This window comes from Meriones unguiculatus, chromosome 4, assembly GCF_030254825.1.
Source record: "Meriones unguiculatus strain TT.TT164.6M chromosome 4, Bangor_MerUng_6.1, whole genome shotgun sequence".
Taxonomy (NCBI): domain Eukaryota; kingdom Metazoa; phylum Chordata; class Mammalia; order Rodentia; family Muridae; genus Meriones; species Meriones unguiculatus.
In genome coordinates this window covers 105502877-105646335 of record NC_083352.1, presented here as the reverse complement: position 1 = coordinate 105646335, position 143459 = coordinate 105502877, and the positions used below count along the sequence as shown (strand labels likewise).

The window sequence follows — 143459 nt, the reverse complement described above, 5'->3', positions numbered from 1 at the left end:
TGAGCATCCCAAAGTCCTTCTAGATCCTTCTCCATGAACAACTGTAGATTATATGCAGATGGAGCAGGCACCTCCATGAAATACATTACAGGTCCTTTAGGAAAGGGGGCCAGGGTTTGAGCTAGCGATAACTTGCAAAAATCCAGCAAGTTTGAAATTAAGATAATTCCAGTTCGAAACCCTGTTCTATAGGAAAGCTTTGCTGGAGAGAGTGGAAGTTCATTCTCAAGCAAGATCTGCTCCAGTTTTTGTGAGGCACCGGAACAAATTTGAGGGTTGCAGATTTAACTAAGCAGCCTGCAGGAAAAGGCAAGCTGAGAGCACGAAGCGTACCACCGAGGAGGCTGGCAGCCTGTGGCTGGAAGCTCTGTCTGTTTATTGAGCGGTGATTTGGGTGGTATCGGAAATCAATCCCTCCCTTCCTCTACCTGTGTGGGGGAACTTTAGGGTTATCTAGAGAAGTGTGTTGTGGATCTGGTCCTGTGACCTTATTGACGAATGCAAATGTGCTCCTGGTGGTTTTCTCCTGAGCCCCTCTGACCCCACCCACCACTGTGTCAGAGCAGGAAGTAGAAGCAAAGAGGGTGGAGGAGGACTAGCAGGTAAGACCAGGGCACCAGGCTGGGTTCTCCAACCCTGGCCTTCAGGGAACCTGAACCGTGCCAATCATGCCAGAGGTTGTTCAAGTGGCTGGAATGTCAGTGGGAAAGGACCTGAGACCTCATCTCACCTAGGGCCTCATCTTCTGTCTGGTCCCAAGTTCTTCTTCATGAAACTATAAATGGGTCTCCAGCCAGGGACACACCCACCACAACCTCACCTACATCTTGCCTGAGGTTGCCCGTAGGGGTACATTGGCACTTTGCAATGCTCAGGAGCCTATATTGTGACCCAGAAGAGCTATCCCTTCCTCATTCAGGGCCTGGCAATCAGAATCTTGTTAGTAGATATTTCCAGAGTAAACAAAGTAGGTGTCCTACAGAAGGAGCCCATGGGGCCTTGGACATCTTTCTAAAACATGGTCCATTACACTCAGTTATCCAAGAAGCCACTATGAGGGCCTTCTGTGTGATCAGGCTTCACTGAAAATTGCAGAGAGCATCAGAGAGGTGGCAACACCAGCTCTACCTTCCGGGGAGTCAACAGTGACAGATTATCCAAAGAAAATTGCCGGAAGCCAATAAGACAGCATGTGATCAGAGCATGTGGGCTGTTCAGACTCACAGTAGGGATGAGGGTATGCAGAGAGGAACATGGACCAGTCTCTCTTCTTTTGGGTCATCACAGTCCCTCTTGCAAAGAGAAGTCTAAAAACAGTGATTCTCAACCACAGGTACCACTGCCGTCTCATGAGCAGAGGCCAGAGATGCCCCACCACATAGGACAATCCAGCCTTACATGATGGCAAGACTGGGGGTGTGAGGTTCTGCTCTATTATAGCAGTTAATAAATCATTCAGGTTTCAAGCCAGCCCACATGGGGTTAGATACTTAAGTGCTGAAGTCCTTCCAGCCCCTCATCAGCAAAATGAAAGCAGCTAGCATCTCCGAGGCAGGCTCATTTTATCCTTCGAGAACGGAATAAGATGGTGCATGTTGAAGGCTGGAGGGCAGCTCCCACCTCATGCATTTAAACGGTTTAGTTCTCGCAGTGACTACGAACCTAAAAATTGTCAAACTGGAACAGAAACTCACGCGCTTCACCCCGCCACTCAGAGTTTTCTTCGCTATGGGAAGTTCCATGACAGGGTCTGGCGTCTAACTTGACTTTTCTCAGAATTCATCTTGGTGGCCCCAAATGGGTTCAGCTTGCTCTCAGCTCACATGGTCCCACCATCCATGGATAAGATGCAAGAGTTCCCAGCTGGCCCTCCACTCCAGAGGCCCAAGACCATGATTCCTATGCCTGCTCTTGCCTCACAGAGGAAGGGTCTTGTGCCCTGAGTTTGGAGCCTCCACCCTTCTGCCCCCTGCCAAGATCTTTGACTCATTTAGAGAAGCTGACTGCTCCTCTGGGGTCACTGGGGCTCCTACCTAATGAGGCACAGGTCCTACTAGATCCCACCAAGAAGAACAGAGGCACCCCCAGCAGCTGGAATGAGCTGGGATGAGCCTGGCCTATGAAGATGAAAAGCAGCAACACTTGGGGGATGTGGGTGTCCATTCAAGAAGTGTGGCCTCAATCCTAAGTCTTTCCTTGTGGCCACGACTCATTCTTTCATTCTCTTCCTCCCTCGCTCCCTTCATCCCTTCATTCCTCCCTTCCTTCCTTCTCCCAAACTTGATCTTGCCAGCAGGATTGCCATGGTCTCTGCTACTCCCACCTGTTTTTCATCTTACCTAGTCTCCCTTGTTTCTTGAAGAATCCCTTGTTTGTTGAAAGAATCTTCTTTCAACACCTCTACTGTCCCCCCTCCTTGGTGACAATCAGCAGCTTTTAGTAGTGCTATGGTCCAACCTCAGCATCCAAACTCCCAGGCCAGGCGATGAGAGGGTTCAGTGGTTAAAGGAGTCTGCAGCTAAGTCTGATGACCTGACTTTGATCCCCTAAAATTACGTGGTGGAAAGAGAGAACCGGCTCCTACAAATTACCCTCTGACCTCCATGTGTGCTCTATGGCACACACTTTCCACCCCAACACACACAAAATAAATAAATAAAACCAATGTTAAAAAACAAAACCAAAACTCCTAGGCTACTTCCAGACCCCATACAGCCGTTTGCTCAAGAGCCATTTGCTCAAGTGTTGTACATGCAGCCATGAGCAAAAGTGACCCATGTCAGTGCATCCCCGCTACACAGCCTGGCAGCAGACGGGCATTAGAAATCTGTTCGCACACAAGTATAAAATTACGGCAGTGCCCAGACACAGTGAAGACAGAAATGGAGAGCGTCGTCAAGGCGGGCAGAGGGCGGTAGCCCTGACTGCAAGAAGCATGCTTATGGAGAAAAGAGGGTCACATTGAGTGCTGAGGGCCTTCACGAGTATTATTAGTCTCCATCCCAAGAGCAAGGTTTAGCTAGAGAGGGGACATAGAGTAACTCAAAAACAACGTCTCAGACTGGAGAGCTGACAGAGTCTGTCAAGGGCTTGTCTCAACAGGCAGGAGAACCTAGTTGAACTCCTCAGGTTCCACACTTGAAACAAGTCCAGGCCCAGCTGGAGGGATGCTTCTGTGCATAAGGTGTTTGGCTCATCTGCGCCACGACTCTGGTTTAGAGCCCCAGGACTCACAGAAACATGAGCAGGCATGGTGGCTGCCCCTAACCCCAGCATTTAGGAGGTAAAGACGGAAGATGCTGGGGAATGACGCCTAACTAGACTAGCCAGAATTGGCGAGCTGTAAGTTCAAGCAAGGCACTCTGCCTTAAATAAAGTAGAGGGCAATCAAGGAAGGTGACATCAACCTGTGGCCTCCACACGCATGCACACTCATGTGCGTGTGCACCTAAACCTACCTACACATTCATGAACATTCACTTGTGCACACTCATATATGCAAAAAAAAAAAAAAAAAAAATTCAGGTGTGGTGGCACGTATCTGTAATCTCATCAATGGAGAGATAGGAGGTAAACACAGCCAGATAGTCAGCTACCCCAGCCCTAATTGCTGAAGTTTCAGGCCCATGAAAGATCCTGTCTCAAATAAAAGATGGAAACTACCTAAAAGTCAACACCTAAGTTTGTCTTCCAATGCCCAAGTGCACACGAGCATATATGCAAATGTGCTCCCAAGCACAGAGATGCACACACTCAAAAATGCTGATCTAGCTGCTATACAAAGATCAGACTAGAGCAGACAAGAGTATGGGGCAGAGCAGCAGGAGAGTGTGGAGGTGCAGGAGATCTCTACAGAGCCTACGAGGGTGATAAGGTAGGGCAAGAGGGGAGTCAGTGTCTGTACCCCAAGAGTGAGTTAGACAAATGCTGAGGATGTGGGCAGGAAGCATCAAGCTCTACTTGATGGTCACCCCCAAAGGCTTTGGAAGAAGGAGAAGAGGGAAAAACCAAAGACAGTGGGAAATCCTGATTGACTTGGGGGAGAGGAAGCCTGAGGGCTTTTAGGACATCCAGGTCCACTCCTCTGCCCAGTAATTGCTCATGTCCACCTGTCAGCTACTTTCTCCACACCAAAGTGTTCTCATCGCCATGTATTTCCCCAGTCAGGAACAGGCTTTCCATCCCCTCTGCCTCTAGAGACCCAACCCTTCCTCCCAGCCTCCATCTCCCTCCAAGGCATCCTGCAGATCTTTCATCTAACACCTCAGACTGAAGCAGCAAGACAATACTTGGCCACCATCTTCCAAAACAAAGTTCCTAAAGAACCTTTCAGCACACATTCCAGCCTGCCGTCGGCTTGTTCTCTGATTATTCACCTTAGTGCCCTGCCTGAAGGACAGGAGCCCTGCCTTGTAGTGTCAGGGCCCTCCATGGACACACACCTGAGGTCTTGTTCTGACTTGTCACCCAGTGCCCTTGTTGAATAACAGTCCCCCTTCCCGAGTGATGGGGCCCGGCCACATTTTCATGTCACGGTGTGCATTCCAAATGGGCAGAGGGAAGTGCTTGCTAAAACACCATTCCATCTTGTGCTCCAAGCCGAGGTCGCACAAATGGATCTGTGCAGAAAACGCTCTTTAAAATGCATTACGTGCATGAGTTTAAAGAGACGCCTGCTGCTCGGTGAATTTCAAAAAGGAGCAAGCCAGTGATGAACGACCTCAGCTTGTTACCAGGCTAAGGAACAAGGGGCTCTGTCTGTCTGCCGGTAAATAAAGTGTAGTCATATATCACCTAGGGGGCTCTGCCAGGGGAGGCTCCTGGACCAGCAGGACAGGAAATCACAGATCCCAGCTCATCAGAATAGCAGGCAATAAGGTTCCTATTTGGGTGAATTATGGAAAGAGTCATTCTTTGCGGTGGGAGCTACCCCATATTCATCAAGAAAGGTAGGGTTCTTGGTCTTGCTTAGAAAGATCTGAACATGAATGTAACTTCTGTGCAAAGAAGAAATGTTTGGAAGACTGCCTCAAGACACAGGCACATAGGTACAATTGTTCAGTGGAGGGGGGTCCATGTGTTGGGTTGTATGGATATGAACACACATGAGTGTGTGGAGACAAAGAGCTGAAACCAGGTGTCTTCCTCTGTGGCTTTCCACCTCATTCTTTGAGACAAATAAAAGGTAGAAACTACCTAGCATTCATCTGTTTTCCTAGGCTGGTTGATCAGCCAGCTCTACAGGGCCTCCTGCCTTAACCTCCCGCAGGCTGGAACTGCAGATGCACTCCACCATGCCCAGCTTTTCACAAGGATCCTAATGGTTCCCAGGGTCCTTATGATTGCACATTTAACACCTTACCCCCTGAGTCATCTTCCCAGCCAAGATACTTTAAAACTAACTTAGAGGATTCTACCTTTAGAGTTTGCACCCTGGCCACGCCCTGATGAAATGGACTTATATCATTTTAGGTCAGCCTGGCTTAACGAGTAAATAAATTAGTTGAGGTCACTGATAATCTATTAGTGGCACCTTCTGTGTCTTCTCTTAGAGCTATCTGTGAAGTTCAAAACAGAATGAGCTATTAGCAAGCCATTAATAAAATTTCTTGTGTCAAGAGAGACATGATAGGTACCATGGGGTGAGCTTTTGGGCAGCAGAAATGTTCCTCATATTCCCAGCCTCTCCATTTGTACGTGGGTGGCTTGAAAGCCGTGGGAGCGTCACACATCCCCCCCCACGAGCAGATGAGCAGAAGTAGGGTGCATGCACCCCAAGCTTTGGGGGTAGGGAGAGCTGGGTCCCAGGCAAGCTACATCTGTAGCCTGTTCACACTTGTGTCTGAAGGCTTCCTTTCCGTGTATTACAAACTGTCGAGAGTCTCCCTGGCTTGGGTACCACTGTTGTCACAGGGAGCTCTACAGAGGCGGATGCAGGATGAAGGATGGGCTCCATCCCGTCAAGGTGATCAGGTGTATAATCACCCTGGAGCCAGTGGTTTGGGTAATTATTCATACAGACTACTTTTTTTTTTCCCAAGATGGACAGCTTCTCATCAGGGCTCAGGGGAGCTAGGTTTGTGACCTTGGACAAGTTATTTGCTTCTGGGAACTCTACCTCCTCACCCCCAGCCCCCAATGTGTGGATAAGCAGTCCTTGCCAACTAGTCCCCCCGGGGCATATCTGTGAGCCCTCCCCATCCCAACCGATTCAGTATTCCAGCCCACGCCTGGGAAGGGAAGTGATGAATGATGCATGGGCGCCAGGCCTGGCCCTGAGATGGAAGGCAAGCTCCTTGCTCAGCTCCCCAGGGCCAGCCTTATTCATTAAGCAGGTTCTTATTGAGTGTTTCCAAGGTGTCAGGAATATGCTAGCCACACAGTGCTGTCCGTAGGTACTCTGTCTCCCGAAGTCTTCCTGGTCTGGAGGCTTAGGACTTCTGAGGGAGTTTATTTGAACTCTGGAAATACTTTTGTGTCAAGGGCCATGCCCCCCACTTGCTAAGGAGACAGCAGCGTGAGCTGTTAAAGGAAAGGCTTCGGTGTTCCTGTGCTTGGGTTCCAATCGCAGTGTTATCACTCACAGTGCCATGACTTGAGTGGTGACATTCCTGCCTGAGGAAGAAACCAGCCACTGAAATAATACTGACATGGAGGGTCCCCAATAAACAGACTTCTTACTATCATCGATAGAACTTTTAAGCTCTTGTGTTGGGGGGAGGGGGGACAGGGGAGGGGTTATGGGTATGCATGTTGTGTCCAGAGGTCACCTTTGGATGCTATTTGCTTTTTTTTTTTTTTTTTGAAGGCAATTCTCAGTGGTTCCTGGGCTCACTGATTAGGGTAGGCTAATGCAGACTCCACATGGACTCCTGTCTCTTCCTCCCCAGCACCAGGATGTCAGGGTGAAACCTCTCTCCTTTCAGTTGCCTTTGTCAGAACATCTTGTCATACCAGCAAAGAAGGATGCTAAGACCCACCCATCGCAAGCAAGCATTCTGCAGACTGAGCTATCTCGCCGGTATTTTTCAGACACTATTTAAAAAAAAAAAAAAATCACCAAAAAGCTGAGCTGAGTGTTAGGAGAATCTTCACTGTACTCAGTAACTAATCTTGATTATCAATTTGACAGGATTTAGAATTACCTAAGAGATTAAAAAAAAAAAAAACCTTTTGGATGTGTTTTCAGGAAAGTGTTTAAGTAAGAGAAAACCCACTCACTAATGTGGGTAGCATTGTTCCATTGTACAGTCAGGTTCTCAGAATGAAAAAAAAGGAAAAAAAATGAAACCTGTGAGTGCACTGTAAACCCCCACCTCATGCCCCCATCCCATTTCTTCCTCCCACGATGGACAAAGGTAGCCCTTCAAGCCGTGGGGCCTTCCCTTGGTTGCTTTCATCGGGCACACTCTGTCACAGCAATAGAACAATCACTGTGATGATTGTTTTAATGTCAACTTGCCACAAATTAGAATCACCTGAAGAATTGTCCTTCTCACCTTGACTGGTGTGGGAAGACCTGCCCCAAACCCAACACCTTTGGGTAGCAGCCCAGACTGAAAAGGGTGTGGCGGAAGGAAGGGAAAGCATCTTTTACTCCTTCGGCCCTCCCTTTTGCCAGTGACTTTATTCCCCTTTGTTGCTGCTACTGATCCCTTCACTGGTACCAGAACGAGCATTTGCAAGCTTAATGTCCTTGAGTAAAGACCAGCAGCTGACTAAGCAATCTCAAGGGTTTTGGTGCTACATTGGGGTTGCTGAAGCAGCCAGCCTCGTGGACCAAACAGCCTCCAGGGTCTCACCCTGTCAGCCTCTGAGGCATGAGACAGGTGTTGCTACTGTTCCAACAGAAGCTGACTTCATAAATTAATTCTTTCTCCCCTCTCTCTCACTATCTCTCTCTCTCCTTCTTTCTCTCACTCCCCCTCTTTATCTCTCTCTCACAAACACACACACAGAGACTCATGCACACCCACGGACTCTTTCTCTCTTTCTTTCTCTCTCTCTCTCCCTCATGTGCATGCTCAAGCAAGCTCAGGCACACTCCGGAGGACCCTGGTTGATTCAATAACTAATACAGAAAACTGGTACCGGGAAGGGGACCTGTTGCTGGGATAAAGCTGTGGGGTCAGCCTTCAGAACCGGTTTGTAGAAGCACTTAGAGCTGCAGGCTAGAGAAGCCCCAACACACTGCAGACTGAGTGCCCTGGACTGTCTGATGAGAGTCTAGAAGACGAGAACACTGAGATACATACAGACACAGTAGAGGCCCAGGAGGCTTCAGAGAGGAACAAGAAAGGACTCCACTGATACCAGGTCTGGAGGCTGTTTGTGTTAAAACTCTGGCAAAGCAACTGACTGCCCGCTTTCTGTGTTCTGAGAACTTTGAGCATGGATGAATTCAAAAGTGATGGGTGAATTTGTTTGATGAAGAAAACTTCAAGACAGAACAGCATTCAGGCTATGGCATAGTTACTGCTCGCTTCCCTTATCCACATTTGCAGTGGAGAGAGCAGGCTGATTAGCAAGCCCGGAGACTGGACTGTTTGACAAGCAAAAGAGCAAAAAGAGCATGAGTTCAAAGCTGTAGACAAGGTGCAACAGAGAAATTTGGGACTGTGAAAGAGGTTATTCCCAGTAAAGAGAAAGCTGGACTCAGCACTGGGAAAAATAGTAAAGATACCCTGAAACTCATCTAATATTCCAACTCCTACAAATTCAAGTTCACTGGAAGAGGAGATCCTGTGCTGGAAGTGCTGGGGAAGAGGCTCCTTGCTCAAAAACAAAGCTGTTGGTGCATTAAACAATGCCACTAAGAACCTTAAATGCAGTGTGTGGAGCCGTAAGATTTGTTGTTTGCCCAGCTGGCTTCCAGTGTCGATTTGACCCAGTCTTTTCTTGCTGTGTCCCCCTCCTCCTCTTCCTTGCCATGTAAACTATAATATATAAAATGGCCACACCAGCTTCATTTAGTCTCCATTTCCCCATGGTTTCTATTGCAAGCAGTGAAGAGACTATGCCAGAAAATACATAAAAGTAAGCTTAGAAGAAATAAATGTATATTCATTTGGTATGTTTTTGATTTACAGGGACTTACAATATGAGAGAGTCCCTGGCCCTCAGGAGAGTCCCTACTCATAACTTTTGAAAATTTTGACACTGTTAAGACTTTGGGAACTTTTGGAGTTGAACTAAATGCTTTTCCCCCCCATTATAGGATGCACTTGAGACTTTAGGACCAGAAACAAATGTTCTGATTTAAAGGTGATGTGTTTGTATGTCATTTTGATGAGGGATGTGTGGATGTGTATTGGTAAATAGTGACTGAGACTTTGGGAAGAGCCTGAAGATCCAGGAGACAAGATCCCTGACTGTTTCTGTCAAGTTGTTTTCAGAGAGGTTTAAATGGGAGGAGAAGACTCGCCCTGAGTGGGGGCAGAACTATCCCCTGAGCTGAGAAAGAGATCTGAGTACCACCACCCATCTCTCTTTGCTTCCTTTACAGTGGACCAATGTGACCAGCTGCCTCAAGCTTTTCCCACCACACCTTTCCACTATGGTGGACTATACCCACAGACACGAGCCAGAACAAACCTTCCTCTCTAAGTTGCTTTTGTCTGACGGTGGGAAAGAGGTGTCTTTTCTGAACTGACCTACAAAACATGGGCAAATGAGCTGGGGAAGCCTTTGTGGGTTGTCCTAGCCACCTCGGAGTCAAGGGTGGCTAGCAGCCCATTAATGAGCCACACCCTCTAAATTTTGTCTCTGTTTTGCTATGAATTCTATCGCAACCAGAGAAGACAGAATGCCCTAAAATACATAAAAGTAAGTTTAGAAGAAATGCGTGTATCTTCATATTCCTTGCTCAACTATCACTGGTGTAAACATCAGTGAAGAGGCTCAGCAGGAAACAGAAATGAACCTGCGATGGTTATTTTTGGTTGTCAACTTGAAAACATCTGGAACTAAAATCCAAAAATGAAGGGTACAGTTGTGAGGGATTTTTGTTTAATTTGAAATAGGAGGATCCACTTCTAATCGGAATCTTTGAGGGCAGAAAGACACATTTTCATTCAGATCTTGAGGTAGTAAGATATACCTTTAATCCAGACCTAACCTGGGTCACCTAACCTTCTCTTGAAGCCTATGTAAGGACATGGTAGAAGGAAGCTTTTGTTATTTGCCTGCTTGTTCTTGACTTGCTAACTAGTTCATGTCATCACTGGCATTAAAACCTTCTTTTTAGGATGCCTGGGTATACTGAAGATCAGCTGAGGCATCCAGCCTTGTGGACTGGGAAATGACTGGATTCTTGGACTTTCTGCTCACAGTCAGCCATTGTTGGATTAGCTGGACCACAGCCTGAAAGTATGTATTCTCTTTCTCTCTTTCATATGTGTGTGTGTGTGTGTGTGTATGTGTGTGTGTGTTTAGAGAGAAATTAATTCTATAAGTTCTCTAACTCTAGAGAACCCCAACTAAAACAAAGCTAGCAGATTCCCAGTCACTCAAGAGAGTTCAGCCCATGAGTATGGATAGAACCATGACAAGGGGGAAATTGGAGACATTTGTAGCATTCTGATCAGATGATAGAATGTAAACTGTCTAGTTTGGACCTTTAGAAGATAACTTGTCTTTGATGTTTTATATTTTCGGGGGTCTGTTCTGATAGCCCTGTATTGAGAGAACATATGGAAAGACCCTAAACCTGCCTATCTCACAAAATCTCTTAATATTGATCCATAGATTTCACCCAGAACTTATTAAACTTTCTCTAAGGCCTTGCTAGCAAATATTTTACACTCAGGTCTACAAATGATAGATAGATAGATAGATAGATAGATAGATAGATAGATAGATAGATTTTCATATCAAGGAAAATGTTCTCCTTTTAATTTTTTTTCTTTGCAGCCGTTGAAAAATGTAAAGATTATTCTTTGCCAAAAGATGGGACTTGGGCCATGGGTAACAGTGTGCAGGCCCCGGGACCCAACATTCTTATCACTGGATTCTCTCATCATTCCTAGCACTGCCCACTGCTGCTACATCCCAGGATGCCCTGTGAGGCAGGTTTTTCATGAATGCCATCCCTCATCATGAAGCTAGGGGAAAAGGGAGGGCTGCTGTTTTCTATCAGGGAAGGCACAGGGCTGGGAACTGCCTCTGGTTAACTTACAAGTCAACTCCTAACCTCTTGTCCTTATTGCTGAGATTTTCGAAGCCAGTCTTGCTCTGTACCTTATGCTATCTGGTTTCTTAGTCAGTGTTCTGTTGCTGTGAAGAGACACCGTGGCCATGGAAACTGCTACAAAGGAAAACATTTAATTGGTGCTGGCTTACAGTTTTAGAAGGTTAGTCTGTTAACATCATGGCTGCACAAACAGACACAGTGCTGGAGAAGGAGCTAGGAGTTCTACATCTGGATCATCAGACAGCAGGAAGAGAGAGAGACCTTAGGCCTAGATTAAGCTTCTGAAACCTCAAAGTCCATCCCTGGGGGCTAGAGAGATGGCTTAGTGGTTAAGAGCACTGGCTGCTCTTCCAGAGTTCCTGAGTTCAATTTCCAGCAATCATAAGGTGGCTTACAACCATATATACTGGGATCTGATTCTCTCTTCTGGTATGCATGAAAACAGATCACTCACATACATAAAATAAGTAAATCTTAAAAAAAAAGAAAAAAGAAAAAAAAAGAACTGTTAAAAAAAAAAGTCCATCCCCAGTGACACGTGTTCTTCAACAAGGCCTCACCTTCTCATAGTACCATTCCCTATAAGTCTGTGAAAGCCATTTTTCATCCAAACCACCACAACTGAGGTCCCCTGTATAGCAGAAGGATGTGGTCTGGGCTTCATTCTCGAGGACCCAAATTACATGCAACCGATAAAACTAGTGCCAGGTCCCACTGACAAGCAGCAGGCAAGTGGAGTCTCCGTTTCTTGGAGGGGTTAGTTTTCGGGGGGTGGTGGTGGATATAAAATAGGCCCATCAGTTTTGGCTTTCATGGATTCACTGCTGAGCCGTTTACTGACTTGCTTCTGTTTTTTTAGTCAGGTGGGTTACAGTAGTCTTCACGGTGGGAGCCACACTGGATGTGCAGTATGCTCCCAGCAGGTCTAAATGATAAAGCACTCTAAGACACCACACACACACACACACACACACACACACACACACACACTCCAGGCTGGGTACCTTCCTGCTCTGATAGTCCTGGTCCTAGACACCCCTGAAAGAGTCAAGAAGAGACAAATAACCAGCCTTTCACAGGGCTGATGGACCCAGAGTCATGGCTCTGAGTGGAGTAGGACCTTGCTCATATGACTCTGTCCCAGTTTGCTTTCTGCTGCTGTGATAAACCATGGACCAAAACCAAAACTGGAAGAGGAAAGGGTTTGTTTGACTTACAGGCTGTAGTCCTTCATAGGTGGACACTAAGGCAGAAACCTGGAGATTGGAACTGAAACAGAGGACATGGAGGGACAATGTTTACTGGTTTGCCAGGCTGCCTTCCTTCCTTCCTTCCTTCCTTCCTTCCTTCCTTCCTTCCTTCCTTCCTTCCTCTCTCTCTCTCTCTCTCTCTCTCTCTCTCTCTTTCTTTCTTTCCTTCTCTCTCTCTCTCTCTCTCTCTCTCTCTCTCTCTCATCTTGTTCAGTTACCTCTCTTATATAACCCAGACTCAACCTGCCTAGGGATGGTGCCACTCACAGTGAGCTAGGCCCTCCTTTAGCAATTAGGAAACAAGAAAATGTCCTCACAAATAGGTCCACAGGACAATCTAATAAAGGCAGTTCATCAAATGAGGTTACCTTTGCCTAGGTGTGTCAAATTGACAACCAAGATTATCCAACTAAGTCTTAGGATGATGCTGGACTGGAGAAGGGCCACACTGTCACTCCTGCATTCATGACACTTGCCCATTGCTCTCCACATTACTCTTGGGGAATCCAAGTAATCATTTTTTTATGAGCTTTGATCTGAGAAGGTAGTTTCTTTTTGATGTTTTAAAATAAAAAAGTAGCATTGTTCCCTATTCATTGTTTTTATTTTGTGCATCAGTCTCCACAATCCCAAATCTACCCAGCCATTTCTTTAACATCATCAAAATAATATTATAGGGTATCATTTGAATGGGGAAGAATGCTCCAGATGCACTCTAAAATAGTTTGTGATGATCCCTCCCCCCTATTAGCTGCAAGCTCCTTCATGAGGTCTGTAAAACCAAGCATGACAAGAGCGTTTAGTGCTGATCCCAACCAAGATTGTGAGAACTCTCTCAGGTCCGGCCACGAGGTCACAAAAATGCTGCTTTGTGATAAGATTCCCAAGTCGGTGGAAGGCTTTGCCAAAACCGGTAGGAATCTTCCATGTGGTACCAGTCATTTCTCGGAGAGCTATGGCTGCCTGTCGGGAAGCTAACCTGAGGTTTGGAGAATAGACAATCCAAAGCAGAAAAACTGCAGGCAACAGACATTCCACTGTACTAAGAGAGAAAACTCAGAAGAATAAAAAAAGGAAAGGAGACAGACCCCGGCTCCATGATGCACAGATGAGTGAGGAACAGATAGGCTGAAACCTCATTAAGAGGTCTTGAAAATCAACTGGTCAGGATTAGACTCCTGTTCTTCTTAAGAGGGTTTTGAATTTTTAAGATTGTTTTTAAAGGAAATAAATAATTCTATAGATTCCTTTTCCCCAATCAGATGCTGGTCTTTGAAATTAACCATTTCCCAAGCTTGCCTTCTGATTGGGGCCAAGCTCTACCTGGCCCTTCTGAAGTGCTATTGTGCAAGGTCTGACTCCTTAGCCACAGAGAATGCAACTTTGAAATGTGATGAAGGAGAAAAAAAAAAAAATTAGCATTTCCAGTGAACTGGAAAGAATGTATCTGATTTCAAAATGCATACTTAAAAACAAAAAAAAAGGAAAGGTGCATCCAAATTGATTCTACCAACTGCAAGGGTCGTCCTGCCCAGCCAGATTGGAAATGCATTTTTGCAAAAGGACAAGTTTATTTATGATTTTTTTTTAAGGAAAGAAATATGAAGATCTAGGCAGAGGGAGAAAAAAAAAAGCACTGTGGAATTAATATAGCTTGGATTAATCAAAGCGCCTGCTTTCAAGCTGTATTGCCCCCACAGAGGAGAGAATTAATGAGCACTTTATGCAATGAATATTTTTTTTTCTTTCATTATCTAGGTATTTCAGAGGAACGAGCTTCTTCTGACTTGAATTCTCCAGGTACTTCTCTTTCACTTTGCATGTATAATTACAGCCTCAAGTTGTTTGGAGAGCAAGTCTCAGGGTGGAGGAAAACTTCGGGCCTCTACCTTCATGCAAATCAAGCCAGTCCTCACCATCCACGACAATTCTCATCTGACATCTGAGTCAAGATTCCATTTTGGAATTATCCTCAGGCCAGTTTCTCTAGGGCTGGTTAGGAGAAGGGGTAAGTTAATAAGAACACAGCTGCCCAGCCCTGCTCTAGGAGGCTTAACTCTAGCAAGTCTGGGGTAAGGCCTGGGAAACTGTATTTTTCAAAATTCATCTATCAGGTATGCTAAACCACCACAGCTAGCACTGCATTACAGTGGTGATTTGTAGATTCAAGGCTAAACCTGACCTCTGGAAAGAAGCAAGCCACAGGTTTTGGGCTTTTCTCTCCCCAGGTCTCAGGCTCATTTGCAACATGTTAGCGCTCTGCAGAAAACACCTGAGTTTATTGCCCATCCTGTTCCAGTAGCCCCTAGCTATACTGGCTGTGTCACTGTGTCTAGTCCTTATATTCCACAATTGTTCCAGCTTCCAGAAAATGGAGAGAGAGCCAGGGGCTAGATGGATGGAATTCCCTAGACTCCAGGCTCATGGCTTCATCCCCCTCTGCAGCTTTACCACAGTGGAAAACCAGGTAGCCAGAAACAAAAGGTGAATGCATCCAAGAAGGCTGTCACCATTGAAAAGCTCTGGGCACAGATGTCTAGTTAGTGAAATGTCCCTGCCCAGCAGCAGGCTTTGGGAGAAGAGCCTGGCCATGCCCTCCAGAGCATTTGCTTCGGCCATCTTCTGCCGGCCCCTTCCTGAGCCACCTCCTTCACCAAGCTCCCTTTTGAGCTGAAGTAGCAGTACTTGATTAGAGAAAAGAGGTGCTTTGGACCTGCTTCCCTTTAATTCATACCCCCTGGTTTCTTATGGCAGAAAGCTGCAGCATACATGACTAGGTTTACATCCTTCCCAACTCCTCACTTAAGATTAAAGAAGGAAGGGAAGAGATGACTCAGAAAACAGGCTGAGATGGCTCCTGAGCTGATCCCTGCCCCACCCCCGTTGTTTCTGAGTCCAGAAACTTCAAATTCAGGCAAATGGAAGCAGCCCTCCTCCTGGCCACCCTCCCTAAGCCTCATTTCCATTAGCACAAGCAGTTTAGCTTCCAAGGCCTGAGCTTGGGTAATTATGTTCTCATCAGCTCCATTCACATTCCCCTGCAACCTTCATTAGACACTGGTGTATAAAATGGTCATCCCTCTTAACACAGCCAACTGGGCTGAACCAGCCCCCCAACCCTCCACCCACGCCTGCTTCCTTCATGGGGATGGCTGGTAACAGTTTCTTGTTCCCACTGAGTGTTGAAGGAAGTGACTTGGGGTGGGGGAATGGCTTTGCAGCCCCTGCAGACCTCTTCCCCCCACCCCCAGTGTTCATCACCAGCAAACCAGTGATCTCTTGGACCACAGAGCTTTAGGGAGAGGGCTCTCACCCATTCCTCACCCATCCCCATGGTCTCTCTGACATCCCTGAGAAAGGATTTCAGGCAAGTGTGGATCTAGCCAAACAAATGAGCTGACAGTTGTTCTTATGCCTGGGGGCAGGCTGGGGAAGAAAATCTGGGCAAGTACAGCATCTTCAGGCCTGGTGTCTACCCAGAGCCCATCCTGTCTCTGGGACAGGTGGTCCAGGGAGTCAGCATGCCCTTTGTCCACTTACTCAATACCACATGTGTTTAATGCCTGCTTGGTGGCAGGCACTGGTTCAAGGGGGACTCAGAGAAAGACCCATGCTGGCAGAACTCATCAGGTAAAAACAGGACATAAAAAAAAAAATACGTAACTGTTTTTATCAAGAACCAAAATTTCTCTTGGTTTGACTTAATGCATCGTAGGTAATGACAGACAAAAAAGAGAGACAGGGAGAGGACAGGAGTTCATGCTAGATTCCAGGGCATGCTGCAGGACAGGCTGGAGGTAGCCATCAGGATGGCTGAGGAGTAGCAGCTGAAATGGAGAAGGTGGAATCTGCCAACATCTTCTTGAGGGAGTACCCATCTGCATCTAAGAGGCAAGGTCTGTGATGCCCCTGAAAGTAGAGACAAAGCCACTCCCTATGCAAGCTTGGGCTAGAGCCTGGACCGTAAAGGCAAAGCCTCACTATTATGAGCCTCTTCCTATCTTCTTTTGTAGATCTACCCTCTCGCCTTGGAGCTGAGGTGCTGAAATGCCCTACAGTTTGGGTATGCCCTGGCCTTTCTCTACAGAACATGTATTCAGAATTAGCAATGGTGCAGGGTGCGCTCAACTCTCCGTGACTCCTGGCTTGCTGCATCTGTGCCTTTAGGCAACTGTAGTTGTTTTACTCTTCACATCATGTCTTAAAGGTGATCCTGCTTCTGGACTCAAATCTGTATCAGAGACCTGTTCCTATTGGCCTCTGTCTTTGTGACCATGGCTCTAGGAAGGAGAACCTTCCAAGAATGGGGAGGGACCCATTTAGAACACCCTCTAAATCCCAGAGCACAGGTTTGGAGTCCCTGCATTAGGCAACAGGCAGGTGTTGGAGGCTCCCTGGACCCAAGTCTACTTGCATCTATCAGCACAATTGTCAAGATTATCTTTAAAGCTCAAAAGGATGCCCCATTTTTATCCTAGAAGGATCATGGACCAGCCAATAACTGTGCCTCCCCAGAGTTGACTTTCTCAGTTCATGGTCTACAGCTAAGATACTTGTTGGAAAGAAAGATCAGACAAGCATTCCAGTAGAGGAAAATGAACAAGCAGACAGATGCCTATAGAAAAGGCCTCACAAGGGGACCACCTCATAGCCGCTTAAGAGTATTTGTTAAGTTAAAGGTGTGACTGGAAGACCAGTCTCCAGTGACACTGACTCTGCAAATACTCTCTGGTGCTCTCTTTTCCCGTTAGGAGAAACCTCCTATGTGCTTCTGCAGGGTGTTTTAGAGACCATTTTGCATCGAGGTACCCACAAAGTGACATCACCCTCTCATGTGTTAACTGGCTCTTGGACCACAGAGCTTTAGGGAGAGGGCTCTCACCCATTCCTCACCCATCCCCATGGTCTCTCTGACATCCCTGAGAAAGGATTTCAGGCAAGTGTGGATCTAGCCAAACCCCAGAGCTCATCAAGGCCTCCCTGCTCAGTTTTGGATGCCCAGTACTTAAGGCATAATTGACATGACAGAATGGACAATACATTCTAGAACGGAACACAAAATAGACTTTAAAATGGAATAGCAAGTGAAGGTCATCCCCGCTGTTCAGAGGTGGACAGAGTGAGCACAGAGCATCTTGTACTTGGGGGAGGCTGTTTCCCCACATCTGATTTGTTGCTTGGTGGGTCACTGAAAGCTTACTGAAAACGCACATTATTTTCTCTCTTCCGTTGATCATATTGATTCAGAGAGTTTGAAAGGACAGGACATTGAAAGCAATGAACATTTACTAGGAAAAATGGGGGTGATGAGAGCCGAGCCGCACACCCTGAATTTCAGCCATTGCAGACCTATTTAATATTTCCTTCATCTTGTTTTGTTCTCTCTTTATTTAAACACATGGTTTGAAAAGGAAATTTGACACTACCATTGTGAATGGAAAAAATCTGAGTCACTTGCTGCAAATAGGGAATTCTCCATAGTAATAATTCGTAATGTGCTTATTAGCATAACAACCCTCCAGTTACCTAAACCTTCTCCATTTCTCATTAAGAAGCAGGGGGTTGAGGGAACAGGAGCTTTGGAATATGTTTTGGTGGCTTACTTGAGGGTAGTGACACCTCCTTCTTCGGAAGACCCCCCAAAGCATCACAGAGCATTAGCAAAGCAAAGGGTCCTTTCAAAACAACAACAACAGTACAGCACACTGGGAGCTGACAGCAGGCCCAGGTTTCCCAGGAGACAAAGACTCTTGCTTGAGTTTGTGTCTCAGGAATCCATCACGCCTATGCTATGCTGTGACGTAGTTATCATAACAAATTAGTGCCGAGTGGTTTCAGTTACCTTGTTTTGTTTTTCAAGAAATTAAATTTTATATTTTGACTTTGTTTTGAGGATTTTATGTCTGGTTCAAAACTCAACACAGGAGGGGACAGGGGAGAAGGTTCAGTCAGTTAGGTGCTTTTTAGGAAGCATGAGGACCTGAGCTTAGGCACCCCCCCCAGCACCTACGTTAGGAAAGAAAGGGATCCAGGTACAACGGTGCGTTCTCTAATCCCTGAACCTTGGAGGAGGAAACTTGCTGGCCAGCCAATCTATCTGTGAGCTTCAGATTGAAAGACAGACCCTCTCAAAAATTAAGGTGGAAGGCAACTGAGGAAGACACAGACATTAGCCTCCACAGGCGGCCACGTGCTTGAATACACATATGTACATGTGCCTGCATGCACTTGTACACAACACACACACACACACACAAATCAACATATGCAAAGGGAAGTCATGGAGTCGTCCTTGCAGCTTACTTTCATTGTCCTTCTGCTTGGACACACAACAAGGTACAAACAGCCACTGCCTATGTGTGCTTTTCTCCTCTCGATAGACACTACAAACATTGCTTTAGTCCTTGCTTCAACAATGCAGTAACAGAGGCTGCTGTCACTCACTACCCTCTGAAGGCTTTCTTTCTTTTTTTTTTTTTTCCTTTTTGTTTTTTTTCTTCCCCCCTCTGGCCTGCGTCGTGACTCCTTTGTGTGGAGGAGGGGCGGATAGAGCTATTGAGCCAGCCCTTGGTCATGGTTTCCTTGTTTCAAGGCTGCTGTTCTTACCAGCAGCTCTGTGATGAAAAAAACCTGGATATTCATCGCCTGAGCTTCTATGGACAGCATCAGGGTCTCATTTCTAGCGCTGTAATCAGCATATGCTTTAGGAGGTCGTTTAGTTCGTGTTTATCACGCCCCTATGGAGAGGACTGGAGGGGCTGTGGCAAGGAAGTTGAGAGAGGGAGATACAGGCTCAGAAAAATTGGTTTTTATTTTCTCCACGTCAAGAAAATGTTTCTTCTGGCCTCAGCCTGTGGAAGGGGGAGTTGGGGGGGATAATTCAATTTGAGCTGTACACCCCCTGACTGGGTTCTGTATGAATTATGGATTTTTAAAAAGACAGGAAAGGAGGTGAGATATTGAATTTCCCAAACTGGTTTTATCTTACTCAATTTAAAGTTCATCTTCTTGTTCCGATTTAGTCTCTGTCGTGAAAAGTGGCCAAACAGCATCTTTCCTGGTCTTCTTGAAATTAGTTGGTGGTTATATGCAATCCCAGAAAACAAGGGGTTTCTTTCTCTGTGTTCAGGGGTTCTTTCCTGTGGTTCCTGTTGGCCCTGCCATTGTTTGCAGAAAACAAAAAACAAAAAATAAAACAAAAAAACAAAAACAAAAACAAACCAAACCAACAACCTCCTTCCCTCCCAACAAGCCCCAAAACAAAAACCAGAGCCCCAGGCCTTGATGGGGCTTAACAGGAAAACTCCAGGGGTTCCCAGACCACCAGGGGGCTCACATTTGGGCACAGGGCTCTTGGAGTGGGGGCAGACACAAATGGAAGATTTTTTAAAGACAGAAAAACATGGACAATGACTCAGGAATGCAGCCAGCAGGGTCTTGATGACGTGGGGGATGTCATCTTTATGAAGTCTTTTTTTCTTTTCCTACAACACCAGGCAGGCTGGAGCCAAGGGGTCTGTACTAGCTGTGACCTTGGGTGCCTCCACAGGACATTTGCCCTTATCTGGAGACATTTTAGGTTTCTCACTACTTGCTGGGGTGGGGGTTGGGAAGAGCTATTGACATCTAATGGGAAGAGGCCAAAGACACTGCTAAGCATCTTACAAAGCCCAGGAATGGGCTCTACAATTAAGAATGATCTCACCCAAACAGTCAGTGGCTCTCTGGTATAAACTCCAGCCCTAACCCAACTTTGAGATACAAATCAAAATCATGCAGGAACTGATAGCTGCCTTGGTGCAGTGGGAATATCTACTCTACACATGCCGAGAGCAGGAAGGATGTTGAGTATGTCCTGTGTCTGTCGCTAGCCAGGTAGCTAGTCAGGTACAGATTGGCTCTTACTGTATTGTAAGATTGGCTCTCCTTGATTTCTATGCTACAAAAACATACACACAATCCCAGGGGTGAAATGCATGAGAGAGTGAGAGAAAGAGAGAGAGCAAGCAATATCTCAGGATTCCTAACAATTTTTCTTCTCTGAGCTCATAGAGCTTTCCCAGGACAACGTTACTTTATATTCTTATACTATAAACTGAGAAGGACGCTGTGCCTGCCTTCCAGATGCACATATTTTCCAGATAGCTGTTCCCAACAGCTAGTTAGTGAGGGGGCTGGGTCAGAATCGATAAGTCCTGAAGCCCTTTTTTATTTTTACAAAATGAAAACAGCCTCTTTTTTCTGATTATAAAAATGATACATGAACATTCTCTCTTAAAAAATTCAAACTGTACAGAAAAACATGAGAAAGAGACATAAAAAATCACCCTGGTCCTTACAGAAGGAGATAAACAAATGTAGACATCTTGGTGCTTATCTTTCTAGCTCTCTCTACGGCATGGGCTTGTATTTATTCTCCTGAAATCCAGGGTTGAGGGTGAGGATGTTTCGGGGAGGAGGGGGGAAGAAGGGAGTCCGTGACTTCATCCTCAGCAGCATTGATGATTTTGGCTGGGTAGTTTTTTGGGGGTGTCTGTCCTATTTGCAAGATGTTGAATACTCTCCTTAACCTCTGCCCCAGGGAACCAGGAATATATACTCAACCCCAACTGTGACAACTAAAACTGTCTCTAGATATTGCCTCATGTTCTCTGGGGTGAAGAACAAAATTACCCAAGAGCCAAAAAAGGGTCTAAGTTACAAATTTTAAGGCTCTTTTGGTTTTGTTGCTGTTGGGTTTTTTTTTTGTTTGTTTGTTTTGTTTTTTTCTTTCCTCTCACTCTTTTTAATTCTTTTAGACTGATCTCACTAAGTAGACGAGGCTGGCCTTGAGCTCAGAATTCTGCAGTGCCTCTGCTTCACAAGGGCTGGGATTAAGAGTGTGTGTGTGTGTGTGTGTGTGTGTGTGTGTGTGCCACCACACCCCAGCTACTCTTTGCATTTCAATATGGAAAATTAGGGGCCAAGAGCTTTATGTAAATTGTCTTCCCTGAGCCTCAGTTTCCAGGCTTGCAAAGTGGAAAAGTGCTAGACTAATGCCTGGGACAGTCCTTATCCTAGGATATGTGTGTGTGTTGGGGTGGGGCGGTAGAGATTGGGGGGGACCTAAGAACATTTTTCATCCGGTTAGATCCCTTGGGTACCAGGCTTTGTGCTTTCTTAGGGGGTTGGTGTGGCCAGGGGGCTGGGATGGAGGAGAGAGCCTGGGTTTTTTTTTTTTTTTTTTTTTTTTAAGGCTCTCATCCCAGGCAGCTCAGTGACAGTTTTTCTTTGTTTGAGGTTTGGTTTTAATTGAACTCTTTTGGAAAACAGAAGTAAAGAAAGCCTGCTTCAGTCCTGTAGGCTAAGATTTGGGGTGGGGGTGGGGTTGAGGTTCTTTGTTGTTTGTTTCCATGTAAACGTTGTTGTCTTTTGAACTTCACATATTTTAAAACAGGGGGTGGGAAAAAAAAAAGAAGACAAATTTGTGAGACCTGTTAGAGATCCCGGCAGAGTCAGGGGATGGGAGAGGTGAGTCACAGGCTGATTTTATTGGATTTTCCCCAAGTAACCCATGGTTTCAGCTGCTGCTGAAAACAGAGCGGCCCTGGATGCCTATCTTTCTGGCCTCTTTCCCAGTCTGCCTCTATTTCCATACATACCCCATTGCACCCTTGGGTGGCTCTAGGAGGCCTTCTGACCTAACACCCATTTTTCTGTCAGGTTCCCATGGAAAGAAACCATTTCTTTCCTGGTCCCTAAGGGCAAACCTGAAGAGTGATCTCAATAGGCCTTTGCTCTCACTGACCTCTGTTTCCTTGTCCATAGCATAATGACGCCCTAACTCTCCTAAGACGTCAGCATCCCCCTTGAACCATGCTCCCATAAGACCTACAAGGCCTGTCTCCTGTCCCTGCCCCTCGTTTTCCCTCTGTCCTTGAGTACCTGGGGCTCTTCAGGGTCTCCCCCATGGCCAGGTCTCCTTTGCTGACACCTCTGTGATTCTCTGGCCAATGCTGATCTCTCCATTTATCTGGTAGCACCCAGAGGGCTGGGTCCCTAAATTTGTTCACAGTTGTAGTGAAACCACCTCACATGACTGCCCAGAATCAGTAGATATTGGGGGTGGGTGTTTTCACTCCTAAAAGTGTGACATATTTTAAATTTTTTCAGCATCTCAGTCTTTCATACTCACCTGGAGTTTACACAACCCCCACCCCAACCCTACCCACTTTAGGGACTGAAATGAACATCTCTCATTAGTGGGTTTGGGAGAGTCATCAATTAAACTACCTGCCTGATGGCCCACTGGGTCCTTTGCTGCCAGCCAGTCAGTGTGGGAGAGAAGCCATGAGTCAGCACCCCTGCTCCAGTGACCACAGTGCCCACTCCAGCCCTTCCCAGAGAACATCCTCAGCCATTATGTGAGATGTGATTTATAGTGAAAACCAAGCGAGCATTTGTTCTAGGGAGCCACCCAAGCAGAAAGGGCATTAGGCTGCTGTGGGTGGGGGCTACAGCTGAGGGTGTCACACTGTTCTCCAGGCCAGGGATACATGCAGAAAGGGCATTAGGCTGCTGTGGGTGGGGGCTACAGCTGAGGGTGTCACACTGTTCTCCAGGCCAGGGATACATGTTGGGCATCAGGAATCGTACTAGGGCCTTGACCTCTTGATGGCTGTAGGACATCCCTCCCAGTCACGTTACCTTGAAGACTTCTCTCTTGGACTACACATCACAACTGGAACACAGCATCTGCTCTTCCTCACATCCCCAAACCACTGGGGCTCAGCCACCAATGCTGTGGGACTCATTCTACTCTCTCCCTGTCACCTCCTCCCGTGGCTGTAAGTATTGACACCTCTCCAGGACAATTCCACCAGTCCCTGCTGAGTCCTCTGGTTTCTACTTTGGCTTCAATTAGCAGTCTACAAAGAATGTTCCAGATTGTAGATTGAGTCATGTCCCTTGACTCTGAGAAACATGCCATGGTCTCACCCTATCACTGCATGGTGAAAATCCAGTCTTGGGGTGAAGATAGCTCTGTGGGGTCAAGGCCTTCTTCTCCTGTTCTACTGCTTGCTCCCACCCACACGGCTCTTCCCCCACCCACATGACTCTAAGAAGGCCCTTCTACCTGCTCTGCCAGGACTCACAGGATATAAAATCTCCAACAGACCCATTACCTTGTCCTTGCTGTACCTTGAGCTCCCAGAACAGGAATGGCAGGCAATGGGTGGCATATGTCCTGTGGGCTGATTGCCCTAGCTGAGTAGAGTGACTCACCATACAGGAACAGGGATGTTAATGTAGCCCTGGCTTCTCTCTTTCTCTTCCCGAATTCCTAGGACCCTGTCCTGGAGGAGGTCAGCTCACTCCCACCTTCTCCCTGCCTTGAACCCTCTGGTCCTCGGCAATAGGCTCCTCCTCCCCTTTGGCTCACCTGTGGGCACAGATGTTCCCTAGGTGTGAAGGCACAGGCCACAATTGGCTCCATTTGTAGGTGGGTGCCAACGATTCATACTTGGGTACATTTGCTCTCTCAGAGGGTGGCGTTAGCCCAGAATCACCTCAGATTACACTAACATACTGCCTTTCAAGAAGGTGGAGAATTTTCAGGGCAGTACAGGGAGGAATTTGGGGCGAACAGAGCTTCCTTGAGCTCCTTCTGCCAAGTGCTCTAGGTTTTCTTCAGCTTGTGGAAAACACTGCCAATGCTCAGGTTCAGACCACAGTCCTCGGATGGGACAGGCTCTGCTGGGTGGCCCCTGGCTGACCTTCTGAACCTATAGGTTCTCCTGTTAAGAGGCAACCAAGGCCTTTAACTAAAACATATGTGTGCATGAAGCCTCCCAGTCCCAGAGTCCAGACATATCAGAGAGCTTTTTTGACTTGCCTACTGTACGCTATGGTTCCTGGACCATGACACTGCTCCTTTATTGCCCATTGGGGGCTCGTACTGCCTCCCTCCCCATGGCACCACACCAAGGCATTAGTCTTACCTCAACCACACACAGATGCCTACTAAGGGCCCAGCTGGTGCCACATCACAGGTGTGCATAAAGATGTTGCTACCTGTGCAGACCACACACACACACACACACACACACACACACGGCAGTGTAGTGGCTACCCCTGCTTCATCCTGAATGCGCCTGTGCTGGGTGGGGTTTTCACCTCTGCATCTGACTCTTACCATGGCGCGTGGGGGTTCTTGCTCCTGGAGGACCAATCAACAGTTTATTATTTTCTGTCATGCCCATCTCACTTGAAAGGGGTGACACCTATTTGGCTGGCCTGTCTAAGCTCTGGAGGGTTTACACATGTGGAGCTGTAGATCGTCAATGATTCTGATTTACAAGAGCTGCCATGGCCTGTTCTTCTTCCTCATCTTGCCAGGCACCCACCTGGAGGTCTGCTTTTCAGTGCACCACAGGCTCATTTCACCTAACGCCCTGCCTGGTCCCATTTATACTGAAGTACACTTGGTCCTCTCCAGAATACTTGCTTTCTCTCGCTTGGCTGTTTGCATCCTTTGTTGGATGCTCTTCGGTGATGGTTGTCTGATGTTTGGGTCTTGGTCACATTGGTTGATTTAGTGTCTCTTCATGTTGAGGGTACATGCTGTACAAAAGGGGCCCCCAGGAATGCCAGGCTGTGCTGTCCACTGAGGCCCTGGCCTCTCCTCTACAGGGCTCAAGGGCCTTTAGTCTCTCATTGGTCACCAAGTACCACCACCAAGTATTTAGTCGCTGTCTGGAAATGGCACCAACATGAATAACTTTGATTTACCTGTTGCCCTCCCTTATTTAGCCTATTCAATGGTTTAATGAATACCCCTTAATGACTCATGGGTATTTAATTTTTTTGAACTATTAGTATTTTGTGTGTGTGGAGGTTGATTCTCTTTTTACATGGGAATTTACTAGGGATGGAATGTAGGTGGTTAGGAGGACACCAGTCACCTCTACCAGCTCAGCCTCACAGTAGCTTTCAGACATTTAAATACTGGGATATAATCCTGGACAACTGTTGGACTTTGGCCCAACCAGCTTCGACTTTGAGTGCTACATCTGCAATTAGTAAAAACCACCCATTTCCTTCCTCCAGGAAGCTGGTTCCTTTGGTTGGCAAATGGCATTTTCATCAAAATCTAGGTACTGTCATTGCTTCCAGGAGCAACTGGGTACATATCTATTAGAATAGGGAGAGCCATGGCCACCTGTGTGCATACCTACTGAGTCATTTTCTGCCCATCTGTTTCTGAATGAAGATAAACACCCTCACACAACCAGGGCCTTTGCTAGATTCTTATACTTTAGCTGTCCTAGACAGCAGGTTAGGTGGAGTTGGAGGAGGGCAACAGACCACACATTAAATGTATTTCAATTTGTTTCCTTTCAATTAATTTATAAATAAGGTAAAAATCAGTGCAGCTGATAGACCCCATGATCTCCCTCTGGAATACATTGACCCCAATAGGATCTGGGACAGGGTCTAGAAAGCTTCTGATTTTCATGGTTTTCATGGTGGTGGTGGCGGCTTCTGCTCTCTAGAGAATGCAAGTCAAGATGGATTCACTTCCTATGGTGACCAAGAGGCCCCCACTACCCCAATCCAACCTCATGTGAGCAGTGGCCAGGGGGAAAGGTGTCTAGGGTACATATGACTAGGGGTAAGGACCCCACAGGATTCTTGGTCAGGGTAGCTGCCCTGTGTTGGTTCGCTTTCTCCCAGATCATCTTTCCTGTGGCCATTTTCACAGTTCCTGACTCCAACCACCCTCCCCGACTAGAAACACAGCCAGGGGAGTCTTAGCTCCTTGTGTGAATTCAGACGAGGAAAAGGGTGGGAAGATGAGGGACAGGTGACATGAGAAGGAGGGGAAGCTAAGTGCAAAAGAGTGCTGGGAAAGCAGAAATAGCAGGCCTGAGGATCTTACCCTGGCTTCTGCTCACATGATAGCTGACAAATAATCCCCCAGTTGAGTTTCACAGCCACTCACTCTTTAGCACTAAAGTTATCTTGCTCTATTTGTGCCCGAATCTCCAATTTTTCCCCATCCATCCATCTACCCACCCACCCACCCACCCACCCACCCATCCATCCATCCATCCATCCTCTCAGCTACAGACCCATCCTTCCCTTCAGGGTTTACTGTATTCTAAATGAAAGATACTTCAGCCCCATTGCAATTGAGTCTAATCTAATTAATGGGAACAGACATTAAGAAATAAGATCAAGCAAAGTCTGTGCTAGAAGCAAACTGAGAAAGTGAATAGAGTGAAAAGGACCACGCAGTCACTTTTTAGCCTAGAGGCAGAGCTGGGCAGTGTGAGAGCACAGACAAGAATGACATCCATCAATCTTTCTACACAAATTTATTAGGCAGATATGCACCATACATGGGAGAGGCAGGGCATTAATAACTCATAAAACTGGGTACTTGGGTCCCCGCCTCCACCCCAGCTCAGTCTTACAGAGGTGGTTAACAAAAACAAACAAACAACTCCATACTGGGCACAGAGGTTCATGCCTGTAATAGTGTTTACCCAGGAATGTAAGGCATGAGGATTCCAAGTTTGAGGCCAGGGTGGGTAACTCAGTGAGATCTTGTCTCAATATAAAATAAAAAGGGGGCTGCCAGTGTAGATCAGTATCTCACGTAGACCTGAGTTGAATCCTAGTCCTGCAGAAAAGAAGAAAGGGGGGGGGGGTATACAAAAGTAAAATAAACCACCCACATCAAGGAAGGTCTGGTCCCGGGAAGCAAAAGGGGAGTGGGTGGGGGTAGGTTTCCCAGAGAAGGATGCAGGACGGTAGGAAGACCCTATACAAGGTGGTACAAGACCAGGGAAGCACGACACTGTCAGCCTAGAGCAGATAGTAGGGTCAGGTCTCTGCTACCTTGGCCCTGGCCATAGCATGGGCACCAACTGGGGAAAGGATAGCCTAGCACGGGCTGCCACAAGGGATCAGGCCAAAGATAGCATCCATCTTCCAGAACAAGGGCCTACTTACAGTATGGTGTTCTGTAGACACCTTCAGGAGAGCCTCCACCCAACCCTCTGAAGCGAGCACAACAGGATTGAGGGGGGGCCCTCCAGAAAGGTCCTTTTGTCATCTTCCACACATGTTCTTCTCTTTGCACAGGGACAGAGATCCCCTCTTGGGCTCTCCCAGTTTTGCTTCTGTCTCCCCAACCCTGAGACCCTAGGGAGTCTCTTGTAATCAGTAACCCATGACCTTGATCATCATGGCAGTTTCTGGATAACAGGTGTCCAGCTGTCTAAGCCCACTTCCCAACTGCTTGTACTCAAAAGGCTTCCAGATCTCTTCCTATCTCTGGCACTTTTTATCTCTACCAGCTATAAATGGGGGAGGGGAACTTGAGGATGAGCTCTGTGTGTCAAACACTCTGCTGGAGTCCATGCTGGCGCTAAACAGAGGATGCTGCTGGCCCACTCCTAAGCAGAGAGAAGGCTAGTTCCTCCCAGTCATAAACACAAGGGAAGAACAGCCCTCCTCTGCCAAAGGCCTGGACCTCTTCTGCTGTGTCTTGATGCTGTTGGTTATCTCTTTTAAGTATAGCAGAAACTTCCCAGCCTACCTCAACTGGCTGTGGTGCTTGGGAAGCAGCCTGGAATTGGTAAATGCGGCACAGGTTAGTGAGTGCTCTGAAGGCCACTCTCTGAGTGCTGCGGGAAAGGGGCAGGAGAGGGCATTAGTCTCATGGATAGATTTGTTTATGGCCACTGCATCCAGTGAGCTCACAGACATGCAGTAGCACAAAGGGGGCCATGGTATAGCAAGGATCTGGTACAGTAAACCCTCTTGTTCTAGGTGAGTTTGGGTGGTGGCCCAATCAAAACCTTTCCAAGAAGCCCTGTAGATTCCAAGGCCCTAAGAAGGAGCCACCTTGCTGGCCCTTGGTTCTAGCAAGACCTGCCTTCCAACTCAAAGGCCCCATGGGTGCTGGGTCTGTGTAAGGTGAAAATCAGTTCTTACCTCAGAAGCCAGAGCTTCCCTCAAGTTCTCCTGCTTAGCAAACCTTTCCTTCAGGACCAAATGTTGTGCTCTCAAGTAGAAGAGCATTCGCGAGGCCCCATGTCACACACAGCAATGATAAGGCTTCAAAGGTGACACAGTGCTGAAAGCGCCAAAGATGCTTAGAGTGGAGAAAAATGGGGCAGAGAATGTTAACATAAACAAAACAGACACATACAGCCTCCTAAGGTCATAGTTATAAAGCTCTTCAACTTAATGTCTCTGTCTTAGTGGCTAAACAGCCATCATAAGACATATTTATGGGCAATCTTTGGGCTACTGTCTGACCATGTGAGACTTAAGAGCCATGTTTTTGGAAATACGAAACCTTTTCTAATGAGGGAATACAGGTCATTAATGAAATAGGCTTAGAAGTCATCTTCCAAGGCCTGTGTCCATGACCCTAGACAAATCATCTTCCCAGAATCCACTTCTTCATAGCCCTCAGCTAGGCAAGCTCTGAGGACAAGAAATCAAAGTCTAGAGATTTGATTCCTTAGGTAAGAAAAGACGAAGCCTTTCTGAAAGCCTTTGTTTGAGCAAAGGAGGAGGACAGAGCCATGGTCCTCCAGCTGGACCAGCAAAGCAAAGACGAGAAACCAAAGAACCAATTTGGCCCCATCACAGAACTGCTCACGGAACTGCACACTTGATAGACACCTATCTCCATCCCAATCACACCCAGACACCCACAGGTGACATGGCTGAATAGCTGGGGATGGTGCCAAGCCTAAGAGCTGCTCAGGACGGAAAGGTCTCAAGAACCCTACACCAACTGGCTCTCAGAAAAAGGGCTCTTCTGTGCATCAGCATCACCACAGATGTACCATCTAGTGGTGAAGGGCTGGGATACTGTGTCCCCTCTGGAGCCTGCAGAGGAAGAGCACAGCTTTAGTGGAGGATCCCAGCAGGATTACAAGGCGATCCCTTCATGACTCCCCTCTGCGCATCTGTTCTCAATGCAGAATCTGACCTGGAGAATATCCACCAGCCCGCCATCTACCTCCTGGACTGGAGATGTGGCGCCAGTTGTTGACCATACAAGTCCCCTTTTCCTACTTGCAGACAACAAAGAAATGCCAGGTGGTACACTCAACTCTCCAGCCTTCCAAGAAGGAAAGCTGGTAACCTCAGAGGTGCCAAGAGAAAGCTACCAGAAGTGTACCCCATCGTCCTTGAGGGTAACTCTTCACTAGGTGTTTCCTTCAAGATCTTGTGTGGCACCCAATCCAGCCCATTGCTGCTTATGGAAAAGAGGTTGTTTTGGGATCTTGCTGCCACTTGGGGTGGCTGTCCAAGGCTGTTTCATCCTAGGGTCTTATCTGTTCAGAAGGCTACAAAGACCCAGCTCTGGGTATAGGCTGAGCCCCCAAAGAGCTGAAGATTCCACAAGTATAATATGAGGGTCCTTCCTCTTTATACTGTTAGAGAGGGCTCAGAGAAAGCCTATCTCCAATTTGACCACTTCAGTGGTCACTCCAATCCAACCTTATGCTTCTGCTCACATACCTATGAGTAAGAACCATTTGCCTCCTGCATGTACCATGGCCACTGCAAGGGCCAGGTAGGCCTCACCTGAACTAAATCATCTCCCTGCCATTCCTCCAAATAGACAACCCTCAGTGCTTTTAAGTGTAGACTCCAACCCAAGTGAGGAGTAATCTGCTTCCCTCTTCATGATTCCTGATAGCTACCAGCCAGCTCACCACAACCTATGGCCCACCCACCAGCTGTCTCTCTATCTCGAAGCTCAGCAAGCTCCAGGTCTGCTGCAGGGCAGGTTCCTGATGGCCTCAATACCACCTCAGCCAAGTGTCATCCTGGCCTCCTTGAAGGCCTGTTAGTTTCCAACCAGTACCAGATGGCAGTGCTGGAAAATGGGTTCTGGAGGTCAACTGACTTCCTACATGGGCTCTGATACTTCCCAGCCATGTGGCCCTGGGCGAGTCAGGATCTCACTTATAGTGAAGCTTCTCTTTAGGTTGCCACAAAGATAAGTCAATTAAAGGAACATATGGTCCCCTGAGGCCTAGGACTCTACACCTCACACACAACAAACAGGTCAATAAGAACAAGGGCTTCTGAATTACCAAAACTGAGCTTAGAGCAGTAGGCAGGTAACACACTGCCACCCTTGAAGTCAACAGGACTTACACCCCAAGCTTCAGCAGAGAGAGACCATCCAAGCCTCAATCTGATGACACTATCATTTTTTTTTCCAAGAAGCAAGAGTGAGCTAGGGAGAAATATGTACAGTTAAGGAAATGGAGGAAAGACAAGAGGGATCAGGGTAGAGATGAAGGCAGGGGCCACCTGATGCCAACTCAAGCCCCCTTCTCCATTCTCAGTCCCTTCTTCCTGTCTGCTTGCATGCTGAGAGAGGCCTCCTTGGTGAATTCTATGCTAGGCTAGGTCCTACCCAGATGGTGTGGAGGGAGGCCCAGGGACAGAGAGCACAGATGCTGCCATGGTAACTGCCTAACTCTGTGGTACAGGCCAGGTTACTAAGGGACCACAAAGAGGGAACTAGGTGGCCATGCTGGCTTGTTAAGCCTATCCCAAGCCCCGATAGAAGTTCACTGTTTCTTTCCCTGGCCTTCCCTTCTGTAGACCCAGCTTGAGTTCATGAACAAGCCTATGCTTCCTAGACCAATGTCATAGCAAAGTCAAAGGTGGGGGGGAGGCCCAGCCAACAGCTCCAATAGCTCAGCTCCGATGGCTCCGAATTCCTGGGACAAGAACAGCTGCACTACACTTCAGAAAAGGCAAAGGGCAAATGCCTACAAAAGCCAGCTCCCTCTTCAAGATGAGTGACATGGGTAGGTGGCAGCAGGCGCCACAGCTGACCAACAGGGGGTGGCCACCCCTTGCCCAGGGACATCTGTGGACATGTGGACCCAGAAGACCAGAGGTGCCTTTATGTCTTAAGTTAAACATCTTAAGATTTTGGTAAAACCTAGTATCTGAACACTAGTGAAAACAAGCTATTGCTGTTCAGACAAAGAAAAAAAAATTGAAGAAAATGTGTGGTGACAGTATCATGTACCCAGATAGGACTAGGACTGGAGGGTGGCTTTTAGCTACTATCATACAATGGTGGGAGTTAAAATTTGCTACTCATCACCAGGGCTACTGTTTGGCACTCCTTCCTAAGGCCCAGAGCTTGGTGTATTTAACTCTGGACCCACTCAGCCCTTTGTCTAAGAGCCTTAGGGAAGAAAGCAGGGCACTGAGTTTGGCACTCATTTTTCTTGACACCAGAACAGGGCCTGACCCACAGGCTTTCTCTCTGCACTGGCCCTATGAACTGGGGCTTTCCACTCTAGCCTGTTTTCAGAGATTCCACAGTTCTGTCTGACCCCTGCCCCAGTTCATACTCCTCACCTTTCACTAACACCTCCTGCTTATTCATTATTCTCATGACCCCTCTCCCTAGGCTGGGCATCGGTCCCTAATCCTGCCCATATTTAGGCACAGCAAATGTGTCCTCCAAACCCCCTCCCTCCACCCTGCTGCCAACTGAGCTGCCATTTGGCCTGTGATACTTAAAACCACCTGCCTACCCTTGCCACGTAAGATCCAGTACTCTCAGTTGTTGGGATACTGCTGCCTTCCTTGGCTCCACATGTCTGGCTCCTAGCACACTTGCTTGCTGACCCACAGCTCAGGCCATTCAAACCCTTTTCCAGTCAGGCTGTCTTAATTTGGCTCCTTCATCCCATGGATGGCCCACACAAGCCCATTCCTGTCCCTATAAGGAAAAGTCAGGCAGGGCACTGGGGGCGTTTTGAGCGGCAGGACAAGGTGTGGGCCATCTGTGTGCCTGTGACATGGGAGCACATGCCTAGAGCATGGTGTGATGTCCGCCACAGCTGTCCTCTTCTCCTTGGCTTCCAATCCCAGTGGGCCCCACAGCCCTGCTATTAATATAATAAAAGAGGCCTAGCAGCTGGCTGGGACAAAATCTTTCCACACAGACGGTGACAACTGTCATAATGTGGACTCCAAATGTCCCCACCATGCATTCTTCCAAAAAGGGCACAGCAGAATCTGCCTGGGTACTTGCTACTGAAGACGTGTTGAGTTGGTCTGAGCAAAGACAGAAATTGCCAATGACCAATATGGAGGCTTTTCAAGGAGCTCCAAATGCAAAGTAGCTGCTGAGAACTCCCGAGGCCCAAGGCAGCGTCCGTTCCAGCTGAATGGCACATGTACACGGAGCAGGGGTGGGGGCAGATGGAAAGCTGCTTGAGTGTTGCCTATTTGTTCTCTGGGGGAGAAAGAAGGTGGCTTCAACTTATCCAAAGAACCAAGAAAGGGCAATGATGACAAACTGAGAATATGGAATGTCACTGTTGTCCAAGAAATAGCTGCATGCTTTCTGGACCCATCTTAAAGGGGTCCAGGAGAGAAAAGGGTGCCAGGCAGCAGAAAGGTGAATATATGGATGGCTGTCATGGGCAAAATCTGGGCCTGCTGGCCTCACCTCTACCTGGATGGACTTAGTATGATTCTAGAAACACTAAGACTCATGTACAGAGACTCTGTCCAGAAGCAGAGCCAACCCTGGCCCACAATAGTCTGGGAACCAGCTCGCTGGAGCCTGAGGGCACAGGTCAAGCTCTTTATGACAAAGCTGCTTCCTCTGCAATGTAAACATGTCCAGTGACATCAAATGTCACAGCCAAGTCCCTCAAGATGATGACTTCTGTCCATGTATTATTAAGAGGCAAATGCCAAGGAAAGAAAATAGGTCCAAGTCATTTTTTCTGGTTGACATTCAACTTACTAGAACTAGAATCCGGCCCCCAGTCCCCTCCCAACCTCCGACCCCATGTAGACTAAACTGCTCACACACTCTTAAAAGTCAGGAGGGGGCTGGTGAGATAGTTCAGCTAGTATGGGTGCTTGCTGCTAAAAAGCTTCATAATCTAGGCTTCATTCCCAGAGTCTACAAACTGTCCTGAGAGCTCTATTCATGTGTGTACCCCATACAAATGAATGTTAACAAAAGAAAAAACCGAAGGCTGAAAGTAAAGCTGTGGGAGAGAGAATTTTCTTAAGAGTGCTAAGGTAACATTACAGTCTATAATCGCCACCATCCACTCCATCGTGTCACATGGCATCTACACGCTAGCTCTCCTTACACTGTGACTAACTCAACAACGTCAGGGGAGAGGCATCAGGTGGGGCTGGGGGCAGGGACCTTGACTTCTAGACTGGAGTGCATTCTTTAAATTGTGGCCATTCCCAGCTTCAACTGTCTAGATCCGGAATTAGAAGAGGAGGTCTCCTCCAGGCTTCAGTGGCATTAAAGGAGGAAGGGTGTGTGCCCATGATAGGAGTGCTATTAAGAGTTTTTCAGGGGTCACCACCATGGCTTGTAAACAGCCTTATTCCTATACCAGTCCAATCACCTCCAAGACTAGAGAAAAGAAAATGGAAATGCAGCCTGGAGCACAGCAGCGATTCCCCCTCCTTCCTCAGAACCTACCAGCTAAACCCTGACCATCATGCTCTGAAATACAGGTTGCTGACTTTCACCTTCTCTGATGAGCAAGAGTGATTAAACCAAGGTCACATGCCAGCCCACAGGCGAGGAAAACAATCCCAGCCCTCTCCCACACACAGAGACTCTGGGCACAATGACTTAAGCCTTAGCTCTGTGTGTTATTGTGGAGTTATTGGATAGTACATATCATTTAGACAACCGCATATGCTTGGTGGAGCTTCTAGCTTGCTATGGGTTCAGGGGGCAGACACTTTGAGAAAAAGCAGGCTCGCCTTCCTTGCACCTCAACTCCACTGTCTGGTGCCTGGCTTTAGTAATAACTGGTGCCTTTGGAGCTGGGCAGATTTTTAAATAAGCAGCTGAAAAGGTATGTCACCAAACTACATCAGCTTTCTCTTTGGCCAAGCCTTCCCGGCCACTGTGTAGACATGGCCAGGCTTGACTATGGGGCATGGTATGGTTCTATTTCTAGCCTCCAGGACACTGCTAGCTCCTGCTTTCTTCAACAAGGAGCCAGTGGAATGTCAGTTCTAAAGTGATCAGAAAGGAATGTGAAACTGTCAACCGTCCATCTGGTTGTGGACAAAAAATAGATCTGCTATCAAGAGGGTTTGGCATCTGAGCCCTGGACTCTCCTCCCATCTCCACTTGAAGACTCTTTATTTGGTGCATTAACATTTGAGACAGAGTTCAGGCTACAAAGACCAAGCCTACAAGCTGGCTTCGCCAAGACTCATAGCTACCACCACCAACCCCCCCCCCCGGGCCCTGTCCCAGCCTGTGTCCTTCATTGTACACTGAAGAGGGCTAAGACTGGATCTCTCTGCTCCCTCCCAGCTTGAGCACCTCTTAAGGTGGCCTCCTTGGCACTAGGTTTCTTCTACTTCACAGTTGTCTCCACCAAGGGCCATATTTAGACATCTTTGTATCATATGATGTCTCTTCTTGTGGGGCCCAACAGTACTTCAACCCCACATGTTAATGAAGAAGAGTGCTTGGCATGTGGGAACTTGGGATGCCCTGCTATCACACAACCAGCAGGCCTCCCTGGTTCTCCTGCTCAATGAAGGATACCAACATCATCTCTCTTGGCACTGCCATGTTGTTCCCAATCTTTGTGGCTGACCTGATTAAGTCACCAAGGGCACTGTTGTCAACGCCCATTTCATATATTTCTAGACACAACTCTCTTGGCCACAGCCAACTCTGGTTTTCATTTTACCTCTCAATCTTGATACCAGATAAGAGCTTTGAAACAAACTTGATTAGGCACCTCCTGGTCACCAGGGTGAGGGCTTCCTACCACTGCACACCACTCAACACTGCCTTCCCTCCCAGACTCATCCCCGCCCCACAGCTCTGCTGCTTGCCTGCACCCGCCCCCTGCCACCACACGAACAGCCTTCAGTCTCAGCTCAAGTGCACAGGGTACATTCCCAAGAAAGCATCCCCAGACAAGTCCAAGTATAAGGTGGCTTCCTGTGCTGTGTGCTCTGAAAATAGAAGTTCCTTGTGGTCTCTTTAGCTCCTTACAATATGCCCCTCTGTGGCATGATACCCACTGCAAGATGCCCAGAGTGGGGAGGCAGGGTCTGCTCTAGCTTAAGACCACCCAAGCTCATACTGGGTCCTCTGTATTCCACAGCCTGTTCTGTCTCAAAACAACAACAAAAATGAAAGAAGATTAGAATTGCATTTCACATAAACACAACCCGGCTGGGCTGCATCTGACTGTTGGGCTCTTTCTCTTGAGAATACTGACCTCCTTCCCTTTATTCTTTTCACCTTTCCCACATCAATATCAGCCCTTTTATCAGCACCATCACCATCATTCCCATCATTCCCATCATTAACACCAACCACTCTCGGGGGAAAAAATGACTAGAGAGAAAAAGCTCTGCCCTTCTCTCATATACTTGCTGAAAACATGGTGAGCCATAAATGAAGGGTGAAGACATTAGAGACAAAACAAAACAACAAAAAACCCAAAAACCAGTACCCTAACTAAATGGTATTCAACTGACTAGGAGTGTTTTTTAACCTTCCTAGTGCTGCCCTTTAACACAGTTCTTCTTGTGGTGACCTCCAACCATAAAATTATTTTCATTGCTACTTCTTCATAACTGTAATTTTGCCACTGTTATGAATTATATTGTAAATATCTGTGCTTTCTGATGGTCTTCAGTGACCCCAGTGAAAGGGTCATTTGACCCCTAAAGGGATCACAACCAACTGGTTGAGAAATGCTGAACTGGAAGTATCCAGAAGCAGAAAATGAAAATAATTTTAGAGTAAAAGAAGCTCAGATTTTACTAAAGACCTGAACTCTAAAGCTCAGGAAGACACTCAGCTGGAAGTTCCTGGACTTTTGAGATTTCAGATAATAAAATGTCAAAGGAATTGTGTGGTATTATGAAAAACAGTTCCTTAAAAAACAAAAATTACCTTTAAAAAAAAAAAGCCCATTACAAAGGGTTTTGTTTTGTTCGCTGTTAGGCACAGGATACTTACGTTTTGCGACTTTGTGTCCTGATGCTGTGCTAACAGTGTTGGCTGCTCTTGAGTTTTCTGGTGGGTTAAGTTACCTGCAAGGAATACTTAACAACCATCTTCCTTTCCTATCAGTGATGCTTTTGTTTGTTCCTCTGGTCTCACTGTTCTTGTAAGACTTTACATACTACACCAAGAAAGAACAGAAACAGTGGGTAACCCTGTTTTGTGCTAGATTTTAATGGAAATCCTAGAATTTTCCCCACTTAGTATAATGTTGGCTATGCTAAGAATGGCTTCTTCTAGCCCAAGTTTCTTCAGGACTTTTATTATAAATGGATGTTGGGAGTATGTAAAAAGCCTTTTTGTATCTTTTGAATCTTCTAAGTACATTTCTGTGATGTAACCCAAGTACAGAAATGTGTATGTTGAACTATCCACTATCCCTGCTTCCCTGGAATGATGTCTATTTAATTGTGATAAGGTATCTTTTTTATGTTTTCTTGCCTTTGCTTTAACATTTTAAAAAAATGTGTCCATGTGGTACTGTGGGGTGGGGCTGTGGAAGGAAGGCTCACAGAGCAACTTCTAGGATTCAGTCCTGTGCTTCCAATCTATGGCGGTGGCGGTGGCGGTGGCGGTGGCGGCTTCAGGCAGCAGGCTTGCCTACTGAGCCACCTCACTGGTCCTTACAAGTACTTTGTCAGGCATTTTCATGCCAGTGTAAAATTGGTCTATAATTTGCCTGTGTGTATGTCCATGTCTGGCTTGGCCTCTGGAGAATGCTGGTTTCTTAAGACTAATGTTCCTTCCTTTTCTGTTTTATGGAAGAGTTTGAGAAGTATTGGTCCTTAGTTCTTGTGTAAAGGAAGGATAAAATTCACCACTGAATCCATCTAGGCCTAGACTTTTTTTCATCCAAGCAATTATTTTTATTACTGTACCACTACTTGCTATAGATTTGTCTAAATTATTTACCTCATTTGGGTTTAATATTGGCCAATCACATGCACTAGAAATTAAAAATTTCTTTTTTAATTAAAAAAGAAAATTCAAAACCAATCTCTTTAAATTTTCTAGCTGAGTAAAGGGCATTTTGCTGACTTCCTCGCTTCTGCTGTAATGTAACTTTCCAGTCTAATTTTATTAACTGGGTCTTCTATCCCTTTCTTTTGGTTAATTTGGTTAAAGGCTTGACAATCTTACTCATCTTTTCAAAGAACCAGCTCTTTGTTTCATTGATTCCTTGCATTTTAAACATTTCCATTTTGCTGATTTCTGCCCTGATATAATTGTCTCTTTTGGTTACTCATCTTGGTTTTTAACTGTTCATGTTTACCTAAGGCCCCAAGGTCTATCAGTATGGTGTTTATTTAGAATTCTGTATTTTTTTAAACATTTATTTAGTGTGCAGACTCTCATATGTGAGTATGCGTGTGTGGATGTGTATGTATGCATACATACATACAAATCTACGTATAGAAGTCAGAGAGCAACTTGGGGAAGCTAAGTTCTTTCTCTTGACCTCATGGGTTCTGGGGACTGCAGTCAGATTAAGCTGGTCTTTACTCTCACTGAAGCACTTAGAGATGTAAATTCCCTTAAAACTGCTTTACTGTGAGGCGGTGACTGGGTTTGTTGTGTTTTTATTTCCACTTGCTTCTAAGACTGTCTTCATTTCCTCTTTGGTCCCCTCATTTACCTGTCTATCAGTCAGAAGTGTGCAGTTTGGTCCCCTGAGTTTGTGAATGTTTTATAGTTTCTCCTGCTAAATTATAGTTTGACACTCTGAGCACACAAGGAATTCTCTTTATTTTCCTATACTTGTTATGGCTTGCCTTGTGTCCTAATACCGACTCTATTTTAAATTATTTGGGGAGTGACAGGATTCAGTTTAATTTAAAAGTTTTTTTCCTATTTATTTTTAAAATATCTGAAAACAAACACCCCCACCACACAAAACTTCTAATAATCATCTTCTGTCCTCCTGAAAAACAAACAAACGAACTGGAAGGTAGGAGGATGACACAGCCTCAGTTAAGGTTATCACCTCCCCTAAATCAGCTTCAGCATGAGAACTCGATGTACTGCCTTCGTCTTCCTCACTCCCCTGCAAACCAGTGCAGGGCACTCGGAAGGAGCCAAGCCCCACGAAGCCCAGAAGCCACTGGGGGCCTCATCAACCAGTCAACTTTACAAGTAGGAAGAATATGAGGAAAATTTACAGCAATCAATATCACCCCATAAACACGTTATAAACAGCCTGAAAACCTAATGAAAAGCAGACAGCCCATTCACAAAGCAACAGGAGTATCAAACGACTGAGAAAACTATGTATGCCATCTCTCCAAGTGTCAAACGCCACATTTTACATTCAAATTATATAAAGAAAATACAAACCCTTAATATGGGAAAGACTTGAATAAATGAAGAGACGAGACTCCAGGCTTAAGAGTAAATGCAGAAGAGCCACAGAGCCTCCTCATTTAATTTATAGACCAAATGCAGCTCCAGGCAAAGTATCACCAAGGTCATTACAGAACTTGATAAAAATGGTTTTTAAATCCATATAGGAAAGTAAACAGGCAAAACTATCAGCGAGCTAGGGAGAAGGGTGCGGGAGGAAGGCACAGGCTCTGGCAGGTCTTAAAACTCAGCCTAAAACAATGGGGACCAGGCTGTAGACCAGGCTGTAAACCAACGAAGGGCCCATCAGGAAGACGGCACAGCTTAGAAACTCAACAGGAACAAAGCACATCACAGTAAGAAAAGTGCAGACCACAGGATGAGTCAACACTTGAAGGGCGGAAACTTCTTTCAAAATCCTCTTAGCCCCAGGACAGACGGATGAGAACGTTATCTTTCTCTATTCCTTCTTGCTTTCTTTTTTAATAAGAGAGAGACCAGAAAATGTCAAGGGGACAAGATGGAGATTTCCTGACACAGAGGGGAAACAGCTTTTCCTACTCCAATTTCCCAAGGTCCATCTCAAGCCATTCATTTCTAGAGCATGACAGTCAAATCCCAACCCTAGCTGAGGTTAGAGACCCATGCTGGTCTCTAATTATGCATGTTAAGGGGAGGCTGTGCAGACACACCTTCCCCCTGCTGTCACACCTTTCTGTGGGCACCCAGTGGCTACCACATGGCCTTCCCATCCCTGAGAACCCACTGGAGAGTACATGACTTGAAGCATTCATCCAGCTCCACCCCCATCCAGGCCTCCTTCCATCACAGATGATGGATGGGCCGGGAGGGAAACAATTGCCTACATGAGGAAAACCCCACAACTAATGGTTTATTAAACACAATAGTGAGGATTGGGACCACTGTTTTCATTTCTGGACCGAAGCTCTCCACTTCAGTCCTCTGAGCTTCATTGTGTGCCATGCAAAGTCTTCATGGGTCCCATGAGGGACCAAATCATCTTAGCACTGTAGGCCAGTAATGTGGTTCAACCTCTCAGGGTGGTGCAGAGAAAGGGAAGCAGAAGATGGACAGGGGGAAGGTGTCCACCGAAAGGGCAAGAGCAACTTCTGGGTCGTGTACTGAACCCATGGGGGTGGGCACAGCCCAACCACTGCATAGAGGAGGATGTCATGTCCAGACCGCCTTTGAAAAACAAAGCCAAGTGAAAAATAATAAGTATCTCAGAATCCTCTTTATCTCAAAGCAAAGCTCTGTGCATGAGGCCAATTTTGCCCAGTTATCAGGACAGGCTGATTACAGAGTCCTGGCTCGTTTGCTTGAAGATAATTGTCTCAATTCTCCACTTTACTTTGCACATATAGAAAGAGTCCCAATCTACTGCAGCCTCAGTGACTAGACACATTAAATTGGTCTAATCATAGTTTGAAGAGCTCAAGCTGAAAGGATTCTATGAGCATAAGCCTGAACCATGACACCACTAAGGGCTTCTCCTCCCCCGGGTCTGAAGGATGAGTCAGAACCTCAGGCAAGGAAGCTCTCTGTCCATGGTGGCTGGAGGTGGGGAGGGAGGTACTCAGGAAAGTCGGACAAAAGCATAGCTGGGGGCCAAGGCCTTTTGGACAGTCAGGTCCAGAGCAACCCGCAGTGTTTCTACCCCAAGACATCAGCTCCAGGTAGAAGCTGGGGCAGAGGACATCCAAGATCAGAAGCATCTGCTTAAGTGACATTCTCATGTCTCAGCTAATACTTTAATTCCAGGCTAGGGAGTGGGCAAATCCTACTTCTGACCTACGAAACAAGGCTCAGTACCCAGGAAGTCCAAACTCCAGGGCCAAAGCCCAAACAAAGACACAGCCTTTTCAGGATGGCCTATGCATTGAGCTCTATGTGAGGGGAGGATCTACTGGGCAGTTCTCTGGCTCCTGAGTATAGAAATCACTCATTCTGAGAAGAGGGAAAAACAGAAGAAACTGTGCTGTGTGTGTGTGCATGCGTGTGTTGCTCTGCACAGAATTGAAGGCAAGGAAAGGCAACTGCTATGACTTCTCAAGGTTGTTGGATTTGGCTCTGACTCCATCTTCCTCCCAATAGGTACAGCACAGATAAACCCAAAGATGGTCAGGACCGAATCCAGACACGTCCTAAGGATGTTTTTCCCCTATTGTTTGCTTTTAGCTTTAGCTGGCCTTTCCCCCCTAAATCACAAAATCAGGAGCTTGGAGTTTTGACCATTTCTACTGGTGAGAGCCAATTGAGATCAGTGCAGTCCAAGTAACAGCAAAATAGCACCCTGGAGAGATGAACCAAATGTTCCCGCATTGTGCCTAGTCCCCTTAGAGAACAGGAGGGAGGGGCCTGTACCAAATCCCCAGTGGGGTTAAGCCTTTCTGGCTGATTGCCACAGTGAGGGGTGGGCAGCACTTCAAAGTCCCTCAATTCAGTTCTCACCAAAGGAAAGTTTGAAAAGCTCTCCATCTCCAAAAATAGTCCTTTCCAGTGGCTGTCCAAAACAACATGCTCAAGAGTGATCATGCCTGCTGGCTGAGCAGAGCAGAACCCATCTCATCTTAGAAAATATGCCAGTAACTGCAGGACCTGACAACAGCTTGCAAGCCTTGTACAGACTTACGTTGCCCAGAGCAACCAGCATATTCCTTTGCACACGGAACAGGTAGAATGGAAGCAATCTTCTCATGAGTTTGAAAAACAAACAAACCAAAACCCAAACCAAACCAAATCAAAAAACAAAACCCTAAAATTCTCAAAGTTGGACTAGGTTTTAAAAGACAACAACAATTAGCATTGGCCTCAGAAACTAGAAGAATTTTACCTGTGATTCCAACCCTGGTTTCAGCCTACCTCCCCTGCTCATCTGCTAAGGTGGAATTCATTACTCTGTGCCCACTGGTAATCTGTTGTTAATATTAGGGGGCATCTCACACTGATCTGTGTGTTGTTGGATGGCAGAAATTGTTCATCCTCATTTACTTCGATCTCCCCACAATGCCAGGAATAGTGTCTTGGTCATAAAAGTGACTCAATTCGTGATTGCTAAATAGCCAATTTCATTTGTAATTTCCGAGACAGCTCCAGGAGGGGAGGCAAAGAAGGCCAATGTAATTAATAGATGGACCTGACTAATGCCTTTGCTCCAGAAAGTAAGTGTTGTAGAGCAAAGAACCTCAGAGGCCTACTGGCTTATAGGGGCTCCAAAACAGGCCACTGGGTGCATTTGCAGTTACCTGGGTTGTCTCAAGACTGCCACTTAAGTAACACTCCTTCCTGCCATGGAGGCAGCACCTTCAAAGTCTTCTGAAACAGAAGCAAAGTGGAAGGCTTGAAGCCCCTTACCTCCTCTCCTACAGCCTGGAGAAACGGCATCTAAAGAGGGCTGTAGTCGTCCTTCAGTTCCAGCTCTGGCCAGCGCCATGGAAACCTCTCCAGTGTGTGGTCATCTGTCCTTCGACCGAGCATAGTTTCTGATGAAGAGTTCACTCCACTTCAGAGGCCTGATTGCTAGAATATTCCTCAAGTTGAAGCCTATTTTGAAACAGCACCCATAGGTTCTAATCTTGCCCTCTGGAGGTATATAAATTCACTCGTAAAGCCTCTTTCACAGAACAGTCCAACTGGTCTAGGAGCCTCCTCCTGGCAGAGCCCTAAGATAATATATGACTATGCTTTATTTACCAGCAGACAGAGAGCCCCTTGTTCCTTAGCCTGATAACAACAACTGAGGTTGTTCATCACCCACTTGGTCCCTTTTGAAATTCACTCTACAGCAAGCACTTTTTAAAGTCATGCACATAATGCATTTTAAAGAGCATTTTCTGTGCAGATCCATTTGCTCAACCTCAGCACTAAGTGCAAGATGGAACTGTCTTTCAGTGCAACCTCTGCTCCTCCTGGAGCCTGTGCTGAACACATGCTGAAATGAATTTGTAACTATACATGACTGGGGCTTCAAAATGCATGCTTTCTTAAATGGCTGCTGGCTGATTAAAATGCATCCTGCAAAGAAAGAGCATTGCTAATGCAGAATCCTAGTCCAAAAATGTGTATTATGTAATGCATATTTTTTAATAATGCAGGCAATCTCAGTGTAGCCGTATCAGCACATCAGCTCTGGGCTGCCATCTCTGTTAGAAGCATAAAGCACTCCACCTGAAAAATGAAGCACTTTCCTACATACACTAAAAAACCATAATCCACCTCACTGCAGACAGCTGGCATCAGTTTTCATCAAAAGGGCATTTACCAGCACCCACATGGTCCTGATTTCTGTCTGAATGTGCCCGAAAACTGGCTTGACCAATGTCTTTGTGCTCCATATGCTGCCAGCAGAGTTGTGCTAATTGAAAAAAATAAGGTAAGTATATGGAAGTGGTCAGATCCCCTCAGAAACCTCCATTAGTCAGGGAGGAAAGGCGACCTGAGCAAGGTCTCCCGGGCCACAGCAGTACCCTAAGAGTTAGCAGGGCATACCTAGACTACTGCCACATGCCTGCTTATGGGCTTTGTTAATCCAACCCCACTCTGTCAGTGCAGTCAGCATTTCAAGGCTACACATGAACAGTTACAGCACAAAGACTACCCAGCAGTGGTGGGGACCTTCCTAAGTCCTTGACTCTACACCTGGAAGCTTCCATGCAGCATAAGTGAGCCATGGCCAGCACTGGCTTCAAGACATGGCTGAGAATTCACCTCCAGGAAAGAACTGCTTCCATTGGGAAGCAGTTTGGAAAGGCAGCATCACCTCTTCTTTTGAGCTTCTTCACATGGACGCAAGAAAAAAAAAAAAAAAAAAAAAAAGACCAACTTGTGACATGCCTCCCATGTAAAACAACCCTACTGGGACTTCATGCACCCAGGAACACAGCTCTGCTGGTCTCTATGGCGAAACAGACTAACCAAAACCCAAAAGAGAACACACAAAAAAGCACAGCACTCTGTATTTAACAAGCAAGGCAAGGTAAACGAAGCCCCCACCCGACCCCCCAGGAGCGCTGCTCACACCCAGGTGGAACCTGAGAACTTCCCACCCGACAGAATCCATCCCCTCCTGGACCTACCTAGTCCATCCCGTTTTCCAGGGCTCAGGATCACGCCTATTTACCTTAGCCTTCAGAATCCAATACCACGATCTAGTGGTCTCTGGCCGCCCCCTAGCCATGATGTTCTGGTTGATGCACCTGTTTTTCTCATGTAGAATTTGAGCCGATGCTAGAAGAATGAGCTGATGCTCTGGTTAAGGTATATTAACCCCTCAACACCCTTTCTCTAATTCAAGACCCGCTCGGGCTCATTGCTGTCTTCAGCACCTAGAACAGAGCTCCGCATGTGCCGCGGACACAAGTGTGCTGGCTGAACCCCCTCAGCTGAAATGTATCAGAGTCCGTACTCAACGACTACCCTAAAAAGCCACACGGAGAGGACGGCTTGTAGGGCCTTCTCTTGTATACTCTCAGCTTCCCGTGGTCTTCCGTGTGCTAACCATCGGTTTGCAAACCCCTACCTCGACAGCTAAGGGGATCTTTCTTGGGGAGGGGAGCTTGTCTGTCAACGGAGTGCATACTTTTTTGGAAGCTGCTCTAATTACAGTTACTTTAACAGCCATGACAAAAATAACCACCTTTGTCATGATTAATGGCTACTTGAGGTTCCAATCCTCAAACCATCAAGCTCTTGGGGCATGCCTGGTGCTAGGTCATTAATACGCATTCATGTACGGACCCTCATTCTCCCGATTTTTTGCAAATTTGCGTTCTGGTTGGCTTCCATTCGTTTGATGGCTTGCTCATGGAGAGAAAGTTGAGGAGTGGGACAGACCCCTACGGAAATCTATACTTGCCCTCCCAAGTCCGCTAACCTGTAGCTTTCTTACTCGCTTCGCTCGCTAGACCTCGCCAACCGCCAGCGCTCGCCCCCCCACTCGATGCTTTGGCGAAATCTTCTCAAACAAGGTTCCCGTCTGCCACCTGCCGGCCCACTAGGGTCTGCGCCAGTCTATGCGCCATCCCCCCACCTCCCTACTGCACATGCCCAGCAGAAGTCCGCGCAACTTTATAGGGCCACCCTGCCCCATCTCTCCTCAGTCTCCTCTATCCTCTCCCAGAAGAGAGGACCGGCGGAGGCACCTCTCCGAGTCTTAGACTGCACAGTCTAAGACTTAGCGAGAGGCGCCTGGAGGAGGCAACCCTTCTCTCTCCTTTACCTATCCCTTTCTTTTACTTACAGACGGAAGCTGAGGCGCGGAGCTTTAGAAAGTTCGCGGTGGCCGGAAGGTAAGCGCATCCCTTCTTTTCGCCCTGAGGTGAGACTGGGGTCTCCGGACCCAGCTTCTCACTTCATAAGGTTCATCCTTTTCGGCTCCAGCTGTCCTTGCGCAGCGGGGCCACTCTCTGCAGAGCCAGAGGGTGAGTCGGCTTCTCGCTGAGCACCTAGGAGAATGGATCGCAGGTCCCGGGCTCAGCAGTGGCGCCGAGCTCGCCATAATTACAACGACCTGTGCCCGCCCATTGGCCGCCGGGCAGCCACCGCGCTCCTCTGGCTCTCCTGCTCCATCGCTCTCCTCCGCGCCCTAGCCACTTCCAACGCCCGCGCCCAGCAGCGTGCCGCCCAGCGCCGGAGCTTCCTTAACGCCCACCACCGCTCCGCCCCTGCCGCCGTTGCCATCCCACAGGTACTCCCCGAGTCCCCTGAATCTGAGTCTGATCACGAGCACGAGGTGCCCCGGCCTGCGTTGGCCCGCCCCGAGTGCCTAGACTTCGACCGGGACGACTACGAGACCGAGACCGAGACCGAGTCGGAGACCGAGCCCGAGACCGAGTCGGAGACCGAGCCCGAGACCGAGACCGAGACCGAGTCGGAGACCGACTCCGAGACTGAGTCCGAGACCGAGACCGAGACCGAGACGGAGACGGAGACCGACACCGATTTTGAGTCCGAGCCTGAGACCGAGCCCGAAGACGAGCGCGGTCCCCGGGGCGCCACCTTCAACCAGTCTCTCACCCAGCGTCTGCACGCTCTGAAGTTGCAGAGCGCCGACGCCTCCACAAGCCGTGCGCAGCCCACCACTCAGGAGCCTGACAGCGCAAGCGAGGGGGAGGAGCCCCAGCGCGAGCCCTTAGAGCCCTTAGACGAGGATCCTCGGGACCCCGAGGAGTCAGAGGAGCGCGAGGAGGCGAGGCAGCCCCGTCGCTGCAAGACCAGGAGGCCAGCCCGCCGCCGCCGCCGCCGCGACCAGTCCCCCGAGTCCCCTCCCAGAAAGGGGCCCATCCCCATCCGGCGTCACTAATGGGTGACTCCGTCCAGATTCTCCTAGTTTTCATGGATAAAGGTTAGTTACCCTTACCAAACTGGGCAGCCTGAGACAGTGCGTTGGGAGGAAAAAGACAGGTTGGGGGGTAAGGTGGGAAGGGAGCGGTGTCCACTAACCAGCCCCAAACGAACCCCAGAAAAGGAAAGTGGGTTCTTCAAATCTCTCCAGGGCACCGAGGGGCCCTTGAGAGACCAAAGGTTTGTTGGACGGCGAGGCTTTTCTGGCGCCTCGCTGGAGACAACCTGAGGTCCCCCGGCTGGCACCTGGTGCGTGATACTGAAATCTGAGCGCGCCCCAAGCTTGGAGCCGCACACCCAAACGGCAATGGTAAGTAAGTCGCTTGTTTTCTACGTCCCCCACCTCCTAGAAAGGTCAGTCTTCAGCGGTCTAGTTGGTCTAGCTAGGGGCCACTGGGCTCCTACACGGAGAGAGGTGCGCGTGCCAACTTTGGCGATCTGAGAGCCGCTCCGCCGTAGATACACTGTTGCAAAGCGCGGAAAGCAAGCGTGCTGGCATTGGGGAAGAACTCCAGAACCTAAGTCGCACGTGCGCTCAGCCCGCCCGGGAGCCTGGAAATCGGGCCCCGGCATGGCCAATTTGGGGCCGCAGGACCCTGCAGCCAGTGCCCCCCACGCCGTGCAAGCAGTCTTGGCAAACACCGCTCACCTCTGGAGGTTCGCGGAGGCCAGAGATCGTGAAAAGGAGCGCGCGCGCCTCTCCCGTGCGCCCTAAGGCCAACCTTCTCGCATAGATAGGGGTCTCTTGATAATAAATAGTGCCTGGAGGGCACGCAGTGCAGGTACAGGAGCCTTTAGGGGTGCCTTTCTGGGTTACCCGGGTTGGCAGCACTGACAAGGTCACATAGGAGTATCGCCAACCTTTTGGCGCAGCTGGTTAGGAGAATCCGACTTGTCTGGAGAGCTAGGGGACCGTGCGCCTAGTCCCTAGAGGCAGGACAGCAGGCATGAGAGCTCTACTAAGTGGTCTTGGGCAAAATGGTAAAGCAGATCAAGGCATAGGCTGAGTAAGGGGGTCGTGGCTATCACTTGGACACCTTCCAGGGCGTCTCCAAAGATCGTGACACTTCCTAAGCTGGGAAGATGTCGGATCCTGCGCTTAGGACTGAGAGAGGACAGGAAGGACACGTTGCAGCCATTTTGGCCATCTTCAGCTTGGGTGGGGCTGTATTCGGAATCCGTAACCCGAGGGGAGATCACCAGTGATCTGGCCCAAAAAGCGCAGCAAGCACGTAGCACACCTTGGAATGCTTTCCCCTCCAGCTCTGCGTAGAAAGGCTGATTATAAGTAAAACGCACCTATTGGAAATAGCTTTTTTTTTTTTTTTAAGTACGTATGTCTGGTCTTGCGGCGGCCTGAGTTATTTTGATGGGATGATTTAGGAAATCTGGTTAAGAAAAGCATTTTCAGGGCTTGAAATGAAAGACAGCTGGGATCCTGCGCGCCTAAGAGGAGAATGGTGCTAGAAGGAACGCATTACGTAGTCTCCTTCCAGGACCTACCCTCTTCCCTGGGGTGGCGCCGTAGCCTCCAGAAGTTCAGTAAGGGTGGGCTGTGCGCACTGCGGCTAATTGCGTCGTTGGTCAACATCGGGAAGCAATTTGTTGGCAATGGGTAAAAGAGGACGCGGCGGCCGTCGGAAAGGAGGCGGGACTTTGGGGCTGAAGGCGTGAAATTGCCTAACTGCGTAGTTAAAATTCTCAGCAACATACAGATGATGGTGACGTTTTCCTGATGTTAGATACCATTTTGTCTAGTGACGCATCAATAGCCTGAGTTTACCAAGCAACAGGTTTCTAGTTAACAGGTGGAGATGTCCTGCCGTTCAGCATGTCATCTGAGTGACGCATTTTCGGCAGTTAGGTTTATCATTAGCTAAATTAGAACGCTGCCTTGTTGCTGAGATGAATAAAAAATTTAAAAGGTCTTCAGTCTTCAGTCCCTATAGCCCCCCCTCCCCTACGTCGCTTTTTTAAAAAGAAGCCTACAGCCAGGAGTGGTAGCACAATGCCTTTAATTACAGCAAAGGCAGGGGTATCTGTGAGCTCAAGGCCAGCTTGGTTTACAGTTCCAGGCTTTACCGCCCCCTCCCCTAGGGGAGGGGACGGTGCAAAAAAAAAAAAAAAAAGTAAAAAAAAAAAAATAACCAAACCAAACCAAACAAACAAACAAAAACCCCAACAAGTCTGAGTGAGTGGTGAGCAAGGCTCATACATGGGGTAACCAAATAGGAACGCGAGTTTTGCTGTTTTGCTGTCTCTCAGTAATCTTCCACGGTCTACCTGAGTCACAGCAGCCGCTTTTGCGGCTCAGAGCTCCCTCCCCCTCACACCTCCCCCTTCCTAATGCTACTCTGACTCCAGGTGAAAAAGCTCAGAGGGCGGATGGAGGTGTACCACCTTTGGGGAAACACCCACCAGCCCCACGAGGTTCTGCTAAACATGTTTTCCAATGCCCAGTTTCTGCGAAACAGATTTCTCTCACTCACTGGGGTTCAGCTACTTTCCTTTTACTGGGACTTTTCTAGAAGGTCCTCAAACATTCCCAACTGGCCCTTTGTCTCACCCTGCTAAGCTGGGGTTAGCATTTGAATTGGCTGGCTTGCCCTTTAACATAGGTAGATTGGCTGAGGGAGATGAACCCTGGAAAAACCAAAGCCTGGGGGCTGGGGTGGGGGCTGGGGAGGCAAAGCTAGTTAAAACTGTGCGCTACAAGATTTAGGACTCTTCAATGCATTAATCATCTGCTTAATGGAAAAACTTCCCTTCCTTCTGGGGGGAGGGGCGCTCTTATTTTAAATTATGTGGCAAAGCCCAGATGTATATGTTTAATCAACAGAACTTAAATGGAAGATGAGATGGAGGAAGTAAATTCTAGAACTGACTTTTAAGTGTGTTTGTTTGTTTATGTGGCTGGCGCCTTTTCTGTTCTGGAATTGCTTACAACCTTTGACTCTTTAGCCTCCATTTTAGCAGCTGTGTTCCGTTAACAAGAATTTGAAACATCGATATTGGTAAGAATAAAGTTTTTTTAAAAAATAAAAATGTATGATTTACTTAATTTCTCCCTGAAAGAGGAAGCTCTGGAGGAAACTGAGCAGAGACCACAGTCTGGGGGGAAGCAGGATATTGGCCCAAGTCACAGAGGCCAGTGATGTCAGCTCCCTCTAACATAACACGCAGTAACAAGATGGGAGACTCAAATTGCACCTTTAATCCCATGCTCCACAGTGGGGGATGGAAGGTCCTGCTGTGGGTTTTGGCACTAATTAGCCTATTTCCCAAACCCGACAGGGCAACAGAACCATAGACAAAAGGCAAAAGAAATGGGGTTAGCCCAGGCTGCCTCTACCCACCCTGTTGAATGGCTTCAGGCTTCCCTCACACCTCTCTGCCTCAGTTTCTTCTAAAATGCACTATCTGAAAATGATCTTATAGTTTAAGGACTGTGCCCTAACGAAATTCCTCAGTCTCAAATGTTGATTAAATAAAAAGCACCAACTGTGAAGAAATTTGTTTTGTGTTGGTCTGATATTAGTTTGTTAAATCTGCTTTTCAGCTCGTGGCACAATGACCTAAGAGGGCAGGTGTGCCACATGTCCTGTCACCGTGTCCTGTCCTTGGGGAGGAGTGGGGGGGCCATTCCTAAGAGCACCCAGCAATGCTGGGAGCGGTGGGGTTGTTTTTCCTACATTCTTCCCCTGTGCTCAGTGTCTAAAACAAACCTTTCAGAGCCCCGTACCCATTGAGAGGTAACAGCAATGAGAAATAGCCAACCGTAGTTACGTCGTGGCTTGGAGGCTTAGAGATAGCTGGGATAAACCAAGTCTTTCACTTTTCTATTAATTATCACTCCCTCCCAGGTGCTTTTCTCCTGCCATTTATTTAGTGGTCCCTGTCTCCACACAATTTTAGTACTTGTATTTATCATTTTATACGTTGCAAGGTCTGGTAATAGATAAATTTTCTCTCTCTCTCTCTCTCTCTCACACACACACCAAATTTCGTTCCATTGCCTGGGGCAAACAAAGCAAATACTTCTTGACAAAATTGGCTTTGCAAATTAAATGACTTACCATCACATATCACATTTGTTTTATGCTTTAACCCCTTTCAGCCATTTAAAATTTTGGTTAAATATTACTAGTGTTTGTTTTTCTCAAAATCTCCCTGACAGGGAGTCCTCTCCCCCTGTGGCAGTCCCCTCTCTGCTCCGCTCCCCTCCCTTCCCCTCCCCTCCCAGTAAACAGCTTAGTCCAAGAGCCTGCAATGCAGAGCCACATCACCTGTTGATAGGGCTCTGCCAGCAGAGACAGGACACCCGAGGAGACCAGGAGGGGGAGGGGAGAGGCTGCTTCCCCAGCCTCAAGTGTGGCTACAGCCTGTATGTTTTTTCCTAAGGGCCTATTTTAGGGTGAGCATGTTATATATCAGCAAGAGGATGTGGCTGCCCCATGGTTAAAGAGGGCAGTAAGAAAACAGGGTGTTTAGAAGCAGTAATTTAAATGCAAGGAGAACAGAAAGGGTGGGATTACAGAGAATAAAAGAACTAGATGTGAAGCAGCCAGGCAGGAGCTTCAAGAAGGAAAGGGGGAGGGGGCGAAGCCAGCCAGCAAATTTTATGGGTATACAAAAGCATTTACGAGATAAGAAAGAAAAAAGTTGAGGGCACAATCAACTATGGCAAGCTGAAAGGGGTTAAAACCAGGTACAAGAAGCAGGCGTCACCTCAGTGTTAGGAGTGTTTTTAATAACCAAAGATGGCCGCTAATGAGGCTTTCAGATTAGTCACCCCTTGAAGTCACTGTTCCCTGACAGTCCCCAGAATTTCAACTTCATCTACAAAATGGAGTTCTCATACAGATACCTCAAATTTGTAAGCTTACTTACCAGTTTAAAACCTAAGCATTGGGTTTTGACTCAAGAAAGGCCAGCCTCTACGGCTCCCACTCTCAGACTTGAAAAAAATAGGCGCACAAACCCAAAGTTGATAGGTTTCTCCTCCCTCCAGGCAAGAGCTGTCTGACTGTCCTGGCTTATGTTGCTGTTCCAATTAGACTTCGTTAGGAAAATTTGCTTTCGATAATTGAGGTTGTATGAGAAGGTGAAATACACCATTCCCCTTAAATTCAAATAGCATTCAGGCCCCAGAAGCCCCCAGGGTGCCTGGAATTTCCACCCTGAGTTCCAGAAATCTTAAATAGCCTTTCCACTAAAACCAAACCCACCTTCCGGGATCCCACATCCCATTCCTTCCACCCCCACCCCTGCTAGCAAGCTTCCCTGGTACTGTCTCTCTCATCTGCAATGGGCACTTCTCTCACAGTGGACTCTGTAGCATCCTCAGCTGTTCTGCACAGGAAAACCACAGCACAGTGTATGCAGGCACAAGTGGCAGGAGCATGGTCAGCTAAGGCACAATCTGGTGACCCCGCTACAAAGAAGCCATTGAGATGGAGCACTGCTAACAAGCCTGAGTGAGGGGCCTGAATTCTTAGGGCTTTTCATCCAGAGCTGCCCAGCTGTATTCATAAACATCATTTCACCCCCTAACATGAGACCTGCATCAGTCCCCAGTCCAATATCTTGCTCTATCTGTTGGGGTATCTTTCCTTTAATTAGCATTTGCCTGATGCAGGCCACACATAAGCCCCTTCTGCAGACAGCAGTAAGCTGCTGCTGCCTCCACTGGCCAAGGCTGGCAGAGATGGCGGCAGGGAGGGGGGCGATGGCTGCAGCAGTCTTAATTGAACAGTAATTAATTGAACAGCTTCAAAGTCTTATTGCCACTCAGGGAAGCATTCAGAAAACCTTTGTCACTGGGAGGCTGAGAGACTTAGTGGTTGCCTGAATTCTTATTCTATCTTCTCTTTCTCTGTTTCCTTTGCTTGCAAAATAATAGCACACATATGAACTACGTGCAGAGGATTCCCACCAGGCCGCCCCTTCCCCCAAACCACAAACCAAAAAGAACCTTACTGCCAATGGTCTTGCTTTTCCTGGCTTCTGTTCAGTTCCTCTTGCTCTCTCTACCCTCTCTTCCTCCCAAGGGGCCTTTTCTACTTGGCTTTCTCTTTTGTGGTTACAAGGATAAATCAAGTTGAGAAGCAGCTACTTGATATCTGCATAGTCCTTGGACTTTTGGCAGTTAAAAAAAAAAAAAAGGTACAAACACAATTGTTGATTAGAAAACAACCACTAGGAACCCGGATCTTACAAAAGTGGGACCATGCCTTTTCAGGTGACAGTGAAACTGTGGGAGTCAGCAGCTAACTCCTTTCCAGTTGCTGTTACTTCCAAAGGACACCTGATATTTCTTGCTTGGTCATTTGGACCAACTGCTCTGAGCATAGGCTGGCTTTCCTCAGAAAAGCAGCGGCCAGTGGAAACGTAGTGATGCTTAGCATTCCTTTCTTACACAACAAATCCTGTTCCCCAAATGACATACCATCTCCCTATCGCGTTTTGCTCTTACACATTACTCATGAGAATGGGGTCAAGACCTCAAGCTTAGCTTTTGTCCTTCACACCTATTTAGCCTTCTTTGGGCATTTGCCTGACTGCCTTGACTTCCTCTTCCGTCGCTTCATGCCTTAGAGCCGACTTGCCTTCCCTGTTCTTACTCATACCTCTAAACATTTACCTCCTCCCCTATTACAAAGTCGACTAGAATAGGAAAAACAGTTAATATCCTTTGCTAGTGAGCTGGTGAGTGGGATAAGCTGGCAAAGGTACTTGATTCATTGAACCCACACGGTGGAATCAGCTCCTGTAAGTTGTCTTCTGACCTCCACATGGATGTACACATGCTTGAGAATACATACATGCACACAAGCACACACACAAACTTAAGCACACACATAAATAAGAGGCGAGGAATAAAAAGCTTTTGCTAGTGTACGGTTATATCTGGACATTTAGAAACCTCACTCCTAGCAGGGTGAGGCTCCAGACACGGTACTCAGCAACGCTCAACACAACCCTTCGAATCCACATCAGACATGTGTTAAGCTAGCAAGATCCACAATCCAAACAGGCTCACTAAACAGTCCAACCCATCAGGGTGACTCCCAGTCAACCTGCATGCTTGATCACCTCAAGCTCTTACCATTCTGGGCTCCCCAAGTTCTTTGGCCAGGCCATCCAGTTATCTTTTATGCTGATCGGCTTCTAAAACTCTGACTCCTCTGCAGGGCCCTCGTGAGCTTTGCTGCTGCTGTACAGCAGAGCCTCAGCACTTCGCTCCATATCCATCCAACTGACTTGCTCAGTCACTATAGAAAACGAGAGCACAGGGGGCAGAGGGATAGTCAGGGTTAAGTATGGGGCTCTGGTTCTCCTAGTATGAATTTACCTTTAAAGAAATTTTTAGTCAACATAAGGACTCTTTCTTAGCTTTTTCAAATGGGGATGATTTTTTTTTTTTTTTTATACCCCAGAGGCTATTTGGACAAAACATGAGAGCATTTGTATTATTACAACCAAAGGGATGTTACTTGCATCCAGTAGACACAGGTCAGGGAAGCCATATCCTATCTTGCCATACACAGGACAGTCACCACAGCAAAAAAGATTACCCAGCCCAAGCCACCAGCGTACAGGCTGAGAAGCCATAATGCAGGCAGGGGCTGCTTCCACCTCTCCATCTGCTACCTTCCTTTTTCTCTTCAACTGTCCTCACCAGATATATCCCTCCACTGGAGAAATTTTATGTGATTAAGTAATTTCAAATCCTAGGAAGGTTGATTTGCCAATTTAATTTTTTGCTTTTTACTCTTCTCTTAAACTTCAGACCTTTCCTTCCCAGAAATAGGTTGTAAAAATCTCCCCCAAACCGTCCATCTTCCTTTCAAATCTGTCATGTCTGAAATAAAAAAATCTACCTTCACACCGGCCCCTCCCTGACTTCTCTGTGCAATTCCTGGTGTCTAACAACCAGGTCCTAGTCTTTGGCTCTTCCGCCTTTTGTAACCCGTCTAACACAGGAGCTCCCAGGAGGCCTCTGGAACCCATCTTTTTTTTTTTTTTTTTTTTTTGGTGTCTGGGTCTCTCCTTTAGGGGCTTCCGCAACTGCAGCTTCATTGTGAACAACCCTTTCTTTGTTCCCTCTATCGGAACCACCCTCCATATTGGTTCTGCCTTTTCTAAAAACTGGACGCAAATCTTCATCCGCAAAGGAGGAAGAAAAACACACCTTTCACCATCTAATCCATTTCCTCTTCTTCACTTCCTGCCAAAATAGCCCGGATGCTCCATGGACTCCTCAGAAAGCACATCCATTTTCCCCCCTTCTTCCCACTGCTTCCACAGAAGCAAAGGTGTCCGATCGTTAACGCGGCCAGGCCCTACTCTTCCTTTTGTGGGCCTCTTTGTTCCAGATAGGTGAAGGTGTGCCCGCCCTGCTCCGCCCCTTCTATTCATAGTCAAGACATCTTTCTATGGAGACCCATTCGAGGCGCCATTTTCTCCATCTGGTCTTTGCAACCCCTCCTATTAGAGGCCTTCTTTTTTTTTTTTTTTTTTTTCCATTTCCATGCCGTTCTGCTCTTTCGCAAGGAGATTGGCATGCTCTGGATGTTTCTCCCTGCCAGAGAAGCATGATATAAGAAAGAACATGGAACAAAGGATTCCCACAGATGCTAGAATGTCTGAACAAAGAGAGCCTGAGCCCATTTTTTTGATGAATGGTGCTTTGGGGATGGGTGTGCGAGGCCTGGAGAGCCCAGGAATCCGCGTGGCGGTCTTCTTGGGTTTCCAACCTCGGCGTCTACTGACCTTCCACCTTGTGCAGGGTTCAGCATCCCTGGGAAATGAACTCTGTCCATCTTGTACTGCTCGTCTGCATCGGAGCAGTAAGCTCTCTCTCCATGGGCCTGGCTCACCACCTCCAGGCCCTAGAAAAGCCTCTCTCCGCGGTGTTTCAGCGGTAGCCTTCTCTGTGAAGGGGGTTAGCCTACCGCCATCATGAACCCAAGGGATGGTTCATGGCAACCCCCGACTTTCCCACCTGGCCCTGGCGATTTAGGGCAGAAAAAAGATTGACCCCAGAAGGCACACGCGGCTTACCGTGGCCTTCTAGGCCTGGCCGCCATAAACCCGCCCGCCAACTGCTTCCCACCGACCCAGAAAGCACACCTCTTTGGGCGTTCCAACGCGGCGCCCCCTAATGGACCTCCCACCCATATCCGGTTTCCGGTCTGAAGCCCCCTGCTCATTCGCCAGGCATCCTTGATTGGCGTGACCCCAGCCCAATAGCTGACCTGAAACTGGGGTCGGAGGGGAGTGGGATGGTGGTTGAGACCCAGTTGGACCATTCAGTTTGTGTTCAAATTGTTTTCGCCATTTTGCGTGGGTGTAGTTGGCCAAACTTCGGACCAAAGTTCAAAGTGTCCGGCATGAAGCGCGTCGCGCCGTAGAGCCGAGGTGACACGCCTTCGGGAGGTCCCAGGCGTTCGCTAGGGGTCCGCTTTGTGTGCTTTCTTTTACTCTGGGCGACCACGTGGACGCTGCCGGACAGGGGGCTGCCGTGTGCTGAGCCTGCAGTGGGAGAGGGACATGTTAGACTTCAGAAAATCAGTGCTTGCCGCGGTACACGCGCATGTGTCTTGCAATACAGCCATCTGCTTGGTGCATGATTGCCGCAGCCGACCCCATGTGCCTCCACCTTCTCTCCCCTCAGGGTCCTGCAGGCCAGACAACCACCTGCCTCACTGCCTAGCTGCACTGCAGCCAAAGACAATGCCTCGCGGCCGTCGCCTGCGGGCAAAATGACAGCAGTGTGAGTGCGCGTGCACGCGTGCCGCGGTTCTAGGCTCTGAAAGCGGCAAAGGAAACAAAACAGAAACCCCAGAAAAACTAAAACCCCGTAATGCCCCTGCGTAGCCCAGACCTAGGGTATTTTGTGATACATTTCCGGAGCCCACCGGGCAATGCGGCTGTTTATCTCCTACAGCCCTGAGCCCCCCCCCGTGGCTCCGCAAGGGGCTCCCAGCCTGGCTTCCCGGCCGCGGGCTTTGTGGCCGCGCTGAAGGCTGCCTGGCTGGACTGTTGCAGCTCAGAGTATAAGCAGCCGCTCTCGGGTGCTCACGACCGAGGGAAAAGGGGGCGAGAGGGGCTTAGGGGAACTGATTGCTGAAACGGCGGCGGTCGCCAGCGTCCGGAGGTCGCGGGTCTCGGCAGCCGTTGCCGCCGCGGCACGATGGGGTCGGTGGGCTAAGTACGTATCGGCTTTTCTAGTCTTTCAGATCACCCTAAAGGAGCCGTCACCCGCATCCCCAACCCCCTTACGCCCTTCCCCGGGGGGGGCGGGGGGTGAAGACCCCCCAGCTACGTAGGGGTCTTCCGGTAAGTCCCGGGCTCCCTCCCTCGTCTGCGCGGCAGCGGCAACCGTGGGGACCGCCTAAGGGGGCTTCGCATGTTTTTCCGCAGTGCTCTCCGAGACCTTAAATTTTACTGCGTCACTACCTAAACAGGGCGAATGCTAACTGCGTCACGCTAGGCCACCGCCGAGACCCTCTAAGTAGAGTGAGGACGGGGCACAGAAAAGGGATTTGCTGGAGCCGTCCCCCGTAAACTGCCGAGAAAAACATCCAAGAGGCGACAATTTTAAAAAAAAACGACCCCCGAGCATTGTAAAAAAAAAAAAAAAAAAAAAAAAAAAAAAAAAAAAAAAAAAAAACAATAAAACAAAAAAAAAATAACAAAAAACCAAATTGCGTGTTTGCGTTCGGCAGACCCTCGCCCCTTCGCCCCCTCGCCCCCTCGCCCCCCCCGCCCCCTCGCGACCCTTCCGGTGGGCTCACGACCACCTGTCGCATTTTCGTCTGTGTTCCTCTATCCCTTTCCTTGTATCTTAAAGGCTCCCTTTTCCCCGACTTGGAACTGAATAAAAGCCGAATGATTGCCGGAGTCTGGGGTCTTCGGATAAGGGGTTCGCCGCGCACTGGGCTAATCTGGGGTGATAAAGCCCTCCTGCAGTCCCTCCTCCCCTCGAGAAGATTCAGATGGGGAGGGAGGATTTCAGAGCCTGTACTCTAACAGACCAATGCCCACGTCTTGCGTCACGTGTCCCAGCAACGCAGGAGAGCTCGCGCGCTCTCTCTGGCCAGGGAAAAAGCGAGGAAGAGAGACTCAGAGTCAGTCCGGGAGAGAAGAGGAAGGAGGCGAACGTTCCTGAGAGGCCTGCGTGCACCAGCCCCCTTACCCAAAGCCGGGAGCTGTCAGAGCTGGCAGCCAGCTCCCCAAGCCACCTCAGACTGAGACCGGCGTCCTCTGGCGGCAGAGAAAGAGTTTTTCTCACGATTTTCGAGACGAATCGGCACGCTCCGGGATGCCAAGAAGGCGGAGCTAAAGTTGGACAAAGTAAGAAGAGGGAGCAGGAAAGGCCCGCGCATGCCCAGCTGACCGGAGCCTGAAGGGATAAGCGGAACTAGGAAAGTACCAGGTTCCACCAGCAAGAAATGAGTTGCTTCTGCCGCGGTCTTGGATTCTAGGCCCTGAGCACCTATCCTTTCAAAATTTGGAAACTGAGGCTGGAGAACTTTCCAGCTAAAACTTTTAATTTTTTTTAAAATAATTTTTTTCACCCTAGTTTGGCTGGGTGCTCCGTCTTACGGAGCCCCAAACTTATTTTGAAAAACCGCCACCGTGTTATGGGCGTGTGCAACCGCCTCCACGGCAGTAATATGTCAGGACAACACGATATCCCCCCTGAGGTCGGGGAGCAGCCCGAGCAGGAACCTCTGGAGGCCGCAGGGGCAGCTGCCGCCGGTGCTGGGCCTGGCCCAGCCGAAGAAATGGAGACCGAACCGTCCAACAATGAGCCCATCCCCGACGAGGCTGGCCTTGAGGTCTCTGGACCCCCTGAGGTCTCCAGATCTGACCTCCAGAGCCTCCCTCAGGCCTTCGAGGAAGTCCGAGTGGGTGGAGACTACAGCCCACCTCCGGAGGAAGCCATGCCATTCGACACCCAACAGCCCAGCCTCGGAGATTTCTGGCCCACCCTGGGGCAGCCTGGAACATCTGGGACCCCATCGGGCCCCCAAGACTTCAATCCAGCGCTTTTGGAGCCCGGGACCCCCGGTGGTCCCAACCCGAGCCTGGGAGCCTATAGCCCCCCACCGGAAGAAGCTATGCCATTTGAGTTCAATGAGCCTGCCCGGGGATACTGGCCCCAGCCTCCCATGCACGTCCCGGACCTTGCTCCAGGAGGTCCGGAGGAAGGGGCGGCCGGAGGTTTTGCCGCGGAGCCCGGGAACCTCAGATCTGAAAACGCTGGCCTCCGAGACGACTACAGCCCTCCACCTGAAGAATCCGTGCCGTACGGGTTGGACGGAGAAGGATCTGGGAGCGATAGCCCACCCCCGGGGCTCCCGCGAGTCATCCCGCCAATCCGCCCTGGCGGCGAGTTCCCGACAGCCGCGGTCCCGAGTACGCTCTGCCTCGCTCCCGCCGAGAACGCGCCTCCCCTTTGGGTCCAAGGCGCCATTGGCAGACCGTTCAGCGAGGCTGTCAGAGCTGCGCCCAACTTCGCCTGCGACACCCCCCCGTTGGAGATCTCCAGACCCCTGCTGGAGATTGGCAGAGCCTCCATTGGGGTCGGCGACGACACCGCTGTCAATATGGACGACGCCCCAATCGCAAGTGATGGCCCGCCCATCGAAGTCTCTGGAGCCCCAGATAAGAGCGAGCGCGCAGAGAGACCCCCAGTTGAGCGAGAAGCAGCCGAGATGGAAGGAAGCCTTACCACCGCAGCTGTGGTGGAAGGAAAAGTCCCCTCTCCGGAGCCAGGGGACGGAGGATCCACGCAGCCAGGAGCCATGGATGCCGGGCCAGCCCCAGCCGCCCAAGCCGTCGCTACCGAGCCTGACGCCGGAGGAGCTCCTCCAGCCCCAGCGGCACCCGCGGATCTCCCGAACGAACCTGAAGAAGTCGGAGCAGCCCCTGCCATCCGAGCAGAGCCTGACGGAGGTGCAGCCCCGGCCGTCGCCCCAGCCACCCCTGCCGAGCCCGAAGGAGCCGGAGAGCCAGCCGCCGCGGAGCCAGCCTCCGAGGCAGTCCCTGCCACCACGGCCGAGCCTGCCTCCGGGGCAGCCTCCGTCACCCAGGTGGAGCCCGCGGCCGCGGCAGTCTCTGCCATCCCGGCGGAGCCTGCCGCCCGGGCTGCCCCCGTCGCCCCTCCGGAGCCCGCTCCCCGACCCATCCCCACTGCCAGAGCCCATCCGGCCGCCGGGGCAGTCCCTGGCGCCCCAGCGATGCCAGCCTCCGCTAGGGCAGCCTCTGCTAGGGCAGCCTCCGCTAGGGCAGCTGCCGCTAGGGCAGCCTATGCAGGTCCTCTGGTCTGGGGAGCCAGGTCACTCTCTGCTACTCCCGCCGCCCAGGCATGCCTTCCTGCCCGCGCAGCTGCCGCCGCCCGCGCAGCCTCTGCCGCCCGGGCAGTCATTGCCGGCCGGTCAGCCTCTGCTGCCCCAAGCCGAGCCCATCTTAGACCCCCCAGCCCAGAGATCCAGGTTGCTGAGCCGCCTACTCCGCGGCCTGCTCCGCGGCCGCCTGCCTGGCCTGACAAGTACGAACGTGGCCGAAGCTGCTGCAGGTACGAGGGGGCATCGTCCGTCATCTGCGAGATCGACTCCTCTAGCGATGAGTCGGAAGAAGGGGCCACCGGCTGCTTCCAGTGGCTTCTGCGGCGCAACCGCCGCCCCGGCCAGCCCCGGAGGAGCCACTCGGTCGGGTGCAACCCAGTCCGCAAGTTCTTCGCCAGAACCTTCGGAAGCTGCTTCGGTCTCTCTGAGACCCGCTCACGATCCCTCAGCCCCCGGAGGGCCCAGGAGCTCATGGAGAAAAGGCGCAAACAGATGCGCAAAGAAGCCATTGAGATGCGAGAGCAGAAGCGCGCAGACAAGAAACGCAGCAAGCTCATCGACAAGCAACTGGAGGAGGAGAAGATGGACTACATGTGTACCCACCGCCTGCTGCTTCTAGGTAACTACGCAGTTTCTGCCCCTGGGCAGTAGGGCCTCCCGGGCACCCGGGGAGGGGGTGGCAGGGCCTTCCGGTGGGGCTTGGGCCTTGTCCGTGGGCGGAGGGGGTCCTGATACCCTGTTAGAAGTTCCAGGGAGGGACCCCAACTATGCCCTGGGAGTGGGGGGGAAAAAGGGGATTTTTCGAGGGTTCGGGTGGCCGAAGTATATGCCCTCCAGGGAGAAAAGTGGTGCCGAGCAACACTGAGGGTCGTTACTGTCAGGAGGCCAGCGCCAGCGCCAGCGATCGTAATAGGCTGGACAGGCGGGGGCGTGAGGTGAGCCCGGAACGGCTGGGGTGGGCCCTTCGGGGCTCCCCCGGCTTAAATGTTCGTGACCGCGGTGGGCTAGGGCCATCCGGGTGCGCGCCCCCGCCTCGCCTGGCACGGCTGCTTCGACTCAGACAGCTTGTTGTTGGTGTGTGTTGGTGTCCATTTTCTGTGTCCGCCTGTGCATGACATGCTCAGTGTGTCCCAGTTTCCATCCCTGGCACCTTCAGTGTACCCGCCGATTGTGTATTCGTAGTCTGATATGGGCTGTCTTGTGATTTGCGCCATGGCGCGAGCAAAACTTTCCGTATTGGCACACTCTGTAAAAACCTGTGCGCGGACTCTCTGCAGCGAGCAGAGGGAAAACGCGCAGTAAAAAAAAAAAAGGTGGCGGGGCATCCTGGGTAATCGGCTGGGCTGTTGGCTGGGGGGAGTGGGGCCGCAGCCGCGGGCCTCCATAACCTTTTTCCCTGTGTGTTTCTCTCTCTTTTTCCCTTTGCGTTAAGCATTTCCTCACTTCAAACCCTCACGTCAAACCCTCCTGCCTTAACGGCTGAAAAACCAGACACTCAGGTATCTGGGGCTTTGGGGTTGTTCGCAACGTCTGTATTTTGTATTCTGCACATACACACACACATACTAGGCCCACCTTGGGGGGAGGAGAGAGGTAGACAGAAGGGGGGGGTATAGTTAGCTCTGTTGGCAAGGCCACATTCAAAACACTGGGTTGGTTTCCTAGGGGGTGGGCGTGGCTGGGTTTAAATAAATAAAAAAAAATATATACATATAAAAAATAATTTTCTTCTTAGCGAAGAGCCCTAGGTAAGCCAATCACTTACATTTTTACAGCCTGTGGTAGGAGGGGCCAGGCTTAGGAAGGTTGGGAATTGTGTTGAGAGAGCAACTTCCCCTTTGTATTTTAATTATATAATTAAAATAAAAAAATAAATACTCAGTGCATACTGAATGCGTGGACAATGCATGGGGAGCTGGAAATATTACTTGTGAACTATGTAAATCTTTGCATATGAGTTTTTTTCAAGCAGCTTTAGCTGGGGGAAGGAAGATCGAAGGTAAGATCTTCAGTAAATCAGTTTGGGATGAAAAAAAAAATAAAGATTTTAGGATGAGAGAAATGTTACAGCAGCCAGATGGGCACCTCTGGAGGTCCCCATCTTCCCCCCCTCCTCTGTTCAACCCACTCCCCAGCTCTCCATGTCTTCTCCCTCCCCTAAGGCCCCTCCCCTCATTCCACAGCCAGAGCCCCTCACCCCTCATACTTTTCTCCAACCTGAGGCATTCATTCATTTTTGCCAGATTAATCAAAACAGCAATTAACAATGGTCTGGATCTATGGCTTAAATAAAATCTTCAGGAGTGAATTCTCCACAATTAATTTATTTTATTCTCTAAGACCTGTCAAGGGATCTCAGGATCACAGTTTCTGGGGCTGTGCTACGTCTGTCTGTTGGACATTTGATAATTTGTGATCGTGTTTATTAAAGACATTGATGACATGACTGTGCTGTTGTGATGTGCCTCCCACGTACCATGATTTTAGAAGGATGGTCATTTTATTTATGCCTACCTGGGGAAATACTGCTATCACGGAATCAAACACATAGAAAAGGGAAGTAGCTGTAAATTTCAAACGTCCCTGCTACATGAACAGCGTAGTACCTTCCGTGACAAGGCTCTGGTTTCACTGCAGGCCCATTTCCATACTCTGGGAAGCTGACCTGTGAGTTGGGGCTGGAAGGGTACGGCCACAAATGTCTGCAGATAGAAGGCCCAAGTGACGCTGCACATCTGAATGCAGGCTGGCAGAGCAGACGTAGCCCTTCCATTCTGTGGCCTCGGTTGTCTCATTTTAGAATCAAAGCTTTCATTAAAGCAGTCTCAGGCACCACTGCTTGGGTCTTCTTTCTAGCCCCCCCCCCCCCCCAATGAAGAGAGGAGCTGGAGTCTTATGCTGTCCATTAATGCAGCTCTCTGCCACAAACTCCATGTTTGGGGCCAGCTTCTTTTAGAATAGTAGATGATTTCCTTATTTCCCTTAGATTATTTGTTTGTTTGTTTGTTTTTCTAGAGGGGGTAATTAACCAAAACAAAAGCACATTTGTTGGGGTACCCTGGTACTGGCCTGCCTGCCCTTTCTGGATGTCAGCCACGATACTCTTTTGGATGCAGCATTACCCAGAAGGCAGGCTGCTCAGCCTTGGCCTGGGCCTTGCCTGAGCTTTTAAGATGGCCATCCCTGCTTCGTGAGACTGCAGCAGAGCTGTCTGTCAAAGCAAGCTGCAGTTTCTCACCGTGCTGGTTTCCATTTTGCTGAAGCAACAAGAGAAGGATTGTATCTGGGTCCTTGTTACTGATTGGGGAGAGGGAGAAATAGTAGGAAAGGATTTACTTAAATTTATGAGACTTTTTACTAACTGTCTAGCCCTATTATGGTAAACAAGATATCTTTGCCTTCTGACCCCCTGAAAATGCAGATCAAATGACCATCCTTTAACATCTGTCATACGCAGATTCATCTGGTTGCTTTTAAAAAAAAAAAAAAAAAGGATTTTTCTGTGTGCATACTCTGTTTCTATTGCCCAAACATTGTACGGCTGGGAATATTTTGAAAGATAGATGATAGATAGGAAAGTAGAAAGATAATAATTTAACAAAAATTCTATAATGTCTAGAAAGCTGAGGCTTTTTAGCATAATTAATCACAGACTGTTTCTATGTTTCTGTTACCTTAAAATAATTCTGTGGGTTAGCCTTTTCTTCTTTTTATTTTCTCCTTCTCAAAGCTTCATTTGAGTATTTTTCTTGGTTTAAAACCTCAAGGAGGCTACTGGATCAGAATTTTTTAGTATCTCCTGCCTTTATTATAATTGTTTAGGTAAATTACTATGTGTAATATGACCACTATAATGACACCGTATTTCTATAGCACATCACAATTAATTATATAGTAATTTATTTGGCTGCCAAGTGGTACAGTACTGCACTGCATCTCATCGTGCGAAGCTTTTTTTTTTTTTTTTTTTTTTTTTAATGCAGCCATTTTTTTTTTTTTTTTTTTTTTTTCTAAATTCAAAATGTCTCTGCTGAACTGTTTGGTGCAGTGGGAAGGGCATAGCTTATTGCCTGCCCCCCCCCACCCAGATTTTCACGGAGAGAGAGCTCTGCATCCTGCCTCCCAGTAACATCCATGTTTTTCAGAGGCCCTTTAAAGGTTTTTAATTTCTCTCAGAAACATTTTTCTTTTCTAAATGGGGAATGTTATTTTTAACTGGCTGACATGCTCTACCTTGAGAATGTGGTATGAACGTCCCTTCCTGACTTGAAATCGGGGGCAAAACCTCAACGCTCTCAACGTTGTCAGTGGCCACTGATGATAATGGTGACATGTTCTAATTGCATTTTGCATTTAAAAAAAAATATTTTGTCTATTCGCATCAATCCTTTGAAGCAGTTCTGGGCAATGAAAGAACTTCAACACTCCATTTCATAAGCATATCCACTCAAACCACAGAAATTAAATGCTAGAGACTTTTGTTTTTCTTCCTCAAGGTTTGCGAGGTAAGTATGTGAAGGACCCAGGCTTCCAAATCTGAGGTAGTAGCGCTCACCAAGCCCATGAGAAACATTCCATATTGCTTTCTCAAAGCTGATAGCATGATTGTTGTGAGTGTTCTCTGTGATCTTAAAATCCCTTGTGAAATGACAGGTGTCTACGAATCTCCTGCTTTCTGAATTCTAGCCAGCCCCTGACAGATCACTGACTGTGAATGTCTACCAAGCCAACAAGCTGCCCATTTGGGGGAAACCAGTGCTGTGAGGCTTCATATCCACATTTGCTTCACTTCATCCCCCCCCCCCCCACACACACACTATAACAAGTTTTTTTTTTTTTTTTTTTTCAATAATGTAGGTTTTCCTTGGTACCTCTTCTGAAAAAAAATAAAAAAATCTCCCAATAGTTTTCTTTAGCAGAGCTCAAGCTTGTAACATCAACACTAGTAACAACAACAACAGCAATCATTATTAGTTAATTAGTAATAATCAATAATTGATATAAATGATAATTAATTATGCATAATTAATGATAATTAGTAATGACAATGCAATTGTTTTTTTGTACACATTCCTGAATGGGCAATGCTAGAGTATAGAGATTTCTGGCTAAAGGATTACAAAGCCCCAAATAATTTTTCTCTTCTTGGTCTTTCTAATGAAATCCTTATTTTTAGTGCACAGCTGAGTCCCATTCTTTTTCACTCAACAAGTATTCATGCATAGTTGTGAAAAGCATTTATTGTTTTCTTTTGATGCAGGAAAGTTATATTTTAAAAAATTTAAAGAGAAGATAGCCTAACTGATTAAAATTGAAACTCTCAACTCTAAGCATACCCCTTTCTTTTTTAGAATCAATTATCCCTTCAAATAAAATGTGCTCATCCCCTTCTTACAAAAATGATAGCTTTTCAAATGCCTCTTTGTCTTCCAGGAGATGGCACAAATAGCAAACAGAAATTAGTTTTCTGAACTTTTTTTTTCTAAACCCTTTCCTCCTCCCATGGATTTAATGAAATTAAAATTAGTATGTTTTCTTACCTATTTTAAAATAAAACTTCACAGAAAGAGTAGTAGAAGTTTTCCAAACAGAAACAACAGGGCCAAAGAGAGGCGAGAGTAAGCCCTGGGCAGTTGCAGTCATCATCTGGGCATCCCAGCAACACCTACCTTGAGTTCTTTAGTACCCTGAATGCAATGTATCATTTGTCCCCAGCACATTCCTGCGCTGACCTATGGACCCCTGACCCATGATCGAAGACGGATCTGGCTTTCCTTTTGGAATTTCAGAACAATCTTTGGAGCCTTTGGGCAGCTTTAGGATACTTGTGGGCAGTCTCGGATGCAAGCTGCCAGAAGAGTCAAAGATGAGGACTTTTTTTTTTCCTTCTTAATTCCCTAAGAGGAAAGCCAGATCCTGGATGAAGCTTTTTATTGGCTATGGTCTAGTGTTTCACATGTGAGATTTCCCAAAGGTTGAGTTTATAACTTTTTTTTTTCTCTTTCCTTATTCCAAGTGAGGTTTTACTTCTTGGATATTCTCCATAAGAGACTCTTAAGCCCTGGGCATCCTATGCTTCCGGCTTCTACCTTTCATAGTTCACTCTTTGTACAGGGTTTGTAAACACAAGCGAACTTAAGCAATAGACAAATGACACCTTGCCAAATTTGATATTATATGGTAATTTGGCAGAAGAAGAAAAAGCCTGAGAGGTCACTTTTTTTTTCCTCCCCATCCTGAACAAATATCATCTGTCATCTTGCTTATCCCTCTTCTCCCCTTCCTGTTCTTAGCTACCTATGTATACGTTAGTTCAGTATCGTTACTTAGCTCGGGGGTCTGACTGTGGCCATTTTACCTGCAAAACAAAGTGTTTTTAGTTTCCCTTCCAACAACCAGATCGTGGATGAGGCAGACCAGCCGGTGGCAGTGGAAGAGGAAAGGACCACGAGAAGAGGTAAGGACCTCCGCCCACCCCCACCCCCCCCAATGTTAACTTTTCAATTATTGCCAACCATCACAGGCTTGAGGGGACACAGAATGCTTTGGTCTCTGACATAAGACACACACCTTTGAAGTTAGAGTTATTGAAGTATTTTGCATGTGCCACACCAGAAGCTGTAATCAAGGAGGAACAGCAGGCAAGTGATCTGTGACAGAGGAACGAAAACTAAGGAAGTGTGCTTCTGTTGTACTTAGAGGTAAAAATCCCAAATTGCATTACAGATGGACTTGTGAGAGCTCAGGAATACTTTGACCTGAAGGGTCCCACCCACCAAGCTCAAACAATGGACCTTACTAAAGTTTAATGATTTAACTTGGGATGAGGAGAGAGGTATAAAAACAATATAAATTATTATCTGATTTAAAATTTAATGTGAGTGTTGGGCGGTGTTTCTGACCCTGTTAACACACATCTTGTTGGGGGTCACAGAGCAAGTACTTGCAACTTCATCTAATTATTCTTTGATAACGGGAAGAGAAAAGCTTCTGCAGCTACCTTCTCTGGGTGTCACGCCGAGCTTTCTCGCTGCCACCGCTAAGGGAATGTGACCTCTGACAGGACCCCAGCATGGCCAGCGGGAGCCTCTCTTCTCAGTTGCTGGCTCTTTGACTGTCCCTTCTGTCAGAAGTTCTCACTACCTCTCTCCTCTCTCCTACGTGACCAGTTTGCCTCTTGTCAAACTGGTCACTAATGTAAACAACTATAATGACATTCTTACAGGTAACCTGCACCCAGGTAAGTCCAGGTAAGACTGGATTTTCTTCAAACAAATGTCAACAGCAATGGTCACAATGACACACAAAACCTGAAGCTAGGCACCGAGATGAGTCCAGGACACCGGAGCTGCAAAGGAAATAAGGGCAGTGTCCTGTAGCTTACCTGGCAGCCAAGTTGAGGCCCCCATGCTTCTGAGACCCATCCCTCAGGCCTGAACCCCAGCTTCCAAAGCAGCTTACTGGTCTCATCAGCACCAAGCAAAACAAAAAACAATTCCCCCTCATTCCCTAAAGGATAAAGTGTCAAGAGTAGACGGTGTCACTGGGGAAAAACATAGGTGCCTGGGAGCCTTCAAACTCATTCTCTCAAACAGCACCATCTTCAACCTGTGGCCATCCCTGAGTGTCCAAAGGCTAGGACCAAAGCTCAAAGGGCTTCTTCTTAGGAAAGGAAAAGTTGATTTGTAATTAATCCTTTAATTTGTTCTCTGTTGGTGCTATTGTTGTCTTTTAGCGTGTGTGGGAAGTGTACGTCTTAATTCCTTTTGCAGTTGCACTCTGAATGGCTCTACTGGGCCTCGTTTATACTTAAGAAGCTTATCACTAAAGTCACATGTGTCATGCAGGGGCCTCCTGCCCCCTGTCCCCTCACATAAGAGTTTTTCAGCGGTGGGCTTTAGAAAAGCCCGGAGACAGTAAACACGGGTTGATATTTCAGGTGGCCACTAGATGGTGAGACAGTATAAGGCAGAAAAAAGGGTTCTACATTTCAGCGAGAGACAACAGGGAAAGCCAGAGAGGTAGTAAGGGTCCTGCTTTACGTTTTTGCTGCCCCCCACCCCAAAGATGAGACCCACAGGGGCCCCCGAAGTTTAGTCAGAGCACATTATTCATATTTTAAGTGGTGGCTTCTTGTTTTTAGCTGTGTGATAAGATTTTAGGAATATTTAAAGGGGATCTATTAACAGAGGGTCTTCAAGCTAGCTCCTGTCAGGGTCTGGGACCTCTTTTATGCACTGTAGGATGTTCCCAGCATCTGATATCATACACACACATGCCCCACCACACACACATGCCCCACCACATGCACACGAGCACACACAAACACAAAAACACACACATACACACACCCTACCACTACCAGCACAACATCCTACTACCATCACCATCACACACAGATGCCCCACTACACACACACACAACCGCTACTACTAAAAACAGCAGACATCAGCACACTTTCTACACATCCACAACCCCCTACTATGACCACCGCCTGCTGTCGCTATACATGTACACACACCTCACTGCTAACAGCCCAACATCCTTTTACCCTCACCATCACACACAGATGCCCCGCTACTATCAACACATACACACACATACATGCACACATACACATGCCCATATACACACTCACACATACATACATGCACATATACACACATACATGCATATGTACACACACATACACACACGTGCACACATATACATGCACACATATACATGCACATATACATACACATACATACACACATACATACACACATACATACATACACATACATGCACACACACATACACACATATACATGCACACATGCACATGCACACATACATATACACTCACATGCACACATACACATGCAAACATACATACACACTCACATACACGCACATATACACACATACATGCACACATACACATACATACATATATGCACACATACATACACACATACATGCACATATACACACATACATGCATATGTACACACATACACACACATGCACACATACATGCACACGCACATATACACTCACATGCACACATACATACACACTCACATACACGCACATACATGCACACATACATGCACACATACACATACATACACACATGCACACATACACATACATATACACACATGCACACATACACACAATGCACACATACACACATGCACACATACACATACATGCACATATACACCCATACATGCATATGTAAACACACATACATGCACACATACACATGACCACATACATATACACTCACATGCACACATACACATGCACACATACACACATACATACATACACACTCACATACACATACATGCACACATACACACATACACACTCACACACATACATGCATATGTACACACACATACATGCACACATACACATGCACACACACATATACACTCATGCACACATACACATGCACACACACATACGCACACATACATGCACACATGCACATACACACATACATACACACTCACATACACACCAACTACTACTACTAAAAACAACAACAGCCATCAGCACACATTAGACACACACAAAACCCCCTGCTACTACCACCACTGTCATCACACACACGCACACCCCCCCCACTGTTACCAGTGCACAACATCCTTCTGCCGCCACCGTCACCGCCTCCCCACGCATAAGTGCGGCAACCCAAATCTCTAGTCACCACCACGTGAGAGCTGCTGCCCAGACATCATTCATCTGTCGTCCCGGGAAAAGATAGATGTCGCACACGATCTAACTTGTCACCTCCAGATGAGTCTTTTGAGGAAAAGTTGCCCCTTCTACTAACCAGTCAGCAGTGTGCACACGAATCTTGGTGGTGTGCATTTTTGGGTAGAAGCAAGTCCCACAGATTTCCGAGAGTGACCCCCAGATGACCCTAAGTTGGAGAGAAGAGAAAAATATTTCAGGCAAATAAACAATGTATTGGTCTAGGGCTCTGATAAGTCAATATTGAAGTAATCAGTGGGCAGCCAGTATCAGGGGCACACATAGATTTTTAACCCTTAATGATTGCACCTTGGGTTTGTTAGGTTGCATTAATTGGCATCATGTTGGCCTGTGTTCCCTGCCTCATATGCACTAGTAAACTCTGTTATTGTAGAAGGGACATACGGACATCAAGGGGGGGCTCCTGCCCCTTCCATATGCACACAGATACTGAAAGAGCCTTGACTTAGACAATATACACCACCAGAAAAGGATATGGACTCCAAAGACATCCATCTCCTCATGGAAAGGAGGCCTGACACCTTTGCGGTAATAGGGAAAACAGAGTCAGTCCACTGAAGAAGCTCTTCAGAATGGAGCCAGTGGTGCCAATAGAAGGAGCTGACCAAAGACATTTTCTGGTCAAAAGTATTGTAGTTGGGGCTTTGATAAAAGTGTGGATTTGACCCCACCTAAAGGCAGCATTTATCCCCATTTCTATCCATCAGAACGAGGCTCAGTTGTTACTTTAAGCCCAACTCACCAACTTGCACCTTCCTTCACTCTCCTTTGGCTTCTGGGGATGAATCCAGGGTTTCATGCCCTTGCCCCAAACAAAGACTTTCTATTATGTTCCCCCTCTTAGAGAACTTTTTTCTTTTTTTCCTCTTAAAGAACTTAAGATTATCATCCCTCAAATTAGCTGTGAGGGTAAAGATACGGTGAATCAGTAAAAACAGACTAGGTTTGAGCGGTTAGATGCTGGCTGTGTGAGGTAGGAAGAAGCATTTGAAGTGAAAGCTTCTTGCAGTCTTGCCTGAGTGTTCCAGGTTCCATTAAGCGAAGTGCCCCTAACTAGGAAAACTTCTTACTGCCCAATCCTAGAAATTACTCAGGGAAAAAAAAAAAAAAAAAAAAAAAAAAACCTCAGAATGTTGATTTTGAGATTTTGCCTGGGACCAAGTACAACATCTTTCCAAGGAAATGCTTAGAAGACTCAAGGCAGAACCCAAAATCCAATGCCAGACGTTAGGGGGAAAATTTTTTTTAAACTTGGGTAGCCAGAAAGCTCCGGGCTATTTATACTTTAGCGTTCGTGTGACTTTGGTTTCTTTCCTTTTAGCCACTAGAAGGTCATTTTGTTTTGCCAAACAGATATGCAACTGAGGATTTGAGACTGACACTTAGGAGGGACCCCACTTTCTAGTGGGGAAATCTGGAAATGTTCCCAATGAGACTCCATGTTGTCATCTTCCATGTGTTGACTGAGTGGAGAGGACAGTCTGAGTGGGGGAGGGGTGGACAGAGAGGCCCCAACTTTCCAAGAAGGTCCTAGCATAATGGAGAGAGCACTGGCTTAAGCATGGGGGTTTTCCAGGGATCTTGGTTGATTATAGCATTTGATTTTAGGTTTCCATGTACTTTCCAAGTAATGCCCATAAAAGACTAACAATGGGGCCTTGAAGTACTGACAAGGCTTCAAGTTTACCTGAGGTTCTGCCATGGTCAAGGAGGGAGCAGATTTGACGAGTTGTTTAAGAGGAAGCCGAAACTTTCCGTGTCTCCCCACGTCCACCTCAGTATATTTCAATTATTCAGAGGGTGGGGTTTTAGGGCAGGAACATCCACAGAAGGTAGGGGCAGAAACTCCACTTGTTTAGCAGACAAAATTGCTGTAGCTGAGGCTCACCCCAAGACTCAGGGTGACAGGAAGCAAACACCTTCACACTGCATTGCACTCCTGCCTCACCTGTGGAGGCGCCTCCCAGCCAGGAGGGGTCTTCAGGAAGGAAGGGGTGTGACCAGCATGGCTGCCTTAGGTAGAGGAAGGGGATCCCGCTCATTTGCATCCCAGCTCAGAAGAAAACAAGCTTCTGAGTAATTTTACCTGTTTGCTCTCTTCCCATTCTCTCTCTCTCTTTCTTTTTTTCTTTTTCTTTTCATTTGCAGATTGTTTTGAAAAGTAGGATCTTTTTGCATAGGGAGGACATTTCTGAGCCAGAATTTTTAAAATACACGTAACTTTTAAAGGAAAGAAAGGAGAAAGCCCACTATTTAGGGTTAGGGAGTAGAAAAAACTTAACAAAGCAAGCTATTCAGAACTGGCTGGCAGATGGCGCTCCGATTTTACAATAGAGAGAGCCTGGCCACAGAAAATTTGCGCCTGCGCCTGCTGCAGCCAGCACTGTGGACCCCCTCCCTTCAGCTGCCTTTCCAGGGACTCAGACCCTCCCCTGGCCTAAGAATATATGTATTTTTGAGGTTTCAGTTCAGCAATTAATATCTGGTGACAAGTAACCCCACTTGGGGGGCTTTGTAGATCTTAGCAGGTCAGAAAGATAAAATACAATAGGGGGCAACGTGGCAGCTTCCAGTTCCCAGGCTCTGAGCTCTTGAGTAGCACAGCAGCCCCTCCTTCTGCCAGGGGAAGTTCTGAGACCCTGGGTGCATTCTTTTGTCTCTTTGGGAGAAGAAGAGGGGTGTGTTTCTCATTTTAGAATATTTTAATTCTCTTAAAAGTTTTAGGTAGAAGACATTTGTCAGGACCCTCTCCTTCCCCCACTCATCTCTCTCTCTCTCTCTCTCTCTCTCTCTCTCTCTCTCTCTCTCTCACACACACACACACACAAATACACACACACACCTTTCAATGTACCCTCACCAAAATGGCAGCTAGTGTAGGAAAAACATCTTAGTGCCTAATCGTTTCCAGGTCCCCATACCTGGAAGCCACTTAGCAGCAGAGTTCAGAAGTTTATCCTCTTTCACCCAGCTGAGAACTGTGAGAGAGACAGAGACATAAGGCTTCTAGGAGAAATCCAAAGAGCCTCCCTGGAGGAGAGGACATTTTGGACACTGTAGAACAATGCAGGACTAGGTCCCTTGGTTCCAAGGACAGTGTCTTTGTACTTACCCAGGTCCTACTATCCTGTCTTCTCCATAGCCACTGAGGAAGGCCACATGGACTTCCCAGGCAGGGCCACAAAGTTGGCTGGGAACTTACCCCTCTTCCACTAAGGCCAGCCTCAGAATTCCTTTCTGATATGCCTCCTCCTCCTCTTCTAAAATGTAACAGTCAGAGGAACAAAGTTAAAAAATATATATTAGTTCAGGCAAACATTTCCCCTACTCTGCTATTCAAATTTTTCTTTTCAAACTTCGCTATAGCACCCTCCCTCTCGCCCACGTTTTGTTTTGTTTGTCTTTCAGTTTTTGTTTTGTTTTGGTTTTTTTTCTGGAGATTTTAAAAGGCTTTTCTTGGTTCTTTACCCCCTATTTCAGGGTTTCTGATATGTGACCTCAAAGGTTGGCAGTGAGCTAGTCACACTCCCCACAGGTGTTACAGGAGAAGTGGGTACAGGTGAGCAGCCTAACCCAGCAACAGTGAACCTACCCACCAGAGGTCAGCAAAGAGCTCAGAATAGCTGTGTCTGCTTGCAAATGTGGGAACTGATAGAACTCTCTAGATTGAATGTAGAAAACCCAAACAGAAAAAAACCCCACATTTCAAGGGTATCCTTGGGGTGGGTTATCATCTTGTCTTGGGCCCCTGGGAGCTTAGTTTGAATGCTATTGGAGACATTCTGTGCTTTGGAGGGGGGACATAAGTTTTGCATTTGACTTGTTTCTTCCTCAGCCCCCACTCCAAACACAGGAATATTCCTCTTATCAGGGACCACACCCTCTCAGTGCCCCTAATATCTCTTGGAGACAAAATGTCCACTTTCACTTCCCACAGGACTGAAAAGCCACACCGAACACTTAGCCTGGCCCCTTTTCTTTTAGGAGTTATATTTATTGTTGAAATGACTTTATAAGATTACACACACAGCCCCCAGCCCTTCCCCTTATCCTGCTCTGATTTTCTTAACTCTGGCTCCTCACCAGATGTGTAGCTAGTTAAGTATTTATTAACCATGATTTTCAGTTTGTTGTTGTTTTGTTTTGTTTTGTCTTGTTTTAATTTGGCTTCTCCTATCCCAAGCACACATAGAATCCAGTTCCCACATTCTGTCACCTCTCCATTGACCCTTAACTTAATTTAGCCTTTTCACTTGGGTAGAGAAGGGGGAAAGGAATCTGGATTCCACTCCCCTCCTCAATTCTCTTTCTCTCTTTTCTGAGCTGTTGAAATCCCAGGGTCCTTGAGAACCAGTTGTAAGCTAAGATCAACCCCCTTAGCTGGTTTATTTTATTGTTAGAGGAGTGGGAAGGAAAGGAGAGAGGGGTCCAGAGGGAGAGAGGAGAAAGGTGCAGAGATGAAATAAGAAAACCAATGTTGAAGCAAGGGATAGAAGAAAGAAAATAGGAGTACTGCCTTTGCCAAGTTTAGCTAAACTCCAGACAAAGTCCCTGCCCTGTGGAAACTTCTAGTCTTGGAGGAGATCAGGTTTCAGGTAACGGTAGCTTCCCAAGCAGGGATGGACAACTGATAGGGAGCTGGGGTTGAACCCACCAGAGAGCTGGCGGACTTAAAGGAGGAGGAGAGAGTGGATGGTTCAGCTCAGTGGCCAGACTTCAGAACCCACTTAGGAAAGCAGCAACCAAAAGGTTGATGGTTGGTCCTGGATGGAGCCAGCAGGGCCCTCTGAGGTCTGACCACTGACTTCTCTTTCCCAGCAGATCCCATTTGCTTTCTTCAAAGTCCCTTACCTGAATCCATATGATTTTGTTTAATTTTGAAGCTAGAATTACCCCTCCCTCCACAACCCGATTTCCCAAGTGTTTGCACATGCATCACCTGCTTGGTGGTTTTGTTCTGTTTTGTTTAAAGCAGTCTGGCACACCATGGACCTTTTTGTCAGAAGCAGAAAAACAAAACAAAAAACAACCCACCCTATCTTTGTGAGTCTTTTGATTCAGTAATTATCCAGAACAAAGCCAGGACAATCCTAAGGTTAAAAGTGAGCACTTTGTGCATTAAGTGTACATTTCAGAAATCAAGGAAATCCTGAGAGTTTTGCAGGTTAATGTCCTCAAGAATTTGGCTCCAGCCAGGTCCCATATAGGCATTGTTTTCTATCTTTTTTTCCCCCTTCCTTCCTCCCTTCCTTCCTTTCTTCCACTTCACCACCCTGCTTTGAAAAACAACGTTTATTCTCCTGGGGTACCTTTAGTTGAGAGGAAGATAATTCTATCCAGTAAGGAAGAGTAAGGGGGAAGAGAAGGGGTACGTCAAGCCAGAGGAGACATGGGACAAGATTGATGGCTTAGCTCTGGGGTCAGGGCACGTAAGTCAAGAGTACACAGTGTCAGCTTCCTGGCTATAGTGAGGAAAATATTCTATCAGCTGCCTCTCTGTGTCCTGTGCTTTATTCACTAGGTCAAATTAAAAAACAACAACAACAACAACAAAAAACCCCACAAAAAAACCTACTCAAATTTTGTCCCAGTTGCTTGTGCTATAGCCCTGTTCTTCCACATTTGAGTCTTTTGATTGAAGCACAACCACAGAGAGGAAGGGGCTCCCAGACTAACCCTGCTGGTTCCCCCACCAGGAAAAAAAAAAATTGACACCTCCCCTCCCACCCCGAAGAAGTGCCAAGAGTTAGAAATGTGTTGCTAATTGATTTGAGCTGAATTTGTATTGCTTTGAGACTTAGCAAAATGGCGTGGAGTTAGGGGTAGCACACAATTGCTGTTCTAATAGCCAAGAGAAGGACCTCACCACAAGTATGCTCATACAATGAGCCTTCTGTGACATTTTGGAATCACTGGAGTTGGGGGGTGTCATACTGGTTCTTTAGGAAGGAAAAAGAAAGATTTTTGGAAAGTATTGAATGGAAATTTAGCATAAAAAGTGACCCGCCCGATTTAGGAAGAGAAGTCACTTTAGCATGGTTCCAAGTGAAAACAGTTGTCACAAGTTAGTTTTTCACATTTTTGACCATTGGCAGAACTTAGGTTTACTCATATGTAGATTATGTTCACCTTGGCAAAGAACATGGGAAACTATCTGGATTGCTATACTCATGAGCCCATTTTCCCTCACTGATAAGTTGTCCCCTAGGCTGTGATCAACTTGTGTGTCAAATGTTGTTTCCTTTCTGCTCACCTAGTAGCCTCACTATGCATGCAGTAGCTGCCTACCTGTCTACCACACCTCTCAAGAGGATGAGTCCTTCCCGGGCTGGTGAGTCTGCCTTGATTTGGGCATTTTTATTCATTCATTCATTCAGTCTACTCAATAGAGATACTGAAAGCTTGATGTGTGCCCTTCCCTGTGGGGAAGCCAAAGGTCTAAGACATGGTTGCTCTCCTGATGGTCTTGGGACTGAAAGCAGACACAGGAAGTGGACAGTGGTAGGCAGATTCTATGTAGGCACTCTATGAGAGGAGATACAGCAGCTCACAAATGAAAACCTCATCCAAAGATGGGTTTTAGTGGCCGTTCAAGAGAGCTTGAACCCAAGCCAGCTGACTTAAGTCAGAACGAACACTGCATGACGCTGTTCTGATAATTAACCAACCCAGAAGAATTTGTCTTCTTGGGTCGAAAATGAACATCTACATCGAGCACAGCCAACCATTTGTATTTCATGCCAACCTGAGGCTGAGGATTTCTTTGTGAACAGCTGTGATTGAAGCTTCTGTAGGGTGGATCTCTGTGTTGATAACTAACTGTCACAGAACCAGAAGAACCTTTTGGTCAGAGGTAAAGGCCAGAAAGTCACAGCCATTCTGAAGTGTTAGGCTTAGGTCTACAAGGTGCCAGGTCAGATGTGCTACCACCTTTAGCCAGCTTTCACTTTAAATTTCTACTTGGTATGGACCAAAGTATACCTTCCAGGGCTGAAATTCTCTCAGGGAGTAGGCTCAAAATTCTTCCACTCAACCTTCAAATATTCCACATGTGTTAGTACTGCTGTTTAGCTAGTAGGTTGGGGAAATTGTTATGGTTTTAGTTAGAGATATGGTTGTACTCTAGAGATCCCCTCTGGTCACAACCTTGTGCCCTCCATTTTTAATTCTACTCTGCCATCTTCTGTCCTTGCCTGCCCTCCATCTTAACTCTGATCCACCATTTTAGATCTTGGTTTGCCCTCCATCTTAGCTCTGATCCACCATTTTAGATCCTAGCTTGCCCTCCATCTTAGCTCTGATCCACCATTTTAGATCCTAGCCTGCCCTCCATCTTAGCTCTGATCCACCATTTTAGATCCTAGCCTGCCCTCCATCTCACCTCTGATCCACCATTTTAGATCTTGGCTTCCCCTCATCTCAGCTCTGATTCACCATTTTAGATCCTAGCCTGCCCTCCATCTCAGCTCTGATCCACCATTTTAGATCTTGGCTTCCCCTCCATCTTAGCTCTGATCCACCATTTTAGATCCTAGCCTGCCCTCCATCTCAGCTCTGATCCACCATTTTAGATCTTTGCTTCCCCTCCATCTTAGCTCTGATCCACCATTTTAGATCCTAGCCTGCCCTCCATCTCAGCTCTGATCCACCATTTTAGATCTTGGCTTCCCCTCCATCTTAGCTCTGATCCACCATTTTAGATCCTGGCCTGCCCTCCATCTTAGAGCCTGGACTTCAGTCCTCTTTTTCCTGTTCCCTAAAACAGATAGAAAGTCTGCAGTCAAATACTGTCATTAATTATGTAAAATGAAAAAGTAATCTAGAATTTATTTCCAGCTTTTCTTTTATAAACACTTGTAGGTTATCTACATATTTCCCTTGGAATAGTATATCCTAATCTGTACATCTCTAAAGTTCAGCCTGGGTAGGTTACATATACATTTATATGCATCTTGAAAACATACATGTATTTATATACAGTTGGGGTTTTTTTGTTTTGTTTTGGTTTTGTGGATGACTGAACTGAAGGAATTCTTCAGTTTTTAAATAATAAACAAAATTAAATTAATTTTTATAGAATGCTAAACTTTGATTTCTCCTTTACAATAGCCACCCTTCAAAAAGAATAAGAACAGGGATGCTTAGTCTCTAGTTCTGGATGTGCAGGGATGAGCTCACCATGAATTTGAGAGCTGGGGATTTGGCCCAGGCCTCCTTACAGGCCTGCAGGTGGCTGTGTTCTGTTCAGTTAATCCCATTAGCTGCCAAAGGCTTATAAGGTTACACTTAAGGGACATTTGCATTGTAATAAAGAGTTCTGTGAGGCCAAAATGCTGAAAGAGTCACATTTTTAGTAATGAAGTCCCTAGCACTAAGACAGGGGCAGTGAGGAGAACAAGGAGGGCAATTTGGGCCATCATCACCTGTTTTACTTACTCCCATTCCCTCTGCTTAGTGCTGTGAGCAAACTAGCAGCCTCCATTACAACAAACTGGCTTCCTCTCCTGTGATCCCAGGATGTGGAGACCATCATACCTCTAGGGCAACAGCATTGGTAGTCTGGTCACTTTGTTTTCTTTAAACAAGAAATAGAAAGTGCCAGGCATGGAGAAGAGAACAAGAAAGGAGAAGACTGGGCCAGTAAAGAAGCCACAGAACAAACAACCTTGCTGTTGCCACACTGCACGAACAGCCTTCCAGCTATGTGGTTATGACCAGGGGAGAACTTGCTGCTTAGTGGCACAGGTTGATTGCACACCTTAGCCTGGAGTTGCCCAGCCTGGTGCATTAATAAGCACTGGCTCAGCTGAGGATTGCCATTTTGACTTGCTGGATACAAGTATACCCTCTAGAAACCCGGAAGCCTGCCAATTAAGCTCCCTAGTGTAACCTAAAAGGGGCCTTTCCAAGATGTACGATATTTAGGAAACAGAAATTAGCTAATTTTGAAAGCTCCCGATTTTAAAGTGTAAGTAGTTGAAGCCTAGGATGAATATTATGAATCCCATCCATAATGTGTGTTTAAATATATGTCAGATTTTAATGCCAGAGAGAACTCAGCATCCCGTAGGGGTAAGGTTCTTCTGGTTTTTGTTTGTTTGGTTTTTGTTTCTTTTTAAAATTATTACCTCTCTATAATGTGCCTTACATTGAAGCTCTGTGATGCTTAATAGAATGAGAATAACACGTCACAAGATGAGGCATTATTGCAGAAAGACCCTTCAGTAGCTCAGTATCTACAACACATAGAAATGACCCTCCCTGCAGCTGGGTGACACTCAGCCTAGAACAAGGTGATTAATTATGCGTGTAAGTTACAGCTTTATTGCAAGCCTGCGGCAGGAAAGCCGGCAACAATAGTGCGCTCACTCTCATGCTTTCCCTTCAAGCTTTAAAGGCTTTTGGATTTTATCTTCCCTGATCAAACTTCTGCACTTCCTTCTAAATAGCTTCCTCTTGCCCCTTAGCTAAGCCAACAGGGAGAATTGGAGTCTGAGTTTTGTTAAATTGTGGATCCTGACGATGACTGGTATGCAAAGCCAGAGATGGCCGCAACCACCATTCCCCACCATGAAAAACGGCTTCGTAGCTACCTTGCTGCAGACACAGCCTGGCTCAAAACAGAGATTTTTCTCTCACCCTGTCAAGGTTAGAATTTTGCTTAGAATTTTGCTTAGATTTTACTCTCTGCTTCCAGCTAAAATTTCCATCCCCAAAGGGGCTGATTTCAGGCAGAGAAAGGACCACTTTAGCAAATGAGAGAAAGGGAAGGAGTCGTGAGGAGGTTCACTATAGCAGCAGCAAAAAAAAATCAGCCATGCCATTTCCCTGACAGCTCTTTAATTATGATGAAAGAACAAGATGTGTTCAGTTTTTTACAGAGTAGGGGAGGGAGAAGATCTGAAAGGGACAGGGGCTTCTGGGGTGCAGGGAGCATGCAGCTGTCACCTCTGAGTGACAGCCGCTCTGGATGAGGGAATTTCAGCCCCTCCCTACGGTCCATGAACACCCCCCTCCTCCCCAGCCAAGTCCTCACCATCTTGTTCTATTCGACCAGGGGGATTGTAAAATAACCCAAAGGGCAAAGATGAGTCCCTTTCTCTCTGTGGGGCCAGATGGGATTTTAGCCCTCAGGCCAGTCCTGGCTGCTGCTTAGCTCCAGTGGTTGGGAGGCTTTTCAAGTGGTCTGACACACACCTCTGTTGAAAATTATGCTAGGTCAGATATACCATTCCAGTGGACATTCAAGGGTCTTAGAACTGGAGATTCACAGAGCCAGCAGGCCCAGAGATAGGCATCTCTGCAGGCAGAGGCCATGCTATGGGTTGGGGAGGAGATGGAGGCTTAGATGCTGAGCCCATGTTCATGTCAAGCAAGAACCAGGAAGGTCCTCATTTTCCTTCCCACCTCGGCTTATCTCTAATCCTCCTCTGATCTCAAGCAAACACTTACTTGGCTTGCTTGAAGCTCCCAAAAGCACTCTGGCATGTCCAGAAAAGAAATAAAAGTGAATTCTAAATGCTTTCTTAGAGATGGAAAGAGCCTTGGCTTCTGGGAATAGGAAAGTAAGAGAGAGGAAAAAAAAAAAAAGGAAAATGCACACATCCAAGGTTAGCTATGAGAGCCGTGGGGATGAAAGCAGGCAGGCAGCAGGCACACTCATGCACACACACACATGAAGACATACAAGGTGCATTTTTTTGCCCTGCCTCTCTATCCCCTTGCTCTAGGGCTCGGTTGTAGCACGCAAGATGAAATAGAGTCTGCTTGTGAGGCAGAGAGCAGAAGACAGGGTCTGAGCCACTCATTTCAGCTGCCTTTTTGTAATCATCACACACACAATGTCTGCTAGAGTGATGTCGCTTCTGAGAGGGACCCCCGGCCTTGAATCTAAAACTAAACGCTGTGCCTCATCTCCCCCCTAACTCCAGGACCACACTGTACAGCCACGTCTTCCAGACAATCTGTGATTTTTTTTTTTCCTTTCTGCCAGGGCCCCTTACTCCCCTCACTCAGTTGACACACTTGTAACATACACTGGCGATTTTGCTGATCATTAGCCGGCAGCTGACAATGAACCGGCAAGGACTTAGGGCTTTGTGGTAGGTGAATTACCAGCACTCACACATAAAACCACTTTGTTTTCTGCGCCCAGAGGCTTAACAAGCAGAATGCCACATATGTATGCAGCATCCTCCGGGAGGAGGGAACCTTGGGGTGGTAAGGGGCACTGCAGGGACAAAGAAAACAACTGTGCTCCCCCCTCCCAGCCCCAGCTGAGGCAAGTCCAAGCAGGGAATTTGTTCTCCACAGCATGCAGGGTGATTCTGCCTGCCACCGAGATGCAGGAATGGCAATCTCTCGGATTTCAGAGGACCTAAGTTCGGGAAAACACTTGAAGAATATAATAAATAGACCCTATTTTGTTTTGTTTTTTCCCCCCTCCTTTCTACTTGTAAAACAGTATTTAGAGAGCCAGGAGAAAGATAAGGAGTACAAGTCTCCTAATTGATCACTCTGCCTGCTTAGATATTTCAGTTTAGAATGATTGTTACTCGGAGGAAGGAATACAACAACAAAAAAACCCAGATAGCTGAGATACGGAGTGTACCCATCTCAGGGGTCAAAAAACAAAATAAAACAAAACGCCCTGTGAGAGAGTTGGCATTTTCAGTGTCAGAATAAGGAAAGAATTAGAATTTTGCCCCCCTCCCTTTTTTTTTTTTTTTTTTTTTTTTTTTAGCAATAAGCAGATACTTTGGAAAAGGAAAGCATGGAGGTTTTTTCGAAACACAGAGGTCATGGGATTCTAATGATGTCTGAAAGACCGGTCTCATTCCTCATGTCAGAAGTAATGCTGTCAGAGATCAGATGGTTCTTCATTTACATTTTATAGAGTGCTGGGCTGAAGAAGGGCTGCTGCCCGTATCCTAGCTGCAGGAGCAGCAAACTGCTGTGGATAGTACAAGCTTGAAGCTGTCCTTCCTTTCATCTGTGTAGCTCTGCTCTAGTGAATTTTGACTCGTTTGGCACAACGTAAAAACAAAAAACAAAAAGCACCAGGTTCTCCTTGCCAGAAATATGTAGCACCTGCTGCCATCCCTGTACCCTTCATTGTCCACTCCTGTCCTGTTCCAGTGACCTTTCTGACTTGAGTTTTTGTCTTTTGACACCAATACATCCTATCAATCTGGCTGGAAGATAAATTATGAAAAGTCATCTGGATGTCTTCCCCAGACGAAATCAGTCTGCCTGTATATTTGCGATGATCAGCCACCACCTGCCCCGATGTCACCCCCACACACCCCGCATGCTGTAAGGAGACTTAATTTTTAGGAAACAGATCTCTGACCACCAAGGTAGCCAAGGAAGGGAGCTTACACATAAACCAGAGGTGGGAGTCTCTTGCCTTTTCTGAGTAGCCATTTGAAGACTGCTGCAGAGAGAAAGAAGGTGGGGATGAGAAAGCAGCCTGCTCCCTACAGGCAGGTGGGCAGGGAGAGTGGATCGGCTAGGCTCCCAGTAGCAGCAGCAACAGCAGCAGCAGCAGCAGCAGCAACATGAGAGTCAAGGGCTGTCTGTGTAGTGCCTGCAGCCATCTTAGATTTAGAGGAAGCAAAAGCCGTTCAGCCTTGCTTTGTCTTAGGTAACAACCAGCTTGATCCAGTTCATGAAAAAAATAAAAAAATAAAAAATAAAAGTAACAATGAGAAGGGTTTTTAATCACAAAAGAAAAATCTCTATGATTTTTAGTTTGGTACAAATTTATCCCCCTTCCCCCCCCTTTTTTTTTTTATCTCACAGACACCAAAACTGAGATGAGATAATCAATTCTCTCTCTTTCTCTCATCTACATAGACAATTTAGCCGGTCCATGCTGGCATTCCCTTCCTGTTTCCTCAGGGCAGTAAAAAGCTAGGCAGGTGGGAGAGGAAAGGTCCCTTTGTAGTTGAGTCTAGCTGTGTTTGCGAACACCTCAGCCAAAGGTCAATGGAGACATCACCCCCAGATACTACTCCCAATCCATCTTCTTTGTTTTCCCTTTGGGGTACAATCCAGGCAGAGCCCAGGTCCAGCTTTGACCTTTTATTTTTAACAGTCTCATTCCTCATAGCATGTGCTTTTAGCAGTTAACCAAGTTTTGAGTAGGAAAAACAAAAAGGTCAAGAATTGATGACCTAGGTTTTTAGTCGTCCAGTGAAAGAGAGACCTCAGGATTCTAATAACGAGTCTCTGAAATCAGTGTCTTGTTGCTGAAAGCAAGCAAATGGTGCTGGAAGCTGTGCCAGAACTGGCAGGTCCTGGGACAAAGGCTAAGCAAGACTCCATGAATATCCCAGGGGCTTACAGGCTGTTGCTAGCTCGCTTGCTTCTCTTTCCTTTTCCCTTCCCCTTCCTCCCTCCCTTCCTTCCTTTCTTCCTTCTTTCCTTCCTTCCATCCTTTCTGCCCTCTACCCAGGTATACTTTCTTACTCTTCTCATTTTAGAAGAGACAGGTATTTATTTTTTTCTTGTCATAGCCTCTTTTGTATCCACTTTAGAAATGAAATATTTGTTGAAGCCTCTCACCACCAAAGCTTTTCTCTCTCTCTCTCTCTCTCTCTCTCTCTCTCTCTCTCTCTCTCTCTTTCTCTCTCTGTCATCTGTACCTCTCAATCAATTTAGAGGGCATGAAAGTTTTACAAAGTTGAGGGAGTGATATTTAATAAATTTAAGAACAGAGAAAGCAGGTGACCTATGAAGGTATAGTTGTGAATTATAGTATTAAGCTTGCTAGGGGATCATACTCATCTACATTTTTTTTTTCTTTTTGGTTTTTACTTTTAATCTACCTCATCGATAGAAATTTAACTGTGAAGATAATTTAAGAACATCATCTTTGCAAGGTGACAATTAACTTTAAGTGTTCCAGGAACTTTCTACATGCTTGGATTAAATAGCTTTAGTTAAGGGTCAGGTAGGTTTGTAGACACTGGTGTGCTCTATAAATTGCCAGAAGTATACAGTTTGTCTATTCAACAAGGGGACTGAATGTCTCTAGATCTCAGCTGAGTTTTCAATCACCCTCACTATATGGCTCAACCATCTTGACCAAAGGCAGTCCAGGGCCTTCACTCTGAGCAAAAAGGGCCAAAGCAGGCCTGTCTTGACTCATCAAACCTACTCATCTTCTTGCCCTTGGCTTCGGCTCCTCTTTAACATGTCAGGGTCTCCCTCTCACCAGCAGTTGTCATCATACCAAAATCCCAGGGCTTGCTCTAAGGTCCCACCTACCCTACTCTTCTGTCGTTAAGACCATCAGGTGACTGCTGCTTTCTCACAAGGTACTGGCCTCCTCTAGCTGAAGGGATACTTTCCCAGGCTTGATTTCTTAGTGTTAGGTCACTGCAACCTAACACTAAGATGAAAAATAGGCCTGATTAGTGTTTTAGAGTTCACCATCAGGTGGCTAGCTTTGTGCCACCTCCTTCAATAATACCAGTTCTGGTGATGTGTTTCCCAGAGTGCTGAGCTCCCTCAGCTGAGCACCAGGGAGGCTGTTCCCTCCTGCCTTCCTCAACAGGGCAGGGCCCTCTTTGATTTCTGGGTCTGTGATTAGGGAACCTCAGCTCTACTTTCCCCCAAGGCTGACATTGTTGTTGAAATGTTGAAGTCTGAGAACACATGGCCTGCTGTGCCTGTAGAGAGAGGCTCTTTCCTGGCTGGATGTAATGTTGGCATCAGTTAATTAGGGGGAAAAGATCTGAGTTAGCCTTGCAATTTCAGCCAGTCTGGGAGTGCGATGGGTTACACCTGTCACTTCAGCTAGTAGCCAAGCTACAGGTCACAGCTGTAGCATTCTTTCAGCATTAGCTAGCAATTTACTGATCCTTAGGAAAAATAAACCATTTCATGTTGGCAGTATTCTCCTACTAACCCTTAGGGGATTTCTTGGGATGCTTTATTTGTTTGCCTGATACAGACAATATTCCCTTATTAATTCTATCTTCTATAAGTCTTTCTATTTTTATTTTTTATTTTTTGGAGATAGAGTCTCACTCTGTGGTTTAGGCTGGCGTTTCACTCATGGCAATAATCCTGCCTCCTGTGGCAAATTCTAGAGTGCTAGGATTTCAGGTGTGAGCCACCACCTCTATCTTACAAGGCCATTTCTTGCACAGTGAAGAGCAGGAGCTACAGGTGCACCTGTCTCTCGCTCCTTGCAGCTGCAGCTGTAGGCTTCCAGAAGAAGTTAATATTTTTCTTCCTTTCATTTGTACTTTCACCTGCACAGCATGGGCACGTCTTTCAATAGTTGGGGCTTCCATTTCTTCCCATGAGATTAAAACTATCCTGAGCAAATTTTAATTCACTTATCATTTTATGTAAATGTTTTCCACAAGCTACACACATTTTTAATATATAACCTCCCTCCTCCCATATAGGAACCAGTCTTTCAGCCTGGGTCTTAGTGAATACATTGGCATCTACAGCTAATACAAGCATCAGAAACCACCTGAAGCTCTGAAAGAAAGTGACTATATTTAGTTTTTAAAACCAGTGTGCTTTGTGTTCTTTGTAAAGTCAGTGACATTCTTTCAATTTGGGGGTGTAATTAGCACAAAAGGAGTTGTAATCTGAGAATGTAGTTGAGACTAAAGCCAGGGACAGGCAGGACTTAGGACTTCTGCACAGGCCTGACAGGACTGAACAGCCTTCCTCGATGGAGGGATTGTGCATTTTATGCCCTGGAGGAAATGGGTGGAGCCAAATAATAATTATACATTTTCCAACTTCAACATGTGTGAGCAACCACTAAAGGAAGAAAAGGTGGGTACACCTGTAGGTGAATTAAACGTGTGATTAGTTATGTCACACGGATAACTTAATTTGGGGTTTCCTAACAGCAGATGAAGAGAAAACTGTGGAAAGTGAAGGACCCCGACTCACGTAAGAATCTCAGCTGTCCCATAGTAAAACTAGTTGAATCATCGCACTATTTGAAAATACATTTTGGTCAGTAAAAACCAAAGATGTAAACATATGCCCACAAAGTCACATTCTACTACAAAATATCTGTTGCCCACTCAGAAAACTGTATAAATTTGGGAGAGGGTATTTTTGGCATATTTTGTTGAGACATGGTATTTCTCTATAGCCCAGACTGGCCTCCAATTCAAAGAGTTCCTCTTTCCTCAATTTTCTGAGTTCTGGGGTTATAGTTTCTGGGATTATAGTTTCTGGGATTATAGTTTGGGATTATAGTTTCTGGGATTATAGTTTTGGGATTATAGTTTCTGGGATTATAGCCTTTGTTTTTCTCACCTAAGAGTCTTGTCAACTAGTATGAGGTCAGATGGAAACTAGTCTGTGTCTAACTAGTCTCCTGTACCATTCCCACCCCCAGTGAGTTTCCATCTTCAAGGCCAGGTTAAACATTGTAGATTAGAACTTCTCCCATTACCTTAGATTTCCTGCAGCTCCTCCCCCTCCAGCTCACAACTGCCCGAAGGAAGTGAAGGATGCTTTGTTTTAGGAAAATTAGCTTTCCTGCTGTTAGCTGGGAGAATTCTTTGATATTCTTTCATGTAATCGTTGCTCTCTGCTGGTCTGGTGCCTGTGTGTCCTGTTGATGGTGGTGTGCCTCTGATAAATGGGGCTGACATTCTCTTCTTCTTGCACTTCACTGTTAGTTCGATGGCTTACGATTATGTTGCTGAGATCTTTCTTAGGGACCTTTTTTCTTTTTTCTCTTGCTGTCTAAATTGTTCTACCATGGAGAATCAATGCACTGTTTAGAGCTAAGTAAAGGGAAGAGAGCTCCCATAATCCCCTTCTGGTGCCCTATTTTACAGATTATAGAGAGGTTGTGAGAAGGCACTGCTGGCCTTAGGAATCAGGCTTCTGTGGTGGAGACCATGAAGTTCCTCTTACAGGTGGCACTTGCCTATCTGGGTCACAGAAAGTCAACAAAGGCTACAAAAGGTCTCAGTTTTCCTCTTATTCTGAGTTATGGTTTTAAACATACACTGCCATCTCAAAACCAAAGGTTCAAGAAATTGGGTCCCAACACACTGGCCAGTGCACCTCTTCATTTTGCTTGAGTTAGAGTGAGTTAAGGTTACATTATCTGAGGATTAGCTGATGGATATTAAATAGGGAAATTTCAAAGGCTCATGTCGTTAGTTCATTCTTTAGTAGTTGACTTAGAACTTATGAAATGACATTTAACTATCATGTTTAATATAGAATGCAAGCTTGGAGTTACTTTGTAGTTGAAATACTAACCAGTGGATATGACAAGAAAAGGGGAAAAAATGACATAGGTGGTAATGGCATTGGATGTTTAAGAACTCTGCAGTTGTAAGTATTAGAGCCTTCTTATGGAGATTAGCCAGGACTAGAGGAGCTTTTTACAATACCTGCTTTCATCTCCAATATGGCTGAAGCCTCAAGTAACGTTTATCTGCAACAACAGTTCCAGTCATCTGGCTAATTAAAGTGCAGAATGTGCTTTGAAGACAGAATGCATCACTAAGTACTATTATTAAAGCCTTACAGCTAAGGTTTCTGTTTCAGTGGAAGCCTAGTTATTGTTTCCTGGGCTATTAAAATAATATTATAATTGTGTTTTCTTTAGGCTCTTGGAAAGTAGCTTACAATGACCCCAAGTAATGAAAGGCCCAGGAGAACTAATGAAAGGTCCAACAACTCAGTTACATCATTAAGTAATAATAATATTCCAAAGATTCTAACCTATAGCAATGCTTCTGAAAGCAAATGAGGCATCCTTACTCAGAGAGGGAGATAGGAACACAAACTCCCATCTATAAATACAAAGCTTGCAAGGCTGCAGACGTAAAACCCCCAAGTCCAGCCATTATGAAGGGGAAAGGAAATAAGAAAAGAGAGAGAGAGAGAGAGAGAGAGCTATTGGAAAGAAATGATGCTAAACCTATTCTGTAAGGCAGGTGGTCAGCTGTAAGTCAGCTGACCCAGTGTTTTAGGTTAGGAATGTGGTATTATCTCAACTTTCTGTCTTTGGCACGAGCCAGGGAGGAGCCTGTATCCTCTCTGCCAGCGTATTTTATGGCCTCACTCTGGAGTGTTAAGGTTTTTGTAACGTCCATGTGTCCTTGAACCTAATGACAACACTGAAGCACCTTCTAGTGCACAGTGTTCCAGGAATTATGTTAATTCACCTGCTTTACTTTCAGAGCATCAACTAAAGTACTGAAAACTGCAGGGCAATCTATTAAAATCAATTGGCAACTCGTAAGTTCTGCATGGTGAGATCCAACTCTGGAAGACTTTTGAAAAACAAAACATATCCATAGCATTGAGGGCTTGGGGAGGTGGATGCTAGGCCGAAACCACAGATGGTGTCAGCCTACCAATTAAACAGAATCTCTTCTTTCACTTTGTGTCAAGTGAAAACAGAAAGCAGAACAGACCACAAACCAGCTTGTGTTTCAGAGAGCTCTTAGTGTCCTTTGCTTACCTGTAAACCCTTGATTCCACCTGCTGCCATTTATTTACAAAGTAAATGCTTTGTTTGTGGATTCCTGGTTAGTCATAACAAGATATAGGCAAAACTTAACAGTTTTTCCCCCCCAAGAATGGCTAAGTTAGGAGTTGGAGAAAACCTTGACCTTGTGTTACATGTTTCTCGGACAATGGTCCCAATTGTGCCTTGCCTTCAGCATGTGCCACTGTGTGCCATCAGACAGTTCACTCTTTTTAAAGATTGGGTGTGATATTTATCTACTAGGAGAAGGCCCAGAGACTCTTGATTATACTCACTGTATGATTGTGTTGTCCCTGTGTAAGCATGGAGGTTGTGCTGGCTCCTAGTCACCTCTTACCTTTTAAATACAATGTATCTGTGCCTCAGCATACTGGAAGCAGGAAGGAAGAGGCTTTTGAACAACTGGAGCGGAACAGAAATTTCTGGCCAGGTCCTCTCTCTTCTGTTTAATTTCACAAATGACAGATGAATCAAATTCAGTGAAGGTGTTTTTGTTGACTGTGTGAAGAAGCAGAAGGGAGCCGCTGGCTTCAGGTCGCCACTTACAGAGCAGGCTGAGAGTTGACAGCTCAGTTTCACTCAGGCACAACCAGATAGCAGTTAAATATTTTTCATCCCCTCTGGTTAGATTAAAAAAAAAAAAGAAGAAGAAGAAAAGTCACTCTGGGACAGTAGTTGCTTTGAGTTTTGCGTATTTTTTTTTAAGTGTATGTTGTATTGAAGAGAGGCCACAATCAGCTGTGGATAAGAAGTAACTTTTGAGAGATTAGGCCCGAGGCAGCCAGCGAAGGCCCATTTGTTAGGTTGAACTTCCTGCTCTTAATTCCAGCAGATCCTTGGTTGCTTTCAATCACGTTCTGTAGTTCTTCCAAATCCATTAAAGAAAAAAAAAGTGTCTATGGAGGTAGAGATATACGGACAGGGACCAAGAAAAACAGTGTGCTGTAGCTTTCTGTGGCACACCTTTTCTGACCTTGAGTTGGGCAGACTTTGCAGGAAGGAGGACCCGAAAACTGTTGAGTGGTCAACAGTGTCCTCCTATTTTCAAAGATAGAGCCATCCACACAATTTATTGAGGCCACTCACCCTTTCCCCCTCGAGGTCCCTGGGGTGTGTTTGCATGCAGAGGTAGAGTTTCTGTTCCCTTCTCCCAGGCATCCCAAGTTTTGCGCAGTGTTCAAAAGTGAAAGGAAGGCAGCCTTGAAAGAAAGTTTGTGATTACCCGGCAGCTCTGGATCTGCTGTTGCCTTGTCCCATTCAGGGAAGGCGCTATGTCTTAGGCTGACCCTTTGCTCCGTCCACTCACCTGGGCACAAGGTGGTTGTGGCCAGTAATTGAATGAATGAATGAATTGTATCCAAGTAGACCCCGGTGGCAGAAACTCATGCCCGCCCGAGAAAGATGGTTCAAAAACTTTATGTCCCTGCCCTTTCGCTTAGCCGGTGCTCTCTACCATGTCCTAGTGCGGGGAGCCAGGGAGCAGGGCCCCGATACTAGTGGGTTTTGAACCATTTCTCCAAAAAGTTCGTGTTCAGTAAAGTACTTTCTCCCCTTGATTCTAGAGTCCCGCATGGCGCGCGAGCAAGGCCGTTGCCTCTCCCACCTAGGAGGACTCCCTGTGAGGAACAGCTATCCACGAGGGCCATGGCTCTTCTCCCGGGGTGTCGATTCGCCTGCTTCTTCTAGCCATGCCAGTCTTGTATATATCTGTATATATGTATATAATATTGCTCGTGAGGAGATCCGAACCCCCTTATGGGGTTTCGGGGGTAATGAGCTCGCCGTCACCCATCTCCCCGGGCACGCGCCGCCGGGTGGGAGGGGTGGGCCGCCGTGCCCGCGTGCGCTAGCTGGAAAGCCGAGGTAAGGAGGCGCGCACAGCGTGGGTAAGCGCCGGCGCCGTCGTCGCATAGTTTGCACGCTGCCCAGGGCTACACCACTATACGGAAAATTGGGAGGCAGGTTCTGGAGGCGGGGTCGGGTGCCCACCAACTTGGGCTCGCCCGTACCCCCCTCCAGATCGCTCCCAGCTCCCCCTACCCTAACCAGAGGCACCGCCGTATGGGCCCCTTACCCCCCGCCCGTGGCGCAGCCCATTTGGGCGCGTCCCCGGTGGTCCGATTTTTCGTGCTTCCCCTTCGCTTTATAGGGGCCATTGCTTATGGGTTCGTCCTCTGAAGTGGCTGGGGCGTCATCAGGCGGGTTAGAAAAAGCCGCTCCGCGGCGGGGACGCTCAGTCGCGTCGGCACCGCGGAGCGGGCTGCGTCAGGTGGCTGGTCCTGCTAGCTCCCTGCTCTCGGGCGCGGGGCTGCGGCACCGGCTGGAGCGAACCCCTGGCCCGGCTTTGGGGCGCGGCGGCGGGCAGAGAGGCAGGCACTGCCTTGCGTGTGAGTGCGCCTCACTCACATGTAAGTCGGGGAGCGCGGGGGTTTCCCGCCCAAGTGCGAGGTGCCCGGGCACGGGCAGGAGCACCGGGCAAGAGCCGGGACAGGGCAGGGGCGCCTAGCGCCGCTACCCTGCCCCGCTCCTCCAGGGCACCCTCCAATTCTCTCTCTTTTCTCTTTTCTCTTCTCCATTGGCGTCCCCAAGACCTAACCCAAGGAGCGCCTAAGGGTAACAGCAAACTCTTTGCACTCTTCTTTCTCTGTGTTATTTTCTCCTTTCTTGCTTGCTTTTTTTTTTTTTTTCCTTTTTGAGTTGTTGGGCATTTCTTAGTGCTTTGTGGTTCCTCGCTGCTGTCGGGTGCTTTTGCATTTGTTCTCGCTCTCCCCTTTTTGTGTTTGCTCATCCTTTTTGACGCTAACTCTTAGGCAGCCTGTCCAGCAGCCCCCCTCGGAAGCCCGAGAAAGCCGCACTTCGGTGGCCCCAGAAGAGCACAGCGGAGACCACCACGAGCCCCCGACACGGGGCGCACAGGAGCCGGGAAGCCCGACGCGGGGGGCAAGCAGACCGCCCGGGCCAGGCGCGAGCCAAGCTCCCCGAGGTGGCCGGGTCACCATGCTGAAGATGGCCCTGAAGCTCAAAGCCCGAGTGGCCGAGAGCGAGAGGAAGACGGCCGCGGCTGCCGCCGAAGTGGCTGCCGAAGCTGCCGTGGCGGCTGCGGTGCTGGCCGAGCCGCTGGCCCCTCAGAGGAACGGGGACCCCGGGAAGCTCCCCAAGTCCGGCAAGGTCCTCGGGAACGCCGGGCGCGATGTGCCGCGCGAAAAGTTGCTCACCGAAAAAGAGCGCAGGAAGCTGGAGAAGAAGTGGCTGGAGCAGAGGAAAAAAGAGGAGAAGAAGAGAGAGAAGGAGAGGAAGAAGTTGGAGAAGATGCTGAAGAAGAAGAAGAAGAATGTGCCAGAAGCCCGGGCAGAGGCCCGCGGCCCCGGGGTCGCCGCCGGCGCCGCTGCCGCCGCAGGCGCCACAGACGGGGCCGCCACGGAGGGCGCCGCCGGGCGCGGAGGGGGCGCCGCCGTCGGGGGCGCGAGTAGAGCCTGGGCCCAATGGGACACTGACTCGGGAGATGAAGACGACGCCTACTACGCTCCTCCTCGTGTCGGAGGCATCGTGTGGAGGCCTGGGCCCGACAAAGCCGGAGCGCTGAGCGCGCACATGCCCCTCGTGGTGTTCCTGGTGTTCTCCGTGCGCAGCCCCTCGTGGGTGCTCAACTTCCTGCTGCAGCGCCGCACGGAGAAGGGCCGGGGCTGCGGCTTCGTGTTCGGGGCGACCTGCTGCTTCCGAGTGTTCCTGGGCTGCGCCTTCTTCTCCTTCCTGAGTGGCCGTGGCAAGCGCAGAGGCCGTGGGCGCTCCCAGGCCAGGGGCTCGGGGCGCCGGGGGCGCGCCGAGCGGCTCATCTAGTCAGGCCCCCCCACCCCCCCACCATCGCCATCCACATCCACATCCACATCTACCACCACCACCACCACCACCACCACCACCACCACCACCACCTCCACCACCATTGCCGTGTATTGTGGGATCTTTATTAGTGCTTGTGTGTGGACACATTTTTCCTTTTCAGTTGCTCTCGTCCTCTTGCTTCGTGCTCTCCTTGCTTTTCTGCACATTTCCCTGCTCTCAGGCTCTCTCAGTGTCTCTCTCTCTCTCCTCTCTCTCCTTTTCGAAATTTTCCTAAGTCCGGGCCCGCGCTCCCTCCCTTTCCGCCCACCCCGGCCCCTTGGCGGCGCCCGCCCGCCCTGCTGCAGGAGGAGGGGGATCGGGGGCCGCCCGGCCCGGGGGGGTGGAGCGCTGGCATCGTGCGAGGGGTCGTCACCACCGCGGGGCCGCCTCCTCTCCCCCCGCCAGCGGCCAGGCCCCGGCCCCAACCGCGGGCGGGGCGAGGAGGCGACCCCGCCGTGTCCACGGGCCCGGGCTAGAAGTGGGCGCAGGGACCCCTGCCCGGCCTCCGGGCACCACCTCCCTGCGCCCGCGCCCGCCCTCCCAGCCGCGGCCCTCCTCCTCCTCCTCCTCTTTCCACCCCCCTAGCCGCCTTCGCCTCCGCCTCCCCCCGCTCCCCCGCCCGCCGTGGTGGCGCTTTTGGGTCGGGGCGGCGGGCCCGGGCCGAGGCAATAAGAACGGCGGCGGCGGCGTCGGCGGCAGCAGCTCCCGCGGCTCCTGCTCTGCTCCGCCTCGGCCCCGGAGCGAGGGGCGGAGAGCCGCGCGCTTGCCTTAGTCCGAGCCGCCACCCTCCCTCTATTCCCCGCTTTCCCGGCCCGCCCGAGGCCGCCCGCCCCGTCCCCGCAGCCCGGCCGCGCCCCGTTGCCGCCATGGGCTGCCTCGGCAACAGTAAGACCGAGGACCAGCGCAACGAGGAGAAGGCGCAGCGCGAGGCCAACAAAAAGATCGAGAAGCAGCTGCAGAAGGACAAGCAGGTCTACCGGGCAACACACCGCCTGCTTCTCCTTGGTAAGGGCGGGGCGGGGGGCGCCGGCCCGGCCCGGTAGCCCTGCGGGGTGCCCCGCAAGGCCGCGCGCGCCGAGCCTGCTCCTCGCCCTGGCGCTAGCTCCCAGGCCCTTTGGCCCTGCTTGGCCCTGGTGCGTGCGGGGGGCGAGGCCGTCAGGGGGACCCCTGGGGCAAATTCGGCCGGGTGGGGGCTCCAAACTGGGCGTGGGTCCCCCTGGCTCAGTCTCGTCCCCTTAGCGTCCATCCCCCCCCTTCCTTCCAGCTCCTAGTCTGTTCGAGGCCTACATGGTGCCAGGGGCCAGGGTGCTTGTCGGGAGGGGGGAGGGGAGACTCCCAGGCCCCTCTGACTGCGACAGAGTAGGGCTAGGGACAGGAAACGGGCTGGCGGGCCCCAGGAGGGGGACCCGCCTCACTGGGGTGTGCGATTTGTTGGGAGGGGTCCAGTTAGAGAGACAAGGGCAACAGGGGGAGACTCAGGGGCCTTGGCCAGGGAGGCTCAGGCGAGGGAAGTAGCCTCCAGGGTGGGGGGGCGAGTGACATCAGCCCCTCGGAAAGGACAGGGCGGTAAAGGTGGTGCAGAGGGGGGGAGGGGGCGCAGGCGAGTCGTGGCGCCGAAGTGGGGGGGCCAGGGAGGAGGGAGCGTGGAGGACTCTGGGCGCGACTCGGGGCGATTCGGGCAGGACCGACTGCGCGCACAGCAGACGTGTCCTGGGCCTGGCCAGGCCGTGGAAGGAAGAGAAGGAAGATCAAATAAAATAAGATCAAAAAATAAAAATTAAATTAAAAAAAATTGTACGTAAAAGTGCTCAGTTGAAGCCAAATGACACGTCATTTTACAGTTTGACCTTCCCCCCCCTTCTATACTTGCAGGCTTTTTGAAAAGCAAAGAAGACCATTAAATGGTAGCAGCTTCAGCTGAGCCCCCACCAGTGCAACAAACAATTAACACACGCACGCGCCCACACACATACACACACACACACACACATTTTCCTGTTAGTCGGCCTCTTCGAGAGTGAAAACACAAGTAAAAAAAAAAAAAAAAAGAAAAAAGTAATAAAAGCCTGTCTTTAAAAGACTCAGAAATAAGATAAAACTGGAAAATGACATTTGTCTGTAAATGGCTTCTTGGTTTCGAAATGGCGTTTTTAAAATTTTTGTCCTTTTCAAGGTGGGGGGGGGACTGAGCGCTCTGAGAAGACTCTCAGGGTGGAAGCTGATGAAAAGACATTAATTAGTTGTTTGTCAAATGACATTTGGTTGTTTGGTTTTTCTTCTCTTTTTTTCACTAAGGCTTTCCCTTGGCAAAAAAGGAAAGAAAGGAGAGGGGAATCCCAAACCTAAAAGATTGCCTCTCCTTTTTTTCTTTTATGGTGCTGGGGTAGGGGGGCTACAGACCCACAGACCCACATGCAAAACTGAAGTGACCACGAAGACATTACACAACATTAGAGTGGAAGCTTTCTACTTCTTAGGACTTTAGCTAGCTGAATAAATTTGTAAATTTGCTAGGAACACAGTCACTTTTCAACAAATAGTTGATCAAAAATAAAATGTTGAAGGCTGTTTTACTCTGTGGTGGCGTTTGGTTTGATCTTTTTGGATGGGGTCAAGTCTTTGTTCTTCTTGGGCTGTATGCAGAAAAGCAGAAAAATTAGTAATAAGTGAAAATAATCTCTTTGGTGGTGGTGTGTTTGCAGTTTCAGTAATTAGAAGATATATATGTGGAATCTAGAACTTGTAAAAACATAATTATGCTGTAAATGTTAAAATGTATACAGTTTGATTTCAAAGTACACACCTGGGAACTTCTAGAATCTTCTGTAGGGTGCGTTCTTCCTTAATATGAATGCTGACTTAAGTCCAGTGTGATTACTGATACATTAAATTTCTAACACCTTTTTTTTGTATGTGTTTACAGAGACTTCGAATGTCCCCACTTATTTGAGACTGTGGTTCTGAGCCCACCCTGACTCTTTTCGGGTCTCTAGTCTACATGGCTGCATTGTGCCACAATTAATTGATGACCTCTGGCACAGAAATTGTTGCCCTGGCCATAGGCAACATTTTTTTTTCCTTGAAATGAATAATTCCACACAAAGGAAACCTAAAGCCCCCAACCCCCGTTTCTTTAACCCATTTTAACATATAGCATGTAAATTAATTAAATTACAGAACCACAAAAAAACCCTGACAGTTATTTTTAGCCCAGTTTTCTATTCTAACAAACAAGTAAACTGAGGCACAGATCTAGTTCTGTCTATGAAACACAGGAGTCACCAATGTCCACACTTCTGAGGTTAGAGTCCTGAGGCTAATGATTAGCACTGTGTGCTCCCTTCGTGGAAACCTTCCAGTATCGCCTTTTGTATTTAATTTATGAGAATTTAGCTCATTAGGATGGCTTTAGATTTGAAATCAATGCTTCTGTGGAAACCAGTTTTAACTTATAGGTATTGATTATAGCCTTGTGGGAAGGTAAAGGATGGTGGGAGGGGGGAATGATTACTGTCTAGGCACAGGAGCAAAAACAATGTAATTAAAAAGAGAAAGGTTTTGTTGTGTTTTTTTAACATTCAGATTTTTCTGGGAGGAGGGGGGAAGCCATTAGCATAGGAAATGCTTAGTTGAGAGTAGATTTGCAGAATAGCTGTCCTCCCTCTAACTTAATGGCAATGGGTGGGAGGGTGGGGAGGGGGTCCTATAATTCAACTGTTGATGTTTCATGTTGATGGTCTCAAGTACCATGTTTGATAATGTGTTTTTTTTGTTTTTGTTTGCTCTCCCCCCACCCTGCTGCTGACAGATAATTGATGGTCTTCCATTTCCCTCTGCAACATGGTAGTTGTATCCAGAGAAAAATGTATCTTTAGAAAGATTCCTTTTTCAGGGAAAGGGAGTGAATAAGTGACTACAATGTAACCCTGAGGTTTTAGGGGTGGACTTGAAGCATGCTAGCGAGTAGCTGCATCTAGGTGTTGGAAGGTGTTGCTGCAGTGGGACGTGAAGGGGGGAGACTGCAGTGTCTAGGCATTGTCTGCCATTCCTGGGTGTTTTAACCATAGAACTTCCAACAAACAGGAAATTAGGTGGCTGCTGCATTTTTTTCTGTATACCTTTGACCACATTTCAACATTAAGTTTACAGTTTTAACTTAATTTTCACCCCTTCGATGGTGATTACGTCATCCCCTCATCACCTTATGGTTTTTAAAACCTCACCCCCCCCCAAAAAAAAAAAAGCTTTGTAAGAACAGCAGAGCCCTTAAACTCCTGCTTGTTGCTCTATGGTGAGATACCTCAGAAAGACACTTCGTTGGACGTGGCTTTGGTTTTTCACTGCGTTGTCACGTGAAGGAAGACTACGGTTGGTATCTGTGAGTGTTGTGTCCTGCTCCTGCTGCTTCCCAAGGCCACATCATCATCATGGTGAAGTGTGTCGAATCCTGGTTCTTAACCCAAGCCTCACTTTCCTTTCTCAGGTGCTGGAGAGTCTGGCAAAAGCACCATTGTGAAGCAGATGAGGATCCTGCATGTTAATGGGTTTAACGGAGAGTAAGTGTCAAATCCATGCAGGGCACTGAGCAGGAGTGGCATGTACCTGGCCTGTAGGAGATGGCAGGACTTTGGAAGGAGTGTGTACACTAACCTCTAGGAAGCACAGCTGCTAATTGCCACTAATTATTTTTTTCTAATTTGCATATTAGACAGCCCAGGAAAGAGCTGATGGGTGCACCGCCACCCACTTCTCAACCTTTGGTGCAACAAATAGGAGTAACAGTAAAAGCACCGGTGGCCCCTCGCGCTGGAAAATGGTGCCTGGTTGCAGAGGACAGTGAACAGCACTTGGCCGGGTGACAGCGTCTCTGAGCCAGGTCCTCTGCCGCAGGCCCGCCTGCTGCAGTGCGGCTCCAACATGGCCGACGGGGTCTTGGCCACCCCGTGTCCTGCCAGAGCTGGCCAGCACAGGAGGTTCCCACCCACCACCACCCTTTGGGTTTCACTGGAGTTGGGCTGATACGGGGTTTTGTACCAACAGGAAAATATCATTTCAGTTACATTTTCACTGAAAACTCGGGACTCCAGGGCCCATGCCAACAAAGGTTTAAGCTTCTGAGTCCCTCTCTGCTTTAGAATTCATGTGAGAGGCAAATAATTATTTCTCTAATTAAAAAAAAAAAAGAAAGAGAAAAAGATCAATACTCCTACCTAAACAATTGAAAAGAAAGCCTGAAAATGATGGAAAGACAGGGAGTTAGGTACTTCTGGCAATCCAGGGGGTGTTTTGCCTTTGAAATGACCTTCCTGGTTTAACACGATATGGCGATACAATACTGCAATGAGAACAGAGATTTTTTTCTTAAAAAGAGAAAGGGTCGTGGCAAATATGGAATTCTGCCTCCCATGGAGAATGCAAACTGAGGAAACTATAAATTAGGAAATTTGCCTTTCCTCTTACTCCCCTCCCTCCCCCATTGTTCTCAGGGCTCTGCTTTCCCTGGTTAAGCGCTAGAAGCCCTCCCAGACACTAGTTTGCAATAACTAGCTGGTCAGCAGTCCCCTTTCTTTGCCCTGATTCAGTTGAAAGTCTGCCCCTTGGTTGTATGTTAACTACCCCTGGGGAGGGGGCCTTGCTTCTCTCCTCTGCTGTGCATTAAATGCCGGGGAAACAAAAGCGAACAGCAGTTCTTCGTGGAAACTTCTAGAATTCATTAGATTGACCAAGTCGGGCTTTTAAAAAGATGACATCACCCATGTGAAGGGTTGGGGTTGATGTGCTCCCTAAATCACAGCCCAAAATTCAAAGATTATTTAATATGCGGAAAGGGAGGGGTCCAGCTCACCGATTTTTAGGACTGACTCAGTTACTACTATGTCCCTATGACGTCATTGTCACCTATTATCAGGAACCAATTCTATGCCTCTCTCAGAAAGCCTGAGCAAGGAGATTGGCACCTGTCAGTCAACAATACGAATCTGAAAACTCCCCACCCCAGGTGTGAAGGGTTCTTCAATATGAGGCTAGTTAAGCAAAAATAATCTGGCCATGCCCCTTAAAAGGACAAGGCTTGCATTTTTAAAGATGCCTCAGCCATTGTTTCACCTGAGTCAGATGGACGCAAAGTCATCCTTGAGGATTTATTACTTTACAAAATTCCCTAAAATGTTATTTAAACAAACAAGTAAGCAAGCAGTTCTCCCTAAGTGTTGATGTAGTGGACAGTTCCAAACCAGAGTGTCTTCTTTCCGTTTTCTCTCTGAACGAGGAAGAAACATTCCCAGTTTGCCTTCTTTATGGATCCCCAAGATGTTAAATTTAGCCTGTGAAAGTGATATTCAGGGCCTCCATGGGGGGCTGGATTCCTTATTTTGACCTGGTCCAACTAAGCCTCGAAGGTTCTAGCTCTGTGGTATTGCAGTAAATGCTGTTCTAGCTTGAGAAATTCCTATATGGTAACCTGACCCTTGGCCCGGGGCCTTCTGAGCCTTTAAAGGTTCCTTAACTATCTGGGCCCCGCCCACCACTACATTTTTCAAAAAAGTATAACATAATATTTATTTGACCTTCAGAAATACTGAGGGCAAATGTAGATTTTCATAACTCAGAGCTCATTTCCTGAAGTCTGAAAAAAAATAATTAACATTGCTTGAGCTAATTGATCAAAAAAGCAGTGTCAAATGTCCCATGCATAACTCCCACCACTACAGAAAAGTTATTTCCTGGTCATCTGCACCAGGAAATCAGGAACAGGAATGTCCCATTTGTGCTTTTGAGGGCCTGGAAAGGACACGGAGAAGACTGACTGCCCTGTTCTCAAGAGTTACGTGAGAAGCCGGTGCCCCTGCTCCCTGGTGCATGTGCATTTAGTGAAAGCAGGAAAATAATTATCTGTCCCTCCAGTCTCCAGCCTGAGTCTCCTGAGGGCCCTTCTAATGCAGCAAGGAAGGCCTAGAGTCTCAGTAGACATTCCCAGTTAGCCAGAAAAAAGCGAGCAAAGACTTAACTGGGTGGATGGTGCTGAGGACCGGCAGGCTGCCCTGACCTGCCTGGTTAGAGGTGCAGAGGCTGTGTGGGGTGTGTGTGAATTATGGTGCCTTGCAGATAGGTGAGCTTTCAATCTCTCTTTACAAGGGGCGGCGAAGAGGACCCGCAGGCTGCAAGGAGCAACAGCGATGGGTAGGCACATCCAAAAACAGAAAACTCTTCTAACAAACAAAGCAAACATGAAGACCATAGTGGGGAACTGAGGACACAGACTGGGGGACAAACTAGAAATCATCTCAGGGCCATCAGCCATCTTGGTGTGCATTTGCAAATGACGTGTAAACAAGTAAAGTGCAAAACAGAAATATTTCGGGCCCAAAGGATAACTAGATGCAGCTGGGGGAAAATTTAAGATTTTTGAGAATCAGTGCTTTCCATACGATCTTTACTTCCCCCAGTTCTCCATTTAAGCCAACTACTTGCATTTCAAAACTACCGAATTCCATCCACATAGTGGTCAATCTGGCTTTAAAAATTCAGACTTCTGTGGAAAAATAATTTATTTTCCCAATTAAAAATGTGCATTACTGCCTAGTTTATCGTGGGGGGAAAATATGCCTAATGCCGTGTGGTACTCGATGCGGCAGGCCATTGATAACTGTCTTGACACCCCTGGCCTTAAAAATTATTTTTAAAATTTTAATGCAAGGCACTTTACACTAACCAATGAGCAAGAGCATTTGTGACGGCACCCCACTCATTACCATTGTTTATTATTTTGCTTCCTCATCCCCACAACCATCTCGTGCCTGCATACACACGCACACGCATGCCAGGCCTCTATCCAGCTCCATTCGCTCACTCAGCATGCAGGATGGCGTGGCTGTTTTCTCATGTCAATTCATTAGAGCAGCTTCTAGCCTAGGACATGGAAAAGAAATGGCTTCTGAGACCGGGCATGGGAGGGTCAAAGGACATGGGGTCGGGAACAGAGCGACTGACACATGTTTGTTCATCTGTTTCTTTTAGAATATATTACCCCTACTAGATGATGGCTGCAGTCCTCCATCTTCTTCGCTATGTCCTATCCCAGTTTACCCCAATCTGCATGCTGAAATTGCCCGGTCTTAGGAAACTAATAAGAATACTATTCTGTTGTCTGGGGGAGGGGGAGGGGGGATGGGTCCCTACCTATTACCTAAACCTTTAGGCATAAGTGAAAACAGAAGGATGGAATGAAATCCTTAATTGGCAACAGTGCAGTAGAACAGCAATCAGAAAAAAAGGCATCGATATATTGATAATGTGCTGTACCAAAAGTTGGCATCTGGGAAAGTTGGCAAGCCCCTACTGAGAGAGCCTACTCTTTATCGTGTGTTGTGCTAAACTCTTCAACCCTACTAATACCTTACCTGCACGTCTTTCCTCCTATGACTCTACTCTACAAGTAAAAATAAGTATTAACATTCCTGATAAATAAAAATTCTCTGCATGTTTCAGCAATCCCTGTATCTTGAGTCTGTCTTCTGTCTGCTCTTTTGTCTGTCTTTCCCTCACAAGCACAAAGATAGGGTATAGAAGGGGAGGTGGACCACATAGCCTCCCCCATGCCACTTAACAGGAGAGGGGGCGGGACCTACTAAAAATGCTAACCCCACTAATCTACCTTACACTTTTGGGGTGGGGGTGGGGGTGGGGGGAAAGGGTCCTATAGATACCTCCAGCCCCAACTTTCAAGTTAGTTAGAACACTGGAACCAGCACATGCCTTGCCTCTCTGTTAAGTCGTTCAGAGACATCTAAGGAATTTTCTCTGACTTTCACAATCAACGTTAAATTCATTAAGCGGCATTACAAATGAGGATAAGCCTGCCAGCCCCCGGCATGACGGCTCCCTCTACATAGTAATCTCTTCAATGGAGAGGTTTTGTTTTAGTACTACACACCCGAATTAGATTTTAGATTTTCTATTTTAGCTGTTTTATACTGGATACCCTCCCACACCTATTCACATACGTAGATGAATACTGAACACGTTCTCAGAATATCTGTATTTTAAGACTGGAAGCTTTCCAATTATCATACTACTACTTAGAACAAAATATCAAAGTGGATGAGGAATCCTCCCAGGGGAAATGCTTCCTTCTACCTGTGTGTCGGCTGGAGTAGTTAACACCCAGATGTCCTCATTTTTCTGTTGTGGGGCCTTAAAACCAGACATCTGGGACTCAGTACCAAAGGCAGGAAGCCCCCCTTTAAAAAAAACAAACAAAAACCTGGGAATAGATTTGCCCTGGGGCAGGGGATGTTCCTCTGTGAACTCTAGAGTTCTGGGGCATCAAACACATCCTTCTCTTCTCTGACATCTATACAGCTAGTCCAGAGCCTAACACCAAGAACTGAACTTCAAGTGTGCGCCGCCCCTCTCCCACCCTAACAAAACCAGTCCCTCTGAGGGATGGGAACGCCCTGTCTCTAAATACTGGGTGGTAGAGCTTTAAGAGCCCCAGGGCCCCAGGCAGCCTTCAGGTGTGTACAACACCCACATCCTGAGTGTTTGCCCCGCCCCTAGCCCTAGACAGCCCCTCCTCTCTGCAGTAACCATGGGCCCTTGGGGTTTCCTCTTGCCTCCTTTTCCTGCTCTGGGTGGTGGGTTTGATTTAATTAGCAATGTAGAGAGAGAGGGACAGCTTGCCCTCTTCCTGCCGGGGTGGGGCTGATTCTCCCAATGTCAAAATCCTGGTACCTTAGCCCCCAAGCCCTCCCCTCTTGTTGAGGAGAGCTTCCCCAGCCTCTAAACCTTGTAGGCCCTCACCTACTGTGGAAGAGCAGTGTCTAGGGGCCACTTAAGAGATGGACCCCAAGGAAAGTGTATGGTGAGATCATTCAGAACACAGGGCCCACTCCCGAAATACACAAACCTGTGTGGAAAGAGCCCTCCCTATTTAAATATCAGCTGTTATAACTTTGGGTGTGGTTCTATTGGTGGGCATACAAGGATCCCAATATACCCACTCTATTGGTGGGTATGTGTGTGACCCCCCCAACACCCCCACACCATTGGCAGGCATGCACATGACCCCCAGGTCTATACCCCATTAGCAGGTATGCACAGAACCCCCCAGAACCCCCACCCCATTGGCAAACATGCACATGACCCCCAGGCAGGTCTGCACCCCATCGGCAGGTATGCACATAACCCCCCCCAGAACCTCCACCCCATTGGCAAACATGCACATGACCCCCAGGCAGGTCTGCACCCCATCGGCAGGTATGCACATGACCCCCCCAGAACCTCCACCCCATTGGAAAACGTGCACATGACCCCCAGATTTGTAACCCATTAGTGGGTGTGCACAGAGCCCCCCAGACCCCTACCCCATTGGAAAACATGCCCAAGACCCCCAGATGTACAACCCATTGGTGTTGGTGGGTGTGCACAGAGCCCCCACCCCATTAGAAAACATGCACATGACCCCCAGATTTGTAACCCATTAGCGGGTGTGCACATAACCCCCCAGACCCCTACCCCATTGGAAAACACGCACAAGACCCCCAGGTCTACAACCCATTGTTGGGTGTGCACAGAGCCCCCACCCCATTAGAAAACATGCCCAAGACCCCCAGATGTACAACCCACTGGCGTTGGCGGGTGTGCGCAGAGCCCCCACTCCATTAGAAAACATGCACGTGACCCCCAGATTTGTAACCCATTAGCGGGTGTGCACAGAGCCCCCATCCCACTGGAAAACATGCACATGACCCCCAGATTTGTAACCCATTAGCGGGTGTGCACAGAGCCCCCACCCCACTGGAAAACATGCACATGACCCCCAGATTTGTAACCCATTAGCGGGTGTGCACATAACCCCCCAGACCCCTACCCCATTGGAAAACACGCACATAGCCCCCCAGACCCCTACCCCATTGGAAAACACGCACAAGACCCCCAGGTCTACAACCCATTGTCGGGTGTGCACAGAGCCCCCACCCCATTGGAAAACATGCACATGACCCCCAGATTTGTAACCCATTAGCGGGTGTGCACAGAGCCCCCACCCCACTGGAAAACATGCACATGACCCCCAGATTTGTAACCCATTAGCGGGTGTGCACAGAGCCCCCACCCCACTGGAAAACATGCACGTGACCCCCAGATTTGTAACCCATTAGCGGGTGTGCACATAACCCCCCAGACCCCTACCCCATTGGAAAACACGCACATAGCCCCCCAGACCCCTACCCCATTGGAAAACACGCACAAGACCCCCAGGTCTACAACCCATTGTCGGGTGTGCACAGAGCCCCCACCCCATTGGAAAACATGCACATGACCCCCAGATTTGTAACCCATTAGCGGGTGTGCACAGAGCCCCCACCCCACTGGAAAACATGCACATGACCCCCAGATTTGTAACCCATTAGCGGGTGTGCACATAACCCCCCAGACCCCTACCCCATTGGAAAACATGCACGTGACCCCCAGGTCTGCAACCCATTGGTGGGTGTACACAGAGCCCCACCCCCAGAACCCCCACCCTATTGGGAGGGCATGCACACAACCCTAGGCCTGCACCCTGTTGGCAGTTACACACATGACCCCCAGACCCTACCCCACCCCACACACACATTGTGAGCATGCACACAACCCCCATGTCTGTATCCCATTGGGGGACGTGTACATGATCTCTCAACCCTCATCCCATTGGCAGGCATGCACATGACTCCAGATCCCCATCCAATTGATGGGCATCACATGACCCCCAGGTCCACATCCCATTGGTGTGTAGGCTTCCATGCCATGGGCAGACATGCACATGAGCCCCAGGCCCCTACTCTGTTGGCAGACATGTGCATGGCCCCCAGGTCTTTACCCTACCTATTGGGAGGTATTTGCACAGGGCCCCCAGATCACCACCCGAGGCCCACCTGCCACCCCTCCCAGCTCTAGTAGCCACTGGTCCATATCTTCCTATCCTTCATTTTCTACTTTGTTCCAAGGCTACCATCTTGTTAACATCTTAACACCTCTGTCCTGCCTTTTAAACTACTTCCTCTAGTCCTCTGCCTCAGTTTCCCCATTAGAAAGATAGAGCCTATTCCCCTCCACGTCCTGTTCTATGCCACCGTGTGAGTGGCCTGCATGCCAGCCTTCTAATCCCCCACTAAACATGCAGAAGCCGTGGCTCAGACTGGACAGGTGAGGTGTGCTCCAAGCAAGGTGGTCCCCTGAAGACAAGCTCATGAGTCCCTCTGGCTGGGCCTGGCATATAGGCTGTCTCCTAAAAGACACAGTGTCTTGAATCACCGTAACCTCCATAAATTAGCGTTCCATCTGGGGGATACCTCCCACCCCCGTAACAAGAAGTTGTTGGGGGCCTTTACCTGTGGGATCAGTGATTGCCTGCATACAAATCATCCCAGGAAGACCACAAGGGTTATTCTGTAGGCTGGTTAAAATAAGCCAGAGAACACCTAGCCACCTCCTCCCCCCAGTAGACATGAACCTCATGCCCACCAGTAATGTGAGGACCAGGACTCCTCGTCATAACTGGGGGCTGGTATATATTAACACAGTTAAGCCAAAGTACCCCCACACACTATCTCTCTGGGACAGGTACAGCCAATTAAGTAAATGATAGATCTACAAATAAATAAATAGGAATGGAAAGCCTTGGCATCCATAATAAACCCTTGTCACCTCTGGGTTCCCTTACCACCTGCTGAACCCCAAAGTCCGGCATGCCCTAACCCACCCCCACCCCACCCAGTATGCTAATCAAGTAGGAGCCACTGCCACTCAGGCAGCTTGTGGCTGTGGTTGGAATAGCAGGTAGACCAGGTGCAGTTTCTGGTACAGTCAATCAAGATCTCGATGCCACTTCACTAATCAGGCCTGTCCTCAGAACATGCTTGGGAAATTAGAATTTAGTTTGATTTGGGGGCCTCCAGCCTCTACATATCTGAGCCCCTAATTCCTTGGAGAACAGAATACTATGCTTTTTAGTTGATGTGTCTCAATGAAGGTGACACCCTGCTGGGCAGGATGCAATATGATTTTCTTTTTTCTTTTCAATCCCACTGTAGTGAGAAGGCCACCAAAGTGCAGGACATCAAAAACAACCTGAAGGAGGCCATTGAAGTATGTGCCTAGCTCCTTGCTCTATCTTTTAGCAATCCCTTCTTCCCATGGTGCTGCCCCCTGACTGCTTTGCTAAACCATTTTCAGACCATCGTGGCCGCCATGAGCAACCTGGTACCCCCTGTGGAGCTGGCCAACCCTGAGAACCAGTTCAGAGTGGACTACATTCTGAGCGTGATGAACGTGCCGAACTTTGATTTCCCACCTGTAAGCCCCGCCCCACCCCTGGCCTCCCCTACCCCTCTCACCTGAGCAGTAGCAAGGCCCAGTGGGAACAGGAGGGATCAACTTACACCAGGCCAAGACTTGACCACACACACACCTGCCATGTGAACACACGAACTGATTCCAAGCATGTGCTTAATACTAAAAGATGATAAAGACACCGGTAGGGCTTTGTCCAGAAGAGATGAACAAACTCCTCAGCATAATTTGCATCACAAGGAAACATCACACTTCAGCAATAACGTTCTCGATTTACCAGATGGTGAATGTTTTTGGGGAGAGTCTAACCTAAGGCAAATGTCCTTATTCCCTCATACACATGAGGACAGACAGAACCATGTCATACATGACACACAACTGTCCATGTTAATTGTCCAGCATTTAACTGTCCAGTTAACTCAGTCTAGAGCAGATATGCACCTTTCCAGTTCTGAGATCCGAGCAGAAATTACAAAATAGAACATTGCAGAAATAAGAGCATCCTCTCCGGCCCTTTGCTTGAGAGCCTGACCTTCTTGACAGGGGTCTCTTGGCTTCCTGAAAGCTACTTTAAGAGAGGGTAGAATTGCCCCCTGTCAAGCATTTACAATTTAACCCTTCATGGGGAAAAAGATTTTAATGCCAGAAGAAGAGACTTGTCTATAGTTATTGCTGCCTTTTTATTAGGCTTCTGTGAGGATTTGTGTACCTTAAATGAGTTTTGGCTACTAATTTAACAAAGGAAATTGGTATGGATAGGTAATATTTTTTTTAAAGTAGCTGTTGATTTAAAAAAAAAAATGAAGTGGGAAGCACAGCTCTATGACTGTGAGTCTCAAATGGAAGACAAAATGGCAGCCTACCCAAAATGCATCTGATGCTATTGACATGTGATACTCTAGTATCTGGACAGTATTGCCAGCCTTGGCCTATGTTCCTAACACAAGACAGTACACATTCCTGTTACACACATAATTCTGGGGAAGAAGGTTAACTCCATTTTGTGCTTGCCCCCACCCCCACAGAAATAATAGAAGCAGCCAGCCACCTAAGACTATGATTCCTCCAAAGATGAAAACATGCCAATTAATTACACAGATTTCTGGATATTTAACAGGACCTCCGGCCTTTTCCCAAGTATTGATTCACGAAAGGGCTCACACTTGGACTCACACAGTGACCTTTGGCCTCAGAGTTCCAGGGGCGGGGTTCCCTGATGGTGTTTGTGCCTGTCTTTCAACCAACAACCTTTCCTGGGTTCTCTTGCAGGAGTTCTATGAGCATGCCAAGGCTCTGTGGGAGGATGAGGGGGTTCGCGCCTGCTATGAACGCTCCAATGAGTACCAGCTGATTGACTGTGCCCAGTAGTAAGTAGCTGTTGGCTCTCTTGTCTGTCTGTCTGTCAGTCACTCTCACTCCCTCCCTAGACACACACACACACACACACACACACACACACACAAACATAGAAGCAGGGAAGCTACAAATCTGTCAGCAGTCGGAAAGTTCTAGTCTGATTCATTTGTCCTATCAAACTCTTCATTGCACTGATAGCACACTGATGGTTTCATAGAAACAGTTAATATAACTGCTAGAGCGTGGCAATAAGTACTTGTATTAAAGCGGTGTGCACGCTGAACTTAATGGTAACTGTAACATTTTGGGGTGTACACAGCACACAGAGACATTTTTATTGGCCGGTGCCTGATGAGGCATCTCAGCTTCATGGCAGGGGAGGGGCACCCTTTCCTAGGCCTGGTCTCCCACAGGGACTCCCTCTGGTTACTACCAGTGCAGGCTACATATATAGTCACGTCAGGGTTTAATATACAGAGTTATGTGTTCTTTCAAGGAACTGAAAAGAAGTCCCCACGGGCCCCAGCCCCCACTCCTCCTCCAACAAAGTTCCTGATTTTTCTCAAAAATTTGTACTAAAAGCTGGAAACACTAATTATAGAAACACAAAACAAATGGAAATCCTGGAATTGTTTGTGGTTTGTATTTTGGATCCAATTCAGGAGTTAAGTACAGATGCAAGCTGAGGAGGCTCAGCCGCCCTGTGGTGAATTGCTGGGGGCAGTTTCTTTAACACTGATTGAGCCGGCTCCTTTGGGGCCTCACTGCTTTTAAAGCAGAAAGTGGTACACTATACTCCTGAAAACAGGACCACGTGCACCAGCGGTGCAAAGTTTCAAGGAAACTTGCAAGGAAAAGAGAACAACTTTAAAGTTGTGTGAGATGCCCCCACCTCAAGTCTGAGGGTACAGTAGTACCCCACCACCACCAATATGTTTAACTGCCTTTATGGCCCAGGGCAGGCTCTGGGCCTGAGTTGGCTTCTTAAGTTGCCAGGTTTGTGTTTGTTGAGCTGCAGTTTGGCTGGCCCCACTCCAGATGTCTTCTCACAAGATTTGGTGCTAAGGATCTATTTATAGAATTGTGGTTCTGTTACCACAGCAACATGCTGGAGGCCAGGGTGGCTGGGGAGCTATTTCTGGGCCTGTGCTGTAACGTAAGATTGATTGGACCAGTCAGTGCGTCCTCTAAGCCAGACTATCGGAACTGGTAAAAAGGAAGGGGAAGGCGGAAAAAAAAAAAAAAAAAAAAAAAAAGAACCCAAAAACTTTGGGGCCTTTCTTTAAATAGACCCTGCTCCTTTGTGATTTTCTCTTCTGATTACTTTAAAACAGTTCCCAACCCAGTCAGTCCCCTGCAGCACCCCCAACACACAAATAACCTTCCAAACTAGTATTAACATTACCTTTTCACTTTGTATTATCCCAGTCTTGCAGAAGTTTTATACTGTGTCCATAGTCAAGCAACACCCGCCAAGTACACTTTTTTTTCTTTTCTTTCTTTTTTTTCTTTTTTTTTTTCTAAAAGTTTGATATCAGGAATGTTCTATTTCCCAGACCCAGTAGATAGGAAGGGAACTCTGTGTCCACTTCCTGTTCAGCGTGGTGAGAGCTAGAAGGGCCCCTTTGTGTCCACAGCTTTTGTTGACTAGGTTCTCCTTAGCCAATGAGATTCTTCCAAAGTAGATAGGGAGGGCCAGGTCTGGTTTGTCCGGGAACGCAGGTCTTGGGCACCCTTACGGCAACCACCGCTATCTCTCGTTTCTGGGGGTCTGCCGTTTGCCTTGTGGGGCACACTAGGCGCACACCCTGACCACCATGTTTGCTTTCCTTCCAAGCTTCCTGGACAAGATTGATGTGATCAAGCAGGCCGACTATGTGCCAAGCGACCAGGTATGCATGTGCCCCTGGCCTCGAGGCTGTGGCTCCAGTGTTGCTGGTTCTCTGGGCAGTTAGGGGCGAGAACCACTGACCCCCCTCTTTGTTCTAGGACCTGCTCCGCTGCCGCGTCCTGACCTCTGGAATCTTTGAGACCAAGTTCCAGGTGGACAAAGTCAACTTCCAGTAAGTGAACGGCGGTCGAGTCCCACCTCTCGGGCCCGTGTCGCAGTGGGCCCAGGGTGACCACGATGTTTCTCCCCTTCCAGCATGTTCGATGTGGGAGGCCAGCGCGACGAGCGCCGCAAGTGGATCCAGTGCTTCAATGACGTGACTGCCATCATCTTCGTGGTGGCCAGCAGCAGCTACAACATGGTCATTCGGGAGGACAACCAGACCAACCGCCTGCAGGAGGCTCTGAACCTCTTCAAGAGCATCTGGAACAACAGGTGTGTGGCATCGCCCTGCCCCCCGCCCCTCCCCCCGCACCACTGGCCCTGGCCCCTGCCCACACTCACCCCGCCCCTCTCTCCTCAGATGGCTGCGCACCATCTCTGTGATCCTCTTCCTCAACAAGCAAGACCTGCTTGCTGAGAAGGTCCTCGCTGGGAAATCGAAGATTGAGGACTACTTTCCAGAGTTCGCTCGCTACACTACTCCTGAGGACGGTACGTCATTGTCACCGTTCTCTCCGCCCTGGTTTGGTCGGGTGGCTCTCGGGCGAAAGGTGTGGCCAAAAAGAGTTCTTACCCCCCTCCCGCTACGAGGGAAGCCAGAAACACTTCTCTCCCTGGTTTTCATATGCAGAGATCAGGAGTTTGGGGGAGGGCAGACAAAATTAATAGGCTAGTTCTAATTAGCATAATTAGTAATATTTGTGTTTTGTTTTTGTTTGCAGCAACTCCCGAGCCCGGAGAGGACCCGCGCGTGACCCGGGCCAAGTACTTCATCCGAGATGAGTTTCTGGTGAGTAGAGCTTGTCTGTAGTCCCTTACTTTTTTACCTCATGGGTTTCCTCCAGTTAGTGCTGGTTCCGGAGATCGAACCATCCAGGCCTTCCAGGCTCTCTTGACCCTCGGCGGTGGGGGGAGGGGTTCCTGGAGCGGGCTGCTGACCGAGTCTTTCCTCCCCCCACAGAGAATCAGCACCGCTAGTGGAGATGGGCGCCACTACTGTTACCCTCACTTTACCTGTGCCGTGGACACTGAGAACATCCGCCGTGTCTTCAACGATTGTCGCGACATCATCCAGCGCATGCATCTCCGCCAATACGAGCTGCTCTAAGAAGGGAACACCCAAATTTAATTCAGCCTTAAGCACAATTAATTAAGAGTGAAACGTAATTGTACAAGCAGTTGATCACCCACCATAGGGCATGATTAACAACGCAACCTTTCCTCTTCCCCGAGTGATTCTGAAAAAAACCCTTCTTCCCTTCAGCTTGCTTAGATGTTCCAAATTTAGTAAAGCTTAAGGCGGCCTACAGACGAAAAAGAAAAAGAAAATAGGCCACAAAAGTTCCCTCTCTCTTTCAGTAAGTAAAATAAAAGCAGCAACAAACAGAAATAAATGAAATAAAAATGAAATAAATGAAAAACAAAATGAAATGAATATTGTGTTGTGCAGCATTAAAAAATCAAAATAAAAATTAAATGTGAGCAAAGCACGGTGTCACTCTTTGATTTGCGGCGAGCGGGGCCCCAGCGTCCCGGGGTGGGGCTTGGTCTATGCACCAATTGGGCGGGGCCTCCAAGGTGAAGGGCGGGGCCTCCAAGGTGAAGGGCGGGGCCCGGGGCTATGAGTGGGAGTGGCCACCGTGTACTTGGTGGAACCTAATCTTTGGCTCACCAGAGCTGGGCCCCTTCCCCCTTCCCCAGGCAGACACTGCTAGCTAGGATGCTAGCTACCTTTGACCAACTGCTTCCCTACCTGAAACTAGCGGCCTACCCTTTTGGGCGTGGGATGGGGTGGAAGCCCACTGGCAGGGTTTTCGATGGGTGGGGGAGATGGGAGTTGGAAATCATTCCTACTTCACGAAGATGAAGCACATGCAGATTAATTACATCTAAATTAAAAGTTTAGTTCCTCCCATAAAAGGTGTTGGAAAGAATGGCTATATAAGAAAATGACAAACCACATAAGAGTATCCTGGGTGTGGGACTGGGGAAAGTAAACAAGGTTGACTAATAAGTAAAGAGTTCTGAAGAATCAATAAGCAAAATCATGGGGAAAGTACATGAATCTTCACTTGCTAAAAAATATAAAAGTGACTACAATATAAATAAGATGTCATCACTCAATAAAACAAGCTCTCATTATGATTGGGCATAAGATGGGGGACACATGGGGAGGGCCCAATATGAAGCCTACGTGGCTTATGGCTTGGGGGAGGGACTGTGGTCCATTGGACCTGCCTCATCTTTGCCCTTCAGTCTCGTCCCCTAAGTTTGTGCTTACCACACAGGGAAGAAACAAGTGTTGACCTTAGTGTTAACACACCACGTCTCTGAAATGAACTAAATGAGACATGAGTCAAGTTAACTCTGTAACCAAGGCCACCAAACACACTAACTGTTCTATTATCCATATTAAGTCAAACCAGATTAAATTTTAATGTAGTTTACCTCAAGTATGATTGCCAAGGAGAGCCACAAAAGCAGCTCTTATCACTCCTAACTTGTAGATCTTTCCAAAGCTAGATTGCATTGCCTTGACTTGGCAATTAGAATATGCAGATTTAGGCACAAAAATAAACCCTGAATTCTTTTCCCAAATATCCACATAATCCAAGTAAAGATGGAGGCTTGCTATGCAAATATCCAGGCAAGCCCACAAATTCTCATATTCCTCAAAACTATCCAGTAAGTGTATAATCCAAGATGGAGGCTTGCTGGGCATATAGTCAGAAGACTCTCTAGAATTCCTATGACCTCCAACCCCTCCAATAACCAAAATAATGTCCAATCCAAGGGCCTTCTATGCACATAGCCAGAGCAGCCCATAAACTCTCACAGGGCCTCCCAACTATCCAATAAACATACAATCTAAGATGGAGGCTCAATATGCAAATAGCAAGATCTCTTCAAATTCCCATAGTCCTCCAAAGACCCCCAGTAAACATATGAGTCCAGTAATTTGCTATCCAAATGGTCAAAAAGACAGGCCCACAAATTCCCACAATCCCTCAGTGTTTATGGATATATAAACATATAATCCAAGATGGAGATTTGATATGCAAATAGCCAAAAGACAGGCCCCAAAATTCCCATGATTCCTCAAAACTACCGAATAAATGCACAATCTAAGGTGGAGACTTAATATGCAAGTAGCAAGAAGACACACCCACAAATTACCACAATCCCTCAAAGCTTTCTAATAAACACGTAACCCAAGATGGAGGTTTGCTATGCAAATAGATAGAAGACACACCTACAGTTTCCCATCATCCCTCTAGACTGTCCAGTGAATGCATAATCCAAGAGGGTGACTTGCTATGCAAACAGCCAGAAGACAGCCCACCCAAATGTCTGCAATCCCTTAAAACTATTCAATAAATGCACAATTTAAGATGGAGGCTTGATTTGCCAACAGCTGAGGACACACCTACAGATTTCCACAATCCCTCAAAACTACCCAGCAAGCATACAAAGCAAGATGGTGGCTTGCTATGCAAATAGCCAGAAGACACCCCAACGAATACCCAAGGTCTTCCATTGACACCTTCCATTAACATAATAAATAAGCAATACAGTAACCTGCTTTGCAAATAACTAGATGATAGGCCTACAGCTTCCCACAGTCCCTCTCAGCCCCCCCCCCAATAAATTCAGAAACAAAACTCAGTCACTTGAAAATATAAGACCCTCAGACCCCTCAGACCGTTGCCTGTAGACCCCCTCCTTCATAGAAATTCTAGAGCCTTCCCTGGATAATACACATAAAGATGGCTTAGCATGAACCAAATTTACTTCAGAATGGAAACACATACTCCTAGGCCATGGGCAGTTATGTCAAATGATTCCTTAGAATCTCATCTTGCTGGCAGAGACATCCTAGGCTGTTCTAGAAGGAGAGCAATGCAGTGACACCTCCTATGTGTCAGCACTGTTCAGTGAGTGACCTTTTGGCTACAGCTGCCACTTTATCCAAGAGTAATGGAGGCTTAGAGCGGCCTTGGTAAAGATGGGTTTCTGCTGATGGATTAAAATCCTGCTGCAGCTGGGCCGTGGTGGCACATGCCTTCAATCTCAGCACTTGGGAGGCAGGGGCAAATGGATCTCTGTGAGTTCATGAGTTCGAGGCCAGCCTGGCCTTCAAAGACAGTCCAGGACAGTTAGGGCTGTTACATGGAAAAACCCTGTCTTTATTTTATTTTAACTATTTTAATAAAAATATTTAAATATTTTAAATAAAATAAAATAAAAATAAAATTCCACTGCTTTACCACCACGGCTCTCCACTGTTGCTTTAGAAAATGCAGGAAGACAGGAAAAGGTCTCCTAGTGTTCGGCCACAATGCCAGTTGTCAGGGGTCCAGAACATGTGACTCCAAGAGGAAATCCTGTAGGGTGCCATGGGATTCCATGATCTGGGGGGGAGGGTGGGTCCTCTTCCCTCAGAGACTGACCCTGGGAATGCTCCTTCCTCCCTATAGGCCCTCAGGGACCCCACTGCCCCCTCAGTTGTGTTCAAGCCTTATTTCCCCCACCTTAGGGATCCACTTAAAACATTTTAAATTTCTCTTTGGTTCTGGTACTAGATTTACTAATTTGCGTTTTAACAGTCTAGTAAAAACTAATGGTCATTTTCCTAATGTATAATGACTGCATCATACATGTATTTTTATATGTGTCATATACCTAGACATAATTTGGATAGGGCATTTGAAATTCTAGACTTTTAAGAATTCAAAAAGGACCCAGAGAAGATAAGGCAGGAAGATACCTGTTAATTCAAGGCCAGCCTGGTCTACAAATAGAGTCCAAGGTACACAGAGAAACCCTGTCTCAAAAAAAAAAAAAAAAAAGAAAGAAAGAAAAAAGAAAAAAAATTCAAAGAGGATTCAGGGGTTCATTAAGATGGCATTGTTTTGTTTTGTTTTTCAAGTGTTGAGGATCAATTTTTAGTCTTTATTTGAATGTAAAGCAACATATTTTCTGAAGGTGACAATTTGTGCCACACTCTATTCAGGCATCTAGGCCATGAATTCCACATGATCTTTCAGTGACCTTTTAGAGATGAAAATGTAAAAGCAGACGAAGAGGCCCCTCAGTGTGGAGGAGGACCTAGAACTCAGCAAGCTCTTCTGCTCCACTTCTGTCTAAGTTTGGTCACAGTTATCCACACAGAAAGGTTCTCACCCACAGGGCCCTTCTAGCATCAAGCTCTCTTAGAAGGTCGTTGAGATGGCTTTGGCCATTTTTCATACTGTTTATGCAAAGTAATGGCACTCCTGTGCCGGCAAGCAAGTGTGCTTGGGGTTTCTGCTCTAGCACGGGAGAGAGGGCAGCTCCTATTTACCAAAAAGACAATCAAAACATTTACAGCTTTAGACAAAGTTTTGGAGGTGGTAAGCAACAGGGATGATGGAAAGTAAGAAACTAGGGAATTATCTTGGTTACATGGAGAAAGGCCTATGAAGAGGCCAATTTTTGAAAATATCTATTTTACTTTATTAACATGTAGGAGTGTTTCCCTGCATGTATGCATGTTCCTGGATCCTTCAGCACTAGAATTACAAATGGTTGTGACCAACCATATGGATGCTGGGAACTGAACCTGGGTCCTTTGCAAGGACAGCCAGGGTCTTAAGCCTCTGAGTAGCTTGCTGGCCCACAGGCAAGGTTTTTTAAAAAAATGGGAATGTGAAGGACAAGGGCTGGTCACCCCACCTGTGGTACTGGCTCCTCATGAATAGTTTTGTTGTTATTAATTACTAGTGAATGCAGGTTATACTCCTCAACTAGCTGGATACCACAACTGTGTGGACACACACCTTGATGGAAAGTCTGGTGCCGGCCCGTGAGAGCAAAGGCTTTTCAGTCCTCAGGGGCTAATTTGCATAATTCAATACAGATACTTTTTAGAAGCAAAGAAGAAATAATTGTCCAAGCCAAAAAAAAAAAAAAAAAAAAAAAAACAACCAAACAAACAAAAAAACAAAATAAAACAAAACAAAAACCAACCTACCCAAATTGAGCTTCACATACACAAAAAATGTAAGCAGAACAGTCACCACACTGGGGGAGAAGTCATGATTAGGTCACTGCAGGGCAGAGAGCAGACAGGCTCCTGCTCACTGCCCGGGTGAGAAGGTTCTGGGTGCAGAGAGCTTCTGTTTGCTCCCCTACATGATGACACAAAGGCGTTCCACTATGAAAACTAACTGGGATGGACACTATGTGTATTATATTTCAAAGTTTTTTGATTTTTGTTTAAGCAGGGCATGGCGTCACACACTTGTTATGACAGCAACCCAGGAGGCTGAGGCAGGAGGATTGTGAATTCTGATATCTCACTCACCCTGGGATATCAGAATGTTTAAAGAGTTTCAGATGAGACTGAAAAAGAAAAGAGTTTTTTTGTTGTTTGTTGTTGTTTAAGGCACCAGGTCAATAGGGAAGACTTATTTGGTAGCTTGATAAGATCTTGGGTCAGAGTGGGGAGAGGCCTCGGTGAATGAAACTCTTGGTGTACAAATGTGAGGATAGGAGTTTGGATCCTGGCGTATGCAGTGTTAAAAACAGGAGATCCCAACTCATGAAAGGTAGAAGAAGCCTGGCACCCAAGGTTGTCACGTGACCTTCCATGCACGATGTGGTATGTATGCATCTGTACTCACATACAGAGACCTGTGTGTGCGTGTGTGTGTGTGTGTGTGTGTGTGTGTGTGTTTGTGTCTGTGTGTTTGCATAATGCTCTTGTGGACAGAATACAGTTTACACTTGTTCATTCCAATGCTGATTTCTCTATCCCACTCCCTGGTTTCAATCCGACATTACATTGTGGTGGTTATTCTAAGCATCTCCTGTCTCAGACTTGTGTGAACATGCCACCACTGGTTCTCTGTGTTGCCAATAAAAACAAACTAGCCAATGCTGAGTAATACAGAGAATAGGGTGGGACATCCTGGTCCGGTAAGGGGAGGAAAAAGGAGAGGAAGTAAGGATGGATCCATGAGGAGAAGACTGGGAAACATCAGGAGAAATGAACCAGACCCAGGGTCTGATTAAAAAGCAAGTATAAATGTGGGAAATCTGAATGGGAGGAAGCTATGCAGGCTTGGAAATTTAGGATGGAGTAATTATTGCTCAGCATTGTGCTCTAGGTTAATTAAATAAATTCTAGTCTTTTTGTATGGTTATTTAGGTATATAGCCAGTTAGGGAGTAGCTGCTGCTTTACTATTATATAAATCAATATATAATATACTTATCTATTATAAATATGTATCATATTATTATATAGTATATTATTTTATTATATATTATTATATATTATATAATATCGATTTATCTATTTGTTATATATTATATAATAATCAGTATTATATATTAATAATCCTCAACAGTGTACACGCATACAATTCCTTTTTTAACATTCTCACTATCTGTCAAGCTAGAGACAAAAATGTCAGCAATTGTTTTTCTACTGTTTTGTTTCAAAGTTATTGGTTACAATCAGACCGAAACAGGATGTTAATATAGCAGAGAGCGTTCTAGGACAGACAGGGCTACACAGAGAAACCTGCCTTGGAAAGAAAAGAGCAGGGCGGTGGTGGCGCACGTCTTAAGTCCCAGCGCTCAGGAGGCAGAGGCAGGCAGAACTCTTAAGTTCCAGGCCAGCCGGCTTCACAGGGTGAGTTCCAGAACAGCCAGGGTACACAGAAAAACATAGTCTCGAAAAAAAAGACATGATGTAGGGGTCTGGGGCTATGCCTCAGCAAGCAGAGTGCCGCATCCCAGGCTGCCTACAGTCCCAGCATGGAGGAGGGCCGGAGGTGCAGAGTGCTCTGAGCAGCCAGCCTGGCCTAAGCCACCAAGCCCCGAGGTTAGAAGGGAAGATTCTGTCTCAGAAATATAGTGGACAGGGATAGAGGAGGACGCTCCATGTCTACCTCTGGCTTCCTCAGGCGCACACACTTATATACTCACAACACACATCACACACACACACTACATGTGCCCACACTTATGCCATATGCACACATGTAGACACCACACACGCATATACATGTACACGCTTATCTCCCCACATGTTTAGATCCCACGCACTCGTATTACACATGCGTACACCACGTACACTTACACCGAACACGCACACGCTTATACCACACGTACGTGCACATCACACATGCTTACACTTACCACACGAGGTCACAACACAGACTTATAACACACACACACACACACACACACACACACACACTGTTGTACATGGGAAGTAGAATGCTGAGGGAGGGTTTGGGATCTATGCATTAGTTACTTTTCCCGTTGGTGTGAAAATCTCTCTGACGAAAGTAACTCACGGGGAAATGGCTCCGGAGCACAGCTCTCCCGTGGCGGGAAGGCTCGGCAGCAGGAGCTTGAGGCAGCCGGCCACACGCATCCTCGCATCCTCCATCAGGAAGCAGAGGGAGGGGAGGGGAGGGCGGCTGCTCAGCCTGCTCTTTTCTCCGGAGCCCGAGGCACAGGCCGGGGAAGCTGTTACCCTTCAGAGCGAGTCTTCCCACGTCAATTAACTTCGTCAAGATAGTCCCGGCAGGCATACCCAGGGGCTAGCCTAGTCTAAAGGGTCGCTCAGCGCTGTCCCCCGAGGCTAATCTCCTTGGTGATTCCAGGTCCTGCACAGTTGATCTCGGTCGTCATCACCACACTCGGCAAATGGCTGGGCCCCTCCTGGCCCAAGGGCCCTTTGCTGAGTCACTCCCCCAGGCTCTCTGTCACAAGAAGCAGGGCATGGGTCTTCTGAGGGCCAAGGCAGAAACGGAAGACGTGCTGGGGAGAGAGTAACAATCGGGTGACGCTGTGCGGTTGACAGCAAGAACAGCGGTGTCACAAAAATGACACAGGAAAGGGTCTTGGAGGTTTGCTCAAAGAGATCAGTGCCTGAGGACGGAGATGCACAACCCGAGTTAAACGCTGGAGGAAGCATCATCCACACAAAAATAGGTGTCATTTTACGTTTCATTATAGTTAATTAGAGCAAGCCGATTGGAATTAAATATAATATAACAAAAGAAATGCCAAGCTGATAATGAGATGATGACTAGGCCCATGGCTCTGGGGACTGGTGGAGCCTGTGACACCCGTGAAGCTGCGACTGTTTTGTCTCATCTAGGATATCATTGGTTAGAAGCAAGTCCGCAACTTAATGTGCCATGGTGAAGAAAAGTGAAAGCGGTTAATGGAGGTGGCTCAGCATGTAAGGGTACTTGCTTCCAAGCCTGATAGCTTGAGTCCAACCCCTAACAGCAGAACAGGAGAACAGAGATCTCCAAACTGTACTCTCCTCCATAAATGAACTTATAAAGTAAGTAAATATACAACTTCAGTTAAGGAAGAAAGGAAAGAATAAATAAAGGAAGAAAGGGAAGAAGGAAGGAAGGGAGGGAGGGAGGGAAGGAAGAAGGAAGGAAGGAAGGAAGGAAGGTAGGTAGGTTGATGCTGTGGCACTGGGATCCTGATGTTACATGACTTGAAGAGCTCACTTCAGATCTGCTGGAGTCTCAGAGACGATGTAGGACTGGTGGATACCAGGTGGTTGGAAGGTTGTGTTGTTGGGCTGGCTTCTTGTGACACACTATTTGTGGCCTATGACACTCTTCATCTAGTGTGTCTCAGAGACACCAAAATGTTTGACCTGGGGCAGTGGGAGAGAAGTTCATGCCTGCTCACGGAAGAAGCCACTGCCAGCCCACCCCCACCCCACCCCACCCCGCTCCCAGAGTCAGCGGCCAGGACCACCTTGCCTTTTTGCTATATCCGGCACTGCCTTTAGCTTTTACCTTCATGACCAGTTTTGTTGTTTTTGTTTTTTTTAGGGTTTGTTTGTTTGGTTGGTTGGTTGGTCGGTTTTTGTTTTTTTTTTTTTTATTGCTTGTCTTTACAAAGCTCCAACTCTCAGTTTTTCTGTTGGGTTTTTTTTTGGTTGCTTTTCTGAGAAAGGTTCTTATGTAGTCCAGGCTGGTCTTGAATTCACTGTATAGGATGACCTTGATCTCCTTACCTCTTTGTCGCCCACTTCCCCAGTGCTGGAATTACAGTTGAGTTCTACAACACCAAGCTGAGTTTTAGATTTATAACATTTTCAAAGCTCTGTTGTTTTTTTTTTTTTTTCTTTCTACCCTATCTTTGTCTCCTTCCTTCTGTTCACTCTGTCTCCTTTGTTCTTCTGCCATTCCTTTCCAGGGCTGGGGTGCGTCGAAGATGCCAGGTCTTTTTTCTTTCCTATCAGACCCGTCTTCTGCTGCCAACTCTGGAAGCATGCAGAGGCTGAACCTCTACATTTAGGAGCCCCGTGCTTCCACTTCTGTTGCTCTCAAGGCAGTTTGTAATTGACTTTTGTCTATCGATTGTCCAGGACCATGCTGTCTGAGCCCCACGTTTGTGAACTTTCCCAAAGGCCTCCTCTTATTGATCCCTGCTTTCATAGCTGCTTTCATAGCTGGGAGACATCTTTGAAACGACGCCCATCTTCCCAGACTTCAGATTGTCTTGTGGTCTAAAGTGATCTATGTGGAGAAAGTTCTGGGTGTGCTTGAGGGGAAGGTTTCCTGCTGCTGTTGCTGTCTATGCTGTTGCTGTCTATATGTTCTGAGCATTATCATAAAGAGAGCTTGCAATGGATCCAGACTAATAGTTGAGTGTTGCTAAATGGGCTGGAACTAACAATGGTGATAATGAATTGTGCTGTCAGCCAAATTCAGAAAGATTTTCATCCCATAATTATAGAAAGTGTTCAAATATCTGAAAGTGTGAAAATATTCATGAATAGTATGTTCGTTAAACAGTATGATACTTCCTAATACAATAAAATCCTATGCAGCCTATGGCCTCTGTTCAGGGAGGCAACCTGGCACGTTCAAATTGAGTTGGTGGGGTTCTGGTGCCATCTTCTCTGACTTGAGGTAGGGATCTCTGAGGGAGGGGTGTCACAAAGAGGGAGAGACCGGCTGCATTTGTAGAAGCTTGAGGACCTTGGTGGCCAGTTTCAGGATCACCCAGTTACATGAGACTATATGACTAACGTGCCACAAAGTAAGGTGTACTCAGAGAACTCGCTAATTTGACTGTTCAAGTTGGGCCTTAAGGAAAATCATCAGACAGGTTGGGGAGATGCCTCAGAGAGCAAGTGCTCAGATAAGGACCTGGTTTAGATCCTAGCATCCATGTAGGAAGCTGCTCGTGAGTGTATGGGCCTGAAACCTCATTGCTGTGGGAGACAGAGGCAGGAGGATTATTGCAGCTTGGTAGCTCTCTGCCTAGCTCCAGGGTTAGTGTGAGAGCCTATCTCTAGGAAATAAGTAAGTGATTGGTAGAGCAGGATGCCTGATGTCCTCCTCTGACCTATATGTTCCCATAATACAGGTGTGCAAACACATACGCACACACACACACACACACACACACACACAGAGAGAGAGAGAGAGAGAGAGAGAGAGAGAGAGAGAGAGAGAGAGAGAGATTGGTAGCATGGTAGAAATGTATTACCTAGTCTGGAGAGTAAATGACTTGCTCTATTTTTACTAGTTCACTGAGGGATTTTTTTTCTCTCTCTGTGACAGTCCCAATGGGCTTGATATCCACAGCATCTCCTACTATCAAGACACTGGTCACTGGACTTTCTCCTGGAAGGTTATATCTCTAGACTAGAAGCGTGTATCCTTTTAGTCGTCACTGTCTCCTGGCCACACCTGCAAGTATCAGTAAGATCCTTTCACGTGGTTGGAGGGATGGCTCAGTGGTTAAGAGCATTGGCTGCTCTTCCAGGGGACCTGGGTTCAATTCCTAGCACCCTTACGGTGGTTTCCAACCATCTGCAACTCTGGGACCAGGAGTGTCCCACCCTCTTTTGATCTCTGAAGGGCCCGAATTCACATGGTGTGTGGACGCACATGCAGACCTATAAGCATTAAAACCAAACCACCCATAAGCATTAAAAACAAACAAACAAAAAAACAATAAAATGTGAATTATGTTTGTAAAGGAGATTCATTTTATATAATCCAGTGTCCAGTTCTTGAATTGTTTCATCAGCACTTGGGGAACCTTTAAAACAAAACAAAACTCAAATAACATTTCCAGATGTGACTATCACGTCTCTGAAATTGCAAACCTTCTTTCTTCCTTCTTCATTGATATCTGTGTGGTTTGTCCTGACTTAATTTCTTCTGCGTAGCTTTAACACATTTTTCTAGCTTTTATGCTTCTTGGAAGTTCAAAGTTGGAGCCAGAGCCTTTAATGGTCAGTGACTCCATGTCCACATCAGTGTGTACCATCCGGAAGGACACCATTCCCTCCACCTTTGAAGACAACCGTTGAGACTCAGGTCAGCATTTCATTAACTCATCAAGTATGGGATGTGGTCTCATCCAGTTTTCTCATTCCTTTTCTTTTTATTTACTTTTAATGTTTTAAAATTAAAATATAATTACATATTTCCTCCCTTCTCTTCTCTCCCTCTAATTCCTCCTATAGCTGCTGCCCGTTTACTCCCTCTTCAGTTAATGGCCTCTTTTTCTTTCTTATTGTGACATATACGTATATCATATCTATGTGACAGATGGTCATTGCAGAAACATATAAATGCCACCTGTTGGGCCCATTTGGGTCTATGTGATTTCAGGGCTGACCACTTGCTATCAGATAGCTACTTAGGTGCCTCGTGGCTGTTGAAGTCTCTCTCCTTGTCTTAGCATTCCTTAGTTGTCTGTAGTTCTTTGTCTAGGGTGGTGGCCCTTTAAGACTTTCCCTTTCCAGGTCTCTTGGTGTTGTTCAGGTCTTGTTTAGGCAGCCATATTGTTGAGGTATCCTGGGTGAGCCTTCTCTATCGTTTCTAGGCAACACAATCTCACAGTATGTTTCCTGGTCCTGCTGGCTCTTACCGTACTCCCTGAGCCCTAAGTGCAGGAGTTGCATTGTAAATATATTAATTAGAGCCACCATCCTATGCTCATTTTTTCTTTGCATTTTGACCAGTTGCGGTTTTCTGTATTGGTGTCCATTCACTGGAAAGAGAAGTTTCTTTGATGAGGGTGAGGACTTCCCGTATCTGTGGGTGCAAAACTAGTCTCTTAGGTACCTCTGAATAACCACTCAATAGGTGTCTGTCACGCTGGGCATGGGGGTTTTGTTAGATAGCCTATGGTTCTTGGGGAAGAGCAGCGTCTTATTCCTTCTGCTTACTCAGGGGAAGCATCCTGAGTCTCCCTGCACATCGGCTCATTTTCAAAATAATATGTTGGGGATGGCAAGGTTGCTCAGCAAGCAAAGGTGCTTGCCACCAAGCCTGATGACCTGAGTTCAGTCCCCAGGACCCATGTGGTAAAAAGAGAGAACTGACTCCTGAGAACTGTCTTCTGACTTCCATGTGTATGTCATTGTATGCTCACACACACACACACACACACACACACACACGGGATGTAATTTAAAAATTAAAACAATAACAATCTATCAACCCTCCCTCGTCCTTCAACTGTGAACTATCTGTTTCTATTAACATTCTTATCACCATTGTTAGTTCCAGCCATTTAGCAACACTCGACTCTTAGTCTGGATCCATTGCAAGCTCTCTTTATGATAATGTCAGAGCATCTAATGCTCAGACATGCTCAGAACGCATGACAGCAACAGCAGCAGGAAACCTTCCCCTCAAGCACACCCAGAACTTTCTCCACATAGATCACTTTAGACCACAAGACAATCTGAAGTCTGGGAAGACGGGCGTCGTTTCAAAGATGTCTCCCAGCTATGAAAGCAGCTATGAAAGCAGGGATCAATAAGAGGAGGCCTTTGGGAAAGTTCACAAACGTGGGGCTCAGACAGCATGGTCCTGGACAATCGATAGACAAAAGTCAATTACAAACTGCCTTGAGAGCAACAGAAGTGGAAGCACGGGGCTCCTAAATGTAGAGGTTCAGCCTCTGCATGCTTCCAGAGTTGGCAGCAGAAGACGGGTCTGATAGGAAAGAAAAAAAGACCCGGAACACATGATATTCTACAAGTTGTCCTCTGACCTCCACGTACACGCTATGGCTCGCTCATGTCCTCTGCCCCAGCTACATAAATAAGTAAATAAATGTAATGAAAGAATTTTTATTAAAATTCGTGAAAAAGGAAACAATTCTATTTACTGCAGCGACCACCAAAAAAAAAAAAAAAATCAATACTCAAGAACTTACACAATCAAACTGAAAGATGGATGAAATAAATTTAACAGCACAGATGAAAAAATAGCCTTCATTCATTCTTTGAAAAAAAAATGTTTCTAAGTTAACTGTTCCATCCACAGTCATGCAGATATCCTGTACAAGCCCTACCAAAACCCCATGACCTTTGGGAGATAGACAAAACACTCCTAGAATTCATGCAGAACCACACAAAACCCTCAGAGCAAAAAGAACAGGACGGTCAGAGCTGGAGGCATCATGTGAGCTTGCTTCAGCATCAGGTCAGCGACAAAACTTTCCTAATACAAATGGTAGTAAGAGCGCCGCTGTAAGGATGGACACGTGGGGACAGATGGATAGGAGGTTAAGAACACTCGATGTTCTTCCAAAGGTCCTGAGTTCAATTCCCAGCAACCACATGGTAGTTCATAACCAGCTATAGTGAGATCTGGTGTGCAGGCAGCATCCTATATAAATAATAAATAAACCTTAAAAAAAAAAATGGACATGTGGACCGCATTAGAGCGCCGCCGTAAGAATGAACACTTGGGCCTGTGGACCATACAGAGCCCAGAAAGCAAGCCTTTCGTGGTGATTAGTTGATTTTAAACAAAGATTTTAGAAGTGCCCCCGGGTGCAGAGGATGGCTTGCTTACGGAATAGCGTTGTCTACGCGAAGAATCAGAGCTCAGTGTTCAGTAAGTGACAGGTGGAGAACAGGTCTCCACACGAAAAGCAAACGGCCCTCGCTTCAGCCCACATCCAAAGATCAAGTCAACGTGGACTTCCTCGATGAAAATGTAGGGGCCAAGTGTGTGACCTCAGTCTGAAGAAAGAGACTGAACATGTCAACCTAAAACCCCCAAGCCAGAGGGAGGGGGTAGGGGGGGACGGGTAGGGGGGGGGAAGGGCGCGGGAGTCCAGCCAGGCAGACGCTCTCCTCACAGCTGAGGAAACTTCAGAATGAAGACGGCAGTGGTTCACAGACCCCGTGCAACCCCGCCTATTTGATGAAACTGTGAGCGACTCCAGCCCAAACCAGAAATAACCCGGTTTAAACATGGGCCACAGACCCTACTAGGCGCCTCCTGGATGGACATGAGCAAGTGGTGGGTAAATACTTGGGAAATGCTCGGTGCTGTTAGTCAGCAAGTAATCAAAACGCCGGGAGAGACTGAACTTTCCGAGGTCGGCCATCGGAATGATGAAAGGTAGCCGGGATGGGAAGGCTTGCCTCGCGGTAGGCGTGGGTATCAGTCAGCGTGGCCATTCTGGCAAACAGCGTGGAGCTCCTTTAAAAAAAAAAAAAAGTAAAAATATAAAAATAGGCTGCAGAGACTTAACAGCTAAGAGCTCTGGCTCTTCCGGAGTTCGCTGGTTTGATTCCCAGCACCCACAGTTCACAACTGTCCTTAACTCTAATCTCAGGGGATCTGATGCCTTCTTCTGGCCCCCTCGGGCACCAGGTACATACATGGTACACCAGGTACACGCATGCAGGCGAAACACCCATACATGTAAAATTTTTAAATGTTTTGAAAAGTGAAAACAAGTGTGTGATCCAGCAGTTACACCTTCGAGTACGTAACCGCAGGGAGTGAAGTCAGTAGATTAATGATGTGTCTACGTGCCACGTGTATCACCGCCCTGGCCGTAAAATTTAAGCAGGAGGCTCAAACCCAAGTGTCACTCAGCTGGTGACTCACTGGCTAGAGAAAAATATAAAGATAAGGAAAATGTGGTTACACAGACAGGAGGGAGTGCCACCCACCCTTGAGGGGTGGCTTCCTGTCATGCGCAGTAGCCTGGATGAGTGGAGGAGCGGCATTTTAGGTGAAATACGCCAAGAACGGGCAGGCGAGCGGCCACATGAGCTCACTCACGTGTGGCATCTAAAGCGGAGCTCAGAGAAACGGAGTGTGGAGCGGTGGATACCGGGGATGGGGAGTCGCGCTGGATGCAGGGAAACAAATTTTCAGTTGGAGGAGAGGAACAGGTTCAGGAGACCTCTTTCACAGTGCTGGAAAGTTACACGGCAGTTACAGTATTCTGCAGGCCTGAATTCTGCTACGAGGCCACCCCAGGGTGCATGCTGGTCAAGCGAGCATGAGCACCTCAGTGTAGATCCCGTCACTCAGGTACGGAGCTGCACGCAGTGTGCACTGACCCCTCGGAGGACCCCGGGAGCTCACTGGCCAGCCGGCCTTGTGAGTCAGCAAGTTCTGCGGTCACTGAAAGACCCTGTCTCGAAAAATGAGACGGAGAGTGACTGAGGAAGACACTGGATGTCGGCCTCTGGACTATGACAGGCAGACAGACAGGCACACAAACACACCACACCACACAGGGGAAGAAAGGCGAGGCAGGAGATGTGCTAGTTGACTTGACACTGTATGTTTGTACTGTGGTCTTTACAATATGTCTGCCGTATTAGCGACTCCTACAACAAGTTCGTTCCATTGCAGGATCACGCATCTTCTTGGTGTGGCAGAGTGTTACACCACGTCTGTGACTTACGAGCTCGCACAGCAATCCATTAGCACTGTAGAAGCCTATAACCTATATCTTGGCACCGCAGACTCGGATTGTGTCTGCCTGTAATTTGGACTAACTCGCCTCCGCCCATTGTTTCGTGGGCTCACGTACAGGTCTGTTTGTGTCGCTGAAGGATAAAGCTCATCTCTTTCTATCGTGGAGTAATATAGCACAGCTGTTGCGGCTCCACTCGAACCCTCCTTTTGAGCACGGATTCAAACGACACGTCTGTTTTTATACAACTCGCCTGTCTACATTCTACACCAACAGTACCTTTCTGTTTGTATTGCATTCTCATGCGAACTCTCTGAAAGTTTGGATTATGCATACAAAATATCTGTGTGGACTGTGCGCTCACAGAACATGTCTGGTTTGCTCCGTGGATTTATACAACATGGGACCCGCCTGTATCGAAGGCTTATAAAACTGCTTCTGTGCATTGTAGCTTCGTATTACCTGATTATATTGAGGATTTGTCCTACGTGTCTGTTGGTAGCGTGGAGTAATAAATTCTATGTGTGCACTGAAGACTCCTAGCGCGTGCCTATCTGTATTGAAGGCTCATAGCACGTGTTTGTGGACTCCTAGACACGCTGTGTTTGTTTGGGTTTTTTGTTTTGCAGGCTTGTACAACCTGTCTGTATTTCTCTCACTCATACGACCGGTCTTCTTCTATTTCAGATCCATACAGCACGTCTATTTTTATTTTGGATTCACACATGTATCTTTGTATTGTGGACTCATCCAGCCTGTATGCTTGTATTGCAGGCTCGCACAAACGCTCCCGCAGGCCCGTTAAACATGTCTGTCTGACCACTTGTTTTTGTTTGTCTTGTTTTGTGTTTTTGAAACTGAGCGTCACTATGTAGCACTGGCTGGCCTGGAATCACTATGTAGTCATGCTGGACTCTAACTCAGAGATCCGTCTGTCTCTGCCTTCTGAGTGCTGGGATTAAAGGCGTGCGCCAGCATGTCCAGTAAATATTGTTGGTGGTATTGTCGACTCATACCACAGAACTGTTTTCGTTATCAAAATACAATACAACCTGTCTCTTTTGTCCTGTGGGTCCATGCAACATGTGGTTTCTTACAAACTGTCCATTTATGTTGCAGATGCATTCAGCATGTCTGTTTTGCAGGCTCATATATCTTGTCCATATTCCAGATTCATACAACATGTATACTTTATACATACAACATTCGTGTTATTACAGAATGACAAAAACTGCCTTTGACTTGCAGACTCAAGCAACGTATGTATTTATATCATGGCTGTATTATATGTATCTATTTTTATTACAGAATCATACCTGTCTGTATTATCAACCTACACAACACGGGAGTTTGCATAATGACTTTACACAGCACGCCTATTATACTATAAATTCATACAGCATGTCTGTTTTTGTGAAAGACATACTATTTCTGTGTTTGTATCATGGGTTCATTCAAACTGTTCGCCATGCAGATTCATACAACATGTCTGTAGAGGTTTGTGGAAGCATACAACATGTCTTTGTATTCTCGACCTGTACATCATGCGTTTTTGCAATGTGGCCATACACAACATGTCTGGTTTAACTATGGACTCATGCAGTCTTGCACAGTCTTTGTTTGGTGAGCTCAAACGTGTTTATTTACATTATAGATCCATCCAGCATGTCGGTTTCTGTTGCAGGCTCGTACGACATGTCTATTCGTGTTGTAGGATGGTGCGAAATCCAACACACACTATGGGCTCGTACCGCATGTGCTCACAACTGTAGAATATATGACACGTGTGTTTGCTTTGTGGTATCATACAGCATGTCTCATACACCTTGTCTCCTGCATGTCTCTTGCGTCTTGTCTTTTTCATATTCCAGACTCAGACAAGGTGTTGGTTGAAAGGAGAGAGAAGGTTATACAACTTTTCTCTTTATATTTCAGACCGGTACAACATACATGTTTGCTTTGTGTCCTCAAACTACATGTCTACTTGTGCCATAAGCTTATACATCATATGTGCTTGTATTGTGGACTCATAACAAGCTCATACAACTCGACCGTTTTTATTGTAGACTTTTACAGCATGTCTGCTTGTACTGAGGATTCATGTACTATGTCTCTCACATACCGTGTTTCTTTGTTATAGACTCATACAACATATCTGCTTGCATGGAGACCAATACGACACGTATGTTTGTATTCTGGACTCATACAGCATGCCTGTTTGTAGACATTATTTACAGACCTTGTCCATCCTTATAGACTGTAACAACATGATGTTTCAATTGCAGGTTCATACGTGTCCGCTTGTGCTGCGGAATGGCACAAACTGTGTGCCTCTGCTGTGGACTCATGTGTTGTCTCTGTTTCTGTGGAGGCTCATCTAATACACGTGTGTACAACAGATTCACAAAACATCTCTGTTTTGTGGATTCATATAAAATGTGTATTTGCTCTGTGAATTCCTGTGTTTGTTTGTGTTGTAGAAACACTTGGTGCTTGTATTGTGGAAGCACACATGTCTGTGTTTATGCCCATTCAACATGTACGGCTGAATTTTTGTATTTAAAAATTTTTATACAGTGTATTTCGATCATTCTCTTTTTCTCCTCCCAGGTCCTCCCCAACTCCCTGCCCACCTGATTTCATGTTCTCCACTTCCCACCTCTGCCTCTCTCTGTCTCTCCCCATCCCCAAACCAGAAAAAGACAAAGAAAACAAAAATAAAAATCAAAGAGCACAAACTGAGAAAGAAAAAAAGAAAACCAATAATGAAAAAAAAAAAATGAACAAAACAAAAAGCATATAACACACACATACACACACACAAATGCACACCAAGTCTGTTTTGTGTTGGTCACCTACTCCTTGGCAGGGGCCTGCCCTGAAGTGGGACTCTTGAGTGTGCCGTCATGGTCTCTGTGAGGTCATATGTGTCAGTTAGTCCTGTTGTGTCTGGAAGGTGACGCTTCTTTGGAGTCATCCACCTCTGGCTCTTAACAAGCATTCTGCCTCCTCTTCCGCATAGCTCTCTGAGCCTTGAGGGGCGGGGTTGAGTGCTCCAAGGTCCCTCATTCTCTGCACACTGTCCAGCTTTGGGTCTCTTTGATAATTCCCATCTACTGCAAGAACAAGCTTCTCTGAAGAGGGCTGAGTGACACACTCCTCGCCATGTGTGTGTAGCAGTATGACACTAGGATTCGTCTTATTGTGGTGCTCATTATTAGCAGAATGATAGGAGTAGATTTTCCCTTAGGCCCATGACCTACCTAGTCTCAGGTTCTTGGATATAGCAGCGTCAGGTCTGGGTTCCACCTCACGGAAAGAGCCTTTAAAAAAGTGGTTAGTTACTCCCGTGCCATTTGCCTTCCTATTGTGCTAGTGTGTATGTTTTCATTACAGGCTCATACAACATGTCTGCTTGCATTTTACACACACAGCGTGTCTGTTTGTGTTGCATACACGAACAACATATATCTGTAAGCATTGTGGCCTCACAGAACATACCTGTTCGCTTTGCGGATTCACAGAGCATGCGTGTTTTTACTGCAGCCTCCCAAAAAACCTTTCTGTTTGTAGACTCATAGAACACGTGCGCAGATGGTAGCCTCATACAACATGTCTGTGTTGCAGGTTCATACTAAGTGTCTGTTCATATTTCAGGTGTTTATATAATTGTAGGCTCATTCAGTGTGTGTGTATACATGTAGACTCACACAGCCTCTCTGGTTATACTGCAGGCTCATGAGACCTTTCTGTTTGTACGGCGGATGCAAACAGCTGATGGCCAGTATTGCAGGCTCAGACACGCTATTTGGATGGTGGGCTAATGGAACATGTCTGTGTTGTCAACTCATACAACATGTCTGGGATTGTTGTGGGCTCACATATCTTCTCCATACAACACACCTGTATTTCAAGACCATACAGTATGTATGTTTGTAATTTGGTTACATATAACATGAATGTTCGTTATTATGAACTCATACAAAGTCTCTGTATTCCAGGTTTATTTCATCTGTTTGTAAGGTCAGCTCATAAAAACCTGTGTTTGTATTGCAGACTTACAGAACTTGGGTGCTTGCACTGTGGACTCACACACATGTGAGTTTTTATTACAGCTTTATAACAGTGTTTGTGTGAACTGCAGCATCATACAACATGCTTGTTTGTATGGTAGTCTCACTCTATATGTCTGTTTGAATTGCAGACTCATACAACATGTGTTTGCATTGTGAACTCATAGTATGTTTATTTGTACTGTAGACACAGAGAGCATTTGTGTTTTTATTGTGGTCTCATACAGCATGTCTGTTTGTATTGCAAGTTTACGCAACCCAACTGCGTGTGTTTCAAGCTAATACAACATGTCTGTTTGTGTTATAGACTCATGTCTGTTTTTATTGCAGAATGATTAAAAAAAATGCATTTTTGCACTATAGACTTACACAACATGTCTGTTTTGTAGACTCATGAAACACATCCATTTGCATTGTGAACTTCTACAACATGCGTGTTTGCATTGTGGATTCATACAACATGTCTGTTTTTAATTGTAGACTCATACATATTGCAGATTGATACAATGTATTTGTTGGTATTGCTGGCTCTTACAAACTGTTAATGCAGATTCTGGATCATTCCAGTTCTTTTTAAGTATCTGTGCTGCCGAAGCAAGCACAATGCGGATTCATATAGCATGTCTGTCCATATTGCAGACTGGTATAAGCTGTCTGTGTGCTTTGTGGATTAATACAACACATGTGTTTCTGTTCTGGTCCCAAATACCTGCCTGGACTGCAGGCTCATAGAACACTTAGGTCTGTACTAAGGCTCACACCTGTCTATTTTTTATTGCAGGCTCATACAACGTGTTTATATGGCAGGCTCACACAACATATCTGTTTGTATTTCATGCTCACACAGACTGCACTGCAGATTCATAGAACATGCCTGGCTGTTGTGTTGTCAACTTAGGCAACATGCCTTATTGTGTAGTAATACAACATGTATTTTTTGTAGCTTGGATTCATGTATCATGTTTGTATTATAGACTCACAATATGTTTTATTGTGGATACATACAACATAGGTGCTTGTATTATAGTTTCGTACAATTTATTTACACTGCAGATCCATACAACATGTCCGAATTGTGGAGTCATACAACATATATTTTTATACTATATAATCATAGGACTTGCTTGTTTTGGTTGTACAGTGATACAACGTGTCTGCTCATACTGTGAACTTACAACATAGGTGTCCTCACTGCCAACTCCTGTAGCCTGCATTTTGTGTTGGAGAATATACACGTGTGTCTTGTAGTATGGACACATGCAACATGCCTGTTTTTAAGGAGAGTCTTAAGACACCCCTTTTTATATTGCGGACTTAGGCAACACCCATTTGAATTGCTAGCTCAGACAAACTGTCTGTAGTACAGAGTCCCCCAACATCTCAGTTGGTATTGTGGGCTCATGCAACCTTCTTGCTTGTATCATGGAATCATCCTGACGTGTCAGTTGGGATTAGAGAGTCAGGGCATTTCTGCCTCTGCTTCAGCCTCATACTGTATGTCTGTTTGTATTGTGGACTCATGGCACATGCCTGTTTCTATTGCAGACGCGTACATCATGTAGGTGTGTGCGGCAGATTCACGTAGCATGTCTTCTGCACTGCAGACTCATACAATTGTCTATTGTTATTTCAAACAATACTTTACATGTAAAGTGTTTGTTAATATTGTGGATTCATACATGCCTGTTTGTGTGCAGACTCATACAGTGTGAATTGTGTTCAGACTCATACATCCTTTGTTTGTACATCAGAAACATTAAACCTGTCTGTTATTGCAGCCACATAACACCTGTCTGTGTTACATATCTATTTGTATTGTAGTCTCAAGCAACATATTTTTTTATTCAACGTCATACAGACTATTTGTATTTTAGACACATGCAAGATGTCTGCTTCTATCATTAAATCATACGACATTTCTATTTGAATTCATACAACCTGTGTGTTTATATAACATTGTCCACTCATACGACATATGTGTTTATATTGTAGAGACGGCATTTGAGTTTGTTTTGTGGACTCAAAAACATGTTTCTTTGCACTTACTCACGAAACATGTCGTATTCCAGGCTCCTACAGTACGTGTGTTTGTAATGTGAATTTACAGAACATGTCTAATAACGTGGCAGACTCATACAACACTCCCGCTTGTATTTCATATTTATGGAGTCATACAACACGGAAGTTTTCAGAACCCTCCACTACTTCTGCGTTTGTTGTATGCTCATGTTATTCGTTTGTTTGCGCTGGACATTCATGAAAAGGTTTGTGTCGTTTCGTCTTGCTGATTTATACAACACATGTGTTTGTCCTGTTGCCTCATACAATGTTTCTATTTTTATTGCAGGGTCATAGAATGTGTATACTTGTATCATAGGCTCATACGACATGTTTGTAGGGAAGTCTCATACAAACTGTTTGCTCGTATTATAGCTTCACAAAGCGTGTGTTTTTACATCTTGGACTCATACTACATGTCTGTTCCCTTTGAAGATCCCTACAACATGTTTAGGACCCAAACAGTATGTCTGTATTTTCTACTCATATAACCTGACTGTATTGAAGACTTAGGTAACATATTTGTATGGCAGATTCATATAACAGGTATGTTTGTATGCAAACTCATACAACACGACTGTATGTATTGTGACCATGCAACATGTGTGTTTGCATTGTGAATTTATATGACACGCATGTTTGTATTGGAGATGCAGACAACATGCCCATTTGTACTGTGGGGTCATACAGTATGTCTGTTCGTATTACAGACTCTTATAGCCTGACTGTTTTCAGCCTCACATAAACTGTATTACAGACTGACACAAGGTGATTTTCCATGGTGAGCTCATACACATGTCCATTCACATTATCTCCTCACATATCGCATCTATTTGTGTGCAGATTCATAAATGATGTCTGTTGTATTGAAAACTCACACAACCTGTTTATATGGCAGGCTAATACAGCATGTCCGTGTGCATCGTGGGCTCATTTAACAGGTTTGTTTGTATTATGAACTCATGTTCTCCTTGTACTGCATATTCATGTAACATGCCTGTATTATGTGTGGAGTCACTACATGTTTGTTAATAAGGTAGACTTTGTAGGTCATGTCTGTTTGTATTGTGGACTCATACAACTTGCTTCATTGTGGTGGGTTTTCATGCAAACTGTTTGTATTGCAGACTCGAACATCAAGCCTGACTATTCCAGACTGTCTCAAGGTGTCTCTCTGTGTTGAAGAGTCACAAACATGACTACTGTTTCAGCAGACTTACACACTGCTCCTTATGTGTTGAGGACACATGCAATATATCTTGTTTTCAGTCTCACACACGTCTATTTGTAACACAGATTCATGCACCATAACTGTTTATGTTACAGAATAGTACAGTATGTCTTATTAATATTTCAGACTCTCACAACATTTTAGTTTGCAATGCAGACTTATTCAAACAACAGGCCTCACTGCATTGTAGACTCAATATCTTTCTTTGTATTGACCACTCAAGGGGATTCCCCCCATGTTTGCATTCCAAAGGGTGTGTGTGTGTTTTCCTTATTTTATAATTAGTTTTCTGGGAATGTCTTTCAATGTGTTTTGATTGTATTCACTCCCAACTCCTCCAAGATCCACATTTTTTTTCTTTATCCACTGAACTTTGTATACAGACACACACACTAACAACAACAACAAAACCCATCAAGTCCAATTTGTGCTTCCCATATTCTCTTGGGTGTGTGGCCTTCTGCTAGAGTGTCATAAAGCCACCAGGAGCCACAACCTTAGAAAGAAAACTGACTCTCTCCTTTCCAGAGACTATTGAATGCTAACAGTTTTTCAGCTGTGGATGCTGTGCCCTCCTCCCCTCTTTGTGCTGATATTTTGTCTGGCTTGAACTTGCGTAGGGTTGGCGATGTCATGACTTCCCTGTGGTTATTCACTGCCTCTAGCATTATAATCTCTCTGCTATCCCTGAATCTTTAGAGGAAGGAGCTTGATAGAGACGTCCCAGAATGCTGAGGATTCTGCAGTCTCTTGGCCTCTGCACATTGAATTATTGTGGCTCTCTGTTAACAGCCATCTATTGCAAAAAGAAGCTCCCCTCGTTAGTTGAGGGATGCACTAAACCTCTGAGTTTAACGATACTCTATTAGGAGTCAGTTTAATATTGTACGCATTTAGCAGAATAACAGCAACGGGTTCTCCACTAGGGTCCCTGACTCATTCACAGGTTCTGGGCCCCAGGGGCAGTGCCAGGCATTGGTTTCACTATGGCACCAGTGGGTATGTCTCGCCAGGCTGGTCACTACTGTAGCTTGCAGAGTACACAACTGGGCAAGGCTGGTGGTTACTTTTCTCCCCATGAAATGTGCCTAACATCTTTCAGTGCCATGATAGCTGCCCAGTCTAGATAAAGCTTCCAGATCGGTACCAGTCTCCATGTCCTGACTCATGTACATGGTGTCTTCAGCAATAGGGTCTTTCCTTCAAGTTCTGGAGGGTAGCCAGGATCGTTGGCAATAACCTATGATGCTTGGGGGTCTGTGAGACCTCACTTGCCAACAGTTTCAAAAGAGGTAATCCATTTTGGGCACTGGACTTTTAATTTGATAGCTTATGGGGTCTACTGGTGGCACTGTTATCCCATTATAAGGTCACTCTATTTAAACATTTGTGTGTGTGTGTGTGTGTGTGTGTGTGTGTGTGTGTGTTAGGCAGCTTCTGCAGTGGTAGGTTTCTATATAATGCCTTCGAGAGGTTCCTTTTCTTTTGTGCTAGTTAGCACTCTTTGAATTACCTCCTCTGTCCTGCCTGTCTATCCTCTACTCTAGTTAACCCTTCCTGTTCCATTATTCTTCTTTACATTTCCCTTGAGAGCAGCCCCCATCCCTTGCTCATTTCCTGACACACATCTGCAGATCCAAAGCTCACATCCAAGCAGATTAGAGAAATCAGGCAATGTCCACCTCTCCAGGTCTGTGTTACCTCACTCAGCATGATTGTTTCCATCCCTTTTCATTTCAAAATTTTTTAATAACAGCTGAATAATATTCCATTGTGCATATGCCTCAGGTTTTTATTTATTTATTTTATCCATTTATCAGTTGAGGGCCATCTAGACTGTTTCCACTTCCTGGCTATTGTGAATACAGCAGCAATGAACACAGATGAGCAAGTACCTCTACAGCAGGATATAGAGTTCTTTGGTAATATGCCCAAAAGTGATATAACTAGATCATGTGGTGGACCTATTTCGAGCTCTTTGAAGAACTTCCACACTGATTTTCATCAGCTGGCATTCCCACCAACTGTGAATAAGTGTTTCCCTTTCCCCAAGTTCATACCAGCACTTGCTGTCATTGGTTTTTGTTCTTTGTTTTCCCCAGCCTGACTGAGGTCAGGTAAAATCTCAAGGTAGTTTTAACTTGCAATTTCCTGAAGTCTAATTATGTTGAACATCAGCCATTTGTATTTTATCTTTTGAGAATTCTGTTTAGTTCCACACCCCATTTTAAAATTGGGTTGTTTTCTTGATGTTCAGTTGTTTTAGTTCTGTGTGTATTCAAGATACTAACCCTCATCACATGCCGATAAAGATTTTTTTTTTCCATTCCCTAGGCTTCCCCTTTTCTCAGCGATGGTATCCTTTGCTGTGCAGAAGCTGTGGTGTTCCATGACCTCTGGCTCTTGGAATCTTTTTGCCTGTTTTTCATAAAGTCCTCTGAGACTTATGGGCAGAGCTGCCATATAGATCTACTGGGCCTGGACAACCCACAGTCACTTATTCTTTGCATTTGGCCAGTTGAAGATCTCCGTCTGATGCGAAAAGAAACTTCTTTGATGAGGGGTGGGAGCTACAGTTACCTGGGCATAGAGATGGGTATTTAGGATATAGTTGAAAGCTACATTGATTCCAAAAGACAGCAAAGGGAGGCTCTCCTCTCGAATCTGTGCCCTTTCCAGCCATTGGTATTTGGCTAGGTTTATAGAACAGGTGTGAATCCCCTCCTATTAAGTGGGCCTTAAGGCCAATTAAGTGGCTGTTATTTAACCCCAAGGTAAAATGGCCACTATTGTACCATCAGGGATGTATTGCCAAGCTAGCCATTGCTGTGGTCCTTAGGTTTTACAGATGGATAGGATTTGATCCCATGCCTCCCTTGGCCACTTGTAGTCTCAAGTCTCACATCAAAATCTTTTTTAACAGCCATTCTGAATTTTTAAATTTTATTTATTTATTTATTGAGAATCTTACATACACACACATACATGTATGAGGACTCACACATGTCTGTCTGTGCTGGAGACTCAACAACGTATTTGTCTCTACCGCACACGAATATGACATGTCTGTCTGTGTTTTAGAATCCTACAACATGCATGTTTTTGTTTCAGTCTTATACGGCATGTCATATTTGTATTATGTGTCTTTTTATTGAAGAATCATATGACACGTATGTTTTTGTTACAGATTGGTATAACATGTGCTTTTATAATGCGGACTCATACCACATGTCTGTCTGTGGTTAAAGCTCAGCTAACATTTCTCCTGTGGTGTAGACTAATACGACAGGTTTGTTTGAATTGCAGACACCAACATGTTTTATTTGTGTTTCTGACTCAATTGTCTGCTTTTGCTGCAGCTCACGCCACAGGCCTCCTTTGTGTTCCAGATGCACACAACAGTTTCAGTTTTTCGTTTTCCTTTTTGGTAAAGTAGACTTCTTAAATTTAATTTTTTTTTGAGAATTCCATTCATGAGAACTATATTTGTGCTGTTTTGTCCTCCCTCTCTTCCTAACTGTTCATGCCCCCAACTCACTTTCAAATTCACGGCCTCTACTTTATTATTCACACACACACACACACACACACACACACACACACACACAACCTACTAAGTCTATTTGGTGATGTTGTATTTACATTTGTTTTTGTACTTTAAACTTTTCAAAAGAATGTCGTACATAAGTTCTGTATTGATATCATTTCCTCCCTTCTCCCACCTCTGACTCCTTCCATGCCCCCTCCCCCGACTTTGATTTCTCTCTTCTTTTTATTTTTCAGTTTTTCCAAAACAGGGTCTCACTAGGTAGCTCTGGCTGTCCTGGAATCCCATGTGTAGACCAAGATGGCATCAAAGTCACAGAGATGCCCCTGCCTTTGGCTCCCGAGTGCTGGGATTAACGGTGTACGCCGCTGGGCTCAGTTCCTTTTTGATTCCTTGATTTCTTCTTCTGTGATCGTTGTTGTACTGTTCTGATACTGAATACTCTGCTTACTTCTGATTACTCCCTGAGCCTTAAGGGTAGAGGTTGCTCTGTACATATGCCACGTGGGGGTGGGCCTCTCCCAGTTACTTACTCTTTGTGTTTTGATCAGTTGTGAATCTCAGTTTGGTACAAAACGAAAAATCCTCTGATGAAGAGTGAAAGCTACATTTAACCTGTGGGTGTAAGTGTATAGGGACTGGAGAGCTCCTGTATGGCTCAGTGGGGTAAAACATGGATTGTCCTTCCAGAGAACCTCAGTTCAATCCCTCGAACCATACCAGGCAGCTCACAGCCACCTGTAAGTCCAGTTCCAAGGGATCTGATGCCTCTAGATTCTTCAGGCATCCACGCATGTAATGCACAGACCCACACACACATGACTAAAAATAAAATAAATCTTTTAAAAGAAGAGTAGTATTTAGGATATAATTAGAAACAATATTAATATAGGAAAATGGCATTTTAGATCTGAGATCTATGCCTGCTCAGTCAGGGGGAATTGGCTTATAGTACCAATTAAACCTTATAAACTATAGGTTTATAGTACCATGCATGAATCCCTTTCTATTAAGCAGGCTTTATGTCCAATCATATAGCTGTTGGTTACCCCTAAGATTTAAATGCCACCACACAACGCACCACTGAAGACACCTTGCCAGGCCAGTCATCCTTGTGGTCTGCAGGCTTTCCGGCTGAGCGGAAACGTTGATTGCTTTCCTCCAGTGGCTGCTGCCACAGCACCTGCTGAGACTGTGAGATTAGGTCCTCAAGGGAGGGTGCTTTCTGGCCAGCTCCTGCTTGATTCCTTCAAGTCCCGAGTCTGCAATGTGTTTCTTCAGAAAGAGCGTCTTACCTTCAAGTTTTTTTTGAGGGGGGAGGGGGCAACCCAGGGCAGTGGCAATGGTTCATACTGTTTGGGGAGTCTCTTGGGCCTTGATGACCAACAATGAGAAGGGACATTTGTCCTGCCTTGCACTAGGCTTTTGTCAGTGTATTGCTCTTAGGTGAAGAATTATTACCACATGTGGCAAAATTCCCTTTAAACTAGATCTACATGTACACACACGTTTCCTTATGTATATTCAAATATCAGGTGTTTGAAAATCCATAAAGAATCCCTTCCTTTCTCTCCCTCTGTATTTCCCCTCCCAGTCAGAAGTCTAATCTCATTTCAATGCTTTGCGCCTCACAGCACTGCTGTCTCACTGTCCCCTTCCCTGGAGACCCTCTCCCTCACTGTTTCTTTCTCCTTTCCTACCTTCTGTGGTTACTTCAGGTTGTTGGAGCCAGGATTCCCAACTAAGAGAGAAAGAGCAGGGTTCGTTCTTCCTGGGTCCCTGTGACCTCACCCTGCGTATTATCCTGCGCCTTCCTTTTGCTTGCAAATTTCATGATTTCTTTTTTCTTTGCAGCTGAATAGAATTCCATCATGCATATGCACCACACTTCCATTATGCAGTCACCCGCAAGTGAACATCCATTTCTTAGTTACTGTGAATAAAGCGGCAATGAACAGGGCTGGGCAAGCGTCTCTGTAATAGGATGTAGAGCCCTTTGGGTATATGCCCAGGAGGTGTATGGCTGGATCGGATGGAGGCCCTATTTTTAACTTTTTTGCGATTTCTGCTCAGCGACTTCTAAAGGGGCTGCGTCAGTTTGCAGTCCTATCGCAGTTAACGAGATTCTCCTGTCCCTGCATTCGCACCAGCCTGTGTTTGTTGTCTGTTGTTTTCTTGATCTTAGCTTTTCTGATTGGGAAAGGGTGAAACCTCGTAGTAGCTTCAGCTTGCTTTTCTCAGATTGCTCAGAATCCTGCACATTTAAAAATATGTTTCTTGGCTGTTTATTTGAGACTTGGTCTTTCTATGTAGTCCTGCCTGTCCTGAAACTTGATATATAGAGCTGGGATGGCCTTGAATTCACAGCAATCCCCTTGTTTCTGCCTTTGCAGTGCTGGGGTTAAAGGCTCTTAGCTCAGATTTTTTGTTTTTGTCACTCTCCTTGTGGAGCTCCTGTCCTCTCCAGGTACAAGGGTGTTTTCTGAGACTGATATTCCAACCAAGGACCATTCATGGAGATAACCTAGAACCCCTGCACAGATGTAGCCCATGGCAGTTCAGGGTCCAAGTGGGTTCATAATAATGGGAACAAGGCTGTCCTTGACATGAACTGATTGGCCTGCTCTTTGATCACCTCCCCCTCAGCGGGGAGCAGCCTTACCAGGCCACAGAGGAAGACAATGCAGCCACTCCTGATGAGACCTGATAGACTAGGATCAGAAGGAAGGGGAGGAAGACCTCCCCTATCAGTGGAATGGGGGAGGGGCATGGGTGGAGATGAGGGAGGAAGGGTGGCATTGGGAGGGGAGGAGGGAGCTACAGGGGGGATACAAAGTGAATAAATTGTAATTAATAAAAATTAAAATTAAAAAAGCTCTTAGACATTTTTATTTCTTCTTTGGAGAACTCTCTGGTCAGATCTGTAGGACTTTTTTTTTTTTTAAGTGGGTCAGTTGTTTTCTTAACTGTTCACTCTTTGAGTTCTTTGTATATTCTGCCTATCAGTCTTTTATCCAGATGCACAGCCGGCAAGAATCCTCCCCACTCTTTAGGCTTCCTCTTCAATCGTGTAGTGTTTCCTTTTGTTTTTAGTTTTATGAGGTCTTATTGGCCAGTCTTGATCTTACTTCCTGAGTGCATGCCATCCTATTCACAAACTCTTTTCCTGCATCTGAATCCCACAAGGTAATGCTTGTATTTTCTTCTACAGTTTCGGTGTTTCACGTTGAGGTACTCGGTCCATCTGGCTTGATTTCTGCACAAGGAGACAGATACTTCATCCTTCTGGGTAGACATCCCGTTTTCCCAGCACCACTTGTTGAAGATGCTATGCTGCATTTCCTCCCATGTGTATTTTTGGCATCTTGGTCAAGTATCAAGTGGCTGTAATTACGAACTCTCAAGCTTGGAGCTTCTGTTGTGTGTGTCTGTCAGTAACATGATATTTTTATGACTATGGCTCTGTCATAAATCTTGAAATACAGCATTCTTTTGACTTAGGTTGCTATCTGGAGTCCCTTAGGCTTCCATATGAATTTTAGGGTTTTTTAAATATTTGTGTGAAGGATGTCATGAAGATTTTGATTTGAATTGCACTGAATCCATACATGGCTTTTGGCAGGATGGTTGTTTTCACAACGTTAATTCTACCTACCTGTGAACATAGAGGGTCCTCTCATCTTCTAAGTACCTTCCTCATTTAAAGTCTTTGCTGTAGAGATCTCTAACCTCCTTGGCTATGCTTATGGTTTTTTTGTTTGTTTGTTTGTTTTGTTGTTATTGTTCTGAGGCTTTTGTGAATGGGAGTGTTTTCCTAATCTCTTTAGAGTCTCAGTCACTGTTTTATGGAAAGGATATTGACCTTTCTAGGATGATTTTTGTGTCCTGCTATCCTGATGAAACTGTTAATTATTTCTAGGAGTTTTCTGGTATAATTTCTGGCCTCTCTTATGTATCACAGCATATCATCGGCACGTAGGGGTAATTTTACTTCTGCTGAAAAGGAGAGAACACAGTAGACATACCTGCCTTGCATATAAGTTTAGTGGGATTGCGTTGAGTTTTTCTCTATTTAGGATGTTATTGGCTGTGGATTTGTCATGTACAGCCTTTATTATGCTGAGAAATGTCTCTTCTAGCCCTACTATCTCTAGAAATTTTATTATGAAGGCATGTTTGATTTTGTCAAAGGCCTTTTCTATATTTACTGAGACGTTATGATTTTGGTTTTATGTTGTTTTATAATATTTATCATATTTATCAACTTAAGTAGATTGAAAAATCCCTGCACCGCCAGGAGAAAGCCAGTTTGATCATGGTGGATCAAATATATAGAGAGATAGATATAATACAAATATATATATATGTATATATGTATATGTATTCAGTCTGTTTTCAATTTCGGTGAGTTATTAAGAATTTTCCCATTTATTTTTATTGGGGATATTGGTCTATAGTTCTTTTCTTGTTGTCTCTTTACCTAACTTTGATATTAGAGTAATAGTGAATTTGAGAGTGTGCCTTCCGTCTATTTTTCCTTAAAAATATAATTTGGGAATATTGATTGTAGTTCTTCTTTGAAAGTCTGCTGTGCACCACTCTGGGTCTGGTTTGTTGTTGTGTTGTTGGTTTGGGAACAGTTTTCATTATAGTTCCAACCTCCTTTGTTGTTATGGAGCTGATGTCTTTGTGGTTTAATATTGGTGGTTCTGATATATCAGCAAGTTTATTCATTTATTTTAGATTTTACAACCAAATGGAGTATGGGTTTTAAAGTATTCCCTTACCATATTCTGAATGTCTTTGGTGTTTATTGAAATGTTTCTCTGTTGGTCATTGATTTTTATTCATTTGGGTCTCCTCCCTCTTTTGATCAATTTTGATAAGGGTCTGTCAATTTTGTTTAACTTCTAAAAAACCTTAAAGATTCATTATGTTGTTTTGCCCATTCTTTTCTCTAAAATAGATCATATATTGGAACAAGAAACAAATCTCAACAAATACAGAACAACTAAAATGACTACACATATTCTATCTGACCATAAAGCAAAAATAATCCTGAAATCAATAACAAAATAATCTCTAGGAATCATACAAATTCATGAATTAAAACTCTCTCTCTGTCACACACACACACACACACACACACACACACACACACACTATTGAGTGATCAATGGGCCAAAGAAAAAAAAATGAAAAGACAGAATACCAAAACTTTTGAGTTACTCTAAAAGTTATCTTAAGACAGAAATTTTTGAAGGCTACTACATTTGAAAAATCAGCAAGGGCACAAACAAACATGAGTTACAAACGTGAATTACAAACATGATGTAACTCAAGAGTTTGGAAAAACAAAGACAAGCCATACTCAAATCCAGTAGATCTGAAGAAATAACAAAAAATCGAGGCAGAAATTAAGGGAACATAAATACAGTTTGCCCATTTGTGTTTCAGAATCACACAAAAATGTCTTCCTTTTGATGTAAACTAAAAAACAAAAAATAATAATGTGTCTGTTTGTGTTGTAGATTCCTCCAACAGATCGATTTATATGGTGGACTGACAAAGCAAGTCTGTTTGTATTGTAGAGTCATGGAACAGGTATATTCATGCTACAGTCTCAACCAACATGTCTGTCAGTATTGCAGACCCATACAACACGTCTTTATGGATGACTCATTCAGCATGTCTATTTATGGAACAGACTCTATAACAGCTGCTTGTACAGCAGACTCCTAAAAGCTGTCTATTGGTGCTGCAGAGTCACACAACGTGTCTTTGTGTTAACAGCCTCACACACTATGTCTTATTGGTATTGTAGGCTTATGTACACCCATGCTGCTGACTGGTACAACATGTCTCTATTTTATTTTATTTTATTTTCTAGTTTTAAACTCTATTATAAAGCACTGAACAACAACAACAACTAATAATAATGATGATGAGTCTTCCTTTTCCCAGACGGTACAGTTGCAGATAGCTGGTTAGGGGTGGGACTTCGTGTCTACTTCCCCTTCTCTCTGCTGGCATTTTGTCTTATTTGAACCTGTATGGATCTTGTGTGTGCTGTTACAGCCTCCATGAGTTCAGGTGTGCATCAGTCCTGTTGTGTCTGGAGGACACTGCTTCCTTGAAATCATCCATCACCTCTGGCTTTTTCTGTCCTCATTTCTCTTCCATATAACCCCTAATGTGAGGGGAGGGGTTTGATAAATTAGGGCCAGCTGCTTCAAAATCTCTCACTTTCTGCACATTGTTCAGTTGTAGATCTGTGGGTTAATCACCATCTGGTGTGAGAAGTTTCTCTCGTTATTGTTGTGCTTGCCTCTGAGTTCACTGATGCACTGATCTATGGGTATAGTCTTATGTCATTAGCAGTCATTTTATTGCTAAAGCAGGTTTCTTTCAAGGGCCTGTGACCTATCTAGTCTCAGGTTCTTGGCCACTTTAGCAGTATCAGGTATGGGGTTTTGTGAAAAAGAGTGGGCCTTAAGTGGTTAGTTATTCTCAATATATTTGTACCAGTATTGGACCAGCATATCTTGCAGGATAAATGGTTTTCTCCAATGCAGCGATACTAGTATTTTAACCACACTCCAGGGAAAGCCCCATGCCCAGGAGTTGGCCAACAAAGATGGACTCCATGTTTTTTGTTTGTTTGTTTGTTTTGATCTAGCTGGTTTTTTTTAATTGGGGTTTTTGTTGTTGTTATTGCTTGTGTGTGTGTTTTTTTCTTTTCTGTTTGTTTGAGAGAAAGAGAAAGAATATGACATGATGCATGTAGGAACCTGGAGAGGATCTGGGAAAAGTTGGGAAGGGCAAAGACAATTATCAAAACATACTGCATGAAAACACTCTAAATACAAAAAAGAATTATTGTTTTGAGGAAAGGAAGGGGAAATTTTATTTGTTTGTATTTCTTTGTAAAACATTTAAATGTTTGTAATGGAGCTGGTAAAGCAGACTCCAACAGGTCTGTGTTGTAGACTCACACCATACCTGTTTCAACTTTAGAGTCGTGCACCGTGTGTGTTTGTAATGTGGACTCGTACATGCCGACGTGTGTTGCAGATTCTTAAGGCACATCTTATTTTGAAGATGGTTATTTGTACTGTAGATCACACAACATGTCTGTTTGTATTTAGATAGATATCACCTGTCTATTTTTACTGTGAACTCATGTAACATAGCTCTGCACTGTAGACTCATGCAGCTCCTCCACTGGTATTTGGAACTAATGTGACAAGTCTGTTTGTACTGTGAACTCATACATCATGTGTTTGTATTGCAGATGGATTTGTA

General features: G+C 46.5%; 3 protein-coding genes and 2 long non-coding RNA genes across 18 annotated transcripts; 3 read left to right on the top strand and 2 right to left on the bottom strand.

The window, feature by feature from the left end:
• Positions 1–26785: 26785 nt before the first annotated feature.
• On the bottom strand, positions 26786–34681 carry LOC132653730 (uncharacterized). The gene is made up of 2 exons (XR_009591554.1): positions 28429–34681; positions 26786–27109 (listed from the first exon to the last, which is right to left on the bottom strand). It is a non-coding gene; the product is annotated as an uncharacterized LOC132653730 (long non-coding RNA).
• Positions 34682–44980: 10299 nt separating this feature from the next.
• LOC110563608 (neuroendocrine secretory protein 55-like) lies at positions 44981–96311 on the top strand. The gene is made up of 3 exons (XM_021660760.2): positions 44981–45183; positions 45275–46238; positions 96243–96311. Exon 2 carries the CDS (start codon positions 45348–45350, stop codon positions 46194–46196), a length of 849 nt encoding a protein of 282 aa, XP_021516435.1. The 5' UTR covers positions 44981–45183; positions 45275–45347; the 3' UTR covers positions 46197–46238; positions 96243–96311.
• On the top strand, positions 46116–109987 carry Gnas (GNAS complex locus). Of its 13 annotated transcripts, none has more exons than XM_060382756.1 (12): positions 46116–46238; positions 96243–96315; positions 98894–98938; positions 104830–104887; positions 104975–105094; positions 106361–106458; positions 108285–108339; positions 108437–108510; positions 108594–108773; positions 108862–108992; positions 109223–109290; positions 109462–109987. In XM_060382756.1, the coding sequence occupies exons 1-12, from the start codon at positions 46196–46198 to the stop codon at positions 109606–109608; spliced, it is 1092 nt and encodes a 363-aa protein (XP_060238739.1). In that variant the 5' UTR covers positions 46116–46195; the 3' UTR covers positions 109609–109987. The 13 variants fall into 13 exon arrangements, with proteins under 13 accessions (XP_060238739.1, XP_060238740.1, XP_060238742.1 ...); XM_060382757.1 differs by having other exon boundaries at positions 46119–46238; positions 104833–104887; XM_060382749.1 differs by lacking the exon at positions 46116–46238 and adding an exon at positions 57874–60217 and having other exon boundaries at positions 104833–104887.
• LOC132653729 (uncharacterized) lies at positions 64465–89953 on the bottom strand. 2 transcript variants are annotated; one of them, XR_009591553.1, is made up of 6 exons: positions 88218–89953; positions 72485–72632; positions 72294–72350; positions 71459–71592; positions 69431–69520; positions 64465–66946 (listed from the first exon to the last, which is right to left on the bottom strand). It is a non-coding gene; the product is annotated as an uncharacterized LOC132653729 (long non-coding RNA). The 2 variants fall into 2 exon arrangements; XR_009591552.1 differs by having other exon boundaries at positions 71459–72632.
• LOC110563605 (uncharacterized) lies at positions 90149–92708 on the top strand. The gene is made up of 3 exons (XM_060382760.1): positions 90149–90288; positions 90470–90493; positions 90691–92708. The coding sequence occupies exon 3, from the start codon at positions 90878–90880 to the stop codon at positions 91715–91717; it is 840 nt and encodes a 279-aa protein (XP_060238743.1). The 5' UTR covers positions 90149–90288; positions 90470–90493; positions 90691–90877; the 3' UTR covers positions 91718–92708.
• Positions 109988–143459: the final 33472 nt, after the last annotated feature.

Excerpts from the sequence above, each read along its gene's own strand:
- LOC110563608 (XM_021660760.2), top strand. The coding sequence starts at position 45,348 with ATGGATCGCAGGTCCCGGGCTCAGCAGTGGCGCCGAGCTCGCCATAAT.
- Gnas (XM_060382748.1), top strand. The coding sequence starts at position 57,889 with ATGGGCGTGTGCAACCGCCTCCACGGCAGTAATATGTCAGGACAACAC. Across the intron at positions 60,218-96,242 it reads CCACCGCCTGCTGCTTCTAG|GTGCTGGAGAGTCTGGCAAA; the intron begins GTAACTACGCAG and ends TTCCTTTCTCAG. Across the intron at positions 96,316-98,893 it reads GTTAATGGGTTTAACGGAGA|GGGCGGCGAAGAGGACCCGC; the intron begins GTAAGTGTCAAA and ends TCTCTTTACAAG.
- LOC110563605 (XM_060382760.1), top strand. The coding sequence starts at position 90,878 with ATGCTGAAGATGGCCCTGAAGCTCAAAGCCCGAGTGGCCGAGAGCGAG.